The sequence below is a fragment of the Emys orbicularis genome, chromosome 8 (assembly GCF_028017835.1).
Source record: "Emys orbicularis isolate rEmyOrb1 chromosome 8, rEmyOrb1.hap1, whole genome shotgun sequence".
NCBI classification, from domain to species: Eukaryota; Metazoa; Chordata; order Testudines; family Emydidae; genus Emys; species Emys orbicularis.
In genome coordinates this window covers 16291774-16435952 of record NC_088690.1, presented here as the reverse complement: position 1 = coordinate 16435952, position 144179 = coordinate 16291774, and the positions used below count along the sequence as shown (strand labels likewise).

The 144179-nt window shown below is 41.9% G+C and overlaps 1 protein-coding gene and 2 pseudogenes across 1 annotated transcript; 2 read left to right on the top strand and 1 right to left on the bottom strand.

Annotated features, from left to right (window-relative positions):
• The first annotated feature begins 37013 nt into the window (after positions 1-37013).
• LOC135882398 (FRAS1-related extracellular matrix protein 1-like) lies at positions 37014-123267 on the top strand (annotated as a pseudogene).
• LOC135882695 (small ribosomal subunit protein eS28-like) lies at positions 49911-50289 on the top strand. Its single transcript, XM_065409681.1, has one exon. It carries the CDS (start codon positions 49913-49915, stop codon positions 50120-50122), a length of 210 nt encoding a protein of 69 aa, XP_065265753.1. The 5' UTR covers positions 49911-49912; the 3' UTR covers positions 50123-50289.
• A 3363-nt stretch (positions 123268-126630) lies between the features above and the next one.
• LOC135883186 (U5 spliceosomal RNA) lies at positions 126631-126714 on the bottom strand (annotated as a pseudogene).
• Between the last annotated feature and the right edge of the window lie 17465 nt (positions 126715-144179).

Below are 144179 nucleotides of genomic sequence, written 5' to 3'. Positions count from 1 at the left end.
TTTGACATGAGTGTATTATTCATTATAGCTCCATGAATAGAGCCCTTTATATCTTATTTTATTGTACCTGGCACACATTTTATTACATAATAGAGTACTGTATCTTGGTGCTTATTAATATCTTCTAAAAGAGAGTGAAGTTTTCACTGTCTTCAACTGTGTAAGGGTGGGGCGGAGAATAGTCTCTTTCCAGGTGCCTTTTAATGTGGTATTTATCGTTACCACATTTTTGGACTCTTGTCTATTAAATGTGCTACTGAAGACTGGAATGAAGTCACTTACATATTAATTTCCTCTGTGAACTCTATTAAAGTACTAATGTTCATTTACTTAGGTGTCTTGCTTAGAGCAGGGTGCTGACAAGCTTCATGAATGGGAGAAATGGCATCATTTAAAAAAAAAATAATGTTAAGTCCCTACGGAAGATCTATTCCTTGGCATTTTGAAAGCAGCATACAATGTTCCATTGGTCTGAAGCCAACCTTTTTTGATTTATGCTTTTTAAAACGTAAGAAACAATATGATAAAAACATACACAAACTTGGCCCCAGGCTTAAATAATCATTTTTTCCTGCAATGTCTGATCTGGGTCATAAAAAAAAAAATTCTAAAAGAGGACACAAATTTTATTTTGCTATCATATTCTGTGAGTGGTTTCCAAGAAATATTGTTTCATCACTGCAGGGAACCAGAACTTGCTAATACCAGAGCCAAGGAAAATTTTTGAAAATTGTTATTGTAATGTTTATCTAGTGAGATCATTATTTTTCCCTGATGAAGCACAGGTGCAAAATCTAAATACACTGGTTCCAGTCGTACAATTTTCTAACCATTTCCTTTCTTTGCAGGCCTAGCAAACTTAGCCTACTATTAACAGGATACCAAGGACCCCTCTGACTCTCATTTTCTTCACTCCACCATGGCAAAAAACCCAAAATCTTTCTGCCTTGTAGAATTTATATTTTGTCTGGTCATATTTTTTTTCAAGGCCCATTCAACCTACATGATAACATCTGCTGGGACTGGGGAAGCAGACATGCAGAATCCTCGCAAATGGAAATGCCAGGGATGGATCAGATACCAGATGGTAAGAATGTTAACTCGTAATAGGGCTAGGAGGTTCTTTTGCCTTCATAAGAAGGAAGGCAGCACCCTCTAGCACTGAGCCTTTGCCACCACTATGATGACAGGAACTGCCAAACATAAATCAGAGTGATAACAGCCTCTGTTGGGGATTCAGACCCACATTTTCCTGCATGGAAGATAAAATCTTTTCTTGGTTCTTAATTCAATCACATACCCAACTGGCAATCTTGCATATCAAAATGGGAATCCTGGGAGGCTGCTGGAATATGCAGATCAACAGAAGCTAATTAGCATTTACTCGCAGCCATCCTTAACTGATTGGCAGCACAGCTGTGGGGACCAAACAAAACATGCTGAGTTGCATATTTGTAAGGCCACCTGCCACTTGGTGGAATCTAAAACTGTGTAAACTACCACTTCATAATAACTCAGTGACCTTAGTTTTGAAGCAATACTGAGTGGGTATATTTGGCTAAGTGTATAATTAGTGCTTATTTCACCTGACATGCAGTTCAGCAATAGACTGTGCAGCAATACCTTCTTAATTTGACGTGTTGATGTCTTAATTAAGATTGACAACTTGTTAGAGAGGTGCTGTATTTCCAGTGCAGGCTGATACGTACCCATTAGCACCTACTTCACTACCAATATGAAACAATGCACTTTTATGGCTTTATACACATCCCAGCCATTCAAGGTGGAACAAGCAAACATTGAAAGAAAAAGGTCTATTTCCTGTATACGTTTATGTAAGTACTTTATTGCCTTACACTCAGAATATAAATTGGGAGAGGATGCGGGAGGAAGAGCGATATGAGGGGAAATCCCAGAAAATTAAAACATCAAGAAGCATGACAAAGAAAATAGAGGAGAAAGGCATATGTAGACAGAAGGAATTCCAGCATTGTGGTCTTATTTGGAACATGATGGTGAAGTGAAAATTATAACAATGATATATCCTAGGTTGTTTAGAGGAGAATGGTACTTTTCATGGGTAGGCAAAAAAGCAGGTTTGTAGACTGGTTGCCTCATTCCCTATCTGGAAAACAGGGCTATCCATGTTTCAAGATGCTCATGCTGAAGCAAAGCAAAGAAGGTGAGAAAGATCCAACATGTCTGCATGTGATTAGCCAATTTTTTGACTCGTGTAAATAGTGCAATTCTATTGGCTTCAGTGTGCGGGCTTATACCAACAGAGAATTTGGTCTTAAATTCAGAGTAGACCAAAGAGGGTTGAAAGGGGAGGTATAAATATATACAACGATGTCTGGAAGATTGTGGAGAGACGACATTTCATTCAGAACTGTTAATCTTAATGAAAATAAATTGACCATAGTAAAAATTATAATTTATAGTTTAGGCCATCTGAAAGAGCCGACAACATGATGGGGAACAACAGAGGAGATAGGTCTAAAAGACTTCATAAGAAAGCCAGTGAATCGTGAAAAACAGCTGTTTGGAAACAATTCAGCTTCTTTGTACCTCATTATTAGTGATTAAAAGATTCATTTGGATGCAGGCAGGAGTTTTAAGTTTTCGTCTACTGCTGGATCTTGTTTCTCACCTGAGATCATGATGCTGTGTTGTGGCATCCCCATCACATGCTTTATCAGAAAGAGAAGGGAAAAAATCCTAACTATCGTTTGCATCCCTGTTCACTGAAGAGAAATTTGGGGGAAAGCTGCAAAAGAGCAAATACATATTTTACAGGGACAAGGAAGAAATAATGTTCAGGACAAGCAATGGCTGAGAGCTCTGAGGGGCTTGGATTTTTCTAAATTGACTATTGGTGTTGGGTGCCCAATGTGAGACTCCCGAAGGGGCCTGATTGTTAGGAAGTGCCGCAACCCCCACTCTCTGAAAACTGGGCTCCTTTAAGGTGTCTCACACTGGGGCACCATCACCAGGCACATCTGAGGTTCCTGGCCATGGATTGTTATCCTAGGATTCTGTAAGAGGCAGCAATAAACAAACAAATAAAAAATAAAACCAAACCAACAAAGTGTTAAAGAAAGATCACTAGCAGATTCGTTGAAATCTCTTGGATCGGAAGTTGAAATACTTGTAATAGACTAAAGAGATGCTAATGTAACACTTAGGGGTTGTAGTACATATGTGTGGCTTGGCTACTCCCCATCACCGTAATTCATGTGCACTAAGCTCCATACTGCTACTGCTCTCTCTCTACTTGCATATCCAGAATCCTTGGAATCTAAAATTAATCAGAGATACTTGTAGAGTCTGGGCATCTCTACCAGAAGAATGAGTAGGGCCCTACCAAATTCATGGCCATGAAAAATGCATCACAGACCGTAAAATCTGGCCTCCACACGTGAAATCTGGTCTTTTGAGTGCTTTTACCCTATACTATACAGATTTAATGCGGGAGACCAGCGTTTCTCAAATTGGGGGTCCTGACCCAAAAGGGAGTTGCAGTGGGGTCACAAGGTTATTTTTGGTGGTCGTGGTATTGCTACTCTTACGTCTGTGCTGCCTTCAGAGCTGGGTGGCCGGAGAGTGGGGGGTGTTGGCCGGGTGCCCAGCTCTGAAGGCAATGCTCCGCCAACAGCAGCTCAGAAGTAAGAGTGGCAATACCATACCATGCCACCCTGACTTCTGTGTTGCTGCCTTCAGAGCTGGGCGGCCAGAGAGCGGCGGCTGTTGGCCGGGTGCCCAGCTTTGCAGGCAGCAGCACAGAAGTCAGGGTGGCAATACCATCCCATCCCATCCTTTCTTCTGCGCTGCTGCTGCCGGCGGCTGTGTTTTCAGAACTGGGCTCCTGACCAGCAGCCACCGCTCTCCATATGCCCAGCTCTGAAGGCAGAGCCGCTGCCAGCAGCAGCACAGAAGTAAGAATAGCAATACCGCAATTTCCCCTACAATAACTTTGTGACCCCCCCACCCACAACTCCTTTTTAGGTCAGGACCCCTACCATTACAACACTGTGAAATTTCAGATTTAAATAGCTGAAATAATGAAATTTATTATTTTTAAAATCCTGTGACCATGAAATTGACCAAAATGGACCGTGAATTTGGTAGGGCCCTAGTAATGAGGAGGGAATGGGGAGGGGTGCAGTGAACTTTCTGTCTCCTTTCCAACTCTTATATCTGTTGCTCTTATTGTCTTTGTTGCTGTTAAGGCTACATCCAGCCATACCTCAGGATAGGTTCTCATCAATTTTCTCATCATGAACTTAGATGGGGTTGCACCTCATTAGTAGTTTACCAAGGAGCTGCCATGGGAAATAATGGTTGATAGTTTAATAGGTGGCATGCTTTATGTGGAGACAGTACTTAACCAGTGCCACAGTGTGGGGGTAAGGTGCTGTGCTACTGAAGGCCCTAAATAGAACAGAACTGGGATCATAAGAACCTGTGGCCATTAATGAACACAGATCTTTCACAACTCTAATTCCTGTAGGCTAAATGCAGTTTGCATATTAATTGTGTTCTGTTTATTTAAATCCGCCCCCCCCCCCCCAGTTTCAGTGGGATGCACTATTCTTCACTCCCTAAACCTAAACAGTTATACAGCATCTTTGCTCGCTGGTTTGCAGTTGTCATGCTCTGCACCAGGTTGGCTGCATTTTGGTGGGGTGTGTGTGTGTGTGTGAAGTTATTTCCGTGCATTCCATTTAAAAAGGACTTTGGGAATGAAGGTGCAGTGAGAGATGCAAAGTGACCTGGCTGTGTGAAGTAACACTGCATCCTTCTTTCTTGTAGTTTAAGTTTGAACGTTTGACCCTTAAGCTGACAGTTGTTCCTAAGGAATATCACAAGATATTGAGACAGCAGCTTCCCCTCAAGCAGCAGATGCAGCAGCAGGAGCAATCAGATGCACATAAGAATGACATGGTATGCTGGAGCAGTTAGTTGCCTTTCATAATATCCTTGTGATATGTACATTTATAGGTATTGGGGTTCTTGTGTGTGTGGGGGGACATGCAAGACATTTCACGGTTACAAAAATATTGTGCATTTCTGATATTGCAAATGAACAGGTAACAATTTACCAGAAAATACCAAAATACCTTGGTGATTTTCATAAATCATAGAGGGAAATTACTTTTTAGGTCATTCCATCTATCTCCCTGCCACTGTATGAGTTAGTCCTCTGAGCCCCTTGATAATGTTTGTTCTGAGCGCTCCTCAATTGTCAGTATCTTTCTGGTAAGGTGGTACCCACAGTTGAAAGCCAGAGGGAGAGGGAATTAACTTCCTGCTCTGTGACGTGTCCTTTCTACAGCCATATTGCATTTCAAACCATGCTTCATAGGCTCGTTAAGTAATTGTTTCCCAGGTTCCTCCCTCCTACACTGAGTGTTTGTGTTTGCAGAATATTTTCCCCCAGATCTATCACACTGCACTTTGATTTTTACACTCTCTGCTCCTAAGCACCTCCAAGTCCCTTTGCATTATTTCTCTGTGCTGAATGGTGTTTGTAGGTCCTCCCAGAAAAGTAGATTTGTGAATTTCATTAGTGTGCTGTTCTGTCCATGCTCTCTCATTAAGATATTGTATCAGACTAGATATGACACCAGTCCCTGCTGTTTCCCACGACTATATAGGTAAGCATCACCTCCATTTAAAAAACTCTGAAACTCAAGTTCAGACCAGGAAGTGACTTCTCTCAGACACACTGTGGTTTAGTGGCACAGGCGTTGGCTTCAGTGTGAAGAGGCCTCTGTTCTAGTCAGGTTCTGAACATACCCATTAACCTTTCTGAGCTTCAGTTTCTGACTCTGTAAATGGCAGTGATTACACAGATTCACTTCATAAGTAAGTGATAATCGTAAGGTGCAAAGTAGTGTGCCTAAAGGCCTTATCTCAGACTCAGGCCTCATTGTGTCAATGACTAGACACAGAGAAACAGGCAAGCCCTGTCTTGGAGTGTTTAGTCGTGGGGCAGAATTTCCAAGCCACAAAGCCATTAAAGAGACAAAACAAATGGAGGGTGGGAGAGAGGAAATATTATAATCCCTCCCAGAGTCCCCGCCCCAGCCTGCCAGATGGACTGCCTAGACCCAGGGACTCACAGGGTCCTTGGCTCAAGGGCAGCAGGACATGCAGACTACTGTGGAGTTGGGCAACCTTGGGCTCCCTAACTCCTGGGCTAGCTGGCTGCTTTGGGGGGGGGGGGGCGGAGGAGGGGACACAGTGCCCTGGGGCATCCAAAGTCTCTGACTCCTTTGAAACTCACCAGGCGGGGATGCAGAAACAGGTCTTCAGGGCTGACAGAGAGCTGGGGGCATGGAAGCCCTGAGAGCATTAGCTGTGAGGCTCCGAGCTAGCCTGGACCCCGTAGGGCTTCCTAGCTCCCTTTCAGCCCGCCAGGCAGGATTTAATTTAGAAATTGTGGAAACAAAACATTTTTGATTTTTCAAAAGTAACTTTTTTTTTTTTTTTTAGATTTCTGTGCCACAGAGAATATCAATTTTTTCCCCTTTGCATTCCAAATGGGAATGAAAACCATTTTCAAAATAGGAAAATGCTCTGCAAAATGGAAACTCCATTCTTTGCCCAGCATTATTCTTATGGGGGGAGGGATAGCTCAGTGGTTTGAGCATTGGCCTGCTAAACCCAGGGTTGTGAGTTCAATCCTTGAGGGGGCCACTTGGGGATCTGGGGCAAAATCAGTACTTGGTCCTGCTAGTGAAGGCAGGGGGCTGGACTCAATGACCTTTCAAGGTCCCTTCCAGTTCTAGGAGATGGGATATCTCCATTAATTATATTATAATTATATGTTTGTGAAATAATGTGATTTGCGACTGTGCTACGTTCTGTTACATCACCCTCTATAATTGAAATGCGTGCTTGAGTTGTCACATTGCTTTATGTGGGTAAAGACATCCTGTGTCCTGCTAAGCAGATAGAAGGGGTGAAGTATTTGGTGACATTCCAGGATTCAATACATTACTGAAAATGCAGAATTCCCCTGAAGGGTCACATCAGTGAATCTGACCCCCTCTGTTCCTAGCATTTTGTTGGCGCTTGTAAGAGTTAAAGACTGAAGGTGATCCTAACCAAAGTCTAATTTAGCACAGGGCTGATGTGGATATTTTGTAGAAACCAGTTCCCTAAAGATATCTGATCTGGCAGATGGTATCACTTCAGCTTTAGGCCTCTCTGATGTAATGACTGATGAAACCTGTTGCCGAAGAGGTTCCGAAGATCTTTGCCCATAAGCGTCTAACAACATGAAAAGGAAGGATCATCGTTTGAAATGAGGATGAGCGACTCTCCGATACAAAGACCTTTACTTGGTCTGCTAAATGAACATCTCCAGTAACTCAGTTAGTAGAGAGAACTGTTACTCAGGTATATGTTGTTCATGTATTTTAGCAGAGGACAACAGGACACAGACACAGGGGAGTACGTCACAGTATATTTTGCAGCTCATGTACTTTCACTGGAGCATAGGAATTGCTCTGTTGCCTCTAGCAGTCGGGTCATTCATATTATAATATGGACACCCTGTTAATAGACATGAGAACTGCATTACCTGAGAACCTCTAGTTCAGTTACAGGTTATTGGGCTGGATGCAGGTCAGAATAGATGGTCACAGTGGATTTTTATGGCCCTAAAAATCGATGAATCTATAAGGCTTGGTCTACACTAAACCCCCAAATCGAACTAAGGTACGCAACTTCAGCTACGTGAATAACGTAGCTGAAGTTCGAAGTACCTTAGTTCGAACTTACCTCAGTCCACAGGCAGGCTCCCCCGTCGACTCCGCGGTACTCCTCTCGTCCAGCTGGAGTACCGCAGTCGACGGCGAGCACTTCCTGGTTCGACTTATCGCGTCCAGACAAGACGCGATAAGTCGAACCCAGAACTTCGATTCCCAGCCGCCGAACTAGCGGCTGGGTGTAGACATACCCTAAGACTCTCTACTTCCCACTAATGATGAAAGTAAGTCAATTCATGGAGGATTGCATGCTGGATTTTCATTTAATGGCAAACATCCATCCCTTGTAACTAACTGAGATCCCAGGACTTACAGGACGGTTCATGCATCAGGCAGACTATAGCAAACATCTTCATTAAGATTCATTCTGACCTGTGATGATGCCATTGATGGTTAATGTAATAATGGTTCCAGTTTAAGGTATTGAGTAGTGTCAATGGGAAACCTTTTACGCTAAAGATTTTGCTTCTTTTTTTCTACCATTAAAATAACAAAAAAGACTAATCTTAAAAATGCTCTTAATGACTGTAACCAAAATATTAACAGTAGTAAACAAGAATACATTTGCTCATAACTTGTCATATCAGTGTAATAAATTAAGCCAGGAACACATTAACATTTGACAGCTTAAACAATGCAGGAAAAAAATACAAACCTCACAGGGACTACGTGAAGCATGTTGGCAGTTTAACAGACATTTTGAGATGCAGATACATATATCAACCTCTCTGATTTTAGTCTTGATAACTCCTTTTCCAGTGTGTGCCAAAACACTGCCATCCAAAGACTAATGAGTTCCAGATTTGTTTATCTTTGGTGGCTAAGGCAGATTCATGAGCCCCTGAACCCATTTTACAGCAGTCATGTGATTTTATCATACAACAGCAGAGACAGAAATTTCTTTCTAAATTAATGAATATAGAGCATATAAAAAGATATTATAAGAAAGATTTTCCTGGCCATCTAATACAAGGGACCATATCAAGCCTGTTTCAGAGGACTCGACTGAATGAGTAGTCCTGCACAATTTAATATGTTATAAGTTTCATCCTTGTTTCCGTTCATGTTCCATCTGGTGTATGGTAACAAATATTGGAAGTAAATCTTGTAACCAGAACCACGTGAGCTGATGTGTAGCATCAAGATGGTGTGACATGCAAGCAACAAATGCATACATATGGATTTCTTTCTTTAACTTTTTGCATTATGTAAATCCTAGGACAAGTAGAGTGTTTACAAAGAAATATTGTGCCCTTACTCCACATAAGTAAAACTCCCTCCCTTTATATTTCCTCTTTTGGACTTCTGCTGCTTTGTTTCTCCTTTTATTGTTTTTCTATTATGATTTTATGACTGAGTATTTATAATTCTCTGCTAAGATCTGCTCACTTTTGCTGGTGGTGGGGATTCTATGAATAAATGTCACCACACTTAATAGATTGCATTTTGAATAGATTTTTGCAATGGAGCAAAGTAATGGAGTCTAGCAGTTTCCTGTTTGAGGTTCCAGTTGATTAAGGCCAGAAGGGACCATTGTGATCATCTAGTCTGACCTCCTGCACACTGCAGGTCACAGAACCTCACCCATCCACTCCTGTAATAGACCACTAACCTCTGATTGAGTTGCTGAAGTCCTCAAATCATGATTTAAAGACTTCAAGTTACAGAGAATCTACCATTTATACTAGCTTAAACCTGCAAGTGACCCATGCTGCAGAGGAAGGTGAAAATCCCCTAGGGTCTCTGCCAATTTGACCCAGAGGAAAAGTCCTTTATGGATTGATTTTTTTTTTGTTCAGTGTTTTGAAGATAGCTAGCCAGACACTTGAGCCTTGTATGGCTGCTTTCCATCTCTTTGAAAGCACAACATGAATGCAAAGTTGGCTTAAACAGCCAGTGGAGGAGTCTGTCAGTGTTGGAGGGTTCCTGGATGGCTGATAGTTATTGTAGGGGCTCTTCCACATTGCCCCTTCCAGCTGGAGGAAAAACGGGGAGTGGGCGGGGCACCTCCGAGCATTAGCAATCTCTGGTTGCAAGAATGGCCCCTGGGGCTGGCCACAGGCAGCGGGGCATAAACTGGAACAGCACTGAGGTGGTTCCAACTTATGCCAGGGCCAAGCCTAGTTCGGGCCAAGACTGGAGGTTTGTGAAGTCACATTTCCTCCTCTGCCCTGAACTCCTGTGCTCAGTGGAGTTTGGACATAACCCAGTATTGAGACAGTAAACTGAAGAACAGCCCTAAGTATTACTAATATTATAGCAGGTCCTATGGCCGAATAATCTGCTAGCTTTCTAGAGTCCCAAAATGAAATGCTTGAATTGAAATTTGGTGTAAAACATTAGATCATTATGTGGTTCTTTTTGCCTTAGCAGGTGCACTTGAACCAACTAATCCATTAGTTAGTGTTTGAAACACCATTGGAGTTGTACTGCAGCCAGCTATTTGTCGTAAGTAATATTTTTCCAATGTTTCTTTGTACAATAGTTATTTGATTATGGTCGAGTAGCATTCTTCAGTGTCAAAATGTTGTTAATTTAACTATCAAGACCTTTATTAAACAAAATCCCAACACAAGAACAATAAAATCTAAACCCAGCCAAAACAATCTCGGATTTTCTGCAGAAATCGGACTCCAGATAATTTCCTTCCAGCGTTTCATGCAGCAATGGGAAGTTGAGGCACTTGTGGATATAAAGAGGTGTTGTGGGGGTCTTCTAGTTATTTGAAAACATAATAAATCTTCTGGATAGTTGGATAGAATTCTTGTTCTCTTGACAAAACAGACTTGAGTCCTGTTCATCGCTACCTCTCTAGGATAGAAATTCTGCCTCTGCTGCACCCAAGCTACAATGAATCATAGAATATCAGGGTTGGAAGGGACCTCAGGAGGTCATCTAGTCCAACCCCCTGCTCAAAGCAGGACCAATCCCCAGACAGATTTCTACCCCAGTTCTCTAAATGGCCCCCTCAAGGATTGAGCTCACAACCCTGGGTTTAGCAGGCCAATGCGCAAACCACTGAGCTATCCCTCCCCAGTGGTCAGATTTGGCTCATAGCAATGCACTGGACTCCAGTCTAGTTAGGTTAGTCACTGTTGTAAGAGAGGCCTGAACATCCACTAATTGATTTTTAAATTGGTTACAATGTCCAGCTGTATTGGGTTTCACTAATCCTGGCTATCTTCATTATTTTAATATGTGTATTACAGTAATGTCTAGAGGCCCCAACTGAGATTGTGCTAGGCACTGTACAAATACATAATGACTGACATGCCGTGAAGAGTTAACTATGTAAACAGAAAAAGCAGGTGAAAAATGTGTGTGGGAGGGGAAGGATTATTATCTTTGTATTAAATGGGGAACTGAATCAGATAAGAGGGATTGCATGACTCATCCACAGTTATATCAGGCATCTGTGGCAGAGGCAGGGATTGAACCCTGAGCCCCACTTGAAGGCTTTAACCACAAGTTAAGGGCTTTTAAGGGTATTTTCCCCATATGTATGTCAGGGAGGCTGAAAGCAGCCTCTTATTTCTTACAACAAACATAAAATTTGCCATATCAGATCAGACCAAAGCTCTCTATTAAGTGCGATATCATTCCACCAACAATAACTTGTAATGTTTTAGTAGAAACCAATCCTCCATGAATTTGGACCTTCTGACCTAGTAATTATCATTTCTTTGTTGAACACTTGGACTTGGATCACACTACTCAATATTTTTATATATCTATATATGTGTTTTTGAAGCTGCTGGGTTTGGGTTATACCTTTTCCATATGCCCAACCCACACAATCCCATCAACACTTTCACACACTAGTCAAACACTCTATATTTGTGTGAAACTCACTGGAGGAAAAAAACCCAACCTATTATTACTATTAATAAAAACTAATTTCTCATCACAATTATTAGTGTTTTCTTTAAGACCACAAAATGCATCCAGTGCATTTGGATGTCTAACTTTTCCTCCATTGACTCAATGTAGATTTATGATTTATATTCAGAATTACCCCATTTCTACCACTACCTGCCCTTTTTTTCTTTTGGTTTGACAAAGCTCCCTTTACAAAAGTTAATCACTTTCTGTATAACCAATTCCCTAATACATTTTATATTCTGTTCATGGGAAATGACGTTCTGAAAGTTGATATCTATTGCGACACCAGGTGTTAAGACAGAGAAGTAGGGAACAAAAGCACTGACTGCATGAAGAAGTCTAATAATAGACAATTTGTTCACCTGGCACTGGGTGCATTAGCATTTGAGATGAGCTCATTGTTGTCTGGCAATCAGCTTTTTGCTAGTCCTCGGGATAAAAGTATGAAAAATCCAGGTTGTGGAAATAAGGGCTTGCTAATATTAGAATTACATTATACATTACATGATAGAATTAGAAAGCTACACATTGGCTTTTTTTAAAAAAGAGGAGAGACGTGGGGTTGTAATTATTTAGGAAAGTAATTAATAAATTGACAATTATTAATTAATTATTAATCATTAATTATTTAGGAAAGTAATTAATAAAGCGACAATTATATATATATATATATATATATATATATATATATATATATATATATATATATATATATATATAATCTTGCCAAAAAAACTTAGGTAGATAAACATTTTAGATAGCTTTACAACTGGGCAAGCTGTTCAGTGCAAGCTTGCACTCTGAAGCGCAGCAAAAGCTCTCCCAGGCTTGTTGAGAATGCAGCCTTTAGCCTGGGAAGCTCACCAGGAAAAGCAGAGTTATTCAGTGTGTTCAAAACTGAATCATTGCTCCATGAACATGTTCGTACTCCACTGTGCAATGTAGTCACCAGGGCTTCAGAAACCACTGACAATAGTGAGAGCACTTCCACCAGTTGACTCACCACTCAAAACTCCTTGTTCCCTGAGCTATATTGTGATGCAAGACTTTATGCAGCAGGGCGATTAGGAAAAGGGGGAGCATGGATTAAGTACCAGGAAACACTCTTAAGCAACTGTTATTTGGTTGAAGACACTTCCTTGAGTGTTGTTTGAGCCTCCTCCTTAGTTGCTGAGGTGAGGACACACCAGAAAGGAGAATCTGAAAGGGGGGGGGGAAGAGCAGGAGCTGGTGTTTGGTTGGGCAGTTCTGGGGTTCTTGATGCATTGGTAGTTGGAGTGTGATGGGGAAAGAGAGGGTACCACAGCTGAGCATCACCCATCCACTTCCTGTCTCTAAACAAATCCTACTCCTGCAGCCAGCTTCCCTCTGCTGAGGAAGAGGGGAAGGAGTCACACCAGCTCCTTCCAGGAAAGAGAGAGAAATGAATGTTTATACTTGCTATTTAAAACAAGTCTTTAAAATCTTCTACAATTCAGCAAATTGCACTAATTATTTCACGTGTTTTGTGTGAGAACCCCCTGATCTAATTTTTTTTATGTCAACACACATTCTCCATTCTGGTGAAGTGGAGATGATAGCTTTTTTAGGAATGGGGGTGGGAGTTCTAAAAGTGTGCCCCTACTCAACTCTATAAGCTGTGCCTGCAATTTTGTTTGACTTGCTATGGGGTTATGAATATCTATGTATTTATTTCCTGTAGCTATAACGTCAGACCTATGATGACAACCACCAGATTTGGTGAGCTCTCCCTCTTGTCTTGTACTTTAACTCCTGCTAAAACCCAGTGTTTATTTTACCAAGACAGTCCAACTTTACAACTCAGTTTTTAATCAATAGTTTTAATGTCTCAGGTTTATAGGTGCAATTACTGGGAAGTAACAATCTTCTATACAATTCCACCTAAGCTTTATCACATTTGTCATGTGCCGTTGGTCCTGGACTACCATGTGTACATTGGGATTACCCCCAAACTATGAGTGTATTAATGTTTGAGTGTTAGTGAACATGTTAGTGACTTCAGAAAGTCACATCTCCTAATCACAGAAAAAATGAAAGTCTGTCAGTCATGTTTCAGTCAAAGGGCTAGTCTAACTTCCATGCAATCACTCAATTGCCAAATTTGTTGTCATGCGCATTCACAACGGAAATCTGATTCTAAGAGTTACATTTATCCAATGAGGGAACAGAGGGACACCATGTGTCAATGTATGTCCAGTAAAAACACATCAAGATCAGAATACCAAATGCTTGTAATGAATAGCTTGCAGTTGAGCTATCGACCAAAAATTATTCATGATAATTCTTCACTGTACCACATTTTGAATAACAAATACATTGGAGAAATTAATAATCCATTGGTGTTCAAGTCACAAATAGATAACGAGCTGATATTTGTTGAATAGGGCCCTAATCCTCCAATGATGACCCTTATGCAGGCATGGAGCTCCATTGAAGTCAATGCCTACAGGCATGTCATTGTAGGCTTGGGGTCAAATAATTAGTTGCTCAATATCAGACAACCTTTTAATCTTCCATTAATTCTTTCTGCATAAATGCCAGTTGGAATTCAGAGCAATGGTATCTTAAGAGAGACTAATGCAGAACAGCAGATCAGGTTGCTTTTCCATGCAAAACTCCTCTCAGATCCCAACTCTACAGAATGTTATTGCAGTTACATAATATACAGATAACCAAGTGCTTTAAAATGCTAATTAAAATATATGATGCCTAACTCTGAGGTTATGTTATTTTGTTTATGATGGAATAGAATGGGAAAGCAGAGTTATCCATTCTCATTATCAGCAGAATGTTCTTTTTTTCCTGTTCTTATCCAAGTAACGTATCTCTCTTATCAAAGGAAGTCAATCCATCTAAACAGCATAATTTCTAACAGAAGCTTTTACTAAAGACAAGGATTCTTTTTTGTCCACTTTCCCACCACAGATTCTGAATGGATTGAAGGATAAAACTATCTTAAAGGAATACATGCTAAGCCCTTTGGGTTTTTCCATTTGAAACCATATATTGGAAGTGTTATAGCCTGTAATGCTTTCAACCCTGCTCACCGTAAGCAGAAATGCATTCCCATTAATCAAAGGAAAAGCTGAGTAAAGTGGTACGAGCTGCAGTCCCATTGAAGAAAATTAAAAGGCAGTATGATTATTAAAAGGCAGTTCTGCTAAATGTTTTTTGATGGAGGGAGAATTGGGACACACTATACAGTGTCCAGTGACTTTGCCAAAAATATGACACCAGGAGACACAATAAATGAATGTATAAATAGGAATTTGTTCCGAAGGGGGTAGTCATAAATCACTAAGCAAGGTACAAAATGTTTCCTTTTTGGTGATGCTTAAAATGTGATCTACCTTCAATTAAAAAAATCAGATTTTTCTTTTTTAGTTGCATTAAAATGATATCAAAACTGGAAGGATAATTTTTCCCCTGGGCGAAATGCTATACAGGATGTAACGCTCCACACTAAACATCAACCCAGATAACAAGCTTTGCAAAGGGGAGAGATTTGTTGAAGAGTGCAAACCAGCAGTTTGTTGGAGTAAGAGGTTATTAATCATATAACATTTAGGAATCTCTGAGATGGTGAAGTTCTGGCCTTGTATCAGCGATGCACTCTAATAAATTGGATTGCATCAATAGGAATAGTTACGGTGCTTGCTTAAGGTCCTGGGGGGAGAGGAGTCCTGTGTTTCTTCGTCACTGTTTAGATCTAGAAAGACTTTTTCCTTCATGAAGCAATTGGTTTTAAAACTAGAGCTGGTCTTATAATTCGTGGACAACTGCCTGCAGAATTGAGGCCTTCCTTCTCTTTAGGACTCATGTGGCTTTGCTGTCTGTTCTCTCTCTGAAGGGTTAATCCATCATACTGAGTGATGAGGGGGTTCCCTTTGTTTCCTGAGGGGACTTCTCCATCAGTAGCTGCATGAGGCTAGGAAGCTGCAGTAGCAACTACTTAGAAGCTGAAGTCAGGAAAGTTTGAAATGGACATAATATGTACATTAACAGGCAGTAAGTAACCACTGGAATTTATCAGGGGAAGTTGGTGGATTCTCCATCACTTGGAGTCTTTTGAATAAGAGAAGATACTTTTCCAAAAGATGTGATCTATCTCAACTATTAGTTATTGGATTAGATGCAGTAATCAGTGGATGAGTCTGTGGTCTGTTCTACACAGGAGGTAAATTAGATTATCATAATGGTCTCTTCTGGCCTTAAAAGGTGTTAACACCCCCATCCACGGGGCCCTTCATAGCCTCCCCTATCATGCGGATGCTGGCCTTGAGCTCCCCAGTGTCAGCTTCTTCCATAAATGTCAACCTTGTTTCCTTCTTTCATGCGCCTGTTAATCCATAAAGCCACGACACTCTGTCCTTCAAATCCCTCCTCATATCCAACTTCTACTGCGACAGCTCCAAGAAATCAGCCATCCAGTTGTGGCTAGGTTGAGGGACAGGCATGGCTGGTGATATGCATCTGTGATTTTTTTTATATGGTTTGGAACCACTAAGCTTTGCAATAACTATCTCTTATGTATCCATGTGATATTAGTTTTATGACCCTCAACTGCCCATTCCTCTTCCTTCCTATTGTTTGTCACGCTCACTTTTGTCCTGTTTCAAATTAGATTGTAAATTTATCTAGGGATGGACTGTGTCCTGCCATCTCTTGGTACAGTTCCTAACACCATGGGGTCCAGATCTTAATTTAGGCCTTTGGACTCTACCACAATGCCCCAGGGTCATCATAGACTCAGCCTGGATAGGGAAGGAGCAGTAACATATTGCAGTGTCCCATTAGGCCACAAAGAATCCTCCTAAGCCATGCAGGGGCATGGAAGGAGTGTCACCCACTCCTCTCATCCCTGCCCTGTCATTGGGATCAAGTAATTGTAGTGGAGACACCCCTCCCCGACCTGACAACTCAGGAGGATTTGAGACGAGCAAGGCCTCCTGACTCTCCTACAGGACTAGGAGAGAATGAGGCCACACGAATGGTAGACTAAGTCCCCCAATCCTTTCACAAGTCCACGAGTGAGAGGAGGAGGAAGACAGTTTTAGGAGAGGAGGCACCACTAGTGCCTCCCTGGGCTGGGAGGGAGAAGAGCAGAGGTGTCATGGAGACCAGTCTCCCAGTCCTGTCATCCTTCCACAAGCCCAAGAGGAGGTAACAGGGGCCTGGTGTAGGGCCAAGAGGGAGAAGAGGAGCCCTTTCTTGGTTCCTGCTCAGAAGTGCTTGCTATCAGCAGCCGTCCCCGAGGGACTCAGTGACTACTGTAGTCATTTTTAACTTAAAAATGGGAAATTGATTCAAAATAAATTTGTAGAGTGTTCATTACGTCTGAGCTGCAATCCAAGTTTCACATAGGAGTGGGCTTTAGAGATGATTTACAAATTCCTGTTATCAGGGATTTAATATGGGAAAGGCAGACTCAACCCATAGGTCGCAGGCATATTATTCTGAGACCAAATTGTTAGTTTCCTCACTGGGTCCCTAAACCGATAATATGTACTATGTGATTCAGTCACTAAAGATGTTTAGAAAATGTTGGTGACTGTACAGATCTGAAACATTTTTGAAGTTAATCTCTCATTCTCATCCAGCACAAGTGATTCAGTCCCATCTCAGCTGCAGATGAGAAGTTAGCCCTGGTTGCTGAGCTGGCTGGTGGAAGTACATCAGGAAGAGAGGCCAAGATTTCCAAAAGCGATAGTGGAAGTAGAAACAGTTGCAGGGTTGGGGGCTTACAGGGTATTTTTGTTCAATGTGGCCTTCAGATTGACCAACACATGGTAATGAACAATTACTGACAATGTTGCCATTCTGCTGTTCTTTCATATAGTGTTTTGAATCTATCTGACATAGGAAAAATAACCAAATGCATTGTCAAACTTTTCTCCTGCTGATGCTAGTAGAACTGTGCATCTAACCAGTGCCCCAGGCACTGAATACATAACACCTGTGGCTCTGCAGCTAATTCTTCTGTGTATCTATGTGAATCTCATCCAATCCTGGCATGTCTTCTGCCTCATTAATATCTGTATGGTTGATCTGCTTCCTTGCCAGAGATCATTCCGTCGGTAACTAATCAGCTTTCCAATGACAGGTTAGTCACTCTATAAAATCAAGAAATCTGTCACCATTGTTTCCGTTCTCCCACTCCTTTCTGTGTACTACACACTTTCATCCACACCATTAAAACTCATCAAATAAGCATCTGTGAGATAATGGCTGCAACGCATTTTATGCTACATTTCCAATAAACAAAGAGGTTTTTTCCCCCCAATTATTCACCCAGTTTAAAGCTGGGCAAATAATAGGGGGAAATCATTCAAAATATTTTGTTTGAAAAATGTTGCCTGTATATTCATGAATACTCTCAAATTATTTGTCCAGCTCTATAAACAACATTAACAAAAATAATCCTAGAAGATGGCTCTTCCTGTTCACTCCAAGACCCCTCAAAGAGAAGTGTTATCTAACTGATGGCAGTTCATCAAATAGCTATAAATAATATATAAATAAAACAGAAAATATGGATATGAAAATTCTGGAATTAACAAGAGAGGCTCTGTATCATGGCTCAGTAATTGCTCTTTATTGCTTACTAGTCCCATCCCTTGTTTGTACATTACAGGCCAAGGACCATAGGCATTTGCAGACCCTGCGCTCAGAAGACTGCTCCTTCCTCCAGTGCTAATCTTCTTCAAAGGGGTAGGGAGTATGGGAACAGCCCTACATTTACCCCTCCCTCCACAGTGGCCAATGGAGCTGGCTGGGTATGGAAAAAGGAGCACACTTCATCATCCCAAGGGATGATGCAGATTGTGCCTTCCCCTTGGAATTCTGGAAGGTGTCATGACTCCTAATGTGCTCTCTTGGGGCAGTTTTGGCCCTGTTTCCCTTCCCCCCTGCCAGACTCTGGCTAAATGGTCTGCAATCCATCCCTGTATAGTTTGAGCTTGGGCGGGGGGGGCAGGGGCATTGTTTTCATACCTGCCGGTAAAGTTTCTACCTATCATAGAGGTGTTATCAAAATGAATAATCCATAATCATTATGTGTTCGATCTTCTGCCAATGCAGGACTGTTCCATACAATACATTGTCTCATATTTTATTCAGTCTAATTTTGTGTGCCAAGTCAAAGGATTTCTTCCACTTTCCTTGAGAGAATCTTCTACAGCCTAATACATCTCAATGTCAGAAAGGTTTTCATGATATTCCATCTGTGTTCCTTGTCTATCTCATCCCATTAATCCCAATGTGCCCCTTTGAACATTTTCTCTCTTCATCCCCAAATGCCTTTAAGTCCACTTTATTATGTTAATGGGTAAACAAGAATATGGCTGTGTGCTTTGCCTGCCTTGGTTTGAATCTTGCATTGAGCTTTAATTAACAGGATTTAAACCAATTATTTTGGCAGCTGTTTCCTTGTCCAGGAATCCAGCTCTCTCATTGTATAGCTTTTTCAGAGAAAGGGAGTTATTAATCCTTCAGAAGTTGCCAGGGATTCGCTCCATTGCATCTCAGGATGAGTGAAATGACTCGTCTAACATTAGAATCCCCTCTGTACCCTTGTCTCAAATTTAAATGGAACTCTTTGGGGTTTTTTTTTTTAGAGTCACATTTTATCTTGTTATCTTTATATTCTCATCTTTCTTTGTACTTTTGGGTTCTGTCTGGGAGTAGAAGTTAGAGCTGCAAAATGTGGTCCTGATCCTCTAAACACTCATGCATGTGGTTATCTTTATGTGCACAAGTAGTTTCACTGCAGTAAATATAGCTATCCATTTGTATTAAGCGAAGTACGTGTGTTTCCAAGGCATTGAGTCTACAGAAGGAAGACCTGTCTTTGCAGTATATCGTAGTCTGACCTAAATCAGAAAACACTGGGACTCTCATGAGAAGGACTTTTGCATGAGATTTCAGTACGTGCAGTCTGATGTTGGGTGGCAATCTTCTGAACCGTTTGAAGTTTGCCGGTCTCTATGGCTTTTAATAGCCAAGGATGTTTACTTTATTCTCCATCATATTTGTTCTTTTTTGTTACACCTTCAAGAAAGTAATGAACTTCAGGAAGGCAGAGTAAATTGTGGCAGAGTATTTAGCTTTGTTGCCCCACTAGCTCTCCCAATAGTTTAGCTTGAAACCAGACAGTTACCCATCTGTGATCCAGTTCCCCATTTCCTCAGGAAAAGTTAACCTCTTTACCCATCAAAGGAACTGTCTCAAGCAGTGAGGGCATCAGCTGTACTCAAGCTTTCTGTTTATATGTCACGACATTTTGACTCTCGGGTTCAACATACGGTATCCACCGATATATAAACAAGCTGTCTCTGTGGTGATGTCTTCTGAAAGACACACAGTGGATAAAATTAAGTCCTCTTCTCAGAAGGGTTCAGTTCATCTCTATCCTTTGAGCGGGCTGAATGATTATTTAGCCCCTTTTTCCTGTTCATAATTTTAATGTATTCATTATTCCAAATTATAACTATATGTAGATAGATTTTATGTGGATATTTGAGCTATGGATTATATGTAACTTAAGTATAATTATTGGTGTCCTCAGTCACATGGCATTGTTTTTTGTTCTGCAGCTAGGTGACCAGTTGGAATCTGATTATACTAGTTCCTCTTCTGCTCAAAACAAATTTCTTTTTTGCCATAAAACAAAATTTCTTTTCTTGATAAAAAATACCTTGGCAACAGGTCTGAAGTCTGACTTGTGTAAACATTTTTGCAAACCAAACAGCCACATGAATATTCATGATGAGTGAATAATAAACTAGTTTCTAAATCAGTGAACTATTCACAAGCAGTTTATTTCAGGTGTTTTCCCACCAGAAATATTCAGGTACAATTATAATAATTGAGAGGTGCAGTGAATTAGGCACTAAAGTTTGAATACCTTATAAGTTGTTTTCGCTGAGTGCATCATCTGTTTTTAAACCTGTAGCAAAGTACCATAGAATGCTCTTGTACCAGACTGCTGCCGTTGTACTCCGTGGAGTCACTCGGTAAAAACGTTCTCATTACAGGACAGTCAACAGAACATTCTGCAAATATGCCTTGGCTCTGGCATTTGTCCCTCTGCCTCCTTGGTATAAAACAGTCCAAATCTACTGATTTTTCTGGGAGTTTTCTAAAAAAAAAAAAAAAAGTAACTTACAGTTGTAGAGGAAGGCTGATGGCATGGGATTTTGAGTTGGGTGGAATGGGGTATAACATGTTGCTTTATATACTGGCTGGTCAAGTTAAATTGCTTTATTGTGCAGGAGGATTGTTATGCTGCACTCATTCCAACTGAACGGTAAATTTAGCTAATTGCCAGGGCACCTTGTGTATATGCCTCCCCACCAAATTAATACTTACAATGTTGTAAAGCTTTGTTTCCTCAGCTGGTGATTGGAAATATGAAACGGAACAAAAATAAAACTTCATTTCACACAGATCAGGATCTCAGAGCCAATTACATTAGCCAGAGCAGAACTGTAATATACTGGCACAGTTTATCCCAAAGGCCATGCCCTGAGAGGATCTTTGTCTTTGATCGCTGAGCTTCACATGGGTAAAGTGAACTCTGCATTGGGAGTTAGGGAAACCCTTCCTGACAGGGACTATCAATTCCTCTTTTAAAAGGACAGTATATAAAACACCACTGCTGTCAAAAACCAGTTAGATTTGTTTTGAAGCTGATCATCGTAGGGCCAGTTTCTCACACAGGTGTAAATCAGGAATAACTCCTTTAAAGCCAATGCAGTTATACTCATGTAAAACCGGTGTGAGGTCAGCACTTGGCCCATTATTTAAAGATACTCTTAGGGAGCTAGAGCTGGTTTCCTTAGACTAAAGGGCCTGGCTGCACTGATGGGGACTGGACAGTGTCTGAGTAGGGCCTGAGAGCTTGTCAGTCTTTTTTTATTTACAATCTTGATGATAAGAAAATGCAGTTGGCTGCTGGGATTTTCTATGAAATTCCCTGTGTGCTTGTTCCAACTCCAACACGTGTCTCTCTCTCATGTATCCAGCAGGGCTGCAGGGACAGTCGGGGTTTCTCCTACAGTCACTCCCTGCACGGCTGCCAGAAGCCGCTATGGTGCTGGCACTGTGGGCAGAGAGACTCTCCCATACTCCACTTTCAGTGCTCTCCAAAGTGTGGAGATGATGAGGGAGGTGAAGGAAGTGGCTGGCTTTGCTGTGTGTGTGTGTGAGAGAGAGAAACCGAGTTTGGGAACAGACGGAAGGATAGGGGCTCTGAAGGAAAGCCCTTCAGCCCCTCCTTCCCTGTCAGTGTCTTGTAGGTTCCAGTGTCGGTCAGTTTTACCTCATCAGCGTTAGCAGTGTCCTCTAGTGGATAGGGTACTGGACTGGGACTCTGCTCTATCCCACTCTTCTTCTTCCTTCCTCCTGCGTGACCTCGAATCAGTCCTTCTACCACTCTCTTTCCCCGCCTGTCCTTTGTCTATTTGCATTATGAGCTCTTTAGGGCATGGATTGTCTCTCACTATGTGGTGGGGCCTTTGTGTCATCAGGGGTTATTATAATAGCTATAATTCATGCTAATTATGCACACAAACATACTTGTCTATCTCATTGAAACGTGTCATGGCAAGACTATTATAAATTCATATACTTTATCATTTTAGTAAGATTTGATATATATTGTCCTGGGAACATGTGAAAGTTGGGCCTATTCTCTTTTGCTTTGATAAAAATGGGGCCCAATTGTAAAAAGGGAATGATTGCGCTACAGGGCAGTCCTCAGGGAATAGTGTTACACAGTTTCACCGAAAACAGCTTATCCCCTTGTTTTCTTTGGTTTGTTTTTGAGACCACACTAAAATGTCTCAGAAAATAGTATCTCTGCTATAGAATTCTATAGAAGATTTTTTTAAACTGTTCTACCAGGTTTAGCATTTGCTGTTAAATTGTCTAGATTTTTAGTGTAATTTCAATAGAACCCTATCATATTTCCTCAAACCATATTACTTTGATTTTTTTAAATTCTGTTGGTAAATCTCAGTAGAAAGATTTGACATGTTTCCCTACAAATTTGCAGTGCAGCCTGAGTTTTTCACCTCCTCGGCTTTGCATTCAGTAGGTCAATGGATATCCTATTTGTCATTACTCTTTAATTACCATGGAACCTCTAATCCAGGCCACAAATTCCTCACTGCCCATACTTCTTTTTTCTTCAGAATGCGTATCTAATAGCAACCAATGGCTTTTCCTATTTTCTCACTTGGAATCTGTTTTGGGAGCTTGGAATTGCTATCTAACTGAATCAGTAACATCTGTGACTACGGGGCAGCTTGAGTGGGAATAGTTAGAGGGTTAGACAGATTTCCTGCATTTTAAGGCTCTTTTCCTATGAAGAGATTGCTTTGGGACAATTACATTTAATGCCTATTTCTTTCTTTCTCTCTCTCCCTCCCCCCCCCCCAAGTTGTTTGGTTTTAAGAAGTAAAGTGACTTTAAGGAACCATACCAGCATTTTGAAAAGTTTCAGTTTCAAACACATGAAAAGAAAAGTCTGAAGGGATTCCTAGAGCTGTATTGCAGCTTGCAGGTATGGCTTTGATTTTCCTTTTGGCAGGCTTTTGCCATTCACTCTTTCATTGTCCTTCCAAGAAACACTGCTGGGTGCCTAAAGACCACTATGCTTTTTACGTTTGGCAAGAGCAGATAACACTAATGCTACAGTTTGTGCTTTGAAAGATTAGAAGCAATATTTATTCCTTACAGGACTTTCAAACTTCCTCAAGCTAACTTGAAATCCATTTTAGAAAATGTTTAAATACTAATACTATATTTAAAAAAAAAATCTGTATGTACTGCAACTGTTATTTGAAGCAAATGGGGGTAAATTAAAGCAAGAACAGCTTTTAAAAACTTATTAAATGCTTTGTGAAGCTTTCTCTAGGTTATGGAAAGGAATGTCCTGTCCTAGAATAACTGGTGTCTTTACAATACATCTGAAAGTTCTGGCAAGGAATGATCATGCTTTAAGATGGCAGATTTTATTGTTTAGAATTTTTTCTCTCTTTTTGGTGGCAAGTGACCCCATTGCTAGTTCAGTAGACAACAAAAGTATCATTCTCGTGGTTTATGAGGCTGCAGATAAATTATTCATACTACTAATGACAAATCTGAATTATCATGCAAACTGATGGCAGTTTTAAAGACTTGCACCTCTTAGTCAACATTTCTCCCACCTGCATGCTTCAGGCAATCAGGTGTTTAAAATTACACACACAGATTTACCCAGCCCCCTGCAAGTGTTGTTCTTAACAATGGAGTCCTGTGGATATTTTATCTATGTGTGTTTGTGTGTGTGTGTGTGTGAATTTCCCCCCTAAACTAATTAGTGTAAGGGGAAAGGGGAATCTAACAGGACTCTGTTAATTAGCAGCAGGGTATCACATACCTTGGCTTATATTAATTTTCAATGACAAGGTCCAGGTGCATTTTTATCTTGGCATTATGTGGATGTTAGGATTTAAGGTCTTTTAATCCCCCCCCCCCCACACACACACACTTCTGCTATGGGCCTGATGTTACTTTAGAAAGAGTCTCTATCAGAAAATCTCAAAGTAAAGGAAGCTGTTGCTGGAGCTAAGAACTACATGAATTGAAAGGACTGATTATGTTTATATTACATGTTCTCCTGTGGAAAAAATCAAGCCCCCTAGCTAGTGGGGAAAGAAAGGTCACTGGAGCTAAAGAAACAACTGACTCAGTGTCTTAATTCTAAAGGAAATGAGCCCTTTGGAGATTAGAAGGATTTTCTGATCTAGTTCAGTGAAAGGCATGTAATGAAGAAAATAAGCTTTTTCTACAATGTTGGAGAATAAAGCAGAGAACCAGAAGGATTGGGGGTTGAAAGGCAAATGAGATTTCCAGTTACTTTTGTCTTTACATTTGCAGATGCTATAGATAAGATGTTGGGGGTGATTGTTTGCTATTTATATTACCATAGCACCTATGAACCCAGTTATGGACCAGAACCCCCTGGGTTAGGCCTTGTACAAACACAGAAAAAAAGGCAGTCCCTGCCCCAAAGACCTTACAATCTAAGTATGAGACAATAACAGGTAAATACAGACAGATGGGGAGAACAAAGAAACAGTGAGACAATATTGCTCGGCACAATAGGCAGCGGTCTCAGCACACCAGCAGCCTAACTGTTGTCAAGTTTTTTTTGTAGGAATTACAGCAAAGGAGAGTTTGAAGGAGGAGCAGGGCTGGCTCCAGGTTTTTTGCCACCCCAAGCCAAAAAAAAAAAAAAAAGCCGGAGTGCTGCGGCCGAAGCAAAGTGCCGCCCCAAAGGGACGGAATGCCGCCCCTTGAAAGGTGCTGCCTCAAGCACATGCTTGCAACGCTGGTGCCTAAAGCCGGCCTGAGGAGGAGGATAAGGTATCTTTGTGGAATGTTTATGGAGAGCTCCTCCCAAGTGTGTGGAGCTGTATAGGAGAAATCATGAGGGTGCTTGTTTGAAAATTTAACAAGGGGGTGATGGAAGCTGGTATCATGGACTCGATTGGAGATGGGAGTTGATCACTCAGTAGTAAACGAGAGATGATAGGTAGTTAATGTTTAATGATTCATGTTATGTCATTCTTCTTGTATCTCATTCAGACTGCAATTTAAAAAAACAACAACAGTAGGCACTTGAAATATTACAAATAAGATTCCTGGTGCATATGTCATTCTCATGTAGTAAAGAGTTCTCCCATCAAGGTCTGAGGCCTAGAAAACTCTTGCCATTTATAACATCTTCAGATCTCCTTCTCACATGGCCACCTTGCCAATATTCCAATGTGAGAGAGATGATGTAGAAGGCCTACGATCTCAAAAGATGCGAGCCTTTTAGAAGATGTAAGCCTACAGAAGACGAGAGCCTTTTACAGCTCCTAGCTTCAGGAGCTGGTCCTTTAGCCCAAGCAATACAAGTTTGTGCTTTTAGTTCTGGATGTCCCTAGTTCAGTCCCTGATGTTGACCAAGATGATGGTGGTCATACTAGATTAGCAAGAGATAAAGAAGACCAGCCATAGCTGGAGGAACTTCACACTATAGTAGTGTATACATGGCATACTTCTATGCAACATTACAATATCATACAGCAGATAACAAAAGTAACCATTTTTCAAAACTGAATCACTCTTGGCTCAAATTGCAAAATACAAATAGCAAAATACATTTCTTGGTTCAGTCCTTTAATAGACACACACAGCAAAGGTTGGGACATCAGAAATAAATTAAGAAAGGGCAAATTTGAAAATAGATATTGGGGCTGATAATTTTCCCTTTCTTCTTCTCTCTTACCTGTTTAGGCCCCAGTTCAGCACTTAAGCATGTGCTTAACTCCCACTGCAGTAGGTGCTTAAGTGCTTTGCTGAGATTCAGGGCTTTAGCTTTTTGGCTCAGAGCCTGACTCTTGCTTTATGCTTGTATGTTGGCTAACACAATGAGATCACAGTCTTGATGGGACTTCTAAGTGCTCCCCTGATAAGACCTAAATACAGTAAATGTATGCAAAACGGTAAGTGACTGCTCAAATGTGAAATCAAAAACCAAACAGGTATGGTTCCTTGGTATCCACTCCCAGTCAGTAGCCATAGGTGCCCCTGGGACTCTACCAACTTTCAGGGAGGAATGTCCCCAGCCCCAGAGTAGATCATAGACCTGAAAAGTTCCCAGCATTGGGTCCAGAGGAAGAGGGGAACTGGTACATCAAAGGCAGCTCCCTCTCCCTGCCCCATGCCACTTCCTCATATAGAGAGTCTCCTCCCTGTGTAGAACTGGCACGGTAATGAAATTTTATGCTGATAGTTTATCATGAGTTTTAAAAATTATCAGGATTTTTAAAATTTTAAAACATAACTCACTGTTAAGATTTATTCCTTTGAGGACTACTCAGCATGTGTTGCACAAACTACTTATGGCACTAATAAGTCAATGTGTTACCAAGATGTTTAGCCATTATAATTGCAGCCACATGTCCTTTTTACAAATAGTCCAGACTTAATTGCATCATATTTCAGAAGGATTTATGTGGACCTCTTTAATTCAAAATTAGTACATGGACAAATGAAGTGCAAACTATTTTCCAGCACTGAACCTTGTAATGCTCAGGAGAATAAAGGTATAGCAACACATTCCAAATCTGATACAACAAGCAATTGGCCTGGTTTGTAATATATCATTTATGAAAATTAGTCTTTACTGGTTTTAAAAATGTAGGGAAAAACTTAGTAAATAAACTGTAAGTTGAACTAAAAAACCCTCCTATTAAAGCAAACTAAATTGTACAAATATCTGCATATTATTATAATTAATAAAATGAAGGATGGGGAAATCATACATCTATCTTGCTATTTAATAAATGCTGAAAGTTAATATATTATGTGTGTGTTACAGATTACATCTGTGTATAATGTGTAAATATGTAATGTTTAGAAAACACTAAAGCTACATCTACCCTACACACCAGTGTTGGCGGCGTGTAGTGTATGGATAGCCAAGCTGCACTGAAAAGCAAGTTGCATCCATGCTACACTGTGTAGCTACACCTGTCAGTGAAACACTCCAGCAGAGGGGAAATGTTTCGGCAGCTCCCCACTGCCAGAGCCTTTCACTGTGGCTATCTGTGCTGGGGGAGGGGGTGTTATGTGCATATGTACATTACATGCTGCTGAAAGAAGTGTCCATTGTATACATACCTTAAGGTATTTTTAGTGTGTTTTTAAAAACATAAGTTAATTTAAGAACATAAGAATGGCCACATTGGGTCAGACCAGTGGTCCATCTATCCTAGTATCCTGTCCTCTGACAGTGGCCAATGCCAGATGCCTCAAAGGGAATGAACAGAACAGGGCAATCATCAAGCAATCCATCTCCTATTGTCCAGTCCCAGAATCTGGTAGTCAGTGGCTTAGGGGCACTCAGAGCATGGGGTTGCATTCCTGACCATCTTGGCTAATAGCCATTGGTGGACCTATCCTCCATGAACTTATCTAATTATTTTTTTGAGCCCTGTTATAGTCTTGGCCTTCACAACATCCTCTGGCAAAGAGTTTCCACAGGTTGACTGTGTGTTGTGTGAAGAGAAATTTCCTTTTGTTTGTTTTAAACCTGCTGCCTATTAATTTCATTGGGTGACCTCTGGTTCTTGTGCTATGTAAAGGAGTAAATAACACTTCCTTGTTTGCTTTTATAGACATCTATCATATCCCCCCTTAATCGTCTTTTTTCCAAGATGAACGGTCTGTCTTTTTAATCTCTCCTCATATGGAAGCTGTTCCATACCTTTAATCATTTTTGTTGTCCTTCTCTGTACCTTTTCCAATTCTAATATATCTTTTTTGAGATGCAGTAACCAGAACTGCACACAGTATTCAAGATGTGGGTGTACCATGGATTTATATAGTGGCATTATATTTTCTGTCTTATTATCTATCCCTTTCCTAATGGTTCCTAACATTTTCTTGGCTTTTTTGACTGCTGCTGCACATTGAACAGATATTTTCAGAGAACTAGCCACAATGACTCCAAGATCTCTTTCTTGAATGGTAACAGCTGATTTTTACCCCATCATTTTGTATGTATAGTAAGGATTATGTTTTTCAATATGCATTATTTTGCATTTAGCAACTTTGAATTTCATCTGCCATTTTGTTGCCCAGTCACCCTGTTTAATGAGATCCCTTTGTATCTCTTTGTAGTCTGCTTTGGACTTAGCTATCTTGAGTAATTTTGCATCATCTGCAAACTTTGCCACCTCACTGTTTACCCCCTTTTCCAGATCATTTATGAATATGTTGAATAGGACTGGTCCCAGTACAGGTCCCTGGGGAACACTGCTATTTGCTTCTCTCTATTCTGAAAACTGACCATTTTTCCTATTCTTTGTTTCCTGTCCTTTAACCAGTTTCTGATCCATGAGAGGACCTTCCCTCTTATTCCATGACTGCTTATTTTGCCTAAGAGCCTTTGGTGAGGGATCTTGTCAAAGGTCTTCTGAAAGCTCAAGTACTCTACATCCACTGGATCACCTTTGTCCACATGTTCATTGACCCCCCTCAAAGCATTCTAATAGATTTGTGAAGCATGATTTCCCTTTACGAAAGCAGTGTTGACTTTTCACCAACAAATTGTGTTCATCTATGTGTCTGATAATTCTGTTCTTTATTATAGTTTCAACCAACTTGCCTGGTACTGAAGTTAGGCTTACTGGCCTGTAGTTGCCAGGATCATCTCTGGAGCCTTTAAAAAAAAAATTGACATCACATTAACTATCCTCCAGTCATCTGGTATGGAAGCTGATTTAAGTGATAGGTTACATACCACAGTTAGTAGATCTGCAATTTCGTATTTGAGTTCCTTCAGAACTCTTAGGTGCATACCATCTGGTCCTGGTGACTTATTACTGTTTGTTTGTTTAATTTATAATAATTGCTTTGAAGTTTGAAATTCACTTGACTTCAGTGGGATTATCCACATGCTTAAAATTAAGCACATGCATAAATCTTTGTGAGATTGGAATCTAAAAGCCTAATCCTGAATATATTGGATGAAATCCTGGCTCCGTTAAAGTTAATGGAAAAATTTCCATTGACTTGAATAGGGCCAGAATCTCATTGATTTACTATTGAGAGTAGTGCTTACTACAGTGAGTAATCTCATTGATTTCAATGGGTGTACTCATGGTAGTAAGTACATTATGGGTGGAAGCCAGGAAAAAGCCTATGCATCACTTAAGTGATGAAAATAGGGTTTAAATGGGATTTAATCAGTGCATAGGCTTGTTCGTCCTTCTGTCTGGGGATGAATTTCACTCATGCATTTTGCACAGACCTAACTTTTCCTCTGTCAAATGGAAAAATAATTTCCTTTAGTAGCGACTTCTTAATGGAAGCATATACAGCTGAAATGAAGGGACATTGCCAACTTTGAAGGCCTTTTTTTTTTTAACTGAAGATTCAAAACACACATTAAATTAAATACAACTTCCTTGTAAACGTGCATGTTTGTATGATAGATCTTGGCATGAACTAGAAAACAGGCTTTTGTTAATAAAATACATGAACACAGAAAACAGGCTTTGTTAAACCTCCACAGCTCTGAGATTTAATTGTTTGGAAAAAAATTTCTTTGCACTTGCCAGTGGGCTACAGTTTCGAATGTGGTCTCTGAACTGCTCATATACTTACCCAATGTACATGTGCGAACATGGCTTTGAACATGCCAAAAGTTGCATGGTGCAAAATTGCAGGCATGAATTTCAGTCTGGGTTGAGGCTGTCACAAAATGATGCAGCGTGGCGGGTGGCTTTACCATTTCTTTCTGTTTAGGACTTCAGTCCAGTAATTCATGCTTTTGTAACCTCAAGACTACGTTACTATCATGCTCGCTTTGTGGTGCTGCACATAGAAGCGTCACTTGGTTTAGAATTTGGTGACTCATTTCTTGAATGGGGGTGGGTACTAATGAGCATATAACACCAGTGCTCCTTAGTCGGCACTAGCTATGTGTTGTTTCCAAGTGCAGTTCAAGGTGGTGTTATGATGTGTGAAGTCCCATATCTGAGAGAGTCTATTAAAATGGTTATGATCTGCTGTACCACTCCTGCTGGCAGTTCCAACATCTGAACACTCAGAAAATGGCAGTGGGGTGTTGTCAGTAGAAAGCCTAACATTTCTCCGGTGGATCACAAGAGCCAGAGATTACTGATCTTTGGGGCACAACATAAGAGGTCTTGTCAAGCTTTGAGTGGCCCCCTGAATTATTTTGGGGTCAGGACATGAACATTTATTTAGAGATCCTTTTTAGAATTTTATGAATTTTAGTTTGTAAATCAAAGAAAGGATGCTCCGATGGCTAAGGCAATTAGCACCGTTTATATGGTGTCTCTTTGTAACTCTATTTGTCTTTAAGTTACTTTAAGTTACACACTGGGTTCAGTAATAGTTAGGAATAGAATCAAGGAGGCTTGAGTCCTAGACTGATGCTATAACCACTAGCTCACACTATAATTAACAAAGCTTAGCACTTATCTAGGACTTTTAAGCACTTTACGAAAATGGTTATGCATTATTAGCCCCACTTTGTATGGAGGTACATGACACAGATGGGTTGTTTGGAATGTACTCAGAATGAAGATGGGAACTGAAGTGTAGCATTTTTAGAGCTGTCTACATGGAGACACTCACTGAAGTTAATCCAAATTAACAAAAAGATGTGATTTACTACTGGATTAGTTTAACTGCGTTAAACTCTTATGTGAACACACTTATTTGACACTGAAGTGGTCTCAGTTTAGTTTAGCTTTGTTAATTAAGGCATACCAAATTAAGGCCACTTCAGTTCTGAATGAGAGTCTCCACACAGGAGTTTAATGCAGTTTAATTAATCCAGTTGTAATTCACATATTTTAGTTAATTTGGATTAACTTTACTGAGCATCCCCATGTCGACAAGCCCCACCTATAAAGAACCTCTAGATAGAGAGCAGTCTTAAAAGCTAGGATACACTTATCTAAAGGACTATAATAAATTCAATGGGAGAGCTGTTACTTTTATAGTGGACTAGTTTGGCCACATTTGGGGTGAAATTCACCCCTGTGCAGACGGTTTATGTACCATTTAAACACTATATAAGTTGTGACAAAGTTCCTCCTCTACCTTGGTGGGTCCTGCGCTTATTTGCGGATTTGCTCGCTTCACAGATTCACCCTGTGGGTCAGGAAACAGTCCAGAGACCTTCCCCTCTGGTAGAAGCTATAGTCCAGGTCAATTCCTCCTGTGTTGGATCAGGAGTTGGGAGGTATGGGGGGAACCCGGGCCGGCCCTCTACTCCGGGTTCCAGCCCAGGGCCCTGTGGACTACAGCTGTCTAGAGTGCCTCCTGGTACAGTTGCATGACACCTACAACTCCCAGGGCTACTTCCCCATGGCCTCCTCCCAACACCTTCTTTGTCCTCACCACCGGACCTTCCTCCTGATGTCTGATAACGCTTGTACTTCTCCGTCCTCCAGCAGTACACCTACTCACTCTCAGCTTCTTGCACACCTCTTGCTCCCAGTTCCTCACACACACGTCCTCTCCTCTGGCTCCCCCTGGCTTGACTGGAGTGAGCCCTTTTATAGCATCAGGGGGGCCTTAATTAGAGTCAGGTGCTTAACTGCCTCACCTGACTCTTAGCAGGTTAATTGGAGTCAGGTGGTCTATTAGCCTGGAGCAGCCCCTGCTCTGGTCACTCAGGGAACAGAAAACTACTTATCCAGTGGCCAGTATATCTCCCTTCTGCTACTCTGCTGTTCCCAACTGGTCTGGGTCTATCACAAAGGGTATGTCTACACTACAGGATTAATCCGAATTTATATAATTTGAATTTGGGAAACAGATTGTATAAAGTTGAATGTATACGGCCACACTAAGCACATTAATTCGGCGGTGTGCGTCCATGTACCGGGGCTAGCGTCGATTTCTGGAGCATTGCACTGTGGGTAGCTATCCCATAGTTCCCGCAGTCTCCCCCGCCCATTGGAATTCTGGGTTGAGATCCCAGTGCCTGATGGGGCAAAAAACATTGTCGCAGGTGGTTCTGGGTACAGCCTCACCCCTCCCTCCCTCCATGAAAGCAACGGATGGCAGACAACCCTTTTGCGCCTTTTTTCCTGGGTGAACACTGCAGACTCCATACCACGGCAAGCATGGAGCCCGCTCAGCTCAAGACAGCAGTCATGAACATTGTAAACATGTCACGCGTTCTTGTGCAGTTTATGCTGAGCCAGGACCAGAAAAACGAGGCGAGGAGGCGGTGGCGACGGCAGCACAGCGACAAGCGTGATGAGGACATGGACACAGAATTCTCTCAAACCGCAGGCCCCGGTGCTTTGGAGATCATGTTGTTAATGGGGCAGGTTCTATCCATGGAACGCCGATTCTGGGCCTGGGAAACAAGCACAGACTGGTGGGACCGCATAGTGTTGCAGGTGTGGGACGATTCCCAGTGGCTGCAAAACTTTCGCATGTGTAAGGGCACTTTCATGGAACTTTGTGACTTGCTGTCCCCTGCCCTGAAACGCCAGAATACCAAGATGAGAGCAGCCCTCACAGTTGAGAAGCGAGTGGCGATAGCACTGTGGAAGCTTGCAACGCCAGACAGCTACCAGTCAGTCGGGAATCAATTTGGAGTGGGCAAATCTACTGTGGGGGCTGCTGTGATGCAAGTAGCCAAAGCAATCACTGAGGTGCTGCTACGAAAGGTAGTGACTCTGGGAAATGTGCAGGTCATAGTGGATGGCTTTGCTGCAATGGGATTCCCTAACTGTGGTGGGGCGATGGATGGAACCCATATCCCTATCTTGGCACCAGAGCACCAGGGTACCCAGTACATAAACTGCAAGGGGTACTTTTCAATGGTGCTGCAAGCACTTGTGGATCACAAGGGACGTTTCACCAACATCAATGTGGGCTGGCCGGGAAGGGTTCATGATGCTCGTGTCTTCAGGAACACTACTCTGTTTAAAAGGCTGCAGCAAGGGACTTACTTCCCGGACCAGAAAATAACCGTTGGGGATGTTGAAATGCCAATTGTTATTCTTGGGGACCCAGCCTACCCCTTAATGCCATGGCTCATGAAGCCATACACAGGCAGCCTGGACAGGAATCAGGAGCTGTTCAACTACAGGCTGAGCAAGTGCAGAATGGTGGTAGAATGTGCATTTGGCCGTTTAAAAGGTCGCTGGCGATCGTTACTGACTCGCTCAGACCTCAGCCAAACCAATATCCCCATTGTTATTTCTGCTTGCTGTGTGCTCCACAATCTCTGTGAAAGTAAGGGGGAGACCTTTATGGCGGGGTGGGAGGCTGAGGCAAATCGCCTGGCTGCTGATTACGCGCAGCCAGACACCAGGGCGATTAGAAGAGCACACCAGGAAGCGCTGTGCATCAGAGAAGCTTTGAAAACCAGTTTCATGACTGGCCAGGCTACAGTGTGAAATTTCTGTTTGTTTCTCCTTCATGAAAACCCGCCCCCTTTATTGACTCATTCTCTGTAAGGAACCCACCCTTCCCCTTCCCCCAGCTTGCTTTCAAACAAAATAAAGTCACTATCGTTTAAAAATCATTTATTCTTTATTAATTGATTATAAAAAGAGGGAGGGAATCCGTGTGGGGTTTGGAAGGAGAATCGGCGGGAAGGAAAAGGCCACTAAAAAAAGGTTAAAAAAATGACAGCCTTTTGCTTGGGCTGTCCACTGGGGTGGAATGGGAAGGTGTACGGAGCCTCCCCCCCCACGTTCTTACACGTCTGGGTGAGGAGGCTATGGAACATGGTGAGGGGGGAGGGGGGTTATACAGCGGCACTCTGTTATCCTGCTGCTGTTCCTGAAGCTCCACCAGACGCCGGAGCATGTCTGTTTGCTCACGCAGCAGCCCCAGCGTTGCATCCTGCCTCCTCTGATCTTCCTGCCGCCACCTCTCATCTCGAGCGTCCCTCCTGTCCTCACGTTGGTCCCTCCTGTCCTCACGTTCACTGGCTTCTTTCCTATACTTTGAAACCGTGTCCTTCCACTCATTCAGATGAGCTCTTTCACTGTGGGTGGATTCCATGATTTCTGCGAACATATCGTCTCGCGTCTTCTTTTTCCGACGCCTTATCTGAGATAGCCTTTGGGACGGAGGAGGGAGGCTTGAAGAATTTGCAGCTGCTGGAGGGAGGGGAAAAAGGAGAGAATTTTTTTAAAAGATACATTTTGCAGAACAATGCTTATACTCTTTCACGGTGACCAACACTATTCACATTACATAGCACATGTGATTTCTGTGCAAGGTCGCATTTTGCCTCTTAATATTGAGTGCCTGTGGCTTTGCTGCTAGAGATCACAGACGCAGGTCCGGGCAACAGAATTCGGCTTGCATGCAGCCATGGTAAGCCATTGTCTTTTGGCTTCTGCGCCCTCCTTTCCCACATACCAAGCAAAGCCCGTTGAGTGCTGCGGTTTTCCTGTTAACCTTCAGCAGCAGAAAACAAACTCAACCCCCCCCCCATCCAATTCTCTGGATGATCGCTTTATCCCTCCCCCCACCGCGTGGCTGGTATCAGGGAAGATCCCTGCAGGAACCAAACTAACACCCCCCCACCCCGCCATGAATTCTCTGGGATGATCGCTTTACCCCTCCCCCCACCGCGTGGCTGGTATCAGGGAAGATCCCTGCTAGCCAAACGCGAAAAGCTCTGGGCCAATTCCCCCCCCCCCCCCGCCCGCGCGCTTGGCTAACTGCAGGGAAGGATTTCTTTTCAGCCACAGGCAAACAGCCCAGTAGGAATGGCCACCTCTGTCCCCTTAATTAAATTCCCGTATTTCAACCAGGTTACCATGAGCGATATCACTCTTCTGAGGATTACACAGCGAGATGAAGAATGGATGTTGCTTGAATGCCAGCAAACACCGGGACCATATGCTGCCAGGCTTTGTCATGCAATGATACCAGATTACTTGCTGCAAGCATGGCGCGGTCAAGTGTCCTACCATGGAGGACGGAATAAGGCTGCACTGCCCAGAAACCTTGTGGCAAGGCTTTTGGAGTACCTCCAGGAGAGCTTCATGGAGATGTCCCTGGAGGATTTCCGCTCCATCCCCAGACACGTTAACAGACTTTTCCAGTAGCTGTACTGGCCGCGAATGCATCCCAAGTCCTCAGGGCAAAGTAATCATTAAAAAATGCTTGCTTTTAAAACAAGTTTTATATTTTAAAAGGTAAACTCACCTGAGGTCCCTTCCATGGGGTCGTGGTCTTGGATACTGGGTTGGGAGGGTACTTCAGTCAGGCTGAGAAAAAGATCCTGGCTGTTGGGGAGAACGGAGTGCTGGGTGCTCTCCGCAAGCTCGTCGTCGTCCTCCTCCTCCTCTTCCCCGTCCGCAGAATCCTCAGGTGTAGCTGATGAGATCATCCCTGCTTCGGAATCCACGGTCAGAGGTGGGGTAGTGGTGGCGGCCCCCCCTAGAATTGCATGCAGCTCGGCGTAGAAGCGGCATGTCCGCGGCTCTGACCCGGAGCGACCGTTTGCCTCCTTTGTTTTTTGATAGGCTTGTCTGAGCTCCTTGACTTTCACGAGGCACTGATCCGAGTCCCTATTGTGGCCTCTCTCCATCATGCCCTTGGAGATTTTTTCAAAAGTTTTGGCATTTCGTCTTTTCGAACGAAGTTCTGCTAGCACTGAATCCTCTCCCCATATAGCGATCAGATCCAGTACCTCCCATACGGTCCATGCTGGTGCTCTTTTTCGCTTATCGGCCTGCATGGTTACCTGTGCTGATGAGCTATCTGTGGTCACCTGTGCTCTCCACGCTGGGCAAACAGGAAATGAAATTCAAATGTTCGCGGGGCTTTTCCTGTCTACCTGGCCAGTGCATCTGAGTTCAGATTGCTGTCCAGAGCGATCACAATGGTGCACTGTGGGATAGCTCCCGGAGGCCAATACCATCGAATTGCGGCCACACTAACCCTAATTCGAAATGACAAAATCGATTTTGGCGCTACTCCGCTCGTCGGGGTGGAGTACAGAAACCGATTTTAAGAGCCCTTTATTTCAAAATAAATGGCTTCGTTGTGTGGACGTGTGCAGGGTTAATTCGATTTAACGCTGCTAAATCCGAATTAAAGTCATAATGTAGACCAGGCCAAAGTGTTGCATAGGCCTTGGAGCACAGTACCAAATAATGGTGATCCTATATACAGAAAGGCTGCAGGCAGGTTGTGCAATATGCTCTGTGATAATTATTATGTTCCATGTATTAACTTTTTTTCTTGAAACCAACCCTCCAACCAACCCTTTGGATATTGTTGGAATCAAGCTAGCATTTCCATTATTGTGTCTCCCTTCTGCTTCTGAGGTAAAGATCTCATGATTTCTCTTACTTTATTGTAGGCTACTTTTTCACTTCAGCATCTCTTTCTTCTCCCTATAGAGTGACCTTAGTCTCTTTGAACACCAGGGGAATGATCGCCATCTGTTGAACGCTTGTCAAATGAACTGCAAACTATGCTGCTGTAATACCCAACAACACCTGTGAACTACTCAACTGTAGCCAGTCGGGCAATTGGGTGATATGGAGCAAGGAACCACAACAGTATGAGAGAAAATGGGTTGTATTTTTTTTTTACTTTGGAAATAAAACAGGAAGCAAAATGCTCTTTAATATCTGCAAAGCTGCAAGAGCTTTCAAGCCTCTCTTGAGCAAAAAAGGCTTTGGTAACTGCAGAAATTAATTACTTTCATCCATTGGATTTCTTTGCCTTATAAAAGGAAATAGCTGAGTCCAAAAGATGGAAGCTGTGAGCAGTTTTCTGAAGTTGGATATTCTGATATTTCTGGTGCATCTTGGACATGGGGAAGCAGCAAAACTTGTCCTAGTGAATAAAGACTTCAGTGTTGAAAGGGGACGGGTGGTGTATGTGACTGATAATGAATTACATTTTAATGTCCCCGGAGAGAGGAACCTTTGTAAGGTAGAGGTGGTTTTAAATGAGCTAGTTACACAAAGAATGGGGAAACTTGCACCTCAGGTAAGTGCTCCTTCTCATGGGAATCAAAACTATCACAATGCAGATGGACTTCTGACCAATTGCTTCTGTTGTTTGAAATGTAAATCAGCTCGACCAAAGCCCATTTGCAATTAACTTCAGCAGGCTCATCTTCCTGAGCAGGCTCATCTGAACTGAAGTCAATAGAGAGACCAGCTTAGACTGATACATTAATCAGTGTTCCCCGTAGAGACGCACAGTGGTTGGGGGGGGGGGGAGTCCAAAGGGTCTCATGCCCCTCCCCTACTGCCTGGGGGAGGGGCAAGGGGCCATCAGGGAGATGAAGGGGCGGGGTCGGAGTCTCTCCTCTTCTGGCCACAGTGCCTAGGATGCTGCCCGGTGCAGAGCAACGGCTGCACTCTCCCAGGTAGCTGCTGTGCTGCACTGGAGAGATTTGTCGATGCTTTACTTATTTTTTACTGCTCCATCCATTTAGTAAAGCCCTTTTATAAGAGCCATCTTCACAGTTTTGATGTTCACTGCACAATTTGCACCCCTCCTCCTATACACCCATCCTGTGGCCTCATCTTTTTCTCTGTAACAAGCCCTGCCCCCAACGGGAGATATAGGGATGGGCAATCGACTTATTGATTTGTGGCAGCTGAGGATTTGGACCATAATGCAAGTCCAAAGTATTATTTTTAAGAATTTGATTCTGTGAGGCACTGAGCACCCTCACTTCCTATTGACTGTCTATTTACAATATAGATTTCGCTGAAAGTAAAGTTGTACAATACATGCATTCGTAGGTCGCTATATAAATGGCTAAAACAAATTGCATTTCTTTATATAGGATGTAATACAATATTAAATCTCTCACATCTGGGTTTACTGAACTGGAGACCATTATAGAGACTTTTGTTCTTCATGTAGAGATCAGAAATCCAAAATCAAGTATTACTCAGTTTGGAAAAAGCTCTCTAGACATTTCTGAGTTTCTTGGCATATCTAAGCAAGTGGACAGAAGTGTCTTGACTTTCAAGTACAATGCTGATGGGCTAGGTATGGTCTGCACCATTAGGATCACGTCTTCTGAGACCTTGCTTCCTGCTTTTGGCCAGATTGTAGCAGAGGATCCCATCGGAGTGGAAATGTACCCAAGCTTCTGAAAAACACTAGAGAGCAAGGACAAGTGATGAATTTTAAAACATTCAATACATCTACAGTACTTTTTTAGTGGGGCGGAGAGAGCTTCTTTTTATTTAAAATCTTGTTAAAAATGTATGTGCTGTATTATTCTTAACAAAAAAATAAAGTTGTGCTGTGGGAGCTTTTCCAACTTTGCTCTGCATCTTCCAAATTTCCTCATGCAAAAGCAGTAAATCTGTAGAGCAGAGTTTATGTGAATGGGGCTTTGGGCCGTAGAACAAGTGCAGAATTCTCCAGAGACAAGGTAATCTTGCCAGCATCCCAAGTAGTTTTATTGATGTAAGAATTGTTTAAAAACAAAATGTTGTTTGAGGAATCATTCAGTCCTGAACATAGAAGAAAGATGAAGGCAAACTGTGTTCCCCTTCTTGTAGAAGACTGACAGAAAATAAATAAGAGTAACACACATTTTATTTTCTTGTGTTTTTAAGCTGGTGAATGGTTAACTCTTTCTACAAAAATGCATAACAGTAGAACTAAAGGATAGAAATAACAGGATCAGAAGGACCCAGATCAAATCCTCTCACCAGTGTGAAGAATTTCATTTTGAAATACTGTAGGATGCAGTATTTGGTTATCTGTTTCGGATTATTATTTAAAGATTAGGGCTTGTGGAAAATTTTATTTCAAAACTCTTGACCAGTGATTCCCATGATGGATTACCTCTCCTTTCCAACAGGGGACACAGTGGTTCATCATGGGAGGTGGAGGACAGGAGAATGGGAGCAGGAGGCACCCAAACAACAATTTCCATAGGCCCTGCAAGAGGTATTTCCAAATTGAAATATTTCAGTTTTTTATTTTCTACCAAAAAATTGGAATTTTGTATAGGGGGAATCTCCCCATATTTCAATAATCTTTAATAACTAAATTACAGTAAAAAGCAACAGAGGGTCCTGTGGCACCTTTAAGACTAACAGAAGTATTGGGAGCATAAGCTTTCGTGGGTAAGAACCTCACTTCTTCAGATGCAAGAAGTCTTGCATCTGAAGAAGTGAGGTTCTTACCCACGAAAGCTTATGCTCCCAATACTTCTGTTAGTCTTAAAGGTGCCACAGGACCCTCTGTTGCTTTTTACAGATTCAGACTAACACGGCTACCCCTCTGATAAATTACAGTAGCACGTGGATGACCTAGTTAGGTTCTGGATTCCATTGTATTATGTACTGTACAAACATAGGTGCCAATCTTGAAACACCTATGGATGTGCTTAATTTATTACACGTGAGTAGTCCCATTGAAGTCTTTGGGACTACTTAGATAGGTAAAGTTATTTACATGCCTAAATCTGTACAAGATCTGGGCATCTGTATAGAGTACCTACAGTTATTCCGAAGAGCTTACAGTCTAAATTACAAATTCATACAAATTATTGGCCAATCAAAAGATTGTGATGCAATAATTGCCATAAGATTTGTTTGACTTAAATGTACAGTTTAATGGCTGCCAGCCAGGATCAAAGGAAGTGTATATTCTAAAGACCAACTGTGAAGATTTCCTGGAGATGCAACTCCAATATCAACACCTCAGCCCCCTATCCCCTGACACGGATTACATCCCCATCCAGGTGGAGATCAGAGACAAAAAGAGCCAATGTCCATTACAGGTGAGAGCAGATAACAGATTTTGACAGTCACTCAGAAAAGCAATAAAACACTGCCAGCTGGATGTCTGCGCCATATTGAATTATTGGTCTTAACTTGGGTGCACCCTTGGGCATGAGTAGAAAGTCACAGGCTTCATCCTCCCTGCGAGTGGCATTACCCTGGCATGATTCACATTTCGAAGTGTCTTAATGAGACTGTGCAATGTATAGAAATATTAGTGATTTCATCACACACACAATTTCTGACATTGCCTGCTTCAAGTTTACAAAACTCATCTGAAACTGGAGCAATTTTAATAATGGTTTTAAATGAATTATTTTGCTAACCAAATATTTGCAAAAAGAGAAAAAGCCACTTTTGCTCAAATATTCACATTTGCAAATTTTGAAAAAGCTGCTGGAGCCAAGGGGTGGAAGGACAGGAGGAAGTATTACCCATCTAAAAGCCAAGTTATCTGGAGGAGTGAGCACTGGCTGGAAGTATGAAGCATTAATAGGACTGGGCAGTAAAAATATATCTCCTCTTGTTTGACTTTTGCATGGCTAAAAAAAAGGCAAATGGAGCATGCTTGGCCTGTTATTGATAGGCCTGCCTTCCTTCTCCATGTCAAATTGCCTACCACCCTAACGCAAGCAATAGTTGCGCCAATGGCTATGAGTGAAATCTGTGCCCCATTGAATTCAGTGGCAAAAAAATCACTGTTTTCAACAGGGCCAGGATTTCACCCACTCTTCTGAGATTAACAATCTTGCCATGTCCACCCTGACTAGAGATTTCCCCTTTTGAAGAAGAAAATCGAGAAGGTGGAAGTTGACCTAACTGAAGCTATATGTTGATTTCTCTAGCTTCCTTGAATCCTATTGGTCTTGCTTTAGACCTAGGTATGACACAAGTCTCAACTTACTTATTTGATGACCACGGGAAGAGATCAGCTGTCCATTATTATTATTTATTATTAGTAGTAGTATTACAGCAGCACTCTAGGCTCCAGCTGAGATCAGGGTCCCATTCTGCTAGGCATGATACAAACACATAGTAAGAGACTGTTCCCAAACTGCTTACAGAATAAATGACCCAGACTGACAAAATGTAGGAGAGGAAACAGAAGCAAAGACAGGGGAGATGATTTGCCTGAGATCACACAACAGGTCTGTGACAGAAGTAGGAATAGAATCCAAGCTTCCAGACTCCCAACTGAATGCCCTATCCAGTGGACTACTGCCTTGCTGCTTTTAGATCTTCCAGCAGTCTTTAGGATATGTGATAAGGAGATAAAGTTGACTCCTTTATGGGGCATGGCCAGGGTGAGTGGCTGTGCATTCTTTTTGAAGGTCCTTTGCTCTAGAACTTGCTCTGGCTGGCAATTCTTGAGAGCCTGTGCCAATTTATTATTGTTGCATTGTGCATTTCTGATTTCTTTTTCTTACTTTTCAGGCTTTTCAGTTATTGAGTATTGTTAGTTGGAGGTGTGAAAAGTTTTGGGCAAAGTTTGAAAGGGATTTAATGGTCAATTTTATATTAGTTGTTTCATTTTGTTTAATAGAGCCCAGGTACTATGGTAAGAACATAAGAATGGCCATACTGGATCAGACCAATGGTCCATCTAGCCCAGTGTCCTCTCTTCCAACAGTGGCTGGGACAGAGGGAATTAATAGAACAGGGCAATTATTGAGTGATCCATCCCCTATCATCCAGCTTCTGGCAATTGGAGGTTTAGTGACACCTACAGCATGGAGTTGTGTCCTTGACCATCTTAGCTAATAGCCATTGATAGACTCCATTAACTTATCAATTCTTTTGTGAACTCAGTTATAGTTTTGGCTTTCACAGTATCCCTTGGCAATGAGTTCCAGAGGTTGATCGTGCATTTTGTGAAGAAGTACTTCCTTCTTCACAAAATGTTTGTTTTGTTTTAAATCTGGTGATGGGTCCCCAAAAATTATTTGCAATATATATATTTCTGGATATAAATATATTTCCTCTTGCAGAAGTGTTTGCAAAGGGATTAACTGGGTTTTCTTGTTTGTAGACAGAAAATGTTTGGATTCCTGTGGGGATAAAGGGAGCCATCCCAAATACACAGGCCCAAGCTGCATTTATAACCATGTTCATCTTGGAGATTGATCAGTTTATTCTTACCCCACTTACAACAGCAGCTCTAGATGCTGAAGCTGGAGAAACCCCAAAAGACAGATTAGTGTTCAGCATTACCAAATGCTCACTAGAGGGGTATATTACCCATCTGGAGGACCACACCAAGGCCATTACATCTTTCACTCGGCAGGATTTATACGACATGAAGATTGCCTATCAGCCACCCAACATCACTCATTCTGAGAGACAGAACTATGAGGTGAGGCATGGACCTGGCGTGCTCTTGGTCAGAATTACTGTACCTGCATCCACAGCAAGCTTGCCAGTTGCCAAATGTTGCATTAATCTTTCATGGAGTGTTTGTTTTGCTATGTTGAGTATCAAGCAATTGATAGTGCCTTCATGAGCAGTTCTCCTATCATGGTCCATTTTTCAATAAGATGTGCTCCAAGGGTTGCATGGAACATGGGTAAGAGGAATTTTTGTCCAAGGTTGTTTAAATGTATGAATTCACAATGCTTTGGCGTGTACCGTAAACAATCTGTGCTACAGACACATCTCTGGTGTTGAGACTAGCACTATGGTCCTGTAGATTCCTCAGTGGGTCTACAGAATAACTACTCATAGCTCTGTAATTACCTTCCCTCTCCCCGTCTGTTTTTAAATTGGGCCTCCTTATTTTTTTATATCTGTCCTTTAAGACAGTTAAGTTTTGTTACGTTGTATTTCATTTTATTTTCTTGTACATATCTGGTAGATGCTAGAAAAACAAGCATCCAGAATCCCTTCTCTTACATTAGTGTAAATCCAGAGTAATCCCACTGGTAGAGTTACACCATTGTAAGCAAGAGGAGAATTTGGTTTGGTTTTGCTGTTTGTTTGTTTTTTCTTATTTTAGATATAGCCAAATCTTCAAACTCCTGATGGACAAAAACCAAAAGATGCTGTGGTTAAGATAAGCACGTTTCAAGTAAAATGAGATGCTGCTGGAATTTACTGAACATAAATGTGCCTCACTCCAGTTTGCACTTACTCTGTGAAGTTGACTTTCTGTAGTTAAAGTTACCAGTTCTAATAATATGCCCTTACAGTCACCTACCATACTGGAGCCTTGAAATTCCTCATGTCTGGCAAGAAGGAAGCTTTTTTTTTTTTTTTTTTTAAACAGGATCTCTGCTACTTAGTGGATTTCATCCCGCAGACAAGCAATTCTCCTCCAGGCCAAACAGAATTGTAAGGCTCCAGGCTGCAGTACAACAGATCACTAATATCTGACAATCTTCTGGACTATGTAATCACTCAGCTTGCCTGTTTTAGTGTTGCAATCTTTTTTTACCTGGTAATTAACACAGTTCTAGTGAACCCTGCACTTACAAAGTTTCCAACAGAAACATATATATTAATAAAAGATCTCCTCCTCTTAGCAAAAGCTGTTCAGCCTAAAGAAGATGCCAAAGGTACAATACAGATACATTAATGTTAACACAGTTAAGGCATGATATAAAGTATGCTTTACTAAACGTAAGCTGGAAATCTCATGAGGACACGCTTTCTTGCAAGGTTTTCAGTACTTTCCTTTATTTCTTATTGAGAACACTTTAAAAACATTCTTTCCAGCACTATTACCTGATTTTTCTATCCTGTCCTGGGCAGGATAAGGAAATTCAGGATTTGAGAACACAAATTTGAGATATGTATTGAAGCTTGCAAATTCTGCAAGTTTGGTTTGACTGAGCAAAGGTTTGAGCTGACTCCGTTTCTTCTGAATTGGTGTTCTTGTTCCTAAGGGCAAATCTTGCCCTCTCCTTCTGTGCCAGGGAGGACTTAAATGCAGCAAATTGTGTGCAATTCTGACGTGCAGCAGACAGACTGGATAGAATGGGAGCTTATGCAGGGGGTTTTGCACACACTGCAGATTCTGACTCTGAAAAGGTTCCTTCTGTGTTCTTGTGCAGTGGGGTATTGGGGAAGTGGACCCACCATCTGTTCACTCTGGGCATGAGGCACAGGGTGATTACTGCAGTCTCAGCAGATCTGCACAGCAACTTGGGGAAATGACTATTCCTCTCTTTACAATCCCATAGAATCTCCCTTCACCAAGCCCAGCTGTTTAAGCTGGGTCCAAGAGGGAGGATTTAGCCCCCAGTAATTTTGCTGTACCACCTGCTGAATAATATTTTAAGAACAGTCTTCCAAATCCTTATGATCTACCCTTAAACTGTTATGCTGATATGTGTACATTATAGGGCTTGACTTATTGGAAGTTCAGTCATATCCAGTTACCTAGGGTACCCTTCAGATTGTGGGCAATGATAAACTTAATGCTGTTCAGCTGGTGGAAGAACCACAGCATGGATGGATCACAGTTCGAGGTACACTGTATCACAGATGGGCATGAAGGTGTGTGAACTGTCTTGATGAACTGATTATTCAATTTTGAACAGGTTGCTTAACTTTGCTTTTCACAGTGAGCTTCCCAGAACAAAATACCAACCCTCCTATTCCCCAACCGCTTCCTTGGGCCAGGTTTGATATTTTGTTTCTTTTTCAGATGTTCTGGATAAAATAGCTAAAGTTCCCTGAAACTGTAAGAATCTGTAAGATTTGTGATTACTACTTGACTCACCTATCCCTCCAGCTCTCTGAAACTCTTAAGCACGGCCTCATTTTAGAGATGCACCTGAATTGGAACTACTGATCTGAACATCCCTGACATTTGAGAGAATTCAGATTTGGATCTAATTCAAATTTTGCAACACTGGTTCCCCAATAATCTCACTGTGAAGAACTGATGTTAGCAATGCATATGCAGCCTCTCCTGAAGCTTCAGTTACTTGCTTCCAGACATCCATCATTAAATTCATAGAACCTTTTCAAACACATGCCCGTAGTGCATTTCTAGACACAAATGTCTCTTGAGTAGAGCTGATTGAAACATGGAATTTCTGTCCCATGGGAAATTCTGATGTTTCATCCGTGGTCTTCATGTTCAATTAAATAAAAAAATCAAAATATTAAAAAAATTGTGCAATGAAAAGTTTTGAAAAATTATGGTTCAGAATGAAACTTCCCATTGAAACACAATGTTTTAACATTCACAAATCAAAATATTTCATTTCTGCTTGTTGACCCAAAATGAAACATTTAGTTCCCTACTGATGTTAATCTCCGTTTCTACCTGAGCCATATTACATCTCCCGTGATGCACTGCAGTCTCTCTGGCTTGCTTAACACTATTGTTTTGTCTGAAAATTTTCAACCAGAGCTACTCTGAAGGAACACATACTCCTTCCTTTATTCTGCTTCTGTTGTTGTGATATTAGTGTTGGCAACTTTCACTCCTTGAGTGTTACCTCAGTACTTTTCAGGCTGCTTTATATTACACTGTTTCCCACAGACTCCAGGTGGCTGTTTCAGCAGCTGGGAATTTCTGGGGAATAAAAATACTCAGCCATATGCCCTTTCTCTCTGAAATACCCTTTGCAATGGAGGCTTGGAGGGGAGGCGGTGTAGGAGCTGCTGCAGTGGCTGAATTCTGCCTAAAGATTCCCCTATGCTTGGGTTGGATCTGCTGGGTTTCCAGTTGTTTTGAAGGGCCCTCAGTCTGATCCAAGCTCCTCCCCCCATCCTAGGAGTTTAAAATATAAAATAGATGGATGACCAAACCAGACAAGGCAGCATTTCATAGGGGTTGATGAGGAAAAAGATAATAAGGGAAAATGATTCCTGGGAGATTATTGTTCACAGTGACTTCAGAGCATTTAATTTGTTAGTGTTCTGTGTGTGTGGCAGGGGGAGGAGGGACACTATTATGGTTTTAATACTTCATTTTTGGGAAACTTCAGATAAGCAAATGGATTTGTCCAGTAATAGCTGAAGTATCATTTTGCTCTAATAAGGGCCTGTTTAACAATCATGAACCTGTTTTAAAATATTTATGAGGAGCTATTAATGCTGTTAAAAAAACAGTTCTTTGAGTTCGAGTGATTCCTAGATGCATGCTTCCTTGTCTGTTTGCAGTGTGCAGATCTTCCTGGTTTCCAAACTGTCAATCAAGGTCAGTAAGTATTATTACAATACAGTGTATCTCTGGAAAACATTATCATTTTACTACTTTGGGCCTAGTCTAAAACCTATTGAAGTGAACGGAAAGGGTCTTGTTGACTGCAAGAGGCTTTGGATCAAGCCCTTACATAGTGGAGTAGAAGCTTTGTGTCATGGCTGCGCAGATGTGAAAACTTTGTTGGTGATTTATGTTGATAGAAACAGCACATGGTAACTCTCATCCTGCATTTATATAACAGGAGGCAAAGGCTTCAAATTCACAGTTAAAAATCACAAAGATGGAGTTGTTCGTTTTCAGCATGGTGATAGTGACGCAACCAAGGACTATGCAATCTTCAGAATCTTTGATGGAAGGCACAAGTTTCCGATTAACATCCTCCCTAAAGATGACAGTGCACCATTCCTGATGAGCAACATTGTCTTTCAGCTGGCAGAAGGGAAGACAGTCCTCATAGAAAAGCATATGTTGATGTCGTCTGATTTTGACTCAAGTGATGATTATATTCTCTGCAAGATAACCAAGCCACCCGGTGCTGAAGAGATTATCAAGACACACTTTCCAGATGGACCAGGTAGAATGCTGATGGTCTCTGAAAGAAACAGTCAACTCAGATTACTCAACAATTGAATAACTAGTAACTTTTTGAGAGAGCTTTTTTTAAGGATAAGGAACAGCTATAAAAACATACTCAGTATATGCCCCACACACTAGGATGCTACTGTGGTGAGATGGGACTACTAGTTAATGGAAGGGGAGAAAAGCCAAGGATTGTTTTCTGAAAACTATTTGTGCTGTATCTATTGTATTTTCAAGGTATTCCTGTGTCAACCTTCTTGCAAAGAGATGTCTTCCATGCCTCATTTACTATCACCATCTTGGAGGAGAGATTTTTCAAGACTCATTTGATTTCATCTTATCTGACAGTCAGGAACCTCCTAACCTTTCAGATATTCAAGCGAGTATGGCTAGTTTTTTGACAATGGTCTAGCATGCTGTGGCGGGGGGCAGGAATCCCAGAAGATATAATATTGCATAGCAAGGAACTATGTGGATGCTGGGACTTATGTAGCAAATGTCTTGCTAAAAGCTAACATTATACTTCATGAGCCTGATTCTCATCTCATACTTGTGGAAAATTAGTTTTACTGCAGTGAAATCAATGGAGTTACTCCTGATTTGCACCAGAATTAAAAAGATCAGGCGCACAATTAAAGATTTAGCTATTAGTTCCCTCCCATGTTTTCTTTGGAAGGATTGCACAAATAAAATAAATGAATAGAAATATCAAGGTATTTGGAAAGCACAAGATCAATGGAAAATTGTATTTTTCATTTCCAAACATGTTTTACTGTTAGCAGCAGAGCAGAATTCTCTAGGTGCTGCTGATCAGATTTCATGGTCTATGTCCCCAGATTTTTCAATTCTTTTGTAGACTGTAATGATCCATGTTATGCTGGTGAAAGACCAGTTGCCAGAGGAAGTTCCTGGGACTACAAGACAACTTGTTGTCAAAGAAACTGAGATTGCACACATCACAAACAATCACCTCCACTTTACAGACACCGAGTCCCCAGATAATCAGTTTATGTACATGGTTACTAAATCATGTTTCTCTCCCTCTTCTCCCGGGTATGTATGAAACTGTCGGGCTAAATTAGACTTTATAAGCCAATTGAGAAAAGATCTAACATTTTCCCCCTCTTGCAGAATTTATGATGTGGTGAAGCTAATTTTCACAGACAGCATGAAGAGCTATAAAAAAGATCCTGCTATTTCTATGCTGACATCTTTCACTCAGGTAAACAACTGGAATCTTTTATATTACTAGAAATTATGTGGTGCTGTTTTGAGTGGGATTTAAACCGTGACCAGTCATGATGCTGTCCAACTGCAGAGGACTGGATTTCACCTGTAATGAATGGTACACTGGGTGCTACTAAACAAAGTTTTGCAACTTGGTGGTATTTACTTAAACCATATTATATGCAGTGTACTCAGAAATATTGGGGTAAATTCACTCCAGGTGGTAAGTGTATAATATTTTTTAAAGGCACTCATTTTACCAAATCAGATCTTTTGATTAAAGTAGGAGTTAGGGGAAGATTTTCAAAGGCACATGTGGAAAGATAAGCACCCAGATCCTATATGCTTCCAGTTGGATTTGGACACCTAAATCTCCTTTGCGATTATGATGTTTTCATTGTTTCTATGATCACACAGTGGGTCAAATTCCCTCGTTTCAATGGAGTCACACCAAGGATCAGTTTGGCCCAGCATGGCTGCAATAAGTCCCAATGATCCTGAGTGGTTTCCTTCTTAATAATGTTTCAAAAACATGCAAATGCTCTGCTGTATATGTACATCAAGAGGGTCTTGCCAGAAGAACTGCTTGGTTGCATTCATTTTGATGACAGTAAGAGGTTGATTTATGGATGAATATGCCAGATGAGTCAGGCTGCAGTGGTTTTCACCAGTGCCACATCTCACATTATGTTCTTCATCCATAACTCAGGAAATTAAACTTGTGAGGTCTATGTGATACTGTCATGTCTGTTTCCCACAGCATGCTGTAACACATTTAAAAGTGGTGTACATGCCCCCAGAGAGAGAGAGAGTGGTCCTGACCCGCTGTTTGAACAGTTTGAGTTTTCTGTTAGTGACCAGCAGGGAAGAGTAGTGGCTGGACTCAACTTTAACATCACAGTGATGCCTGTGGATGATGAAGCACCTGAGGTATTTATCTAGTATCCTAATTATCTGTCGACATGATGCCTTCCTAATGACTTTCCACTGTACAGCTCTAGAGTAAACAGGAGAGTTGAGGGATTTGAATCTATGACAAAAAGGATGATTATTCAAGTGTGTGCTGGCTTTTGATCGTGGTGCTTCAAATATTCAAACCAGTCAGTCAATTATTTCTTTGCTTATTTTATGGGGATACATTCCTTTGCCCCACACAATTGTTGCCTGACTTCTTCCTATGAATTGAGGTCCTTCCAGAAGAAAATAAACATTAAGTTTAATTAATTAAAGCTTAGTCACTTTCATTGCTGCTTTTTCTTTGAGTTTTTACTTCAGGCCCCTATGCTTTAAAACTAATACAGTTATCTAATATGCATTTGTGCTTGGGGCCATTCTCTGATCTCTGTCTCCTTTATCTAACTATGCCCTTTGTGGCAGGACACCACCTTTACCTTAGCGGCCTCAGCATTTCTCCCTTGGGCAGTGGGGGCATGGAATAAATCAGTCTTCACTCTGGCTTTATTTCCCCCTATTTACATGATTGGCCACAGGGTTATCCCAAGGCGTTATCTTAAGCAAAACAACCCCCCCACACCCCAAAAATAACAAACAAACAAACAAACAACCTCACAATGCAAACAGAAATACTTTCCCCTGCCCCCTCTCCATGGCGTTACCTTACTATGCTGGCTCCTAGTTGCCAGACCTACCCCAAGCAGCTGTTAATTTTCTTTCCCTATAGGGAGGAGAGACAGCCTTCCACCAGGACAAGCCTTTCCTTCCTGCTGCCAGTGCCTCTGCTGCAGCTTCTCTCATATCTCTCCCTTCCTTTCTCTCACCCGAAGAGGGGTTTTGAAAGGTCACTTAACTGGACTCAGGTGTCTCTGATTATCCTGAGGTAACCTTTTTTCCATTCATAGGTCACAGGGCCTTCACCATTCTAGAGCTGATATATCTGCCCTCCACCAACCAGAGCAGCTGCCATGGATACGAGCCGCATGCACCCCATCAAACTGGCCCAGGTCACCAAGGTGCTGGGCCAGCCGAGCTCGCAGGGCCAGTGCACCCAGGTTCGTGTTGAATTCATGGACGACACCAGTAGATCCATCATCCAGAACGTAAAGAGGCCTGTCCGTGAGGGGGGTGTCCTGATGCTGCTGGAATCTAAGCATGAAGCAAGGCGATTATGCTGATCTGCATGCTGCAGCTTGATGGCAAGCCTGATGTGACTACCATTTCTGATTTCCTCTAATGAAGAGGCGACAGTTCATACCTACTCCACTTGACTTAATGAAGAGGAATGTTGTGTTTCAGAGACTAAAATAAAGGATTTTTTTCCAGTTAAAAAAAAAACCCAAAACCACTCTCTTATATCTGTGTCAGGACTGACTTTGTCACACCTTACAGCCATCGATAAGCCCTGAAAACCGCCACAGTGCAAAGAAAAAGGTTCATGTCCATTAGAAAAGCCTCTTTGATAGAGTACTAGGACATAACTTTTAGCAGCTTAAGTTATGACTCAAAGATCTCTGAGCAAATGCATCTAACCCTTCCTTAGTTGCTTTGTCTGTTATTGAAGCAAGGGGGAAAGCTCTCCTCCTCCTAAGGGAAAGTTACTTTTCTTCATAAGCTTCCTTATATCTCAGTGAATAGTCAGTGCTTTTCTGTAGCCCCTGTGCTGTCCCAGTATTTGTTTATAGGGATGTAGAGGCAGCAAACTTTTCTCAGGCAGGCAGATAGAGAAAGCTTTTCATTCTAGTTGGAGTTTGAGGAGAAGAGAGAGAGGCTCTAAACATTTTTACATTACCTGTCTATGGTTTTACTCACTGAAGTGGGCAGTATTTTATGAGCAACGTGATGGAAACAAACATGTTGTTAAATTGGTTTTCTTCCTGCTGTTTGATTCACAGCACCAGGTCAGAAATATTATGACTCACCTGCTAGTGCTAACTACCTTTCATCAAGCTATAGTGCTATTGAGTAGACTTGCAAACTTTTTAGTACAAGCTTTTCAGAGGAGGTAACTCATGCCAAGTAGATTTTGGCAGTACTGTTAAGCTCTAAAACAGGGACTCTTGGGACCTGTGAATCCTACTGATGTGAATGTCAAGCCCAAAAGCCTTCCAGAGGAATGAATGATGTTGTTATCTGCGACCACACATTCCTCATTGACCTCGTCTCTCTGACATGCTCTCTTCCCGTCTACTTCCTTGAGAATGGCTTTGTCTCCTTGTCTTTTATTTTGCTGAGTTGCTGTTAGTTTGCTGTGGAGATGGTTGTGAGTTTCTGTGGTACGACACATCCACATGCTGCAGACAGCAGATGCAATTACACACGTGTAGGGAGCTGGGAGTAGAACTTAGGTGATTCAGTTCTAAACATACAGGCCTCCGCCGCTGAGCGTAAGGAGAACTCCTATAGCTGAAATTAGTGGTAAGTCACTTTATCATCTCCATGGATGAGCCACTACAGGGCAGCAGCACCCCTACTCGTACACACAAAGCGAATACATCCCGGTGGTTATTGATGTTTTTGTTTCATTGTTGGACTGTAGGTTTGTGTATGGAGGCTTCTTTGCAGGGCCGGCTCCAGGCACCAGCGCAGGAAGCAGGTGCTTGGGGCGGCCAATGGAAAGGGGTGGCACGTCCAGGTCTTCAGCGGCAATTCGGCGGCGGGTCCCTCGGTCCCTCTTGGAGGGAAGGACCGGCCACTGAATTGCCGCCGAAGAATGAAGTGGCGTGGTAGAGCTGCCTCCAAAGTGCCGCCATTCACGGCTTTATCTTTTTTTTTTAATTATTATTATCTTTTTTCTTCGCCGCTTGGGGCGGCAAAAAAGCTGGAGCCAGCCCTGCTTCTTTGTGTTTGGAATCCTTGGGTGTTTTGAGCCTGTCTGCCTGCAAAGGAAGAGGAGCCTCTGTTTAGTACTTCTGTGAGGGTTTTAGAACTTATTTGAGGGACTTTGAAAGCACAGGAGGACAATATGTGCTGATCCAGATTCCAAGCAGGGTTGGGTAAGCCACCTAGTTAAATAAGATCACCTGCATATGTGTTCACTTGTCTCTTGTATCAAACTGAGATGCACTTTTTTGCAGTTAAGAAAAGATTGGTTAAAGACACTTCTGCCCAAACCTCCCTCCTATACAAGGAAATACAAGTAGATCACAATATCCTCCTGCTCAGTTATGGCGCTTACTCTACTGTCTGGTAAATGGCCTATATTTTTTTGCTTAGTTGGTTTTTAATATCTAACTATGCTTCTCCAAGAAAAGTATAGGTCTCATCTGATTACTAAAACAGGTGGTGTTTACCTGACTAAAGCAGAGATGGGCTGTCATGGTTCTATGTGGGTACAACATTGAAAGCTGTTTCCACCCCGTCACAGGACAGCAACAATAACCAGAACCAGTACTACCTTCCCCACATCCATGTGGTGTGATAGCAGCATCTGAAAGTTAACATGGGGCAATGCAGGTGGGTTTCTTTCTGGTGAGACGCGTGGATGAAATCTGGGAGGCAGACTCTGAACCTGCACTGAGAATGGTTGCAGATCAGTAGGAAATCCAATATAGACACTCCTATGCCAAAGTCTGCCTTTGAAATACTTGTTAGTTGCTGACATGTTAAACTCATTATTTTCCTGTGTGTATTATTTTGCTATTCCTTATAGTGCCTCAGTGCATTTTGTGAGCTCATCACTGTTTTAGATTTTCACCAATCATCTAACAACAGAGGAAGGTGCCAGTTTCTTCATCTCTGGGGAGAATCTAATGGTGTCAGACTTGGACACCAGGGATGATCTTCGAATCCAGCTGAAGAAACGTCCTCAATATGGGCACATTGAACTGTATGGACTCATTATGCAGGAAGGAGATATGTTTACCCTTGAGGATTTGCAATCTTACAAAGTCAGGTAATGCATTTGGATTCTACCTTTAAAAAAAAAAAAAGAATTTCTGCATTGCAAATAATGTTTCCGTTTCAAAAGAATTAACAATAGTTCTGTTTCTGCAATAGAATTTTTTTGGGAAAAAATCATTGTCATTAATTTTAGAGTACATTTAGAAAACAGGGCTATCTAAATTGAATACTATCCAAAAATATACATGACTAGGGGTATTGGGTTCTTCACCTATTAGAGGTGAGGACATAAATGTCTTTTACATCATGTCATGTCATGCAAGACATTTTCACAATTATGCACACATGGGATTTTTTCTTTGTTTATATTCACTAGTGAAGACAATTGTGATTCATGTCATGGACTCATCTCTGTCGCTTACCTCTGAACCACTGAATAATTATCATGATCCAGATCCTCAGCTGGCATAAATCAGTGTAACTTCACTGAATCCAATGGAGTGATGCTGTTTTATGCTGGCTGAGGCTCTAGACCAATATGCTAAGATTAAACAGAAGCATGTCACAGGATCATTTGTAAGTGGTGGGCATTGCTAGACCTTAGTCCTTCCCCCCACCTTCTATTTATAGGTTTCTAATATTCACTACTTAATGAATATCACTTTTCATTATAATTATGTTAAAAGGTACCAGCATGATGATTCAGAAACCCTTGAAGATATAGTCATATTTCCAGCAACAGATGGATTTAACACTGCAGATGGAGTGTTAAGAGTGCAGGTAATAACAAATTCAGCAATGTACTGTACTGAAATATAATTGGAAAGTATTAATCACATATTGGTTACTTCAGCTCGACTAAGTAGATTTTTAATTTTCATCAATCTTTTTACCAGATTTCCCGGAAAGGTTTCTGCTTAGGCTGAGTTTGACTCCTGGATGAAATGTCTATAAAACAACTCCAGAGTTATTAATGACTAAGGCCCTGATCTTGAAAAGACTTATGCACATGCTTAACTATACACACTAGGAGTAGATCCATTGAAGTTAATAAGACTGCTCACCATGTGTGTCTAGCTAAGCATGTGCATAAGTCTTTGCAGGATCAGGAGCCTACCTATAGACCAAAACGGGAAAAGACACTTTGGTTTTCTCTCTTCCTAGTAGCTATTTTCTCCTGCTATTGAACCTTCTCAAATCCTGTGTAATAGACACTGCTACCTATTTAAAACCAGGGTAGAAATTTACCTTAGCCCTTTTAAAATCTGTCTTTGAACACGTAAATGCAGTTGTACTAGGAGCCCAGTTGGCATTTCAAAGGGAGTCTTGCCTAAGTAAGGAATGCAAGATAGAGTGTTTTGGTGACTGTTAGTTGTATGCTTTGTTCTCATGCAGATAGATTTCCTTTACTGTAATTCTACAAAACACTACTTCATTTGTGAAGTTAGAAAATAGATAGATTACATGATGTAATCCATATTCCTCCCTTGGGGAATCTATAGAACAGTGAACTTTGGAGTATTGAGTTCTGAATAGAGCTGTTTGAATTTTTCACAGAAAATTTCAATTTGTTGGCAGAAATTCAAAATCAGAAAAATTGTGGATGAAGAGTGAACTATTTCTGTTTGGAACTGCTGTCACAGAGCCTTATGGGGACTTGTAGATCATGTGCCTCGTGCTCACATTCTCCTTTATAGGCCAGACTCCCTGGTTGGACTACATATCCCACGATGCACCATGGATTCCCCTTTTGGAGAGAAGGCCCACCATGGTGGGGGAGTGCACCATGGGAGATGTAATTTGGCCAAGGAACCCTGCCCACAGAGGAGAATAGGGATAAAAGTCAACCAAACTGCAACTCACATGAGTCACCATGGCAGCACAGCCAAATTAAAATATTTAGGTTTTTGGGCATTCTTCCCCCACACCAGCTCCACCAACGAAAAATCAGATTTTTTCTGTGGAAAGCAGACGCTTTCATGAAAAGCTTTGTTCAGTTGAAAACCCCATTTTCTGTTGAATAATATTGATGGACATTTTTTGAACGGCTGTAGGTCTGAAATATAACGCAAAATGCCATAAGTAATGTTAAAGTTTAATATTTTATCTGAGAAGCTAGATGTCCAGACATAGATGAAGGTGGAGTTAAGGCTGAGAGAATATACCATCAGAGTGAATAAAACTAATGACAACATTGTAGTTTAAAATAAAAAACAAGTGTTGGGAACCCAGGAATTCAGAATTGAGATGAAACGTAAAAGCAACCCAAACCTCTTGCCACCTCCCCCCCTAAATTCTCTTCCCTGGTCCCTACCTCATCCTTCAATAAAAGGCTAAAGTGTTGAAGGAAAGGGAGGTAGAAAATAAGTCTTAAAATGGAAGTGTAGGCTCACTCTTAACTATTGCATCTCAACCAATTGCTCCATAACATGAAATAGTCTTTGTAACCTCCTCTGCACTGTGAGTTTGCTGTTCAGGATGCTGATAGAAATGAGGTATTCACATAATAGCTCATCAAGATGTTTTTGGTAAAGTTAAATTCAACGGAAAATATTTAATTTTTTTATTTGCACTCTAATTGGAACACATTTTGTAGGATTTCATCTAATTGGTTGGGAACAAATCCACCAGCATCACCGATGTCCAAAGTTACTGATAGATCCCAGATCGAGACTCAGATGCTAAACATTTGACCATAACAATTAGAATAAACAGCAGCTGATAACCATTATGGATCAGATAACCTTCCCAGAGTGTGAAGTGTGCTACATGAATATATCTGAGAGGCAACAGTTTATTACTTGCTTGTTAGATGAGCTCCCCCATATGAGTGACAGAGGAAATAAGGTTGTTGTTAGAATAAAATCTAGGCCAATACTGCTTTTTGGACTTTGAACTATAAATGAAAATATCTCTCCTCTCCCTCCCCTTCTCATTCTTTCAAGATTATACCAGTTAATGATAAGCCCCCAGAGCTACAGGCAGGATTAAAATCAAGACTGGAGTGTCCGGAGGGAGGACACGTTGTTATCACCACAGAAAATACCTTTATGCAACAGACGCTGATAGTGATGACACAAAATTGACATACATGATTGCTCGTGCTCCAGCGCATGGGGTGATTCAAAAGAGAGGATTCATGGTGGATAAATTCTTCCAGCTGGATGTCACTCAGAGATTGATCACTTACATACATACGGGTAATATACAATTTTGATTTTCACAGTTTGCTTGTTCCTTATTAAGCGCTACCTCTCTATTTTTTTATTACTAAATGCCACCACAACTATGGATTATTGTATTATGGTCTGTTTCTATTTTTTTTTATTATAAGCCTTCTTATCAAGAGGTCTATAACTCTGTGATTAAAACTTGTTTGAGGCTGGAGCCTGTTGTCAAAGAAGATTTGGCTCTTTCCAGCTGGTTAGATTGTATTTTGGTTAGTTTCAGATTCCTCTCTTGGACTCCTATTTTAGGGCCAGATTGTGCTACTGTCATTCACTTTGACTTCAGTGCATGTTTGTGTAGCGACATACCATCACAACAGCTTGACACAGGCATCTCATAGGTGTCCGAAACAAACATTTAATCACCTGCTAATGTGGGTGATTTCATACAGTTTGTTTCTACCCAAAGTATTTGTTGAGCCCTAGACCTGCCCTGTGCTACTTGCACTGAGTTACCTGGGCACTACAGGATGAGTTAAGGGTGGAATAGCTGCCTGAATTGTCCTTGTCTTTGCTGTTTTGAGTCAAACCAATATTTAGAGTGTTAAATTTTCAGTGAAATTCTCTCCTGCACCTTTTCTGATTTTACTTTAAAACTGTGTTTGTATATACGAATGAGTATTAGAAGAAGTCTCCGCCAACCCCCTTTCTTGTGCAGTTTCGGTTGCAATAAAGAACATCAAAACACTGTCTTTTAAAATACTTGAATTACAGTAGGAAAAAAATGCTTGTTTCTCACTGGTTTTTTTTCTTTTTCGCTTTTATGTCCATATACATTATCATTCAGTTCCTCCTGCACAGCAGCAAGAATGCTACTGTTGTACAGATTTCGAGCACAGCCGATTATTGTTCGTGCCATCAGCCTGGAGAAGAGAACTACTTCAATACATTCATCTTTCTTTCAAGTTCAAAACCACCTGCTTTCCCCTCTCCTCCCCCACCCTGTGACTGTAGCAGCCTTTGCGATGGGAGACTGCTTTCTCTGTTGCTCTGCTCTTTTTCCCAAGAACACGGCTATTCATCCTATGGGCAGATTGGGCACTCGAAATAGTGCCAGTTTGCACACTAGCATTCTGTGTGCTCATCTTGGTGGGTACTGTTTTGTCAGTAGATGCCTCCTAGTGATTGTTAAATAATATATCTCCACCTTGAGATCAGCTGCAGCAAGTCTTTATGGAAGTAGGGGGCTTTTGTGTTCTCTTGAATTTTCTGACACTGTATTCTATTCTATGGGATTTTTTTTAGCCCTTTTGTTTTCTTAAAGATAAAGCTGTTTTTAAGAATATTGGCCTGTCTGAAATGAAAAGCTGTAACCTGTTAGTTGATAAAGCCCACCCAGTCTAGAGAAATGAATTCTGCTTATATACTGCTATTATTTTAGTACAGTATGGTATATACAACTTTTTTTTTTAAGGATGGGCAATAAAATTGTTCCCCTTATAATGCTTTCTACATGTGGCACTTATTGCCTGTTGTACTAAACAGAAGATTTTTATTATAAAAAGGGTTTGTGCACTGCACAGGGTTAGATGATCAGATTTCCAGCCTCCCCACAGTGGACTGTGTTGTGTAGGGCAGGTCAAAAATTTTCTGTTGAAACTGATTGTAAATGAAAACTAGGTTTCTGACCAAGTGAAATTTTTATTTAAAAAGTGTGTGTGTGTGTGTGTGTGTGTGTGTGTGTGTGTGTGTGTGTGTGTTCTCTAGAAAATTTAGATTTTATTTTTTGTCAAAACACTGAACTATTTCAATTTTTGGATACCTTTTTCAGTATTGGAATTTCTGCCAAAAATTCAAACATTTCTGTGGAAAGTTTAGATGAAAAGAATTTTGGAGGACATCTGTCAAAATCTTGTGAAGGGACACGGTGAGAACACATTTTTTTGACCAGCTCTAGTACCTGTTATATTTTAGACATTCCTGACTCCATTTGTTTTTTTGTGGCTCTAGACCATGACTGAGAAACCAGACATCTGAGGTATGTTCCTGGCTTTGTCACAGACTTCCTGTGTGACCTTAGACCTAATTTTTTTAAGTATCTACTAATTTTGGGTGCATCCATTTTTTGGGGGCAGGCGTTCAACTGGAGACCCTTATGTCCTGACTTTGAGAGATTATGAGCACCCACAACTTCACTTCAGTCAGAACTGTGGGTGCTCAACATCTCTGAAAGTCAGAGAAAAACTAGCTGATGATATTGAAAGCTTATGCCTTAAACTCTTTGACTCTGTTCTTCCATTTGTAAAATGGAAATGATAATACAGGACTTCCTTACCTGACAGGCTTGTTGTGATGTTTAGTTCATTAAAGTATGCAAAGAGCTTTGAGCTCCTCACACTGATGACACTATAAAAGGGATAATACTATGCACTATTTCACATGTTATTCTAGTATTAACTTTCCAGTAATATAGCTTACAGGTTTGCTATGTGGGAGAGCATTAAATGGCACTACTTAGGGGTTTGTTGGGCTGGTCTTTTAAATTCAATGGCTGTTATGAGACTGAATTTTATTTGACAGCCAAATCTAAAACATTTCCAAATACACACAAGTTCCTTTGTTTTTTGCTCCAAAGTCCTCAGCCTTTGAAGATACTTGATTGATTTATTGTTTTTCAAGGAAAGATCAGATGATCTTTTCTACTCTTCTTGTATGCTCTCCTGTGAGTGTGATTTCAGTATCTCTATTCTCTGTTTCTTTCTAGGAGGTGAAATAGGACATAGCCTTTGTGATGACAACTTGACCCTCATTGTCTCAGATGGAGAGGCTGGTACAGTGTATAGTTGCTGTTTTAATAAAGCTCTCCCTCCACAATTACCTCTTCACACCAGTCTCCCAATCTGTGATCTGAACATCACAGTCCTCCCCATCAACAACCAACGTCCCACCATTCATCTGGGTATGTTTACTAACCGTTTCACATTTCAATGTATTCAATCTGAACTACCAGACTATAATTTTTTCCAGATTATAATTCAGAAGGTAGATTTCTCGCCCTACTCTGGTTTGGAGTTACTGTGATGACACCAGAATACACACCTAAAGCTTGGAAGTGCTGTGCTGTACTCCAGGTTGTATAGTTTTTCATGACACAGGATGGAGAGCTGTGCTGTCATAAACCTCATTGCACAGGACCCAATAGACATGGAATGCTTGTGTTCAGAGATCAGTCATGCTACCAAAACCATTTGACTAATTGGTAAACTGAGCTATCTGCTGCTTTGCAGACAATGTAGTATTTGCTTTTTGGTTTGCCTCCACGCATTGCTCGAAAATTTGGATTCTTCACAATTAGGATTTGAAGTATAGACAGCATCTAATCCAATTTATCCCATTCACTTTGCCAGTTGAAATAACACTGACAGTTTAGAGAAAATACTTAATTTGGCTAAGTCTTTCTAGTTTACTTCTCAAAATATTAAACATTCTAAAGGCAACAAAAAACCCTACACACAACAGGCATTAGGTGTCTATAACATTCATCTGCTTTTTCAAGTTAATTACACTAGGCCAGATACTGCTGTCTTTAGACAAAACTTTTGCTGAAGGCAATGGGAATTTGCCTGAGTAAGGTCTGCAGGATCAGGCCCAATTTTATTCTTTGCCCTACTGTTTAACAGTAGCATTTCAACATGGTTTAAAAATAGCATTTCAGCTCCTAAGCGAAATACAGAACACTGAGGGCTGAATTGTGGACAATATTGTAGCTTGTGGCCTCTTCTCTTTCCACTGCTCAGGTGATGTAAAAGGGCTGGATTCTGGCTGTAGCTGGGCAGTGGAGAATTCCTATTTGTGGAGAGGAACACTCTGCTGGTGTAAAGCTGCTGAAGCTGGCTCCTGTACCAATCGCTACCCCAGTGAGGCAGGAGTGTGGTGCTCTGTCATGCTAGCTGAGTAATTTAGAGCCACCTCAAGGCTGCTCTAACAGATGCCAGGGCCAGGTGCACAGAAGTAGGACTCCAACCCACTATTCTGAGCAGAGTTTGGATTTAGGGCAGAATTGTGCCCTGTGGCTTTAAGCCACTGTGCAGTAGTAGAGAAAGTAGAGGTGGTAATTTGCAGTCACTGTCCCAGGGGCAGGCCCTAGACCTGCAGCAGGCCCTGGAGAAGAGCATACAGTGGCAACTGCTTCTAAAACTTTTTAGTAGCTTGCAGCATGTGCTTGCCCTGTCTGTCCACGCTCCCAGTGGATTTCTAGCATGGCTGTCAGCATTACGATATGAGGGTCCTTCTACACAAAGGGAGCTCAGTGATAGATACTGTGCGTATCCTCTGCATGGTCACACAAAATGGGAGAAGACTCACTCTTCCCCTCACCTTGTACATCTGAACAGGCTAGGTACAGTCTAGTCCTAAGTGACTGCTCCATTTGGAAAACATGAGTGAAGAGACTAGAGTAGGACAGGTTAGAAGTCAGAAAGCCTGAATGAGAATAGATGATGAGATGTAGAGATGGATTCAAAAATCCACATCTGGTTTTGAAACTTCGCAAGGCTTTTGAGACCCTGTGCTCTTTGAGTGAGGGCCATCTGTAGAATAGAGTTCATCAGAAATTACCCATGTCAATTCTGACTCCTGTATAATCCCATTCCCACTGACAGAAAGCACACATAAAAAGATCCCTCTGCAGTGGATCCTTTAAAACCACCAAATCAGAGCAGGTGATTAACTACTATGCTTTCATAGCCTAGATCTCTGGTAATGATTACTGACAATCTCCAGTTATAACAAGGGTGATATACGTTTAGTGCTGCAATGTTATGCTGTGCAATGGTGGTTATTCTGCTCGCTTTCCAGGGAAATCATTTTCCCGTCTCACTTTTTTTTGTTTTCAAATGAGTGCTTAAAGATGTTCCTTTCAAAGATGTGTGCTGGCAAGTCACAATACCGCTGAGGATGGAAGGTCCATAGCTCCAGTAGGAGGAAGAAACTTGGAAAAATGGAGTTGGTGCGGAAGAGTGAACAAGGTCACTGGTGACAGTGCTCCGCTCCATCTGTGCAGGCACACTTTTAGCAGAAGTATTTCAGCAACATGATATTTTGGAACTCCCTTGAATCCGTCACATTATTTTAATTCCTTTTTTTTTTTTAATTATTATTCATTTCTTTGGTTGCATTTGGTAATGAAACCCAGGCACCCCTTTGCTCAGTAATTCAACTTGGCTGACCCATTTAATGGAGAAATTAAATGCTAGTCTTACTGTTAACCCGGGAATCAGTTAATGCAGGAATCATGCTCCTCTCATGGGAGAAAGGAGCATAGTCTAGTGAGGAGAGCTGGAGAAGTCAGTGGTGCGCAGCATGTCTGAAAATCAGGCCCTACGTGCCTTTAACTGAAATAAGGAAGAAACCAAAATTAGTGGACACGTCTGAAAATGTTGACCTTAAAATTTCTGTGGTTCTGTTTCTCTTTTTGTAAAATAGGTATAAAAATTATTTAACTTACAGAGGTTTAAGAGCTCACGTGCTTAACTTTAAGTATGTGAGCAGATCCCAAAAGGACTTCTAGTTAAACGTGCTTAAATGCACTTCTGGAGCAGAGTCTAATTGATTTCTGTTTACACAAGGCTTTGAGAACTTTGGATGAAGGACATGATAAAAGTGTAAATTAGAGTTGGTTAGAATTTTTTCATCAGTGTTTTGGTTTTGGTTCTTTTGTTTGAATGGGGGCGGGGGATCAAGCCACAATGTTACCATTTTTTTCCAGGTCTAATACAAACTAGATAATGATACTAAATATAAAACTAACCTCAGTGCAGCAACAAGGTTGAGATAGCCAGCAAACAAAGATCAGGAAATTCAGAAAGTTTAAGATTTCTATTGCAACATTAAGTTGTCCCATTGAATTGCATATTATAATACACAGGTAATTGAAATTACTCCTTCTGGAAAAATCCTACAAAATTTAAGATTATCATTTTTTAAAATTAAATTCTATGGATTTCTTTTTTTTAAAGAGATAATTTTTATAGGGTCCTATTGATTTTCCTGTGTTACACCACCTTACCTGAGATCAAAATTTGGACCACTGAACTTTTCTTCATATGACTGTTTTTTCCCCCCATTCCCCTGTTAATGACAGCTATAAAACCAGCCAATTTCAAAGTTTCTAGCTTTGGCTTATTTTGAGTTATGCAAGCACAAATTTAAGGGGGAAAATTATTTTTCATGTTCGTGGCGCTCAAAAATACCTGAAATGATACTAATCAAACTTTCCAAAAGGAGTTTTTACCTTTTGGACCACCATCAAATATGGGAAAAGTTCAGCCATGAAAAAGGTTGTCTAAGCTTCTGTCTCCTGATTCTCCATTGCATTCCTTCAGTTGTCTGCCAATGTAACTCTGCTGAAATCAATGGAGTTTTATTCTGATGCAAACATTTGAGAATCAGGCCCATGGTATTTATGAGTTGTTGGCTTTCAGTTCTTGAGAAGGGGCAGGGACTTCTCTATGATGATGGCATGTTGAAAAGGATGTCAGTTAAATCTGTGAATAGCCACTGCTGGATGCCAGCACAATGGGGAAGATTTGCTTTGATGTTTGCTTCTTTACATTGGTGTTTCTCCCAATCTCCCCCACATAAACAGATGCACATCACCCTTTACCATCCCCTTTGAAAATTCTTGCTGAGTTCTTCTTCAACTATTCTACAGGGCACAAGTCCTTAAGGCCTGAGAAGTGCTGAGTACCGTCAATCCTCTGTGGCTTCATTGGGACTTCTGGTTACTCATTCAGTTTCAAAAACACTAGTTTGCATCCGTTCCCGTGCTCCCTTTCTGCAACCTCCCACTTGCTTTCAGCTCCATCCTGCCCCCTCGCTAACTTCCAAAATCCCATCTCTGGCTGTGTCATCATGTGCAGCTCTGCTTCTGTGCTGGGCTTCAGCTCTGTTCAATTTTTTTGTGCTCTGTTGCTTCCCTTCTGAGGGGTGCACTGTGGTCCTATTCTGATTGTGGACCTGTATGTGGTGATGCGATCTGAGATGAGAAAGCAGCACTCCTGTAGGATCTTCCAAAAGGGCAGAGTCTTAGCAGTAGGGAATTAGAGGCACACTGGATACTACAGTGATAGGCACGCTACAAATGCCTAGATAGATTGGCTGGAGAAAGGTGGTTCAGAGGGGCCAAGTGTGGAGTCAGTGTCAATATTATGGGACTGAGGTCTGAATTAACTGGCACACTGAACTGTGCACATTGCTACAAGTTGGTGGTTTCAAACTCTGCCAGCACTGTCAGAAGACCATTTAACCTCTGGCATCAACTAGAAATGGGCAAAGATACAAGCCAGTGCAGTAGTGCTGATTAATGCATCCTGGGGGGATTTAGTGAGGCACTTGGCACTACACACCTAAGAAGTGCATTAGCTGGCATGAAGGCTCCACTTGGCGTGTCCAGTCATAAATATAAACCATGTTTCTTAAAAAAGTCAGGTCTTGCCCATATATCATAGAATCATAGAAATGTAAGGCTGGAAGGGACCTTGAGAATCATCAAGTCCAGCCCCCTGTGTGCTGAGGCAGGACCAAGAAAACTAGACCGTCTCTGACAGATGTTTGTCTAACCTGTTCTTTAACAACTTCCAGTGATGGGGATTCCACAACCTCCCTTGGGAGCCTAGTCCAGAGCTTAACTACCTTTATAGTTAGAAAAGTTTTCCTAATATCAAAACTAAATCTTCCTTGCTGCAGATTGAGCCCATTACTGCTTGAATGTTCTACCTTCAGTGGACATGGAGAACAATTGATCACTGTCCTCTTTATAACAGCCCTAAACATATTTGAAGACTGTTATCAGGTCTCCCTTCAGTTTTCTTTTCTCAAGACTAAACTTGCTCAGTTTTTTAAATCTTTCCTCATAGGTCAGGTTTTCTAAACCTTTTACCATTTTTGTTGCTCTCCTCTGTACTCAATCCAATTTGTCCACCTCTTTCCTAAAGTGTGGCGCCCAGAATAGGAAACAATGCTCCATTTGAGTGCTTATTAATGTATATATGTCATAACTGGAATATGTTTTATGCTACATATGCATTGTAACATATCTGTGTAAAGGTTATGATCTACTGAATCTATTCATCCTATTTGTATGCATGTATCATTTTTGTATTCAAAGTTATGAATATTGGCTGTGTACTTGCTTGATTTTTAAGTAGCCTTAGTAAAGCATTTGGTCGGCTCCTTGAGAAAGGAATGTGCAAATTAAGTGCCCAGTCAAGAAACACTTAACGAACAATGGATCTTGGAAGGCTCCAATCCACATAAGGAGTCTTCCTGGAGACATTCAAGATAGCATGTGGGCAATGGCTGCTGCCTGTAAAAACTGAGTCATGCATGGACATGTGACTTGCCCATGTGACTCCAAAACTCCATCTTGGAGCTGGACTTTGCATAGGAGAGAGGAGGGGGTCTCCACCCACAAGAGAAAATCTATTTAAGCCTGTGGGGACCCCTTCATTTTGTCATCAGCTGGCTCCTCCCCCAAGGATACCTGAGAGAAACTGGAACAAAGGACAGTAACTACAGGGGGTGTGAGTGATTGCTGGACCCAGACTAGCAGGAGACTAGTCTGTAAAAGGAAGCTTACTGGAACACCTCTGAGGGTGAGACTTTATCTGTATTCAGTTTTCTTACTGTATTAGGCTTAGACTTGCATGTTTTATTTTATTTTACTTGGTAATTCACTTTGTTCTGTCTGTTACTACTTGGAACCACTTAAATCCCATTTTCTGTATTTAATAAAATCACTTTTTACTTGTTAATTAACCCAGAGTATGTATTAATACCTGGGGGGGGGGGGGGAGGAACAGCTGTGCATATCTCTCTATCGGTTTTATAGAGGACAGACAATTTGAGGGTAAAATGGATTTATTTGGGGTTTGGACCCCATTGGGAGTTGGACATCTGAGTGCTAAAGACAGGAACACTTCTTAAGCTGCTTTCAATTAAGCCTACAGCTATTAGGGGACATGGTTCAGACCTGGGTCTAGGTTTGCAGCAGGCTAGCGGGTCTGGCTCAAACCAGGCAGGGCACGGAAGTCCCAAGCTGCCAGGGCAGGAAAGCAGGGGCAGAAGTAGTCTTGGCACATCAGTTGGCAGTTCCCAAGGTGGTTTCTGTGATCCAACCTGTCACAGTAATATCCTGGTCTTCCTGGGAGCTGATCCCTTATTGGAGACCATAAGAGTTCTCTGCAAGTAGGAAGAGCAGAATACCAAAGCCGATATCCACTATGTGGTTCAAATTCTGCCCTAAACCTTTCCACTAACTAGAGATGGGCCTGAGCTGTAAAGTTCTGATCCAGACTTTCACAAAGTTCAAAGTGTTTGAATCTTGAATATTTGTCTGGTCCATTACAGAATAGGTGTCACCTGTGAAATTTGTAGGAGGACCCATATTATCCCAAATATTGCAGATGTTCAGATCTCAGACTTTGGTCCATCTCTACAATTAACACATTAAATTGTTGTCAGGATCTTCCCCCCCTTGGCCCCAAATCATTACTCAAATTAGATTAGGGCAGTAATTGGTTTTATTACTTACTCCCTGGCTCTATAGACCATAGAGGTCCTTGGCTGCTCTCACAATTTCCCCCCACTTCTTTCTGTCAAGGGCATATTTTTCCCATTGATGGTAATTCACATTAAGCAGGAAAATAATGAACAAAGGCACAGTAATTACTAACTTCACTGCATATGTTCATTATAATTTGTATTGCAATAGTGCCTAGAAGCCCTATGTTTTTTCTAGGCACTGTACAAACACATGGCAAAAAAAAAAAAAAAAAGGTTCCTCCCTCAAATAGCTTGTTGTTTAAATAAATGGGGTATGTAGGTGAGATTTGCTCCAGAGATGCAGTTGGTGGTCTCTCAATTATAATTTGTACCTTGCGCTTTTAAAGTTAATGTCAACATTTTTGGGAGGAATTGCGAAGAACAGGCGTATCAAGTTGGGCGTGCACCTGTTTTGCATTCAGAACCTGTTTTGCATGTAGAACCCTATGTTTGCACACTGACTCTGGGCATGTGGCTGCAAAATGAGCATATGCTCACTTTTGTGGATGCAATCCTGGAGGCTGGCTTGTGGCTAAGTTGACTAGTTGGCCCAACATGCTCTTCCACATGTCAGCTGTGCTGTCATGTATTACCCGTTATAAAGCAAATTAAATAAAGCCAGATGCCCTATGGTATATAGCACTTGTAGTTTATTTGGTAACTTGGATTATTGTATGTTGCAATGTTTATAAGAGTGTGATAGTCTGTTCTTTATGGTTTGTTATGGCAACGGAGTTTATAGAACTATTTTTGGGTGGAAGAAGAAATGGACTGTTGCTGATATTTATTGATTTAAAGCTAATACTTGCAAGAACACAGAGATGAGCCATAACTAATGTTGATTTGTACTTTTCTTTCCATACCCTGGAAGGAATTAGAGTGAGCTGCACCCTTGTTTTCAGCAACAATAAGCAGAGACATTTGAAACTAGAAATGAGAACACAAACTGCCATACTGGTTCAGACTCTGATCCATTTAGTCTAGTATCTTGTTTCTGACAGTGGCCAGCACCAGATGCTGCATTTGGCATATTTTGGATAAACTGTCCCCCATTTTAGGTCTCATCCTGGTCTCTAAAACAGTCAGATTGGCTTAAACCCTGAGGCATTCATTCTAAAATTGTTGTTAGTGTTAACTATTATAATCCCGGATATTCTTGTTATCGATATAAATGTCCAGTTCCTTTCTGAATCCTGGTAAACTATTAGCCACAATGTTTACATCACACCATTTAGTGATTCCGTAGAGGGCACTCTTATCAGCGTGAATGTTGAATGAATGCTGACACGGTGTTAAGGGAATCTGTATTACTGGAGGTGCCATCTTTTAGATGAGACCTCAGGCAAGCTCCTAACCTTTGGTGGTCATGCAAAATCTCTTGCATGTCTTCACAAAAATGGAAATGTTAACCCCAGTGATGTAGCCATATTCCAATCTGGGCTATTGCATTCCGCCTCACTAGAGCCCCCCGCTAGTTTCACCTTGATCTTTAGTAGAGCTGAGTGGAAAACATTTTAGTGATCAAAGTTTTTCCACATTCATATGGAAAAAAGATTGTTGGGCCCAGTTTGCAGAAGTGCAAGTTCACAATATGTCCATTTGGAAACAACAAAATGTTCTTGCAGTGGGACATGTTTCAGTCTTACTGAAATGAAATAAACTCTGCTGAGGGGGCAGGTGGGCGAGGCGGCAGGTTTCCTTTCAAAGCTTAATCAAAACTGATGTGTTCCCGCGGAATGTTTTACTTTCAATGAATCAGCATTTTCCAGCAGAAACTGCCCAGCTTGACTATGATGTGATCTAATGAGTAATCCTACAGTTTGAATAGCAAATTGCACATTATGCATAATTGAATGAGTACTATTCTTACAAATAGCTCAATCTATAGGCTGAACTTAGTTAAGATCCATACATTTACCAAATTGCCTAGTATTGCCTGGGTTTTGTTTGTTTTTAAATTGCATTCCAAATGCAGTAGCATGTGGCTGTTAGAAAGGGTGGATGTTGGGATGGGGGCGGGGGAATCAATATTTCTATTTTGAGGAGAAGGAATTTGGAATGTGTCATTGGAGTCAGCCGCAAAGGAAAAAAGAGGGAAGACAGAGGGAGAAGGGTAAGTTCAGAGGTGAATCTTAGGGCATCTAAGCTGGTGTGACTTATAACTTCTTCCAGTTCCGTCTGTTAATAAGTTACACCTACATTGGTCTGCATTCTCACAAATTAATTTCTGAATGTAGCTCTGAGAGTTGTTATGGTGGCACACACAGGGACAGAAACTGTGTCTGAAACTGGACCAGTAAAAGAAGGAGGTAGATATTAGCTAATAAACATTAAAAGAGAGTGGGGAATTTTTTTAAAAAATGCCTTAAAAATGTAATAAAGCTGGATTGTTAAATCTTAGGGTTTTTTGGGTAGCATTGTTGCAGAATATGACTTTATAATCCACTGTCTCTAGTGAATGACAAGACCACCGTAAATGCTCAACATTCAAATAGAAAATTGTTTCTTGAGGCTTCCATGGCACAAAATAAAAGCTCCGTAAATCTGGGCCTCCATATGTGGTTCTCAGCTGGTGTAAGTCCCTGAATGAATTACATGCGAACAGAGAAATTAATGCTACACACATGGTGGCCAAACTTGAAAGCAAAAATTGCAGCTGAGAATATTCTGCAGTGGATTATGAAATATTTGAAGATAAATGGAAGCTGGAGTCCTTGTTGATATTATGCATCATTGATGCATTTCAAGGGATACATAACCATAATATTGAGATCACATGGGGAGAGGGTAAGGAATGATTTTTTTAATTGAACAATGCACTGTAATCACAGAGTAAGTTAAAAGGGAAAAAGTACAAAAACGAAGCCCCATCATAAGTTTGGACATAAAATAGAAGAATGGACCATTTTGTTTCCCCTTTTAAATCCTGCAATGTACTATATTACTATATATGTGTATTATAAAATATAAACTTTGGAATCTGATCATTTAGAAGAATCCTTTTTGAAAGAAATAAACTTGTATCAAGTTTGTATATTTTTGATGATAAATTACCCAGAAGTATTTGCACTTTGAAAAAATTGCAATTTCCCCTCTGAGTGGAGGGAAAGGGAGACTGAGAAATCTGAATGTTACTACTAATTCTAAATGAGGCTGTACATATTGGGTTCCGGGACTAAATGAGGCTGTAGCAGGGCAGTTACCCTGCTCCTAGAAAAAAGAGCTGGGCTGATTGGGGAAGCAGCCACAGCTGGGGCCACGCCCCAATCAGGCCATACCTGGCCCTGTTATAAGGGCACAGGGAGGCACTAGGACAGGCTCTCTCCAGCCTTGGAGGGAGAAGGATTTGGCTTCCTGGGAGCTTAGGGAACAGAGCAGGGCTGGGGGAAGGCAAGAGGAGCTGGGAGGCTGAGCTCCAGCCTGGTAAATCCCTAGGCTGCGGGCCTTGCTAAATGGCCAAAACAGGTACTGGGGTTGCGCAGGCTGCAGCCTGGGGTTAGGCAGAGGCAGCTGGTCTGACCCCACCCTTGCCAATGATGAGTGGCCTTTTACAGACTGCAGTTTGCCCCAGTGAGCGGGCGCTAGATGATGACTGGCAGTAGTCACTGAGGCAAGGTGGGGATAGAGGGTTGGGGGTTCCCCTGGGAGGGGAGACCCAGACTGTGGGTTACTGCTGGGGACAGAACCCAGTGGAAAAGGGGCACCGGGGTCCCGGAGGGACCCAGGGGCCCTAAGGCAGGTGCCTGCAGAGGGCGCTCCGGGCTGGACAAGAGCTAATTCTCAGGATAACCCCCCAGCAGGAGGCACCGTGCCGGTGAGTCTCGCTTCACTACAGAGGCCCATGCCTTTCATGTGCTATGAAGCTATGCAAAGCAGTACAAATATTGCCCTTTTTCAACCTGAGCAGCTAGTCAAATTTCAAGGCCCTGGGGATGTGCCAGTAGGAAGCAGAAATTGATGGAGTATGGCATTTTCTTTGACACAATCTTGTTTATTTATAAGAAATGTGCAAAGTCCTGCTTCTCCAAACGCAGGAGGAACCAAAACTAAAACCAGCAGTTTTTAGCTTACAGCTCCAAACCTCTTTAGCCAACAGACCCAAAAATTCTCTCTCTAACTTTTTCCACACTGTGCTCAGAGACTGCTTGCTTTTTGCCTCTCTCTCTCACCTTGCCTGTTCTCAGTTTGTGTGATTTCTCTTCCCTCTTGCATAGCCCTCCCCCACACCAAGTCACAAGCCCAGGGGAACTTTCTGCCCACAAAGTTTTCGTTTCTGGACAGACTCCGTGAGGCGTTCTTTTGGGCATGGCCCCTTAACCGTACCCTGTCTTAAATGATTCACAAATCAGTTTGAATGAGGTTTTAGCTCAACCCATAGCAAAGTTTCATCCAGCTCAGAACAATGATAAATAAAACAAATGAAACCCTCTCAATTCATTCATGAGCATCAGTGTTTCAAGTAGGCAGTGCTGTTAAAACGAAGGGCTGCTCTACCTTGAAAGCTTACACTGGCATAGCCACATCTCTCAGGGGTGTGAAAAATCCACACCCTTGAGCTATGCCAGCCTACCCCCTGGGGGTCAATGGAAGAATTCTTCTGTCAACTTCGCTACAGCCTCTCAGGGAGGTGGACTAACTACCACCATCGGAGAACCCCTCCTGCTGCTGTAGTGATTATACTGAAGCACTACGGTGGTGCAGCTGTTGCTGTAGCACTTCGGTGTAGACATACCGGTAGCCTACATGTTCTGGAAGAGATGGAACTAGTGAAGGGGCTGCTACTTGAACAATGTCCTTTACTTGAATTACATATTTGTCCGCACTGTATTTTCTAATGCCCAGGAGTCTGTTGATTCAACACTTTACATACTAGAGAACTATCAAATGTACCTGATAGAAAGGATACCAACTGATACACACTTTGACCCCTATACAAGCTATGTCCTTTGGAAATACCAACATTCCAATAGCACCTTCTGAAGAATGCTGAAATGTTTTACTGTGGTAGAAGGCAACAGTGAAAGGGGCAATGACCATGTGTTATCACTGTGTATTTTGTGTCATCCCAAAGCACAATTATTTTCAGGGATTGGACCTTGTAAATTGTTAGATATAATATTATGTACATTAATGCAAGGACAACTGTGTGGAATAGTGGGCAGAGTTCAGTGGTAGAATATAAGAATGGCCCTACTGGGTCAGACCAAGGGTCCCTCTAGCCCAGTATCCTATCTTCTGACAGTGGCCAGTGCCAGGTGCCCCAGAGGGAATGAACAGAACAGGTAATCATCAAGTGATCCATCCCCTGTCGCTTATTCCCAGCTTCTGGCAAGCAGAGGCTAGGGACACCGTTCCTGTAGGAGGCATGAATTGTTGAATAGCTGCAAGCAAATTGTGATTTCCTCAAATTTGCTCATTATTTCAATTAATTTAGCCAGTTTTTGTCAAGTTTTTTTCTTCTAAATCTATAGATTGTTCAGGAGCAATTGCAAATATTCACTGTTTGATAGATGTAGTTTAAACTGTGTTTGCTAGCTGCGACTGGCCACCTAAGAGAGTTTTAATTTTCTTCCCTATATGGAAAGAGGTATGTTCTGTACTCAGGAATAGGGTTTGACAAAGGCACTGGGGCTTTGAATGGAACAGTGTAGGCAATAGTAACAGATATAGAACTTGTAAGCTTTTGGGGCAGGGGACTGTCTTATTGTTCTGTATTTGTACAGCATTTAACACAGTGGTATATTGGTCCATAAACAGGGTCGTGGGGGGGGAGGCACTTTGCCCTGCGCCCCCCATTTGAGGGGCTCCCAAAATGATGGAAGGGCTGCCAGGCCAAATTTCAGTGAGAGGCATTTCAACCTGGCACACACAGGCACAGTGCCACTCAGGTTTGGCTCTGCCATCAATAACATGTTCAATTGTTTGTGATCAATCCATAGACTTAAAAATCCCAGGACTTTTACCTCTGGGAACCATTAATTTTATTCTCTTAATCTCACTGGAAACCAGCTGTAAACTATAATGAATAAACAACTGCACCTCAGTCAGGTACTAAGCATGCTCCATCCTAACCCCTGGTGGCATGAAGGTGCTGCAAGGAAGGCAAGAAACTCTCTGTTCCTTTGCCAATTAGCCCACGGGAGAAAAAATTCCTTCCTGACCCCGTAAACAGGTGATTGACTGGACCCACAGCATTTGTTAGGCTGTATTCCCATTCCTAGTTTGTGTGGATAGAGTGGGCTGCTGGAATGGAACTGAAAGAGTCTCCCCAGGGCCCTTGTATGGGGCTAAATCTTGGGGAGCTGGGAAATGCTGGCCAATCAGCACCCCTCTGCCCTAGCTGGCCAATGGGTGCCAGAGACTCCTGGGGGGAGGAGCTATCTACTGTCCCTTGGCGAGTGTCTCCCTCCCTTGCTACTGGAACTACCCCCCTTTCACCGCTGGCCCCATCAAGTTCCCCCATCCATTGATTCAGGTGCATGGTGTTGATGCCTTTCTTCTCTTAGGTAAGTTCATGGGGGATATGTCCATCAGAGGCTATTAACCAAGATGGTCAGGGACGCAACCCCATCCCTAAAGCTCTGACTGCCAGAAGCTGGGACTGGACAACAGCGGATGGATCACTTGATAATTGCCCTGTTCTGTTAATTCCCTCTGAAGCCTCTGGCACCAGGCCCTGTCAGAAGACAGGATACTGGGCTAGATGGACCTTTGGTCTGACCCAGTGTGGCCATTCTTATGTTCTCTGGGTATCCCTTGTATAAACTGAGAATGCCAAGGAATCAATTCTGAGTTCTTAAGGGACTCTGTGAGCACAAAATTCATGAGACACCTGAGATTATTAAAAATGTAAGGATTTAAAAATCTACTTGACTTTATTTTTTGCACTTCAGTCAGCTCAGACAGTGAACGTAGGCTGAACAGTTTCCCTTGGGTTTCCAGTCCCAGGTTCTGGTTCTCATGCCCTGGAACAGTGCTGCTGCTCTGAGCTCACAGCACTGCAGAAAAATGAATATTTAACTTTTTTCCAAAGTGACTTTTTAATTGAAATATTAAATATTTCATGAGCCTTTTCTGTTCAGAAGGGAAAAACACCAAATGAAGAAATTGGGCCTGATTTGCAGTTACGCAAAAAACCCTTTATGCTGTACTGGCAGCCTAACAGTGACGGAAATGGGTAATACACCCTCCATAGAGGACATCCCTGGCTTGTCTAGTGCTGGTGTATGGATTCTATCCCAGATCTCCTCTCAGCCCAGCCCCTGGTATAGGGATATGTCTGGGGTGGGTCAGGGTGTGACCAGATTGCACTGTGCTGTGGCTGTTGTCTGCTTCCCAGGGCCTGATGGGAACAAGAACAGAAGCTAGAACAGCTTGGAGGCTACTCTAATTTACCCCAGGAGCTGGGCAGGCCCCTGTCTGCCCCAGAATACAAGGATCACAAAGGTACTTTAAAGCTACCTATGTGGGCCCCCCCAACTTCAGGAATGGAGGAACTGAGAACAGGAGCCAATCTGAGAGAAGATTTAAGAGTTGGCTCATTCAAATGGGTTTGAAAGGAGGTATTCACAGATGTTTACACCTCTGACTCCCAATCAGGGCCGGCTCCAGCATTTCTGCCGCCCCAAGCAAAAAAAAAAAAAAAAAAAAAAAGCCGCGATCGGCGGCGGCAGTTCAGCGGCAGGTCCTTCGCTCCTAGAGGGAGTGAGGGACCTGCTGCCCCCGAATTGCCGCAGGTGCCGCCCCTCTCCCTTGGCCGCCCCAAGCACCTGCTTGTTAAGCTGGTGCCTGGAGCTGGCCCTGCTCCCAATCTTTCCATTACCTGCACAGGTGGCCTTGTATCATCCCCTTGAGTTTACAATGATTCTAATGCTCATTGATGTCAAGATGCCATTTGCCTGTGCCAGGATTTCAGGATCAGGCCTATATAACCAATCCAAACTTTAATAGGTAGGGCTGCAGCTTGCCTCCAACATTCCAGTTGGGGAAAAAATGATCTGTCATGGTCCTTTGTGAAAGCATTTGCTTCGTAAGTGTATTTGTCTAACACTCCAGTTCCGCTCAAATAAAATCTGTAATCAAAACAGATGACACTTCTAATTTAGTGAGGGCCTCTCTGATAGCACTGAGCTACAGCACTTTGAGTGGGACCATCAGTTCACATTCCTCTTCCCAATTAAATGACAAAAACTAGTTAACTAATGGAATCAAAGCAATATCCTAGATGAGCTATGTAAGAAGGTATCTGAACTGTTTACACACACTTGTTTGCTTTTTCATGACTTGAAATTAAAGTGTCAGCTCTATACTATGTTATACACTAGTTTTGAAGGGCAAAAAAAGTATACTGGGAATATATACAGTATTTTTTTTAAAGGTGCATTTACTGGGGGGCAGGGAGAGCTCATATAATGCAGATAGATTTTTCATCATTGATGAAATCTAGAGTTCCCCGGATGAAGGCAGTGCAAGCAAATCTTGGCATGCCTGTGGAGTATCTAGCTTCCAGTTGAGGGGAGGAAGGAGCCTACATAAACTTATTTAAGGAAAATAATGCAATCTGACCCACTGCTATTCCCCCTCTCCTCTGTCCTGGGAGCCCCCTGCAATTGCAGCAGATCTGCCAGGTTATCTCAGTCAGTCCCAGTTAAAAGACTTGCCCAAACCTTGTGTTCTCTCACTCTCACCTGTGTGCATCTGGTCTCCAGAAATCCGCTTTTACAGACAATAGGAAACCGATGTTTCCCATATGATTTTTAATCTCTCTCTCTCAGCACAGTAAACCTTGAGAGGAATCTCTTGGGAAATGCCCTTTGATAGCCTCCAATATCTTTCACTCTGGCTTTAAAAATTCCTCCTCCTCCTCAGAAATCTCTGAAATGTCCTTTGCTTCTCCCTCTTCCCCTAGGTAATGGAAGGTGACGTGTGAGCTGGGGCCTGGCACTTTGAATGCTGAAGATCTTGATGGCCCTCATAATGCACTGAGTTTCTTTGTCATTGCCCCCCACCCCCCGTTCACGGATTGACATTAAATGGAGTCTGTGGCAGAGATGTCGGTCGGTACAAGGAGCTGAACTCAGCAGTCCTTTATCAAGACTTACAGTTTCACAGCTTTTCCTTGGCTGAACTCAAGCAAGGTCTGAGTAATGGAACTTTGGCTTTCCTTTACTGGCTTTTATTGTTCGTACACTTTCGCTGCATCAGGGCTATGTGGATTATATATGATTGCACATGTACAAAACGGTCTCCTTGGTCTCAGTGTTAACACACTATTATGAGACTTGGATTAATTACAGCCTCTCTTGTGGCCCGTTCACGAGGAATATGGTCATCTGTTCATAGGATGTTTTGTCTTTACTGAACAAGACTTTTAAAAGGCTGGGGTCAGATCCTTGGCTCTGAATGCTTAATAATTTTCATTTATCAGCTTCGCAGCACAAGAGCTTGCCTCTGATCTAACTAGATTTACGTTGTATGAGCTGCGGATGTCCTCTGCTGGAAACCACAGTTCATTGCAACAAGCTCGATATATGCTTAAGCTTTTCAGACTCAAGAAAGAGGATGAATTGCACTTTCCTTAATATTGTCTGTGCAAAATGAGCTGGGGATTTCACTTTGAAAACAGAAAGAACCGAGACTATAGTGATAATTTATAGTGTACGTACTGTATAGAATGTATGGCTTGCTTGATGGTCAGTGGGATTGTAGTTTTCTGCAAATATAAGAAATAATTGCACAAATCTTCCTCCCCCCCCCCTGTTTTTTTTCTAACCACACTACAGCTTCCATACTGATTGTAAAGATTTCCACAAGAGCTTGTTGTTAAGTGGATGAAAGTGTACATACCTTCCACAACACAAGCCAAGCCAAAGGGAAATGATGTGAAAGAGAACTGGCCAGTTCAGTCTGTAGCTTAACCATGTGATGGACCCAAAGGCATCTCTGAAGCTGCCAATACAACTGCCTCTAGAATCTGCTAAAGAACCAGATGTATGTTGCACAGCTTGGCATCTGTGTCCTATTCTTGCCAAGTGAGGAGAAAGGAGCAGGGTGTGGAGGAGAAGCAGTACAGGGCTGTGGGCTATTTGATTATGATTTAAGCTGAGAAACCAACCACAGAGCTTTGTTTAATGTGTGTGTTTCAAATTTGTAAAGACCTACTTTAAATTTTTAAAAAACTAGCAACACTAATTCTGTAGATTGAATTAAGTGAGATATACACCTTTTTCACAGAGAAAGGCCTTGGAGTGGGGAAAAAGAAATCTCAAATTTGTGTATAGATTAAACTGATTGCAGCTATAAGGGGAAAAAACCTATTTATTGCAAACTTAATAGAGTTACATTAAAGAATGTACAGAACATTTCCTAGAATCCTATGCATACTACACCGATAGTCCCAAATGGATCTGACTGCTTGAAGTTGATATACTCATCATTTGAAGCCAGATATAAGACAGGTGTTTGAAGCTTTTGGAAAGTTAACTATCAGTTATCTTAATTTCTTATTCCTAGGAAAGTCTGACAAGCTGAATGGGTCCTTTTCAATTATTTAAATGTACTTTCCCATAAATATTTGTTTTTAAACTTAAACCAAAAATGACCATAGGATATTGTGGGGGCACTGGTGGGCCAGATCCTCAGCTGATGTAAACTGGCCTTGTTCCATTAATTCCAGGGAAATCATGGAGCCACACTGATTTACTCCAGCTAAGGATCCAGCCCAGTGACACCAGCTAAGGATATGTAGGGTTTCAATCCATTAGAGCTTTCTCAGATGGAGCACAACTGGACTTATGCATGTTCCACAGAGCAATTTCAAGGAGATGAATACATCATTTAGATCCATCTTCCACACTGTTTGGATTGCACACTCCAGAGAAGTGTAATGGCCCTTAAGGAACTTGTACATAATGGCTGCTTCCGTTTTTGAAAAAACGGAGACTAGAGGAAATTAGCTTCCTGAAGCTGATTTATTAGAAAAAAGCTTATTTTGCAAACTGGAAGGGAATCTATCTGTGCATTCCATATATACCAGGGCCATCCATGAAACACAATCCACTCTTTCCTAGAAGTAAGAAGCTTGTTCAGCTTTTATACAATGAGTTAAAAACCCTTTACAGATGTGATTGAATTTGAGTTCTGTTTTCTTAGGCCTCTCTTTTGCAAGTCGCACTATACTGGCGTAAGAGTCTGCAAGCACAGAAACATTTTAACCCAGCAAACACATGATACATTTGGTGAATAACAATTATTAGAATTGGCAGAGCATATTTTGTGGCAAGGAGATAAATCTAAATTAAACAGAGAGGCACTTGGTTAAAGTGCTGCGTAAAAACTGTCGTCAGCAATGGAAGGAATAAGACCCTGTAAAATATTTGTTGCTGTATCTCTTGCAATTGCTCAGGACAACTTTATTTATTCAATTAACACCTGATTATTTTTAGGAATGTCTTTCCTTTAATGCTGTGTTTAAATTCCAGCATATTCAAATACCTTCTCATTGCATTCAAGTCCCTTTTGAATTTGTCAAACTCTTGATTTATTTAGTTAGGTGCTTTTCAAGCCAATCGCTATCCCAGTTTTAGGTATTTCCTGTCCATGAAGAGCCTGATCCCACATTTCTTCTGTAGCCAGCTCTCCCAACAAGGGTAGAATCATGTTCTAGCGGATGGGATGCTAGATTAGGACTCTGGAGACCTTGATTTAATTCCCACCCTAGCCACAGACTTCCTGTGTGACTTGGGCAATTCACTTAATCTGCCCTGTGCATCTGTTCTCATTTATTTTGAGAAAAAAATGGCTTACTACTTCTCTACCTTGCCAGAGGTGTTGGGAGGATAACATCCAGAATGGTTGTGAAGCGCTTCGACGTTATGATGCTGAGGGCTATGCAAGTACCTAGAGAGATTAACTTTAATGGCAGTTCTAGCTGTGGAAGAAATGCTGGATCAGGCCCAGGATATCCAAAACTATTTTAAAGGCCCCGAAAACACATTCCAGAAACTGTCATGATTTCACCTCTGGTATGGAACTCACCGACGGTCTCCACAGAAGCTCGCCAAGCTTGGATGGTGATGAACTATCAAGGTGGAGGGACTTCCACTGAGATTGTTCTCCACTGGCTGTGCACGAACAGGAATAACCTCAAGAGCAGCCAAGTGGATCTCAGTTGCCATGATCCAATGTAAAAGGGATCGTGTCCTAAGGCTGTCGCTGCTTCCGTTGAAATGAATGGCAAAACTCCTCATTTTAACAGGAACATGATTGGGCCGTGGGATAACTGGGTCCCAGGCCTTGTAGTTGTATTTTGAATCCCAGTGCTTGGGTTTTGAATCCCATGACTGGTGTCCTTTTGAAGATGACTTGAGTGTTCTGTTCTAAGTTTTCACTGTCCAGTTCTCCCCCCCTCCGCCTTCCTATAGGACTGATGCTAGTGTACATGCATGATGACACAGAAAGCCTAGAGGATAGTTTTACCATGCAGCTGACAGATGGCAAGCACACAGTCCAAGGGACACTTTACATCTACAGCATGCCAGTCAACGATGAAATCCCTCATCTTTCCAGGTTAGCTATTTAAGTGACATTGAACGCAAAATGACTTTAAGAAAAAACTGCACGCAGTAGCCAGGGAAAACATGGTTTCATTCTAAGTGTTAGCATTTTGAGTAAATTGTTGTTGGTAGGAAAAAAATATTTTTTTCCTTGTACAGTAATGACATTGAATTGTAACCTGAGCCAGAGTTCAGCTGAAGCCTTGACAGACTAAATACGATTGAGTGAATGTAGGGGCATTTTAAGGACATGGTGAAATCCTGGTTGCATTGAAGTCAAGGGCAAAACTCCCACTGACTTAATTTGGGCCAGAATTTTACCCTTCCTCCTCCTCCTCCTTCATCACCTTCTCCCCTGGCCTCCTTCCCAACCCACAACACATCTTTCATTTCCCCCAGTCTACTTTTGACAATTACCCCCATTTACTGCAGTGCGATGAGATCCCTATTGATGCTCGTTAGCAGATAGGGGCTGAATCTGCTCTCTTTACATGTTAACCCTCCTATTGACTTCAATAGGTGCTGAATGGATCCAGAGCGCGCAACCTGCAGTGCCAAATGCTCTGAACATGCCTTTTGTGAGGTGCTATTGCTGCTGCTCTTACAATGTTTGTAAGTTAACTCCTGCTCTGACTGGAGAGGAATAATCTCGTGTGTTGTAGCCTGTTCATGGTCTTGCTAAAACAACCATGTTCTTTTTAATTTGGAAATATTCTACGGCAAACGCAGGAAAAGCTAATTTTCCTCAAAACAAGTTTATTTGTATGTAATTTGTGTGTATGTACAAAACCTGAAAGTTAAGCTTACAAGTATTAAGGCCATGTTTTCCAATTCCAGTGTTTAGGCCCCAAAGTAAATGGCCTGATTTTCAGGAAAACACCTACAAAATTAACTTCAATTCTCAGCCCTCTGTAAATCAGTTTGTTCAGATGCCTAATTACTACAGCTAGTGGAAATATTTTTCCCGAAAAAATAATTTTTTGATTAAGGGTTTGTAAAACCACAAACCTCGAAACAAAATAAAACAACAAAAGTTTAGTTATCGGAATCTGAAAATGTTTTGTTTTTCATTAACTGATTTTGTTGTTGTTGTTGAAAGTTGAAAATAATGTAGGAAAAATTTCAATTAATTTTTTTCATGGGGAAAAAATTATACATTTGCGGACCAGTTCTACTAGTTGCAGATATAGATGCCCAACTTTAGGTACCGAGCTTTGAAAACTGAGCCCCAAAGACTTGTTTAGATATCTATGTGCTGATTTTAATTTGAAAATTTGGCCCATAATCTAAGGTGCAGTGCAGAGGTGGCTGTTGCTCTCACTCTGGGGTAGGGAGTGGGGAGTGACACTGTGGTATGTTCCAAAGGGGAATGACTTCCATGTCTGGAGTGAAATTTTGAACCCTCTGAAGTCAATGGCAAAACTCCTGTTGACTTCAATGGGGCTGGGATTTCACCCCTTAGAGATCAGGCTTCAAAACCTGTCTTGGCTCTGAGAGAGAAAAGCAATTTGGTGACGTCCATGAAGGCAAGCCATCATACAGTCTGGTACAATTAATAGTCTCTGTTCAAGGGTCTATTCAAAGCCTATTGAAGTAATTGGACTTTATATCAAGCCCTAAAAGGACTGTGTGGAGAAGTCTGGCTCTTTCCAGTGGTGTTACGGACTCTTAGTTTATTGAAGAGTTTCCATCAAATGAAGGAGAGGCCTGGTAGTGGTTCAGTATGTTTCATAAGAGGGTTTCAAAAGTTGCCAGACATATAATCGTGAAAAATAAATTTGATAGGATGAGCACAAAGTATTTCTTTTATTGGCCTCGCATATATAGGAAGAGAGTCCAGGGGTAAGGACATTAACCTGGGATATGAGAGATCTTGGTTTGATTCCTTGTTCTACCATAGATTTCCTATGTGATCTGGGGCAAGTCATTTTGTGTCAGTTCGCATCTGTAAAATGGGCGTAATGGTACTTCCTTATTTCACAGGTGTGTTGAGTAGAGCTGGGTGTGAAATGGTATACCAATCCTGCGAGAATTTTTGAGATTTCAAAAACTTTTCCTGTTCTGAATTGGGGCAAAAAGATGAACACTCAAAATTTTTCACAAACTGAAAACCTTCCCTCCCCCCCCTCCCCAAATTGGAATGGGCCAATTGAAAAGTTTTGTTTCAATAATTTCAAAATGTTTCATTTTTGCTTTAATCTTTTAAAATGTTATAAATTTTATTTTAGCTTAAATTTTGAAACAAAAAGTCATTTCGTCTTGATAAATGGAACATTTTTTGCTTTAGAAAATTTTGATATGAGACATTTTGAAAATCCCCAAACTTTTTTTTCAAAATGGGAAATTCTTTGAAATCAATTATTTCCCATGAACAGTTTCAATTTAAACAAATTCCTGACCACCTGTAGTTATGAGGATAAATATCATGCCTGTATTTCAAAGCATAGATTAATAAGCTTGATGAATGTATAAAACAAAATGTTATTCTGATTTTTCTTCCTTAAAAGATCCCTGGATATTTGGGACCCTTTCTGGCATCCTTGTCAGAGAAAGAGTTTAGCAATTCACTTCATCTTGTCCTTCTCCATAGTGAAGCAGCAGACTGAGGAGTGCTCAGTTGTGTGATACTCCACATATTTGAAATGGCCTTGGGTACGTTCCCAGAGCATCATGTGTGTATTTTTAAAATGTTTATAGATGCTGTAAACATTGAACGGTTACAAAATGGCAGAGTCCCTGCTTTCTGCCTGGATTTCCTCTGGGGCTGACCTGTTCAGAGTGTGCAAAACTTTCTTCTCTATGAGGGAAACATCGCTAACCTTTCATCCCTAACTTTCAAGTTATGGAGCCCTGGGGCAATGGAGATTTATGACAACCCCTCCCCCCAAATGTCACAATGTAACATCAGAAGTTTGACGGTACTCGACTGTACTTAATAATATGCAGGGCTGGCCTTTGGTCAAACTGCTCTCTGGAGGAGCCAGAGTTTGGAGCTTCCCAGAGTACAGAAGGCTGCCATCAGGAAGCAAGGGACAGGCTACACCACTTGACCTATTGAGGCCACTTCCAGCCCTACATTTCTGATTCTCAGTTATTTGATGCATTTAACCACTCTTTTGTCTCATGGAATCTTCATCACAGTTGGCTGTGATTAATCAGATTTATTTGGTGTTCAAATTAATTGAACAAATAACTTTTTAAATTTTTTACACTCTGGGGACTGAGCAATATTAGTCAAAATTTGAGCTGTGCCGCTTAGTCATGATAAACCAGAGGATGCAAATGGTATTGTTTCTTTTTCCTTTTTGGATAAAGATGGAAGCACATACACCAACAGTGAGTACCAGTGTTTGTGCAACCTTTACTCTTGTTGGTGGGTACTTACTCACATGACTAATCCTATTGATGACAATGGGATTACCCAGAGAGTAAGTGTTCACCATCATGAGTAAGGGTTGTACAACTGGGCCCTGTAAATTTACGACACAAGTACTTATGCATGCAATTTTGACATTTCCTTTCTGCAAACTATAAGTCAGAAGAACATGATCACTTGAATGTCTGTGCAATGCAAACACAAAAAGAGAGGGTGACAGCAGTTGAAGGAAATTCATTTTAAACAAATTTAAAATATTTTCTTGCAAATTTTTTTTGTATTATTCACCTATGCACTCATAATAGGATTGAAAATTTTCTGTTCATTCTTGCCTGTTAACTTAGGAATTATAAGGCTTAATTGGCTCCTATGGTGGTAATGGAAAGCAGTGTAAAAATTAAAAATAACTACCGAGTTTTGAGAGATCTTCTTCCAGCAAAGGAGAGCCGCACAATGCTACTTGTGCACCATCCGTAGCCTGTGATTCTGGAAAAGGACATAACTCATATGTAGACATAGGCAGGACTTTTCATTCAAGTACCATAATAAATGTTTGTTTAAAGTAAAGATAAAAAACCCTACGTGCTTGATGCTAAGACAAGCCTGTTCATGCCTAATAAATTGGAGAAATTGCTCAAGAATACTTCATCCGTATGAAAACATGAGCCCTGTACTGCTGCCAAGAGAAGTGAGACCTGTGGTCTCATGCTGTGTAAAGTGATGGTCACACAAATTAGCGTTTCCTGGGTATGGCTCTCTCTCCAACACAATTTTCCTGAAATGTGAAAACATTCTAGGGAAATTACTAGATATTATTTACTTTTTTCAGCCAAATATTCCCCATTTGGATACGTTCACCTTTTTGCATAGCTGTTTAGCTTACCAAGCCCCAAAATGGAGCCTGAGGTACCATCTTTAGATAATCTGAGCAGCAGAGCAACATCACACCACTTCCTCCATTTAAAATTCAAGGGAGATATGGGGTCAGGGAGGGATAAAGCATGGGCAGGAAGCCTTGTTGGCAGCAGTCTTGTGGTGGGTGCTGTACAAACATATAAAGACATTCTGTGCCATCCCCAAGAGTTTCCAGATTAAAAAAATAGGCTCATCTCCTTGCTCACACCCCAACTGATCACTAATTTGTCCAGGAACTAACTGACCTTTCTATCAAGCCACTTCACTCATATTCTTTTCAATGCCTCGTTTCCCTCCCCTCCCTTGTTAGTGCTGCTGCTGCTTTAGTGGCAGCCTGACAAAGTTTTCTACCTCCCAAAGGTTTTTGGCCTCACCCCTGGGAGATGGCCATGGCTGGACCCAAGGAGGTAGCGTGGGATAACGGTACTGGATCTGAGACACACACTGGCCTCCCAGGGCTGGATAGGGGAGCAGCTTCCTGACATTTCTATTTTTTTTTCTGACCAGCTCAGAAAAGAACAACCCTCCATTGCACTGATCTGAGTGTAGTGTTCTGTAAAATACATCCTCTGGAACTAGTAGCCGCTGTGCAAGATAGAGACATGGCTAAGTGCAAGATAGAGACATGGCTAAGTGCAAAGAGGAACAGGAATTTCAGCTCACAGATTATAGTTGTACAATGCCAGTTGTGAAGTGATGTGCCTTTAGTTTACTCACCTGGTGTCCCATTTCGTGTCTTCCTGCAGGTTTGGAAGTTGATGAGAATAAGGTCATTTCCAGTGTAGCATTAGAAGCAGAAGACAAAGATTCCCCCAGGGATAAACTCCATTACATCATCAAAAATTAGGGAACCTAAAGTTAAAGGTGCTGACCTCTTTCAGTGTCCATCTATTTTTAACTTGTAAGCATGCAGCGTTCCCACTTAATTCTGAACACAGTATTCGCACACCTGAAGTGGTGCACACCTGAAGTGGTCCACACTTAACCGCTTGCATGGTTTGCCTTTATTGATAACATAAATAGTAACAATAAAACATAAACCGCAGCCAAAATTCTCCTGATTTTGGTTAGTCCTAGGGGTTCACCCTGTAGTACCTCTCTTTCTCTTCCCCAAATTTCCTTTGCCTCAGAAATAAAAGGATTTCAGGGTCTACCCTTTTTGAATTAAAGCTAATAGGACCCACCCGATCTGACATCAACATGAGCCAGTAGACATAACCCTACATCACTGTGCAGAGTCTTTTTAGCATCTGACATTAGGATAAGTCCGCAGAAAAATGTCACCTCTCTATACTGGGTCCTAGAAACTGACACTTTGCTCCCTGACTCTTTGAACCATCTCTTGTAATGAAACATTATAACTGACTTTTATATTGGTTCACTAAGCCACTATGCTGTCTTCTTCCTTTTATAATTAAGCAACTTGAGAAATCCATTGGGGTCAATAAATTTTGAGAACGCTTATATAAAACAGAATATAAAGTGGATAGTCTTGCCATCAGAAGCCAGTAAAAGTCAATACCTTTATGTGGCACCTCTACAAATGGCATTATGTCATTGCAAAATATTAGTAAGAAATTGTAAGGTTTTTATGCAGGGCTATAAAATGTAATGAGTCTCACATAATTTACTAATATAAATGCGTATGTGTGGAGGGAGAGAGGGAGTGATTTTAAAAGTAGAATTCCAGCTTTTTGTCATCTTGTGTGCATGAGGAAATCTAGCTCATAGAAATATATTACAGTGTATTTCAGCATTTTTTGTTTTGCTTTGCTTGCTGGGAATGCCCAAAAAATCGTTTCAGGAGTCAGGTGGTCATGCTTGACAATTTTTCAGTAAAAATAGCAAAATGGTAAGAAAATGGAAAATGTTATGGTGCTAGTTAGGATGGCTATATTAGTTCTTGGCTATGGTATAGCGCTTTAACTATCTGTTGATGCCTGCTCGATGAAGCAAAAATGTTGTAGATTTTAAAAAAAAACAAGGTGCTATATTTCAGTGCTCAAAGTTTGCTTTTTTTTATTAAATGTATATATAATTATATGACCAATCTTTTGAGTCGTTAATTTTATAAGGGGATCATCTGAATGAGGTTTTATGTTACAGTTCTGAATGCTTGAGTTGTGACAAAGTTAAACATGATCTGTGAAGTTGGGGAAATAAGTTCATTGCTTCTTCACTGTTCAGTCTCATGGACATAAGCAAACATGTTTGCTAATAAAAATGTAGAGTAGGGATTGAGCCTTCTAAATAAAAAGCCTAAGTTCTCTGGGAGATGGTTTAAATGACAAGCTCAGCTTTTTGTCCTGTCTGATAATACCGGTCAATAATGACAGCAAGCTGATCAAAACTGGAGGAGGAAAGGGTATGATAGACCGTATTCATTAAATATCCATGCTAGACATTATATAGGAGCAAGAGTAAATATTCAATAGTGAGACTGTTTAACCAAATCAAAACTCTTTTCAGGTGCCACAACTGTTCATTATTACGTGTATGAATGAACGGTCCTTTCGGTCCAACAACAGCTTCATTAATATTCTTAATTTCTTACCAGATTCAGAGCTAAAGAGTTAGAAGTTCTAAAAGATGACAAACAATCAAATTGCCCAATTTTTGTGGGTTTTGGAAGCGTGACTTTGTAGGACTGTAAACGGGGCTGTGGCTTCAATGAAAGTAATAGATATATAATTAAGGATCTTCACAGGTCCTAATATTCAGATTTGGAACCCAACATATTTGGGTGTTTTCAGCATTGCTACCTCCTCTGATGTGTGCTAAGTCTTCTTTGGGCAGGTGAGATGCAGTGCAGGAGCTTGCTGGGTGGGATGATGCTGAGGGAATAGCGTGATGGTCACTGTGTAGGGTAAGTTATTAGCCATAAAGAATAGGATAATAATAAATGCATCCAAAATTAACTTGTGCCTCTGCGTTTCAAAAGACTAACAAGTATGGTGACAACATTGAACTTGAAGAAGAATACCGTTGGGTTCAAAGTGCCTGCTGTGATTGCTGCCGGCCTAGGTGGACTCCTAACCCTCTTCTGCCCTCCCATCCTCATCACCATAGCAACACCCTCACATTCCGACAAGTTCTTGCTACCCCAGTCTCTCCCTCCCTTTTCCCTGGCAGACTCCAGACACTTGGAAGATATTCTTCTCTAGGTTCCTCCAAGAGGTAAGTGACCTACTGTAACTCTCCTCCCAGCAGACTCCCAGCACCCCACAGCCTTGTCCTACTCTGTAGCTCTTGACAAACATAGAGTGCTCAGTTAGGGGCAACATTCACCTGAATCTTTTAAAGTATTTGTCTTTGGAAAAGGGTCTGGGGTGAATTTTGATCATGTTCTTACTCCAGAAGTCAGTTCATAAAGGTGAAAGCTATTTCTAGTACTGTGGACATAAATGGTTGTAGATGCTACAGGTTTGTGCAGGGTTGTACATAATGCCTCTTTGCGATAGCCAGGACAATTATGAATGTACCCTAGGGTGTGAAGCTGCTGTTTGTGGTGTCTAGACTTGTGATTACTGAAATTGAATTAAACTGGAGGAAATTAGGCTGGAAGGAGAGCGGGCTCCTGGAGGGAGGGAGTGGGGAGAATGAAAAAGACAAAAGAAACTATAGTACTCATCCTAACAACTCTGTACACCCCCTGAACAGCAAAAGCCCCCACATGTCATCCTGATGTTTGGAAGAAGGCTATTTTGCTGCTGTTTGTTTTTTGTTTTTGTTTTAAAGTGAGCTGCAAAGAACCCATAATGGCACTTTTTACCAGGCCCTATAAAAGCAATGCATGCATACCAGCGGCTGCCAGTCTGAAAAGGCCAAACAGACTAAACATCCTCAGCAACTCCGTGCCCATCCTGCCTCCACCTGGGCCTTTTGAATTAGTTGCTTTAGAGATAACAAGACTTTGCGGTCGGTGATAGGTCCCAGCTGAACTAGTTTAACTCTAGATAGAATTATTCTGGCAAAGAGTTCGAAAACATAATCCAGTATCGAGACAGAGTTTGGGATGGAGTGGAAGGGACACCGAAGCACTGATGGGAAAAGGCTATTGATAGTGGACTAGTCTATCTCTTGCTCTGGGCAACCCTTTTCTGGTTCCTCTCTTCTATTTCTTTAGTTGTCTTTTTCTAATATCTTCTCATCATGATATCTAAGTGCTTAGTGCCTCCCCTTTGGCAGAACACCTGCTTCTGGCCAGCTAGCAAGTACAAACAGAAACACCTGAGTGTCAGCTATGAACATTACAGTGTGCTACAATGGACCCATCTGCAGTATTTGGCACATGCCGGGGATTTTTATATGTGACTGGCTGGGAAGTAGGATACCAGAGACAGACAGAGGGGGGTGTGAGCGTCCACTGGGCAGACAGAAAACATTGTTTTGGTAAGGGTGCCAACTAGGGTTAGGTGGGACAGTCTGGATTTCTCCCAGCTAATGCATTCAATAAAAATTTCTAGGTTGATTTTAGAAAGGCAGGAGGTAGGTTTCCAGAAGAACAAGCTTAGGTGTGAACATTAGTAGTTGTTTCATTTCTTTAGAGAATAAAGCTAGTACCCCTAATAATACTTCCATCAAAAGGCTTATTGTACGTTACTCCATTGCATGTACCATGTCTTGTGGATTGGCCCATGTGTTAGCTGTGGAAAAGGCGCCCCAGTGGGTTTTTCTTTTTTTATTTGTGGGTACAGATCCAACCATTTCATTCTGTTTTTCAGGCCATGTCATGTTGGACCACTCTGTATCCTGGAATGAATTTCATTCAAGAGGATGTGGACATGAGCCGCCTCCTGGTATTTCCATACTAACATCCTGGGTCTAAAGAGTTATGATCGTTTTCAGTTTTATGTGACAGATGGGGAGAACAGCTGCCCACTGGAAAGCTTCTACATCTCCATTAGAAATGTGGGCAAAGGTAGGAAATGAGCCTACAGCAATCATGGGAAGGTTTAGCCCAATATATCCAGTTCACCTAAGTGAAAACTGCAGCGTGTTAAAAAGAAAGGAAATGCTCCTTTTCCCTTTATGTGGCACTGATGTATTTTAAAATGCATGGGCGAAGTTTGTAGTTCATTTCCTCCGAAGAGGCCAGCTCCTCCCGGCATTCTGATGAACAAACTCATTAGAATAAAATCCATTATGCGCATAACTAATGACACAAGTTGACAAATCTGTTGACAATTATGGCCACATCCCTCATGCGTTTACTCATAACTCATTGAAGTGGCCAAGAGAAGGGAGTTCAGTCCAGAAGTCTTACAGCTCACCAGCTCCAAGCGCAGTGGTCTGAGATTATTTCCCCATTGGATTATAAAACTGTCATTAGTGAAGGTAACTCTCAAGGTCCGGGGCACAAGACCGTGAGCCGTTCTCGGGAGACCTAAAATCTCTTTGTAGGCAGGGTGGGGGTATTCCTGGGCTCTTATTCTTCTAGCTGGGTGGAAAAAAAAATCACACAAGGTCTGTTCCAAGTACTATCGCATGTCCTTTAGAAATGAATAGAAATCAAATTGAGACACCAGTGTCCTCAGAGTGTTAAATTTTACTAAATTCTTGCCAGGCGGCTGTAATTTATTGAATGTAGGTTTTGTGAAATAGTGCTCCAGTCAGAGAGAAATTGGCACAAGAGAAATGGAGGCAGCTAATTCTCAGGGGGTCCTTGTTGGCAAAAACCCTCTATTGAGTCCTCATGCTACTTGTGCTCATAACTGCCGAAAAACCAGGAGTGCCATCTGCAAACTGTGATTCATAAACACTCTGTCAGTCTGCCATGTACCCTGACATCATGAAATAACAAGAAGCAGCATTGTAATAAAGAGAGGAGGTTTGCAGTCGACCAATTAAATGCATCTAATTTATTTCTGTTACAGCTGAGGCTTTATTTATTAGTAAACAGCTGCATTTGTTACACTTTTTTTTTTTAAACTAGGCGTGTGCCAACTGGCACTTTTGATAATCCATTAATCCTAAATAATCATCTGGGTACTTCATGGATGCTGGAAAAAAAGAGAGAAAAGGTTATTAAAAGTTAAAATGTAACCTTGCAAGTAGGATGGAGGGTACTATCCTGCAGTTGGCCTGCATGAGTTACAGTGACGTAAAGTTAGCAGGGCAACTTGTGTGCTAAGTATACACCCTCATGCACCCGCCTTGGCAGTCAACTACAAGGGAGGTAAACCCCATGCAGGATCTGACCCTATGAATTTTAAACATAGCCTGTATGTGAAGAAGGAGCATTTTGCCTGCTGGTTTCCCTTCCCTCCCGCTTTCTTAATGCTAACTTGATTCTCAGCATCACTAAGAATCCGCTAATTGGTTGTCAAAGTCTAATTAGCTGACATTACAAAAAGTGTGTGTGTATATGTATATATATAGAGAGATGTGTGTGTGTGTGTATATATATATATATATATATAGATATAGATATAGAGAGAGAGAGAGAGATTTGCCTATTATAATTGGAGCTGAAAACCCAACCTTTCCCCCATCTCCCCCGGTGTGTGTTAATTGAGTTCTAGGACTTTTCAGTGTATTTTTAATGCTCTCTCCTTTTCAGTGCCCTGGAAAGCTTGGCAGTTAATGAGACAATAATATGTGCAATCAAGGAAAAATGTGGTACAAAATAGGCAAAGGCTTGTGCAATTGGGGGTGGTGACTGGAGTGTGTGTGTAGGGGAGGGAGTGGGTCTCTCTAAATTGGGGTCACAAAACTAGTACAAATCCATGAATTTCCCCCTTGTATGCGTTTTCCATCCCACCTCCACTTCCCAAGTGGGAATAATACTTGTAAAGAACTGTTTTACTATCTAAAAGGGGTGCCCTTGTGACAAGTGTTTGATGCAGGAGTAACTGGATGAAATTCTCTGCTTTGTGTTATACAGAAGGTCACACTAGATGAACTGATGTACCCTTCTGGTCTTAAAATCTATGAATCCATTAAGAGTCTCTTCCATCACCCTATCCTTCTAATATACGTTCTGATACTGTGCTCATCACCATGGTATCTGAGCACCTTCCAGCAGTGCCTTATGCATCATGACTAACATCTGCCATGTGTTGTTTGTTCCCTCATCCTCTTCCCGGGGGAGAAGTGTATGCAGTGGAGTGTCTTGTTTTGGTAGGGTTTTTAAAATATACGTGTTGCAGTGTATTTTTTAAAAGGCATTGCTCCTAAAAAGAGGTGGGCGTACATAGGTGTCCTGTACGATACATTTACTTTTTCAGCCATATTGTCCTCTTTTCCACCTTCTCTCTTCCTCCCCGGCACCATTCCCTCTGTACCTGCTTTTAAACTGTCCCCTCTGCTCCTCTTGTCATCCTAACTTCTCTGTTCCTTCTACCGCAAACCCACCAATGTTCTATTTCAAGTAGAACGTTCAAGCCCACGGTGTTTGAGCAAGTTCATAACAAAAGGCACACAAATCTCCCCGACCCTGGCAGAGAGAGAGAGAGAGAGAGAGAGAATGCACAGTGGCCATTTAAACCTAATGGAACTTTCAAGAAGCTGCCTGCAAAAACGCTGAGGGCTGAGAATGCCCAAGTCAGAGAGGCTGGGCAATATTGCCAGTCTTGGGAGTCCAACTGTGTTTTTTCTCTAGGTTATTGGATATGGAAATGATTTATCATTTAAAAAAAAAACATAGTAGGGCCAAAATCTGCCATCAAATAAAAATGACTTCACTAGAGATCTGATGCTAGAATTTGTAACCCGTCTCAATTTGTACCCTATATATATTGAAATATAAGAAAAAAGTGATAAGAACAGTAGTTGATTGGACTACCAGAAGATAACTGACATCTTTCTGTATTAATCTGATTTTAACATATTATTCTAATTCCAGGTGCTACAGTATTATGCTGCAAAGATGGGTTTTTTTAAAATAAATTACTAGATGATGTGCAATGACCAAGCTATTCAAACATAGGTGCTTAAAATGAGTCACCTAGGCTCTGCTTCAGCATGTCCTGAAGTCAACGTGACATACATGTGTGTTTTAAGAGCTTTGTTGAATGTGGGCCCTAATTCCATAGTTAGAGACCTAATTAGATGGCCTAATCTTCAAAGGTGCTAGGTACCTGCGGCTTTTATAAATTCCACTACAAGTGTGGACACTCAACATCTCAGACTTCATTCCTAGGGCCTTGTCTGCACTGACACTTTTTGGGATGTCTCCCACCATTGCACAACTCAGGTGCAACTCCACTGGTACTAGCAATGGTATGGGCGCTACCCTCGACCAGCTGCTGGCGTTCTTAGCACCGCATTATCTAGCACGACTCTGAGAATGGTTTGATAACTTGATATTGTTGGTCTAAACAGATCCATGACAGCAAGGGAAAGATTCCCCAAAACTGCCAGTTAGACACAACTTAAGCATCTCAAGTTGGGCATCTCAGTGTAAAGACTACTCTTGAGAACTTGGCCCCAAACCTTTCTGCCTTATTTTTCCCCTTCTGTAAAATGGGGATAATAATACTTGCCCACCTTGCTGGTGTTTTGTGATGATCAATTCACTAGCGTTTGAAAAATACTACATACATTTTGCAAAGAAAACTAAATTCCTTAATTTGTTTTAAGATGTAAATATGAGTGGCTAAATCCTCAGCTTGTGTAAATTGCCATAGCTGCATGGCCTTCAAGTGAGCAACAACAATTTACATAAGTTGAGGCTCTGGCTTGCTACAGCTGAGTATCTGCATAATCTTATATTTGTAACCTCTGTGCTCCATCCCCTCTATTTCCCTGCAACCCATAATGTTTGTTCCTCTCATTTGTTTAGTCTTGTCTTTTATTTAGATAGAAGCTCTTTAGAGCAGGGGATGTGCCTGTCTTTGTTAAAGTAATGCTTAGCACACTGTGGGCCCCAGAAATGTAAGAAATAGTAACAACACTAGAATGAACACACAACCCTTCAGTGTCTGGCAGCCTTCTGTCACCACAGGCTTGGATGTATTTTTTTAAACATTGCCATTGGGTTACAGAGTTACCTTGGGTAACTTCACCTCCCCGTGCCTCACTTTCCCATCTCTAAAATGGGGAAATTGATGCTGATCTTGGAAAGTGCTTTGAAGTATATTGATGACACTAGCTATGCTGACCCTACCTACAGTGTAGACACTACCTACGCCGATAGGAGGGATTCTCCCATTGGCGTAGGTAATACACGTCCCTGAAAGGCTGGCTTAACTATGCTGCTCACCCCTGACTGATGTAGGTAAACCGACCTAATTGTCTAATGTCTAACAAGCCGTAGGGGCTTATCCCTCAAATTTTCAAGGTGCCCTTATGCTGAGTGTTGTGATCACAGTGGACTGAAGTCAGTTACCTTTTGGGGACAGGGGGAAAAATTGTTTTATAGGCCCACTCAAAAATGCTAAGGCCTTGTGTAGTTGCCACAAAGCCTGATTAAGGGGAAGCACAGAGGCTGTAGCTCCTGAGTTTCAGGCAAGCTCCCTGACTTCTGGACCATCCTTCCCCTGCCAGCTTTGTTCCTCTCTCCTTGACTTTGATGTTTCCTCCCACACGCCTTGATCTCTTTTGGAAATAGCCTGGAAATGGCTCCCAGACTTCAGATGAGCCTTATGAATGTAGTAATACTCTTTCCTAGAGGCAACATATAACTGGAAACCCCCCACCTCTCTTTAAAACACAACTTTAATGACTTGACTTCTGCCAAATGTTCCAAGTCCTGCATTTTCAAGTATGTGTTCCAAGGAAGAGTTTTGTGGTGGTGTTTATTTCTTTTTAATTTCCCCCAAAATTGCTTTCAAGTATTGGTTACATTCACTTTATAAAGGCAAAATAACTAATTGTGTTTATACTGTGGTTAACCATGAATAAATTCCTAAGCAATTAGTCACCTGCTTAATGCACGAAATATAGTAGATGCAGTACATCCTAGTGTCCCATTGGTTTCAGTGGCATACCAGTACAGCACAGCAGATGCAGTGGGAAGCCAGCAATGATGGTTTTCATGGTTAATAGCCATGAAACATTTTGGGTAAGATTGAACCATCAAACTGGTTTTGAGAGCAGTGCCGCAAACTTGGTGCAGAACAGAGTTTGCAGCAGGAATAAAAAAAATATATATTTAAAATTTACCATCCCCAATATTGCTAACTGACTTACATGAATAATAGGAGCTCTGTTGTACATGAAAGTCAACTAGCAACATTATAAGAAGGTAAGAGGCATGAAAACTGCTGGCTCAATGCTACAAACACCCTGCTTGTCCGTTATCATCAACATGTTAATCTGCAGCAGTGCATTAGGAAATCGGCATGGCATTTTTTCTTTTTATATATATTATCAAATGTAGTTTCTCTTTGCTTCAGCCTTTGACTTCCTCATGGTGATATGAAGATCACTCATCCTAAGCCCTGGGATAGTCCAAGATGCCATTCTCCACTTTTGTCCCATTGTTGTCACCCAGCTCATTATGTTGTAATTTTAATACGTTCATTTTTTATAACCTAGGAGAGTTAAGAGTGGATACAATAGAACTGTATCAGAGGGCTGCGAACTGGCAAATTATTTCTACTTCTGATCCTAGTTGTCCAACTCCTCGTGGTTTTAATGTATTTTGGCTGCTGTTTTGTAAATGGGAGAGAATTGTGTTGATCTTCCTGTGCCGCTGTGATTTTAAAAAATAAATCTAATGGATATGGAACCTCTGTTGCCGAGATTACAGCATCACATAGCGCTATCAGCTTAAAATGCAATGTTGTGCTTAGTGCTTAGTTCATTAAGGCATTTTGTCAATCGGCTCATTTGGGCCTATTAACTTAATTGTTCTTTGTGAACAAATGGGTCATTCTCTCTCCACAAAGAGAAAACCTCAAAGCCACTTTAAATATTTTGGGGAACTCCCGTACATGCAAAACTATGCATGCATATGTACACACACACACTGAGTGGAATCTCCATATTGTATGGATCAGATTGGAAATTAAAAATCAGAAGGAGGAATGTTTTGTTTTTAAAACAAATGCTTCTAGATCTGTATGGTTGTACTGTTGCAAGTGTCTTGTACGCACCTAAGTTAAAGTTTCTTTGTGCTATAAAAGATAGTAATTTAACTGAGGAAAATCCAAAACCTGGAAGCTAAAACAACAAATCCTTTCCCAAGCTGTTTTGATAAAGTTCTCTTTGTTAAATCCCCTACAGTGTTTTGTGGTTCATTTCCCCGACCTCTCCCTCTCTGTACAAAAAGCTGATTTCCGCCCCCCTCCCCCGCCGTGGAATGTAAAAGGATTATCCCCCCTTTTAATTTCTCTTCCTGAGATTTTTTTTATTATTATTTTTTTTTAGGGGACATTGTTCTACTCACCAAACCTGTAACTTTAACAGAGGGTGACAGGGTGACCTTGACGACAGATGTTCTTATGGCAACAGATGGCACTAGCAAACCCGAGAAGCTGCTGTATGCCGTCTCTGTGCCACCTGTGCACGGTCAGATTGAGTACATCAATTATCCCGGCATGCCCATTTCCAGTTACAGCCAGTTGGATGTGGTAGCCCAGAAGGTCTGCTACGTTCATGACAATAGCCATGAGGCTAGTAAGGATTCATTCAGGTGAGAAGGCTTCCCGGTTACTCTCCAATGTATTTAAAAACCTTGAGTAGGCTAAGGGTTAAATTTGCTTCTCATTTACTCCCTATACCATGCAATAAGTGCAGTATTTAATGACCGATATGGTAGTAGCGAAGAGACTGCTACAATAATATCATCAGTACAGTCATGACATATTTTTATTATTGAAGTCATGTGTCCAAAGGCAATAGGAGACATGCATGCTTAGTATTGAGGGATACCTGGCTAGATGTTCATAATCAATTAGCATGTGAAATCAAAATATGTTAGTACATTTAAGAGGGGTTTTTTCCCCCCTGCCCTTTCCAAGATCTCAGGTGGCGGGGCAAGGAAAATAATCTATTCCCCATCTGAAAAGGTAGTTGCTCTTTGGTCAGTTTCTTCCTCCTGAAGAAAGAAAAAATGGTAACATTGTCTGAAATTATCGGTAGAACTTAATCCAGATGGTGGTGTCGTTTCTAAGAAAAAGCATATGTTGGCTATTATGATACTTAAATATAATGGTTTTATATTCCTCCAGTGGGTAAAAAAGGCACACAACAGGGCTGTTTTTTTATCCTATGAATAGAGTGGGGGAGGCAGGAGATTTTATCTTCCAGAATGGTGTGTTTCCCAAAAGATGTGGCAAATTCAATTGATAAGAACCTGCTGTGAAAACCATACTCCAGTGGAATGTAAATTTCTGAGCAACTCTGCCCAGTAACAGGGCAGAGACTTGATTTACTGCCCACTCTGAAATATCATTTTATATATTCTTCTGGGCTTTTTAAACATGTTTTTCTTTCCGATCTGCTTTAAAAGTTATTTACGCTCCCTTTGCAGCAAAATGGGTACTATAACTAATTTTATTCTTACTATGATTAACTAGGAATAATTTCCTAAGAAATGAGTCAAATTAACAAGGGGAAGAAGCAATCAATAAATCATGAAAGTGGTCTATTTCTAAGTGGGGTTAAAACCACCATTAAATAAATCATAGATTCTAAATTATGACCCACTTGGATATGAGAGAGAATCTCTTCTCTCCCCCCCCCCCCCCTTCAAAACTCTTGGAGAAAGAGAAAATTAAAAAGTAGGTGCAAGCTTCTACAGCCCCTTTACACCATCCAGGAGGTGTAAAGGAGACGGAGCCACCTGCAGGAATCTTCCCCAGTATAAGCGATTTCCATGGGCTGCTGTAATAATACCCAAAATGCTGCCCTGAGCTTGGGCTGTGGCAGGGAGGGAGGGGGTGTATTAACAGCTGCATGCTGGCTACTCTCAGCTGTGAAATGGCTGTTAAGGGGCTGTAACTGCCTAACATAGGTTGGAGTATCCATGGGGCCAATCTAATTTATGTTGGGGATCAGACCCAGAATATGGAGGGCACAAAAGTTGCTTAAAGTCCCTTTGCCTCCCCACTGGTGTGCCTGCACCAAGCACAGGAACAGAGGGTATGTCTACACTGCAGTTAGACACTTGCAGCTGGCCTGTGCCAGCTGACTTAGGCTCATGGGGCTCGGGCTATGGGGCTGTTTAATTACAGTGTAGACGTTCGGGCTTGAGCTGGGACCCTCCCACCTTGCAGGGTCCTAGATCCTAGGCTCCAGTCCAACCCCTAATGTCTACACCGCAGTTAAACAGCTCCTTAGCCTGAACCCCTGAGTTTCTGAGCTTGAGTCAGCTGGCACAGGCCAGCCGTGGGTTTTTAATTGTAGTGTAGACGTACCCTGAGTGACTAGCCCTCTGGATCTAGGACCTGCCTGATCATTTTTATTACATTTTTTTCCTTTATATTGTTGCTTTGACTTTGCTGTCGCTCATGCTGGTATAACTCCATTCATTTCAATACAATGACTTCTGATTTGCACCAGGGGAAATGAGTTCAGAATCAGGCCTACTGTGACTATTACCTAGTTTATATTCTATTTCTTCTGCCTTGCATCAAGTGTTGTCACTTACCCCTTTGCAGAGTGAATGCAGAAAGCACACAAGGTGCAAGGTGTGACGCTGCACTCCATAATGTTTTACGGAAATACGCTTATGAGTGTGAATATAATGTAACTGGAATATGCTTTATGCAAAAGGTCTCTTGTAAGGTATCATTACAAATCTCATAATCTACTGAGTGTGTTCATCCTATTTGTATGTATGTATCATACTTGTATCTGAAGCTAGAAGTATAAATATAACTCTGAGGTCCTATTGTAATTTTGCAAAGTGTGGGCCATTGATGGTGGTTTAGAATCTTGATGGCTCCCATTGACTAGGACAATTGGTTGTAAATGGTCTGTTTACTTGCAAGCCTTCCTGGCTGCGTGCAGGCCAGCCCTGGAAGAATGAAGGCTGGGGTCTCACAGAACATATGAACATGTCACCTGATACTGGAATCCATCTTAAACCTGGTGCTTTTCCATTTAGAAGGAGGGGCAGGGACCCAGAGAGACGAAAGATTCCCGCCTTGTGCAAAAGCTATAAAAGGGGGTGGAACAGAACATAGTGGGTCCCAGTCATGAGAAAGTCCCTGCTTTTCACCTAAGATGCCTGCTGGAACTAACAAGGACTGTACCAGGGGAAAGGATTGGGCCCAGACTAGGAAGGAGTCTAGTCTGTGAAAGAAGCTTATTACCTGTAAACAAAAACAATGAGGAGTCCTTGTGGCACCTTAGAGACTAACAAATTTATTTCTTAATGTATTAGGCTTAGACTTGCGTGTTTTGTTTTATTTTGCTTGGTGACTTACTTTGTTCTGTCTGTTATTACTTGAAACCACTTAAATCCTACTTTTTATACAATATATGGAGATATACCTATCTCATAGAACTGGAAGGGACCTTGAAAGGTCATTGAGTCCAGCCTCCTGCCTTCACTAGCAGGACCAAGTACTGATTTTGCCCCAGATCCCTAAGTGGCCCCCTTAAGGATTGAACTCTCAACCCTGGGTTTAGCAGGCCAATGCTCAAACCACTGAGCTATCCCTCCTCCTAAAATCACTTTTGTTTATTAGTAAACCCAGAGTAAGTGATTAATACCTGGCGGAGCAAACAGTTGTGCGTCTCTCTATCAGTGTTATAGAGGGTGAACAATTTATGAGTTTACCCTGTATAAGCTTTATACAGAGTAAAACAGATTTATTTGGGGTTTGGGAGCTGGGTGTCTGGGTGCTGGAGATAGGTGACCTGCTGAGTAGTTTTTGGTTAAAGTCTGCAGCTATGGGGGCGTGGGACCAGACCTGGGTTGTGTTGCAGCAGGCTAGTGTGTCTGGCTCTACAAGACAGGGTTCTGGAATCCCAAGCTGGCAGGGAAAATGGGCTCAGAGGTAAATTCAGCACGTCAGGTGACAGTCCCAAGGCGATCTCTGTGGCTGAACCCGTCACACAAGGTAGTTGAGAATTCCAGCCCTGTTTCTTTTGGAAATGTTTTTTATTTAAGGCACGCTATCAGTAATGCAGAGGAGTTGTGCAAACACCATCCACTCTATGCAAATGTACAGAACCTTTTAACTAGCACTGCAAAAACATCTCAAAATTTAGAAATTTCAGCAAACTTTTTCTTCAAAATTTTGATGGGGAAAAGAGATCGAAAGGAGCATTCCATTTTCTAACCAGCTCTTCCTTTAACCTCATATTTGCAATTATTTTTATGAACTATTTTCCTCCCTAAAAACATCCATAAAATGGAACCAATTCACTGGTGTCTGTGGGCCCAATTCCCTTGAGCTCACTAGAGCTATGTTTGCTTTTGCCCGTGAAGAATGGTTCCCCAATGTTTTGTATTCTAGGCCAAGGCTGTTAGCTGGTGTAAATCAATAGAACTGCATTTATTTCAGTTGTGCTAGGTCCATTTTACACTGGCTCTTTGGCTTTATAAAGAAAGTTCATAATGCTGCTGCTAAGAGTCTCCTTATTTTGTAATGTGCTTCTCTGTCCAGAGCATTGTGTGTGTTTGTGTGAGTGATTCTTTTGGATTCATTCAGTTTTTGGTTTGGTTTCCATGGAGTAAATCCTGGTCCCTCTTTTACAGGTGTGGAGTGCTTTCTGGCAGTGGAACTGGTATAGTTCCTCTGGACATGGTGTGTGTGTGTGTGTGTGTGTGTGTGTGTGTGTATATATAATTAGAGGGGCTACACAAGGGATGCACACACGCTCCCCATGTGGCACAGAGCTCAGTTCCACATCTGCACCCATCAGCAAGTAGGTGTTGTGATAGGCTAGGGGCCTCAGTCCTTCCTTTGAAAATTAAAATCTTTTGAAACTGTAAAGCCCTATGGGCTAAACTGTGCCTGTAGGCTCCGTGTTGAGCTAAGGGTGCTGTGTGAGATGCTTTCCCCCTGCCCTCCCCCATGAAGGAGTAACCGTGCTTGGCATTAGGACTCAGAGATACCCCAGGAATTGTGATTCCTTCTCTACTTCCCTCTTGCTCTAGGGCAGTGGTTCTTAACCTGGGATGCACGCACCCCCTGGGGGTGCGAGATGCCCTTTCTGGGGGTGCGAGACATGCCAGATTTTTTTAGAAGGTAAATCTTCGAAAACACACATTAAGCACAGGCATGTAAGTACAACTACTTTGTTTCATCAAACCTATGTATGTATTAACATTATACATTTTTTAACGATTACTATAATATGCAAACAAAAATATAGCTAGGTTTAAAGAACTGACCTACTTCAATGATTTTTGAAAAGGGGTGCGAGAACATATTTTGATTTTTGATGAGGGGTGCGAGAACATATTTTGAGAACCAAAGGGGTGCAGGCTGCAGCAAAGGTTAAGAACCACTGCTCTAGGGAGAGTAGTAGTTTGTTTCTGGCCTGTACCAGCAGTGAATTCTGACAATCCCATGGTGCGTCAGCAGCAGTGGCCAGTGAGGAGAGGGATGGTAGAGCCAAGACTCCATCTCTCTCTCTGCCAGTTTTCCACCATCCTGTTCTGGGAGCAGCGGGGGAATGCAGCACCTACTTACTCCTACTCATGTCAGATGAAATCCTGGTCCTATTGAAGTCAACTTCAGTGGGGAAGGAATTAACCTCCGGAATCAAAGGCCATGTCTTGATGGGTAAACGGTGTTTTTTCCCCAATCATGTTAGCTCAACAAGGCCAGCTAACCTAACTTCAGATGTATTTACCTGCATTTTAATGGGGTTTCTTAATCACGTTAAGCTATCTTGAGCTAACATGATTGAAAAATATGCCCTTTTTTCCTACCCAGACATACCCAAAGTGTGGGTAGCTGACGCAGGGATGTGAGCAGAGTTCTTGCTTTGTGCTATGGGTATGCAGTGCATGTCACACTCTGGCTCCAGGTAGCTGCTAATTGTTATTGCTATACATTTTGTGTCACTTATGGAAATATTGCCCTGTTACACCCTTACCGTTATATGAACTGTGCTGTTATGGAATCGGCCAGTCAGTGTTGGGCGAGATTACAGCATCGTTATTAGGAGTAGAGATTTCACCAGCCAGAGTTAGCAAGACTCACCACATTTAGCATAACACACAAGTAATATCTGCGCTCCTCCTATGTACTAGTCACACACTCCTATCCACAAGCATGGCTTCAAATACCATAACTGCATTTATGACTCAAGTCTTCCTCTCTACTAAAGACCTGTTCTTCACCCCCTATCCTATTGTGCATCTTGGCCTGTCTTTTTGTCACCCACTCATGGATATTCAGCCAACAACTTCAAGCTCAACACTGCCAAAAATAAGCTTCTGATTTCCCTCTTCTTCCTCTCTCTCTCCCTCATGAAGCTTTCCCCTTCTCTGCCGTTTCTCTGTCACCATGGATACCACCACCATCCTCCCTATCATGCAAGCCTTCAATCGAGGCATCATTTTTGATTTGGCTCTTGACTCATGCTACCAGGCCATATCCAAGTCTCGGCACCTCTGCCTACATAACACTTCAAAGATTCAGCCTCTTTGTCTGTCCTGCCAAGCCTCTTGTCCAAGTCCTGACCATCTCATCCCTTGACTAATGTAGTCTCCTCCTCTCTGGCCTGGAAGTCAGCCACATTGCCACTCCAAGTCCATTCAGAATGCCGCTGTATCTTCTTGATGTGTTGCTCTAACTGCATCAATTCCCTCTTTGTGTTCCTCTACTGAAAAAGCCTGATCACCTTATCTCTGCCTTTAGGATCCTTTTACTATTTGCCCCTGCCCTATCACTCATGTTTACTGTCTTATCACACCATTGACTCCCGCCTTTGCTCTGGTAGTGATTTAGCCTCAGTCGCCAGCCACTCCACTTCTCTCAAGCACCTTCACCCTCATACAGCCACCACCTTATCCTCGTTCAAATCCCTCCTTAAAACCTACTTCTGCTGCGACACCTACAAATCATTCCTGCCTGGCATTGGCTGGTCAAGTGGCGAGTCAGGACCTCTATTATTCTGCTAAACCCTCTCCCTTATGTTATCTCCTCTCCCTTCTTACCCATGTCCTGTCCGTCTGTTTTGTTCACCTGCCCTGCCCTGTCTTTCATCTAGGCTATAAACTCTCTGGAGCAGGGGCCGTCATCTTTGCTATTTGTCTACTTGGCTCTGCTTGTCAGCACAATTGGGCCCTGACCCCTGACTGGGGTTCCTAAGCACTATTGTAACACAAATAAAGTAATGATAAATAGCCCTTGATCTACACGTATTAACAGTGAGCAGCCTAGAAATGACTCACCCAAAAACCGATTGCATTTAGAGAGACCTGACATTTTCCTATATCTGCTCAGACTACAGCTAATATTTAGGTTCCCTCTATTGAAGATAAAATCCAAATACTAGCCTGGAGTTGCACTGGTGGTATAGCATTGTCAGTTCCACATTCGCGGCTGGATTTGGCATCCCCTCAATAAATGGAGGCTGATCACACAAAAGAGATTATGTGCTAAGTACCTGTAGCAGAGGGCATCGTCTGTATGGCTCTTCCACCACTCTGCCATAGGTGATTTAAAACGGGCACACTGGGTTATTGTGGGGAGGCATGGGGGAGAGAGAGAGATGCCTGCTTTTCAAGAACGAAGGAGTTAAAAATCATTTTAAAAAAAACCCTGTGCCCTAAATTAATTTCTGCTGGTAATCTATATTGGGTTAAATAACTCCTCATTATTCTTCAACACAGCTGAGGCTTCTCAAAATGTTTATCTTGTTTTGTAACTGGTACCTTCTGGCATGTTCCAGTGCCAACTCTCCTAGCCCTTGCTATATTTCATTCTCACTATTTTTGGAATGGAGCTGCTGGTTCCAGGTGATTTAATAAATTGCTTCTTTTTTTTCCCTGTGTTCCTTTTAACTTACCCATCTGCTCAACACATGCGTAACTTGCAATCTGTCGGCAGTTTGCAGAAAGACAAACTGTCAGAGCTGCGTGCATTTGACAACTTTGTTCCCAATTAGATTAGTGGTAATTTTAACAGATTTCAGGGCAATCGAAAAAAGGGATGACATGTTATTAAAGCATCAATTTTGACAAACCCCCCGAGCACATACAATTTCAGTGTAAATTATTTTAAATGCTTTAATTAAAGTGGTGAAAGATTTACCCTTTTAAGCAGGAAGTGACTGCAAGACAAATATAAAGGGAAAGTGGATAACAGAGTTTCCTAAATGGTTTATGCTGCGCATGGCCGTCCACCAGTCACCACCACCATAATCTATGACTGTAATGTTGGAGGCATAGTTAATTATTCATAGCCTCCTCTCTGTAGCAGATGTGATTAAGAACGTGAAGTGCAGTATTTAGAGATCTAAGCACTACCTATGAAAATCTCAGCTCAAGCCTCTTTTAGATTAGAAGCTGTCAGAAAACGGCCTGGGAATCTAAAATGGTGGATATATTTGTAAATATCACCCATTTGCTCTTTGTTCTGCAACCCCTCCTGTAGTACAGATGCCCAAGCCCATGAGTGGAAGTGAGTGGTTATCTGGAGCAAGCATTGCTTTTCCTATACTTGAGGACATGTTACCGCCTTTGGAGCCCAGTAAAAGAATGCAACATATATTATTTAAACTGAATACAGCACTCAAAATTCATCAGTACCAGAGTGCTTATACCATATGTATAGTACACTTAACCATTTAAACAGCTTCATGAATTATGACACCAATCCAGCATTCTTCATGCAACCCATTGGCTTTACTAGATGATTTTCACAGTAAGGAGTGCAGGACCCATATGTTATCCAGCCATAGTGTGTTGTTGGACTAACTGATTTGTTCTACTAGAAGGAAATAATCCCTTAGTCGCATCATCTTGGTGGCTGGAAAATAATGTGCACACATTTAGCTGCACCCATGTGGATGCTCAAAACAGGGGGAGGGTTGGGAAGGGAACAAAGAGCCCTTGATATCTCCTTGCAGCTGCTATGCAGGAGCCAGGCACAATTGCAGTCCTACCCTCTTGTCTGTACAGAGACAACTCCCCACTAACACCCTGTAGGACACAGGCCTCTCCAAGGGAAACAAGAAGAGGTGAAATGGTGCAGCAGGCCTGGCTTTCCTAGGCACCAAGGATTTGGGGGTAAACAGGTTTAAGTTTTGGAGCAATGTGACTCCACATCACCCCAAACTGGGACTGTCCTTAAAGCCATAACTGAGTCCTTATATCCCAATTCTGCAAAGCCCTTAAGAACACACTTAAGTGTTTTGCTGAATCAGAGCCTAAGTCTTCGAGGAAGATCTCATTGTTGGACAGCGAAAAATACAAAAATAAAGAGCTGCATTCTTGTAGAATTCTGCATTGTTATTTGTGCCTCTTATTTTTCATCGCAAGTTTAACTTTCATTCAGATGTTCTTCAGCTTACAGACCTGGATAGTCCATTAAAAAACCTTACTTACATAATTACCAAGCACCCACACAGTATGGTCATCTCTGCATGACCGAGACTGTCTTGTATTGGGGCCAGTTTACACAGATGGATATCAATAACATGGAAGCGTACTACAGACACAATGGAGGTGCTGGGAAAATTGATAGATTTCCATTTGTAGCTACCGACAAAGTCAATCATGGTTTTCTGGTCAATGGGCAAATGAGAGAAGAGGCAATGGAATTTACAATGTACGTAACTATGGTTATTAAATGTAGCTATCTCCCTTCTGAAGCATCTCTTAAATTAAGAAGTATCTAATAAAAGACCACTAAGTTCTAACTAGAGCTGTGTTGTTAACAGATTTTTTGGATTGCAGGCAAGTCTGAAATTTAAAAAAACAGTTTGGGGTCAAATTGAAAATGAACCTTTTCGAGAATTGTGGCAAATCAAAATTCAGAAAAATCCTTTTTGGGTCAAACAAAACTTTTCATTTCAACAAAATCAAAGCATCTTGTTTTGATTTTGACCATTTTCAACCTTTTTGATTGTTTTTAAAAAAAAATAAAGAAAATTTTGAAATGAACAGTCATTTCTAACCAAAAAAATGAAACATTTCATTTTGAAAATGTCAGAACAAATTGTTTCAGTATTTTTCAGGGTTTTTTTTTCCAACTGAAATAATTTGTCAAAATAGACACAAATTTATGAAACATTTTTGTGTTGCCAAATCTGCATTTTTTGCCCAAAAAGGTTTCAGCCAATTTTTTTTGCCCAGCTCTAGTTCTAACTATGAGGGAGGAACAAACCATTTGCTTTTTTTGCCTGCTTTTGGGAAAACTTACCTCCTTGATACCATTATTTTTCATTTTAATATAGCTTTACACTTTTCAGTTCAAGCCAAGAATTGCTGAAAATCTTGTGTGAGAGAATGTTTCCATGAAAAATCTGGGCCAAAAGTGTAGGCTCAAGAGGCTCAGATATATTGAAAATCATGTGAATTTGAAGGTGCTTCTTTGAATACAATGGAGCCATTAAAATATCTGAGAGCAAATCTCTATTAACTGCATCTGAAAGTACGTACCAAGCCCAGTGGGCCTCTTAACTGCAAAATACTGTAAACTGAAATAGCCAATGTTCATTAACTGATTAGTAATTAACAATGGTTATTTCTAGGGCATGACTTAAAAGGCTTATATAGAACAAAAACTAATTTGTGCTGTTTGCCAAAACTTGGAGCAAACAAATGTTATTTTTTTAAAAGTGATTTGATTTACTTATTTTATTGTGCATTTACCTCTGAGCCTCCTGATTTTGATTTACACTGCTGGCAAAGATAGTATGAAATGTTTCTTGTGGTATTTCTGACCCAACCAGGTACTGGAAATCTCACAAGACTATTTGATTTCTCTACCAAAACTGTTCAGATAAGCAAAACAGGAGTATGAACGCTTACCAGTGTGAAGCAAACAAAAGCTTTTAAGATTCACCCCTTGAGTGAACACTATCCATTGTTTTTCTGATACTCCACATTCTATAGTCTCATTTTGGTTGTTGGGTTTAGTGTGCAGGTGCTGGGTGGCATTGGTGGCCTGTGAAATATAGGACATCAGACTAGATGATCTGGCAGTCCCTTCTGGCCTTAAACTCTATGGCAACTGAGTTTTTCAGAAGAAACTACATCACTACATGGAGTTTGTTCCAAGCTATATAGATTAGTAATGGGCATACACTATAAAGTTCAGATCTGGATTTGAACTTTGCCAAAGTTTGGAGGTTATAAGATCTGGCCAGTCCTACATTTCTATGATCCTATGATTTAGGAGCAAAAGACCAATTAACTTTCATTGAAAATCCTTTGTCTCTTGATTGCTAGAGATATTCACCTTTATTCTCTGTAACCTAGAGTATCCTAATTTCCCTTCAGTGTCATTGGTATTTTCTGATCTTCTTGTAGATAACTTGGACAATTGACAGTAATGTCATCTGAGATTTGAGGTGCTGGATATTGAAAAATTATAGGTACTGTGAGGTTTGTCTGGCTAACATTTCAGCAACAAATGAATTGTTTCTTGTTCCTTATCTCTCTCATTTTTATCAGTAATTCAGAATTCCATAACAACTGAAATGTGTATGATATAGAAAAGCAGAGTTCAACATTTTAGAGAGTAGAGGACCAGATTCCTAGCCAGTGTAAATCAATGTAGTTTTACTGACTTACTGGAATTTATTCCAGTTCAGTGAGAATCTGGCCCAAAATCTCCAGCTAAAGGTTTGTAAACCTTCTGGTATAAATTCAAATTCTGTAGCTTGCTTGCAAAATAAAACACTGTACCTTTAAACGTACTCCTTACTGTGTGTGCATACTTAACTGCTTATTCAGAACTGACAGGTTTAACATGTCTGGTAAATCAGCCTTCACAGTCACCAGAGAGAGGCACCTCTGGCAAAAGTTCAGAAGTCAGTGTTTTGGAAAGATTGGTTTGACCAGCTCTCAAGTGAGAGCGAATCCCAGACCAAACACAGTCAAATCTTAAACGACATTTAACCACTGTGATGCTGAGGCTTGTTGCTGTTGAAATGCCTTTGAACCTTGAGAGATATTCACCCATTTAAATCTCAGGTTATATTTATTGTGATTTAGCTTTTCTATTTGTTTGTTGTTGTTGTTTTAAAATCCTAACTCAATATCTCATGAATTATTGGATAGGCTTGTGCCAGAAATTTTAAAAATATGCCTTTTACACCTAGACATTATAATAAAGGTTTTGTCTTACTTTTCAGAACATATCTCCCTGATTGCATCTTCAATACCTATTGTTAAGATGCTTTCTTATTTCTAGTTGGTGTCTTAAATAGTCACTTGGCAGACATGTTTTCACCCAGATTGTTTCATATTTAGTTCACAAAAAAAAAAAAAAAAGGTATATAAAGAGTTAATAGGAAGTAGCGCCCAAATTGCATGTTTCTTAAACTCATGGCCTAGTTTACTTATCAGTTGTCATAAGATGTCATGTGGGGAACCATCACTTAAGAATTGCAGAATGCAGTCAGTGAAGCAACTAATTAGTTGGACAGTGGCATGAAGGTGTACATCCCAAAGGAGTGCAAATTATCAGAACAGGTGAAGAAAGTTTTGATAGATCAGTATCTCAATGGTATAAAACTCAGCACTTGGCTGAATTACAGTGACACAGACTGCGTGGGCAGCTTTGTTCCTTTTTTAGGGACTGTACACTACAGGGGATTGAAATACCAGCATTTTCCTTCTCTAGACTTTTTTCAGAACGAAACTACCAATTAGCTGCATGCTTGAAAGAACACAACCCGAAATGTACAGGAGTTAGAATAGCTGAACATTTCTTGATTTAAATTCTGTGGCTTTCTTCCTCCTTTCTACACTGTAGTTTGCTGCTCTGCTCTCATCCCTTCTTCACAGTTGTTGCAAGAATCAGTTTTCCTTGTTACTCATTGAGGCACCAGAATTAAGGAAGCAACACCAGGATTACCTTCCAGAGGCAAAGGATGAATGCATATATAGTACATTGAAGAGAGATACAGCTGTCTTTTGCCTTCTTGTCCCATTGACCGCTGCTGTGCCCCTGAGTGGATCATCGGCAGCTGGGATGGAGCCTGGGAACTCTGGATCTAATTGCATATGCCTCTGCTGCCTGAGTTAAATGGCCCAGCTCTGTTAGCCAAGGTTGTAGCCAAGGCCCAGCGACCATTAGAGGGGGACCACATTGAGCTACACAGACCTCTGCTGAATCTGTGCTTCTAGGGGCTAGCCCCACCACGGCTGTCTCCATGCACAGCACGGTGGGGGAAGCTAGTGTAAGTGAATACAGTAACTCCTCACTTAACGTTGTCCCGGTTAATGTTGTTTCGTTGTTACTTTGCTGATCTATTACGGAACAAGCTCGTTTAAAGTTGTGCAATGCTCCCTTATAACGTCGTTTGGCACTTGCAGCATTCTCTGGAAGAGCAGCCCCTCCTTGTGGGGATTAGAACCAGGGGGGCCAACCCCCCCATCAGCTCCCCTAAATTCCCTGTAAGGTATGTGACTTGGCAGCTGCCTAGCAGCAGTTCAGCTGTCCCTTCCCCCATTGCCGTGCTGCTCCTGCCCTGCCCTCTGCCTTGGAGCTGCTCCCGGGAGCTTCCTGCTTGCTGGCGGAGAGGGGGAGAGGGGTGCTGATATCAGGATGTCCCCCTGCTCCTGCCCCCTCCCCCCCCCCGCTCTGTATTCCCTCTCCACAAAGCAGAGGAGGGGGACAGGGCTCAGGGACAGAAAGGAGGGAGCTTGCTGGAAGCTGTTGCTTCCTGTCTAAACTGGCTGCTCTGCTTAAAAGGGCAACATGCTTGAAGTGGGGTCAGCGTACTTAAAGGGGCAATGCACATCTCTCTCATTCATGCACGCACCCCCCAGCACTTTGGAAAGTCAGCACCTGTGCAGCCGTGCATGTGCTGTCAGGAGGAGGGAGTGGTGCGCTCCCGCTGGATAGCGTGGGCTCATCATCATGTTCAGTTTTTGCAGGGAAGTGTTTGCAGCTACTGCTCTGCATCTATTGTGTTTCCTCCCTCCTGCCTCAGTCCATGCTGCCTTGTAGAGTGTGAGGCTACATTAACAACAGCGTAGTAACCCTTGAGGGCTCAGCCAAGTGCTAGTTCATCATTTAGCAGCAAGGCATTTCCTGGGAAATATTCCACCCTCTCATACTCCACCATCTCAACCAAGCTTCGCAATCATTCATTGCTGTGTACAATATTAAACTGTTTGTTTAAAATTGTTTAAAACTTATACTGTATATGTATATAATGTCTTTTGTCTGTCAAAAAAATATTCCCTGGAACCTAAACCCCCCATTTTCCTTAATTCTTATGAGGAAATTGGATTCACTTAACATCGTTTTGCATAAAGTCGCATTTTTCAGGAACATAACTACAACATTATGTTCGTCATTCATCTGATAAAGTGGGTATTCACCCACAAAAGCTTATGCTCCAATACGTCTGTTAGTCTATAACAGAGCCGTAACTAGGGATTTTTGTGCCCGAGGCAAGGGATGGGGCGGCACGTCCGGCTCTTCGGTGGCAATTTGGCAGCAGGTCCTTCCCTCCGAGAGGGACTGAGGGACCCACCACCGAATTTCCGCCAAAGAGCCGGACGTGCCACCCCTCTCCCTTGCCGGCGGCAATGCCGCCGAATTGCCGCTGATGGAGAGACTTTCTGCGCCTCTCACCTTCCGCGCCCGAGGCAAGTGCCTCACTCGCCTTGCCCTCATTACGGCACTGGTCTATAAGGTGCCACAGGACTCTTTGTCAACGTTAAGTGAGGAGTTACTGTACAATCTTTAGCTGCTTTCACTTGCAGTAGCTTCCCCATGAGGCTAGCAGGGAGACAATTTGGAGGCGCCCAGCTGGCTCTCCTGCTTCACTACCCCCAGGTCCAGGGAACCCAAGCTACACAGAGCTTCCACCAAAAAGATTCCACAGGGAAAGGAAAAAGGGGGAGTATGATGCTGGGTCCTCTCTCGATGTGGACATGGAGTGGGATGGACGACTTTAAAGGGCTTTGAAGTTTATGAAAAGTGCTAAATCTGCCTTTTATTATGAATAATGATCAGCTCTGTAGTGAAGTGATGGGGAAAACCAGGGACATAGCAGGATACTGAGCTTCTAGTTGACTTTTAAAAACATATAAATAAAAAATGATTGGACATAGTGTTTTTAAGAATCCTCTTTAAATCACCACATGAAGATTTTATAAACACTGTACAATTTCTCCTCTCCTTCCCTCATCCCACATACAATGCACAACAGGTCAAGCAACATGACAAAATCTCTCCAACACTCCAAGTGAAAGAAGTCCGACCACCATACAGAACCTGAAAGATGGCAGGCTTGGAATTCTGATTACGGCTTGCAATTTAAAGTCACAGATGTTGACAACAAAGATGAAGATCTCACCTTCAAAGTTCAGCGGCCTCCTTTCTTTGGGTATCTGGAAAACTCAAAAACAGGTATTTGATTTGCATGTGAACTCTTAGCTGGAGGGATTCGCAATGGATAAATCAAACAGTATTTGGAATGGGAGTAATCTGGTACTGTTATTTCAGTATTTATTATTTTACAGTACTCCAGTGTGTTATAGATGCCTTACAATAGCAATCAGAAGCTCTGGTCCCTGCCCTGAAGACCGTATTATCAAAGGCCCTGATCCTGCAAGTATTTATTCACATGTTTAATTTTATGTGGGTGAGCAGTCCCACTGAAGACAATGGGACTTCTTAACATTAAGCACTTCTTTGCAGGACTGGACCTTATTTCAGGCATGACGCAAGCAAGGAGATATTGCTGGTGGAGGAAGGAAGAGGGACCCTCAATAAAATGCTGTGGTTACTCAGCAGGGGCTAGTGCAGAGCTCAGTGGTGTAAAGGAATTTTGTTTATATCATAAATACAAAGAGAGAGATAAATATCACTGTTGACTTATGACTTGTAGGTGTGACAGAAGTGGGGACAATGAAGGGATCTGAATGATGAGATGTAGTGGACCTTACAGACCAGCTCAGGAAGGGCATTCTTGAGGGTAGGCGACACATGAAAAGAAGGATGGAGGGTAATATGACTTTGACTTTAGTAGACCCAAGTAAAGACCAAGCCACTGGACTTCCTGGAATGTAAATAAAGCTCCCAAAACACTTTTTTTTTTTTTCCTTCAAATTTTGCTGCCAATCTACTGTATGGCCATTTAAAATATTGTAGATGTTCTTCCTATGTTCTTGGGCACCCCTGATCCCCAAAAGTGGTGGACCCCCTTCTTTCTCCACAGGAACTCTGACCTCCCCACCACACACATTACCAATGGACCCAATGGGGGCGGGAGGGGAAGCATGTAAAGGACAAAGAGATGATGACATAAGGCGCCCACCAATCCCATGACAACAACTAAAAGCCCTCCGTGATATCAGTATAATGGTGGGCAGAACCCATCCCTTCCCAAAGCCTCCCCACAGGTCTGATCTGGATAGTGGGACTGGAGCCGAGGCTTGGGGCTGGTATCCCTCCCCATGCAGCCAGCGGCTCTTCTTCCAGCTTGTTGGTGTCCCAGGCAGTGTCAAGCCCTGGTTGGCTCCTGGGTCCTGCTGCAGAAGGAGCCTACAGGCTTCACTAATTTTAATGTACCACAGCTTCTTGGGGCTCAGGCGCTCTGTGGTGGAACAGGGGAGAGCTCTGGATAGGTCCCAGGCTGTCTGAGTGGGAGAGTCAAAATGGCTGCTTCTGTTCCAGCAGTGGAGAGCAACAACCAGCCTCTTCCCCTCAGTCTCTCTCCCCCTGGCCACACAGTCCTTCAGACGGAACCTCATACCAGCTAGCCTGGTCCAGGCTCTTTGGAGCCTGCTGATGGTCACCCCAACATGCTAATAAAATTCCTTGTTGTGTCTCCTCCAGCACAGGCAACACAGGCTGGCCCATTGGCAGGTATTTACTTCTGTGCTGCTGTCTGTGGGAGCTGCTGGAAGCTGCAGCTCTGAAGCCCTCAAACTGGCAGAGGCTGCAATACAACACAATAAGTGGGTAGTACCACCTAATATTAAAGTTGCTTTGCATTATAACACCCTGTTTTCAGTTGTTTATGACTTTGCCAAACTTTAACAATTTGCCTGAAATTTTCCATGCTGGGCATCTGCCTAAGGCTGATATTTTTGGAAAGTTTCAGTCAAAACGGTTCAGCCATTCTGAGAATCAGGCCAGAGAAAAATCCATTGTTGTGCCCATGTTAAAAAATTCTGGTCACCTTTTCTTTGAACTAGGGTGACCAGACAGCAAGTGTGAAAAATTGGGGCAGGGGGTGGGGGTAATAGGAACCTATATAAGAAAAAGACCCCAAAATTGGGACTGTCCCTATAAAATCGGGACATCTGGTCACCCTACTTTGAACAGTTCTAGTGTCCCCATGCTTTGGAGGAGTGACTTGAAATTTGGGAGTGGCCTGTGTGTCAGGGATGTGCCTTTTGTCATCTGCATGAAAATCTGACCAAATTTGGCTCAATTATAAGCCCCTGAAAAATTGCAGTTTGCACATGCTCAATAGATTTCTTTGATTTTGGCAGCAAAAATCTCTGATTCCATCCTCACTGAGCATACTCCATCCTCTCTCAGTTCATTTTGCTGACTGGACTGTGCATGCACCATCCCCGCAGTAGGATGACCAGATGTCCCGATTTTATTGGGACAGTCCCGATATTTGGGGCTTTTTTTTATATGGGTTCCTATTACCTCCCACCCCCTGTCCCGATTTTTCACACTTGCTATCTGGTCACCCTACCACAGAGTAACTAAACATGCCCCAGTCCAGCACTACAGGTTCAAAGCCAGACTCTCCCTGTAATTGCTGCTCTGGGTTGAGTGAGGCTGAGCACCAGAAATGAGAGATCCCTGCTCTCAGTGACCCCTCTGCTGATGCCCATGCAGCATGGAGAAGGAAGCTGTCTGACTCAAATGCAGATGGGAAAAAGGCTAGACCAGGGCAGGGAAAGGAGTAGATTAGGATAAGGAATCTGAGACCAGAGAGAGAGAGAGAGACACGCTGTGACTGGAAGTTTGAGTGGGGAGACTTGGACTGGTTAGGCAAGGATACTGGGCCAGGATGGGAAGACAGGTTGGGTCTGGTTGGGCAGGGAGGCTGGGCCTGGGAGCTGTGGAGGAGGGTGCCTGGGACTTGGAACCATGAAGGAGAAACTATGAGTAGGAGCTTGTGAGGAATTTTGTGAGGGGTGATTGGGAATTTAAGGGGAACTTTGAGGTTGTATGAGGAGCTGGGGGGAGGAAGGGAGACTGGGACTAGGAACCAGTGGTAGGGGGAGAAAGACAGATCGGATGAGGAGCTGAATTGGGGGGGGAAATGGGCCTGGCTGGACAAGGAGACTAGGGGCAAAGAATTGGGGTAGGGGAGGATAAGGGCTGACTCGGCAAGGAGACTGAGATAAGAACTCTGAGTTGTGGAGATGGACTGGATAGATGAAGAGAATGGGACTGGGACAAGGAAAGTTTGGAGGGAGTGGAGCAGAAGAGGAGATCAAGCTTGGGGGAAACAGGCAGAAGAGTCTGTGCCCACAGAGTACATTCCCCTCCAGGGCCTGGAATGGGACCCAAGATCCCCGAGTCTCACTATTCCTGTGTTGTCAGCAAAGGTCTGTGAAACCCCCTGGCAAAGAGTGTGCCTTGGTCCCCACTAGGGCTGGTCCACTCAGAAGATGACAACGTTCCACTGCTATCAGTTACTCCATTCGCTCAAGACACAGAGGTCTGTGTGCTGATGATCCCTGTGGGTGTCAATACGATGCCATGTGATAGTTTGTTTTTTCATTTTGCTTTTCTAAAAACCTAGGAAATCACACACACAAAATTGTATGTTAAAAGTAGATTATTGAGGTTACAAAGTTAAGCACTCAAACATTTGGAAATGCCAGAATTAAGGTTGCTTGCGCAAGATGTTATAAGTAAATTGCTCAAAGGAATATAGCCAGATCATCAGCTGGTGTAAATTGGTGTAGTTCCATCTGAAATAAATGGAGCTGTTTGGCACCTCTGTATTCTGTCAAGTGCCGTATTCATTTATGACTTTATATAAATATGGATGGGTGAATTGCATGGGTTTAAATAAGAGCAATGATGAGATATTGTAATATACTATGGTGATAAGCACCTTAGAAATATCTTGGGTGGATGGATAGAAAAATTTCTGCCCAACTCTCAACCCAAATTGAATCCTGATTTAGTGTGATAAATGCCAAAGCACCCAATGAACAATTCTGGCCAACTCCTTACCCACAGCACCAAATCTTCTGGAGGGGAGACACGTAGGGGCTTGGTGCCCACCAGTCCAGTTTCCATGAGGTCACTCCAGTCTGTCCCCTCTTCAGAGGGGATGTTAGGTGAGGTGCACCAAATGGAGGAAGATGCCACCCATATTATGTGGATTTTAGAACTTAGAACAGCTTCTAAATGTTTCAGCTCTGGCCTCTGATAATGTTTGATGAAAGCTGAAAATAGAAGTACTTGAAGAATAAGGTCACAAGGCAAACTTCAGAGCTAGCATAAGCTGATGCAACTCCACTGAAGATAATAGAGTTTTGCCATTTTATTGCAGAGGTGAATTTGGCCTATCGTTTCATAAGGAATGGACAAACCCCTTTTGGAAAGAATAAGAACTCTCTCCTCTTCTCTGAAATTACACTCTGCAACTAACTTTTAGGTTCAGAAATCAGGTTTGGATTAATTTTTGTGTCCGTCTACCTTACCAGGATCCAACTGGAATCAGAAGTAGAAAGTTCTGGAAATCCTGTGAAACAACCTGTTCTTCTGGAATTTCCAGCATAGCTTTGGAGACTGAGAAGAGACTTCATTAACCTGGTTAAGATCCAAAATTTTGGGTGTCTGCCTGATTCTTGAATTCAGCAATGTTTAGCCTCACCATTACTATTTATTAGGTTGAAGTGTTTTAGAGGCTGAACTCTGCCATCCAACCTAAGTAAGGGGCAGTGCAGTTATGCTCTGAGAATCAAAATTGGGTCCCAACTGCCCCCTTGATTCCTCCATGGAGTATGTGCCCAACCTATTCTCAGTGGAGATTATTTCCCCCCTCCAAACCAGCACAGCTGCTCTTGCTGGTGCATTGTGGGGGATGGAGTCAAGGCTCCTCCCACTCTCCACCTTTGCCCACCCAGCTGCAAGAGATGGGAAGTAACAGCCCAGTGGTGACTGCTCTGCCGCTTTACTTGCATTGTCTCATGATGCAGGTAGGTTGTATAGGAAGATAAGGAGAGCTTTTTTATACCTCCTTAGTCCCCTGCACAGATGCACTGCTTGGCTCACTATTGAGCTCTCAATGATTATGAAAAATACCCAACCAAATGTTCCATTATGCTCTGATAACACCTGAATTTAGGCAAGATAAATGTCTAAGGGATAGATTCTTGTTTCCAAAAATTTAATAGGTTTTAAGATATTAAATTGCTTCCCCCCTCCATCTCCATCTTTCTTTTCTAGTATAGTGCAGCTACTCTGAGTCACTGTTTATCTAATTTAATTAACATTTGCCAGTGCCTGCAACCTAAAACACTGTCTTAAAACATTTGCTTGAAAAGCCTCCTTGTCCCAGAGCTGTCATTTTTAGCATGATGGATAATGGATAGAAATAATTATCCTGAATAAGGTTAGACAGCTTAGATGATTTGAGTTTCAAAGAATTAGTAGTCTTAGCTAAACATCTTATTTTTCAAGACACATTAATAATAAAAAATACAGCAGTGACCATAATGAATTGGAAAATTTGAGCGCTGTTATGATGGTACATTGTCTATTGCAGGTAGTTATGTACGCAGTACTTTTACCCAGAATGATTTAAACCAGCAGATCATCCGGTACATCATAAATCCCTCCACTGAAGTGACTTCAGATAGCTTTGAATTTCAAGTATCAGACGTGGCAGGAAATACAATGGTTCCAGAAGTGTAATTGTCAGAGTCCAGTTGAGTATATTCACTCGGGAGGGAGGGGAGAGAGTGGTATAATCTGTCTAAGGAGGGGAGTATGTGATCTTCACAAATAGCAGTGTGTGTCCCTTTTAAAATATCAAGGTGCTTATAGCTTTTCTGAGATGAAATTTTATCCCCGCAGAAAGGATTTATTTTAAATTTCAGGCACATTTTCAGAATCTAACATGGTTTTAGGTGGAGTTTGAAGGTTCTGTTGTCTGCTCCCTGGCCAGATCTAATACTTGATGGAAAAATAAAACATTCAGTAAGAATCCGGGCCTGATTTTGACCTTGCCTACATCAGTGTAAGTTGGGAATAACTCCCTGAAGTAACTGATAAACAGTTCTCAGCCACTTTTGTGGTTCCTTGATCCTGGTGCTACCTGGGGGTCCACAGTCCATACTGTTTTGTTTGGTTTTTTATCTTCCCAAACACTATGTTTTACATTTTTTGGAAGCTTGGGGAATTTAAACGAAAATCATCATAAAAATAATGCACCATTTCACTTCTAAAACCAAATCAAATGTCTATTTTAAAAAGGAGGCTTTTCAAGAAAGAAAATGTCTATACATAGTATAATCCAGAACTTTCCCTTTAACCCTCACTTTTTATCTTTTATATTTCTATTTTTAAGATTTCTGCCCTGGTGTAGAACAATGATTTTAAATTCCTCTAGCGATGTACAGTTTTATGGCTCCTGAGATAGCATAAAATTGCATCGTAGGCTGTATTTCAAGTGAGGAACTATGGGACAATGCAGTTTGCAAATGGTAATAGAGCTCAGAAACTGAACTCTGGCCTTTCTATTCAGTGCTCTTTTTATTATTAAGTCACAGAAGAAGTGAAATGTTACAGGAAGACTTTAAATCTGCACTTTTTTTTTTTTTTGGTATAGCAGCTGATGAATATGTGATGGGGAAGAAAATGAAGAATGCCTGGATACTGAACATAAGTAAAACATTGGACGTTGAGGGGTCAAGTATGTCAAATTATGGGATACAGTTAAATCTGCAGATTCTGTCTAGCCTGAAACATGCTGGATGTACTATTTACAGTTGTGCAGGGTTAGTATGGTAGATTACTTTGTCCAATAACTGCGTGGTGCAGAGGATGTTAGCCCCAGGGCTCGATCCACAGCTGTATTGAGCTCCCCTGAACCCAGCTAGGAGCAGGAAACAATGGTGGCTATAAGCCACATTTCTGTGCTGCATGTGCTGTAGCAATAAGGAATATTTTAAGATCTAATTTCTTTTCAGACTTGAAATGAAATGGTCCAGAGTTGAACTGGTGGAAACTTGCTATCGTGTCTGTGAAAATGTTGGGACTGTTGCCATTAAGGTGGTAAGGACAGGACAGAGCGCAGAGCCATTATTTGTTGGTAGGATATGAACCCTGTTTCTATGGATGGATCCCTACAGACTGCATTTTTGTTGCCATTAACACTTGCTGACAATATGAATCCAAAATTCCTGGTTGCTGTGTCTAATGCAGTTTATTGGTGTCTTGTTTTGTTTTTAAGGTCCAAGAGGTTTCAGCTAGAGTTGGCTTAGACTTCACTCACAGTATTGCAAGTTTAGTGCAGTTTGATCCTGGTACAGCATTAATTTCATTTCTTTCATCTTGAATGGATTAAGTATAGTTTCATAAACTGGCTACAATCATTTTTTCTTTCATATAGCAGATCTTAAACCGATCAACCCTTTCCCTTATCTGCTGGGAAGCAGCAAAAAAACAGCAATTATAGCTACACATTTGGGAGCCTTAGCTTTTGGGTGCCCAACTTAATGCCAACCTTCTCTGAGAATCATACCCTTTTAAGCAGTATGAAGTTGATTGTCCTAAAATTGAGTCACTTTAAATCACTGATTATTTTTATTTATGTCTTGTTTTTTATATACTGTCTCATTTTAAGTCTGCAATCCTCAACAGAAGAAGGCTCTTTCTGCATTATTTCCTTTCTCTTCCTTCTTCCCCAGTAAGATAGGATGACTGCCCTCAGATCCTAGTCTGGAGGTAGATTTTGTTTTGATAGGATCAGGAGAGTCTCCATACGTCAGTGTTTGAATAAAAAACCTTTAGGAAAGTGACACTAGCCCAAGCAATATTAAAATCTTGTTACTAGCATATACATACGTGTGTTTCTCTCTGTTCCTCTCCAACATATCTCAAGATGCTGACACACAGGCTTTCCTTTACATCCCAACTAAAACCGTGCCTGCTGCAGCCTAGACTCCTTCCCGTCCAACTTCTGCAACTTGTCCAAGTCATTGCAAAGTTGAAAGAGTGTGTCTGGAGTTCAAAAGCTAGAATTCTACCTGGTCATTACCTCAGGGAGGAGTTGGTAGACAGGAAGGCTGTGTGCCATCTGCATTCTTAAGATCAAACACAATGGTATCAATGTCCTTGATGACACTTGTCCCACTCACAGTGGTGACGATCCCAATGGAGGAAAAAGCAGAAGTCAGAAATGTGGCAGGAGGGTCAGATGGGTTTTCAGAGACGCTTCATTACGGATTCATTAATAGATGCTCATGGGCACATTATAAGAAGATGGCAGCAAATGATCCTATTTGTGTATTTAACTAGCCCACGGGGCAGTTTTCACTCTAGAACATTTGGGATTAGCCCCTTTGGAATTGTGTAGTGTGAATATTTTGTAAATCCCGATGGAATGCTTCAGCCTTGCTCGGGACCCTTTACACGATATAAAAGGGCCCTAAAAGCCCTGGTTCCAGCTGTGGGAGGTTTGCCTGGGTGCACACTGGGGATGCCTTTTGAGGCTTCCTTTGCAAGCCCTGGTGTAGGGGCAGGAGGTTGTGTGATGAAGATGGGGCTGCTGCAAGTAGTGGTGTGAAGATTCTGGATGGTGCTGTGTAGGGCAGCCCTGGGAGTCTCCTAAGGGGGTCTAAATTATTCCGGGGTCCTCCTCTCCAGCTCTCAGAGCAGCCCAGGATCACTTTAAAGTGGCTCTATCCTCCCCTCCCCTCGGGCTACAAGTTCTGTGCTGCGCCTCGCACCCTCTCTCTGCCTACATGAGAGGTGAAAGTGCACTGCCAGCCTTTGATCATTTTTTCCTTTAGGATGCAGGCTGAAGGGTGGTTTCAGCCATGCTTGGTTATCCTCTGTAAGTGTCCCTTCAGCCGTGAGTTGTAATATCATGTCAGCAAACTGCCTTTATGCAGCCATGCCCGTAATGCTGCCAGGTGTACTTGTTTGGTTCTGTGACCCTTGTAGTGAGGAGTGGACCACGCATGTTGTTTGGACCTGTCACTGAGCTACTGTGTTGGCGGGGCTGCTTCTATCTGCCCTTTCCCCTGCAGCACTGATATTGTGTTGAGAGAGGCTTGTAGCAGCAGAACCACAGATGTTTCACCCACTCTGGTGACTGATTGTTTTTCAAGAGGCTTCTTAGAGCAGCTGTTCCCATGTGGGTGCCCTCATTGCCTCTTCTAATAGCATCTCCACACAAATACCCAGCTGCATGGCAGCAGTATAACTAGAGAGAAAAATCCAGTGCAGCGATGAGGCCATCTTTCCCCTCTGTGACACTCCGACTACTTTGGCTAGGTCAGTTTTTTTAGCTTTTCCTACGCGACTTTCATATCCACCAGCGGCCCAAACAGCAGTCGCTCTGTTCCTCCTCTGTAGAAATAGGGATACTACTTCCCTACCTGAAAGTGTGAGGATAAATATATTAAAGATTGTGAGGTGCTCTGCTATTACAGTGACAGAGGTCATAAGCATTTAGATAGACAAAAATGACTTGCCCAAAAGCTACCCTTGATGTTTGTGCAGAACTGGATAAAGATTTCAGATTTATTCACACTTAGCCCTATGCACAAGCATTCCCTTTCTCAGTAGTGGCCAGGTGCTGGAAAAAAGATAGAGAGAGGAATATTCTAAGTGGGTATACGGACTCCATCACTGCAGTGTCTGAGCACCTCACAATCCTTAATGCAGGTATCATCACGCTTTTAGATCGGGAAATGTCTGTAAAAATACAAACAACCACAAGGAACAGAGTGATTTGCTCAAGTTCATAAAGGAAGTCTGTGGTAGAGAAGGGAATAGAACCCAGGCCGCTATAATTCCAGGAATACCAATGCCTTAACCACAAGACCATCCTTTCTCTTTAGGCCAGTGGGACCCAAATTTCCAAAAGTGTCCTCCATTGGGAATCTCAATGTTTGGGTGCCCAACTATAGATATACAGACCCAGATCTTCAAAAGCTCTCAGTACCCAATGTGTAAAATGGAGACAGTCAGTCTCACAGAGGTGTTGTGGGAATTAATTTATTCATTTTTTGGATGGACGCACAGTTGAAATACTAAGTATTATTTCTGCTACTGTACACTTGGGAGGAGAACATCACACATAAAGGCTTTCCTATGAGTGGTGCTGACCATCTTCCATGGTCTATGTTGGCTGGTGCTTGGGATTTATTTCACTTTCTAACCACTGCCAAGCCAGTTCACTAGGGACGTCTGTTGGCGCTGATGCCTCTATATTCACCCACCACTGTTGTTCTGGCCTCTTTGCTCCTTTTCTTGCTTTTATGGCTGTCTAGGAGGGGCGATAATTACCACTTGAATGCACTGAGCGTATAATGAAAGAGCTGATTCTCCTGCTGTGACTTCCCCTTCTCTTCACATGGACTTCACAGATTACGTGCTTCCCTGCTAACCATCTCCCACCCTCTGCCTGTCCTGACAGAGCAAACAAGAAGGTTGTGGGGAAATAGAGGGGGGGGGCTTCTTTTTGATAGCCAGAGCTGTGAATCTGAAGGCCCCAAAATAAACCCTCCAACAAAGATCTGTTATGCTAACTACCCTTACACAAAGCAGGGCCCAGGGCAGGGCCTGAACTAGACTAAAAACCACAGTTTTCTGCCAAACTCGGTCAAGTGTCATGTCCAGAGGAGGGGGGAGGGGGGAAAGAATAAAAAGCCCCAGCAGCAGCACTAATGAAATATGTTCATGACTAATGAAATATAATAACCACTTGTGTGAAGCAATAGGTAACTTTAGCTAAATGCAAACTGACTCATGCAGCTTCTCCTTTGGGTGATATGTGACCCACTCCGTGATTCCAGCTATCTGCAAAAATAGCCAATCATAGATCCTCTTTAGGCGTCCCATGGAACCCCCCCCCAATCTTTAACCAAAAGACCCCGGAAAATAACGTGTCTTGAGAAATGTACCCAAACTGGTGCCAAGTACCACCCCTGGGGAAAACCACTTCTCGGAAAATTAATAAGGAAGGTACCGGCGGGGGGGGGGGGGGGGGGGAACGACCCTGACCCTACTTTCTTAACTCGCGGTTTGGGGGAGGGACTAACCCCAACCCTAATTTCTTAACTCATGACGCATTGTTTGTACTTTGCTTGCAGTTTGACGCGAGCTGCTGCTCGGGGTGTCAGTCTTCGGACTGCACCCCAGTGCACTGGTATGTATGTCAATAAACTGGCCTCAGGCTTGAGTCTTTGAACTAAAATAACTGCGTGGGGGTCTTTGACCACAACAAGGTTAAAGATTATTTCTGTGAGAACATTTTTAATATACAAGTAATGGCTCTACAAATTAAAATGGTGAGGATTTTTTGCCTGTGTTTTTAATACTAAGGATAAGCACTGCAAGGTGACCCACAAGCTACCCTGCCCACCTGAAGAGCTGAGCATACTCTTGACATCAAATGTTTAGATTTGGTTCAACAAACCAAAAGCAAATATTTTGCTTTGGGAATATTGCAATGTTTCGTTTCAATCGACCGTTCAGCATTTCTGCACTGAAAATTTTTGCAACTTTTTGCTCTGTGAAAATTTTGATATTTTAACTTTTTGTCCCAATTTAGGGTGAAATATCAGAATTTCCCACTATGCTGTGCCAAAAAATGAGAGAGAAAACACTTTCCTTTTGATTTACTTACAGTTATTTGTTGATAGTTTATAAAATGGCCCAAATGTTTTGTCCAATAATATAACCTCAAGGAATTCAGCAAAGCTGAGCATAATTTTTAAATGAATTTGTGGTGTTTGCTTTAGTAAATTTCACTCCAGTTTGAGTATTTTTCCTCTTTTTTATTCCTCTCCGATTATTAGATGTTTGTGGTGCACATTCCTGCTGCAGGGCTCAGATTCAGGAAAACACGTAAGCATATGCTTAAATCTCTTCGATTTTAATGAGACATAAGTACATACTTTCCTGATTTGGGGATCTGGATGGGAATGAACCTTCCTCTGGAGTACAAATCAAGTCTCTCTCACCACTCATCCTACAGCCAGATTAGTACTTGTGCTAGACCTTGTCTAATATGCAATGTGTGTGAATCATTTCCCCAAACCTCTCATCTTCTCTGCAGCCGAATGCAGGCCTGTAACACCAGCTGCACTCAGCACTCATAGCCCAGGTGTACTTTCTGCAGTCAAGAGCCACTGCTAATTTCAGGCTACTAAATGTTAATTCTCAAAGCCATTGTCTATAGTAAACAGCCCTGTCCCCCCATTAGCTCTTTAAACCATGTACAAGTAGTTTATTGCTGTCTGAAGTAAACTGTGGCTCTAGATACAGGGCCAGTTTCTGATCTCTGTTAGTTTGGTGTAAATCAAGAGGAACTATTGATTCCAGTGGAATCACTCAATTTTACATCAGTTTGCATGATTGGAATCTGGCCCGTTGTCTTTCATGCTGTGTTTCCTGCAGCTTTGTAAAAGCAAAATTGAGTAAAGCTGAATCTGCGGCGGGGGACGGAATTCTATTAAATCTTCATACAGGTAAATATCCAGTGTGCTCTGTATTTCTGTGAAAACAGTTAGGCTAAGAATTTGGTTACAAAGGCTTAATAAAGACCATAATGGCACTCAAGGTAATAGCACTTGATTGCTACACCACAGTGGTAGCAGTGACTTTCTGGACTTAACCGTTCTAAGCGATGAAGAGGCAGCATGAAGCAGGTGTCTCAAGGATGTGAAAGAGGTAATGTGAAACAAAGAAGAGGCTTTGGAGTGCTTATGAGATTGCATGCACTGCTGCTTTTGCTTCTTAATAGGTAGCACTAGAAAAGGTCTTCTATGGAAATTTGCCAAACTGTTGCACTCTACCCGGGGGTAGCCGTGTTAGTCTGTATCCACAAAAACAACAAGGAGTCCGGTGGCACCTTAAAGACTAACAGATTCTACCTTTTATCAGCTGGTACTGCTGTGAGTGTGGAAGTTATCATCAATGGAAAAGTAACTTAGACAGGATGGAACTGGAGCTAACAGTTGCAAGATGTGGTTTGTTAGTTCATTTTTTAGTGTTAGTTCCCTCTTCGAGCTGTCACCTCTGCAGCTGCTTTTCCCTCTAATAGATGGGTCTGATTGAGAATGCTTTCTAGTTGTTACCCAAATGAACTTATGGATACTGACACTTATCCACATAGACTGGCCACTTTTTAAACCAGTCCAGTTGCTTCTGAAACTCAATGATATTACCCACAGTAAAGAATTTGCAGTGTTTCCTGTACTATGTTTATAGGAGCATAGGCAATATCATAAACCACTGCAACTGTGCTTTTATTTTACTTTAGAGAGAGGTTCAAGCAGGAGTAAACCCTGATCAGATCAGTTGGTACAAACCTCTGCGTGCCCTTGTCTATGCTTAGAATCAGCAGCTGTGGAGCTACATCAGTGATGGTTGAAGTGAGGCTATTTCCAAGTGCCTTTATGTCCAGGTAGAAACGATTCTGTGATGCAAATTTGCTGTGTCAAAGGTAGATGGTCCTATAAATGAATTAGTACAATGAGAACTTCCTATTTTAGGGTATTACTGACACTGCGCTCTCTCTCCAGTCCTCACTTCTACAATTAAAGTTTGGTTTTGCTGCTTACTTTGATCTTTATTTAGATAAGGTTTTGGTGTAGTTACATGATAGCTTTTTTTTTTTTTTGTCATGCTGCATGAAAGCCGTTTTCCAGCGTTACTGAGATTCGTTCATTTGCTTTTACACATTGCAGGTGTTTCCATAAAGTCTTGGAACATCCACATTAAAGATGATGGCCTGGAGGAAAACCATGAAGTGTTAAAAATAATACTGATCGTGCCTTAAAATGCTGTTCTGGAGCAGAAGAATGAACTGACTGTAGAAATTGTAGATTCAAGGGCAGGTAAGATTGATTTTAAATATGACTTTGGGCAGTGCCTTTTTCGAAGCGAAGGGTCTGGTCCTGCCAGGCGATGTGTTCCTTCCAAGGTAGATAGCACCCCTGCTCTCAATGTATGCGCTTAGCACCTTGTGGAATGCTTCACAGCATAATTGACGGATGACTGCAGTGAAGAACTCATGTGAAGTAAATGATAGTCACCTGAATCGTACACTATACACATAGGGACAAATCCCGTCCCAACCAGCACTGCCAGGCGAGCAGAGATTCTTGCAAATGTGTCCTCTGCTTCAGGGCTCTTGCCAGAGAGGACACACACTAGGTCACATTTTGCTGATGCTTTGAAAAAGAGCAGCCTGCTCCTTAGCTGGCATGCTGCTGACCGCAGCATTCCCACTAGCCTGCTGGGTAGTCAGACTCGTAACTAGTAGATCGTATCCCTGTGTGAGCCCATGTAGAAGCCTGCTCCCTAGCCAAGCATTGTGTTTAGCACCAAGCAGAGGTCCTGCCCTGCTGCTTGTGTGGGGAGTGCAGGTGAGTGGCAGGTCCCGTTCCCGACCCCGGCACACAAGTGCAGCAAAGGTCATGCCTTTTACTTACCTAAGATTCTGAAATACACAGTGCAGTTTCGAGAGTTGGCTGAATGTAGGAGAAGTCTAGTTAAGACTGTAGCAGAATTTGACAAGCCCACACCAGAACTTGATGCAAGAAATGATGCTGTTATTTTTTGGTTTGTTTGAAAGTGGAACTAAAAACCAGCTCCTACTTCATCAGAAAACGGTTTCTGAGGGGCACTAGCACTTGAAAGCAGAGCATTGTCAGCACTCCTTCTTCTTAGCGTTTGCGCAACGTACCTCGGGTGTCACATGACCAGGATTCATCACCAAATTTGGTCCTCTGTTTGGATCATTAGCTTCCCTGACCTGGGGCAGGTGCTGATGGGGAGTGCGACGTGAACGCTGATCCAGGCCCTCCATCAGCACTTAAACTACCTGATCCAACTCTAGAGACCTATCAAACTCCTTGCCATGGGAGAACATACTGTAGAGTCTTGCACAGATTAACATACACGGAACATAGAGCACCTGAAAGGAACAAACAGGAAGTCGTAGTAGCACCAGGAAATTCTTGGAATCCTGGCTTTGAGGATTAATTTTATATTAAACCAAAATGTTGTTTTAAAATTGCAGGGGTGAATGGAAAATATATTCTATAGTCTTTTTCCCCCCTCCTTTTACATAACTGAAACACAGACCAAAGTGACTGCTCTTACTTAACCTTAAACCAGCTGTATCCCATGCCTACAGTAACTTCCTTTCCTCCTTCCGTCTTACATTCTCCCAGGTGTTAGTTTCAATTGTGGAGTTTCTTGAAGGCTGCTGATCCAGATGTTCCACAGGATAAAGATCACATATAATTAAGTCAAGAAGGAGCAGCCACGGTGCACCGCAAACATGAATGCGGCTCTGAGTGGAATGTTTTTTCTGAACCACCATCTTTTCTTTTTTTCTGAAAGTTAGAAAGCTACCGAGATCAGGACACCCTTTTCTTTAGCTAGCTTTAGTGCCCATATTAGAGAGCTCTACCAGTGACATTAAGAAAGCAGCACACAGTATATTTGGGGGGTTAAATGCATAAAATTATCTGTGCCATCCAGTATTTAGTGTAAGAGTGAATGTAAGGCTTATTACAAATCTGCAACGAAACAAATTTCCTGCTGCCATAGACAAGGTTGTATGCTGACCCAAATGTGGGTCAAGAGTGACACCCTGTGGTCAAGTTATTCTTTTTAACTCCTCCAGGATTACTCTCCCCCTCTCCCCCCTGCTTTTTGTTTTGAGTGAACATTTATAAAAGGCAGAGACTGATAGCCCAATGGATGAATGTGCTTCAATCTATGCTTGTGCTCCTCAGTCCTGACCCACAACAACCCTCTTCGACTTTTCTGGAGCTGAGACTGTCACCTGAGCTGATGCTGCAGGATCCCTCCATGGTTATATGGATCCAAACTCACAAGAAACTAAAACAAGGGGATAACAGGGCTTCAGGATCCTGACAAAGGTTGACAGGTCCCTTGCTTTCCTCCCAACAGTTTAAACTCCCCAGTCCTCAAAGCCTAGCATGGTAACCACTAGCTTAGACTGGATTTCTTTCTAATGACAGGTTTCAGAGTAGCAGCCGTGTTAGTCTGTATCCGCAAAAAGAACAGGAGTACTTGTGGCACCTTAGAGACTAACAAATTTATTAGAGCATAAGCTTTCGTGGGCTACAACCCACTTCTTCGGATGCATATAGAGTGACTTTGTCCTCACCCACAACTATTTCACATTTGGGGACAATATATACCTTCAAGTCAGCGGCACTGCTATGGGTACCCGCATGGCCCCACAGTATGCCAACATTTTTATGGCTGACTTACAACAACACTTCCTTAGCTCTCATCCCCTAACGCCCCTACTCTACTTGCGCTACATTGATGACATCTTCATCATCTGGACCCATGGAAAAGAAGCCCTTGAGGAATTCCACCATGATTTCAATAATTTCCATCCCACCATCAACCTCAGCCTAGATCAATCCACACAAGCGGTCCATTTCCTGGACACTACTGTGCTAATAAGCGATGGTCACATAAATACCACCCTATACCAGAAACCTACTGACCGCTACACTTACCTACATGCCTCCAGCTTCCATCCAGGACACACCACACGATCCATTGTCTACAGCCAAGCTCTAAGATATAACCGCATTTGCTCCAATCCCTCAGATAGAGACAAGCACCTACAAGATCTCTATCAAGCATTCTTAAAACTACAATACCGACCTGCTGAAGTGAAAAAACAGATTGACAGAGCCAGACGAGTACCCAGAAGTCACCTCCTACAAGACAGGGCCAACAAAGAAAATAACAGAACACCACTAGCTGTCACCTTCAGCCCCCAACTAAAACCTCTCCAGCGCATCATCAGAGATCTACAACCTATCCTGAAAGATGATCCTTTACTCTCACAGATCTTGGGAGACAGACCTGTCCTCGCTTACAGACAACCCCCCAACCTAAAGCAAATACTCACCAGCAACCACACATCACTGAACAAAAACACTGACCCAGGAACCTATCCTTGTAACAAAGCCTGATGCCAACTCTGTCCACATATCTATTCAAGTGACATCATCATAGGGCCTACTCACATCAGCCATACCATCAGGGGCTCGTTCACCTGCACATCTACCAATGTGATATATGCCATCATGTGCCAGCAATGCCCCTCTGCCATGTACATTGGCCAAACCGGACAGTCTCTACGCAAAAGAATTAATGGACACAAATCTGACATCAGGAATCATAATACTCAAAAACCAGTGGGAGAACACTTTAACCTGTCTGGCCATTCTATGACAGACCTGCGGGTGGCTATCTTAAAACAGAAAAACTTCAAAAACAGACTCCAACGAGAGACTGCTGAGCTGGAATTGATATGCAAACTAGACACAATCAACTCAGGATTAAATAAGGACTGGGAATGGCTGAGCCATTACAAACATTGAATCTATCTCCCCTTGTAAGTATTTTCACACTTGCTTCTTATCAAACTGTCTGTACTGAGCTATCTTGATTATCACTTCAAAAGTTTTTTTTCTCTTACTTAATTGGCCTCTCAGAGTTGGTAAGACAACTCCCACCTGTTCATGCTCTCTGTATGTGTGTATATATATCTCCTCAATATATGTTTCACTCTATATGCATCCGAAGAAGTGGGTTGTAGCCCACGAAAGCTTATGCTCTAATAAATTTGTTAGTCTCTAAGGTGCCACAAGTACTCCTGTTCTTTTTTCTAATGACAGGTCTACATTAGAAACTTTTGCTGCTATAATGATGTCGGTTAGGGGTGTGATTTTTTGAAATTTTTATTCTGGCAAAAGCCCTATACCAGCAAAAAAGTGCTTTTGCCAGTATAGCTTATTTCATCCAGGAACTGTGAAGGCAAAGTACATTTTTGCTAGGTAGAAGTTTTCTCTACACTACCAGGGTTTCCTGGTATACCAATACTTTTCTAGTGTAGACTATTCTTAAGCCTGTCCTTGTCAGTTTAAATATTAGCTAGGAAGGGTTCTCTCTAGAGCAACAGAAGTCACTACTTTCATTCTGTTTCACTGTGGCCACGCAGAAACTCATAAATGTTCCTCTCCACAGAAATCTTTAGTAAGAGGTGAAAGATTTATACAATTTGAAGAGAAAGCAGAGCTGAGCATGCAGCCACTTGTAGACTGGGAGTGGGGAGAGAGATTCGGATGCAACTGCAACCTTCCAGGCCTTATAAAACAATACCAGGAGATCAATGGGCAGGCTCATAAGATTGTTTTTTAAGGAGAACATAACTGTGTGCACTGATGATGTATCAAGAATGCAGTGCTGTATGTCATTGTTCTGTCCCTCTTAAACCTAGGTGGCTGCGACTCAGCAGGCTTCAGTGGGACTCTCGAAGCATTGGAAAGAAGTAATAAAGTTTCAGAAAGTCCACAGCATCCTGCACGTTCGCTATTTGACAGCAGGAGTGGGAAAATCCTTCAGGAAGAGACTAGGGCCACTGAGAAGGGGCAGCGTCCTGTAGGGTGACCAGATGTCCCGATTTGGGGGGCTTTTTCTTATATAGGCAGCTATTACCCTCCACCCCCGTCCCGATTTTTTACATTTGCTATCTGGTCACCCTAGCGTCTTGGCTCTTTTCCCAGGGGAGATGTTCCTCAGACAGATCACTTGCCTTGCTATCCAGACATTGATTTCCAAGGAGTTGCTAATGATAGGCCTATAAGAAAATGGCAACAAGCTGCAGGTGGCCCAAGGGCGGCATGTATGTTTGTTTGTTTAACTTTACACAGGCAGTAGATACAGGTAGAAAGAACTTGGCATCACCGGATGGAGATTGGTGTAGATAGTTATCAGCACTGTCACCCTTTACTTACAATTAGTGCAGGAAATTGTGTTGGTGACTCAGTTAGGTGGGACTATTTTCTTTGAGTCAATACCCCAGCCTGGTGTGTGAGGGACCTATGCCATAGGAAGTGTGGTCTTTTGGTTGGGATATAAATCTGAGGCTCTTGTCTTTAAAGATCCTGTGGCACTTCTTGGCAAGAGTAGTGGTGATTAATCCCACTTTCCCAATCAAATTTCACATTAGGTACCTTATGTTCCTCCTACTTAAAGGATCCCTCCAGTTTCAACTGAATACAGTATTCCTCACTTCCTAACTTACTGTTGTGTGGTACTGCTGTGAGCTGCTAAGCAAAGGGTATATTTCAGCTCAGAGGTGGCTGCATTTCAGAGTCAATTTATCCTTTATAGTTTTTCAATCAAGATTGGATGTCTGTCTTACTGATGTGCTCTAGTTCAACCACAAGTTGGGCTAGATTCAGGAATCACTGGGTGAAATATTGTGTTTTGCAGGAGGTCAGGTACAGTGTACTCAGATTCTACGGTGATGGGCAGTATTTAAACCTTATGGTCGGACTAAATGATCATAATGGTCCATCCTGGTATTAAAATAAAAGAATCAGAGATGAATGAAATCAGCCCACTGTACAGTGTGCACAGCATAGTTTAGATTTGGAAAGTGTTTGGGTATCCTTCAGGGGGAAAGGCTGTATATAAATGTAAAAAACATGATAATTTTGATTAATGTGATGGAGCTTTAAAAAGAATTTCAGTTCCAAATGAAAGACTATACAAGCCCTAGATGAGACCTAAACAGAGTTTGTCGAAAACTTTAAAAGAGAGAGAAATACTATGGCAAAGAGTTTTTCTCTGGTTTCTTGAGTCCATTTACTTCAGACTTCTGACAACATGCCACCAACAATTGAATTTTTAAATAGTTTTGATAACTTTGTGACAAACTGCACATGGTTATCTTCAGCTAACTGTGCCTAGCCCCAAAGTCAGTTAGGCAAACTCTACATTTTTCTTCCAGGTGCGCAACTGATCTCTGTATGTTCTGACTTGTGTCGCTTCCCTATCTGTCTGTCCATATATTTTGGTGTAGAACTCTGAGTGGCTACACGTAATATATTTGGATATGTTTCATTGCCTTACGTACAACAGTCACATTCAGCTAAATTGTGGCCCGTTATGGAGATTGTGTCTGTACTTTGTTAATAATAAAACCACTATAAAGTTTCATCCTCTTCCAAGGTATTGTGATTGTCTTGTTGCAGTCTTGAGAGAGAGAGAGAGAGACTTTTCCCAAAGGAGAATGGTCTCTCTTCCTGGCTCTGCTACTGGCTTGCTTGGTGACCTTGGGCAAATTCTCAACCTCTCTGAGCCAGAGTTTGCACAACTGTAAAATAGAGATTAACCATAGGTGAAGCTGAGCCTGGTTTAATTGCAACTGTAGGCAAGGACAAATCACGTGCTGTGCCCTTTAAGGACACTGTAGTTGACATGCATGTTGCCTTATAACCCCTGAGAGCTGCAAGAGGCAAAGGGCTTCTGTTTTGCTGCCTCTATCTACAGTTTCTCTATCCCCCTGGTCCCTCTAACAGGAACCTGCTTCCAGGGGCTCCCTCTGCATAGTTGCCTTTGGGAACCTCCCTAAGTGGGGATCCTACAGCATAATGGGGCAAGCCATTATGAGTCCATATATGCCCTTCCTGTATTAACTTCCTCTGGCTTTCGCTCCTCCATCCCACCTCTCCTTCCCTAGCCTGGCCCCTCCAATTCCACAGAACCCTAACCCAACAGGGCCCCCAGCGAGCAGCTCCTGTGGAACTGGGGAGTATGCCACAAAGCAGCATTCCCCACCCACTTCCATGTCTCCCAGGTCTGGGTCTGCAGACACTCAGGGGAATGCGTGAGCATCAGGTTTCACTTGGTCCATGGCTTCCTTGGGCATTTGAGTGAAAACTGAGGGCCAAATTCTTTGCTGTTGTAATTCCATCAAAGCCAGCAGAGTTACCCCAGCAGGGAATTTGGCCCTGAATAATGACTTCAGGATTTCTCTCCATAAATTTATACAACTACCTCCCCTTCAGCCATCTGATATGTTCTTACCCCTAGAGTTGCCCTTCCAGTGGGAGGTGTTGCACATGCTCTCAATCTTTGCCAAATGAGGAAGTAATAATAAAGTAAATTGTATTAAGTTTGAGTAATAAAAAAGAGTGGAATATGGGAAGATACCTTTATTGTCACTTCAAACCCAGCTGCAGCTGGTCCTGGCAAAAAGTCACCATCCACTGGCTGGTTGGTGACTTGCGTTGTAGCATTGATGGTCTCAGTCCAGTTTCACATTGATTAATGTCCACATCATAAAAGCAGCCGTCACACTTGTCACCCATGCTGTCAGCAAAGAGGCCAAGCACTGAACCGCTCTTTCACCCTGTCTAGAACACAAGCTCTAGGGATATTGATGGGACATTAAGGACAAGGTTGTACTGCTGCTATCCATGTCGCATCTTTACTATAATCCAGATTTTCAAATCAGCACAAGGAACTTGACCACGCATCTGTAATTGACGGTGTGTGGTGAAATCCCCTGCACTACTTTGAAAATAACCTATAGATTTTTATACCAGGACACCTTTTCTGAGCATTACATTGACTTCTTAAAATGTTTGATTTCCTACTTTCCCCTTCCCGATTCTCAGCCAACCTCTCTGTTCAGATGGTCTGAGCAGAATCAACATCCTTTGTTGAAAAAAGGGCTGCAAAGTAACTAATGAAATGGTTAGAGAACTGCCATATCTGACTTCTGCTTTTCACTATGGCCTTGAATGGATTTCATGACCAACCTCACAAAAATACAGAAAATCTGGGGGTCCTGATTTAGGAGCTGCAAAAACAATGGAGTAGATTCCCAACGGATGTAAATTAACATAGCTCTGTTGACTTGAATGGAACTATGTGCATTTACACCAGTGGAAGACCTGACACAGTGTTTGTAGAAATGCTGTCATTGCATTTTTACAGAAATCAAGTGTCCAGAGTCTTGGTCCTTCAACAGGAACAAATGTTCTTAAATAATAGATTTTCTTCAGCCTCTTACACTAAATGAGGGCAAAGAAGTAAAGAGGAAACACTGTGACCCTATTAAGAACAGTTCAGATTCCTGCTGATGCTGCAAAAGGGTAGGTGTAAAATTATGAAGATCGTTCCCTTCACAGGTGAGTTAACTATATAGAAAAGTTGTAATAGGAAAAAGAAATAAATGGAAATTATGTTGTTGAAACAGTACAGTGAAAATGTAAGTTAGAGATGGAAGAAATCTATTGGGTCCCATCCAGTTAATTGCCTGCCATGGTAGGATTGTTACCTCCAATACTTTATGACATAGCCAAGGAAATGAAACAAGGTTTCTTTTAATATTGAATGATGATGATACTCTATGCATACATAGTTCATGCTCCAAAGGCACTTTTCGAAAGGTAGTTAAGTATTATTATCCCCACTTTGCAGATGGGTGAGTTGGGGCTGTTAAGATACCTGCCAAAGGTCACACACAAGATTGGTAGAAAAGTCAGGACTAGAACGCAGGTCTCTTAATTCCCAGACACTCTCTCTCACTACCTGACTACAGAGTTACCCAATTTATTATGTGTATTAGAGAAACACCCGGAGGCCCCAATTAAGATTGATGATAGATTGTGCTAAGTGCTGTACAAATACAGAATAAAAGACAATCCCTGCCCCAAAGTGCTTACAAGCTAAATAGAGAAGACAAAGTGTGTGGGGGAGGGAAACTGAGGCACAGGGAAGGGAAGTGACTTGTGGTAGGGTCATACAGCATGTCAGTGACAGAGCTGGGAGTAGAACCCAGCTCTCTTGAACCTCAGCCCCTTGCCCTATCCACCATGATATGCTCTAGGAATGATTTTGGGGAAGTTCTAGGCTTGTGCTATGCAGAAGGTCGGTCTAGATGATCACAATGGTCCCTCTGCTGGAATGGCCTTGGAATCTGTGACTATCAAGCTTAAAATAGCTGCTTATTAAAGAAAAAATCTTTAATATTTGGCCTGCTTTTACTTTACTTTTTTTTATTATTTATTATTATAGTACCAAGGAAGAATCCCATCAAGGGCCAGAAAGCAATTTGTCTCATCATCTACCATCAGGGCAGCTGACAGCTGGCCCCTGCCTGTCTTATCTTTCCAACTCAATAGCAGACATGACCTTCCTCAGAGAGGCTTGGGGATGAGGAATGAACACAACATTTTGCAAAACAGCACAAAGCAGGTAAAATTAGCTTTTAAAGAAAAATTCCTATGGAAAAATATATGTTCCCTGGGAGCCAAATAATAATAATAATTCAAAACAAAACCAACCACCCCACCCCACCTCGAGCTCTCAGAGTGTATTCTAAGTTACAATATACCATATGACCTTAACTATAGGGTAGCATTTCAAATGTTATAAAGACTAAATCTGCAACAACATGTTCTCTGGACAATCTGCTGGCAGAAACCCATGCTCTACAGACTGACCTATGGGAGAAACTGTCCGTCAAGGGCCTGATCCAAAGCCAAATGAAAGACTCCTAATGACTTCAATAGATTCTAGATCAGGTCCCAAATGCCCAATGTGGATAAAAGATATTAAAGAGGATTGAAGTGTTATAATCAATAGACATCACCTTGTTTGGGACTTTAACCATGGCTTACTAGGCAGTGATGGGCTGCCTTCCCTTACCTTAGATCTTAGCTCCTCCTGTGTCGCTGACACATCAGGCAGTCCAGTTCCTCCACTGATTACAGTCACTCACTAGTTGTGGTTCTTCTTCCCAGGTGATGCCAGCACACTCAATATCCTCTGTCATTGTCTTCTAACAAGTTTGGTTTCTGGTTCAGATCTTTATCTGAACTATCCAGACCTGCCAAGGCTGCAAAATCACAGGAATTCAGGATTTCTTGTGAGATTCCCGGCACTTTTGTTTATCATTGTGACAGGATACCAGATGTGAAAAAACATTTATCATATGCATCCGAAGAAGTGGGTTGTAGCCCACGAAAGCTTATGCTCTAATAAATTTGTTAGTCTCTAAGGTGCCACAAGTACTCCTGTTATTTTTGCAAAACGTTTTGGAATTTTTTTTGTTCATGTTTGGTTCTAAATGTGGGTGAAGATTCAGGAGTCTAATTTTGTGTCATCCATTTCACTCTGAAGTAATTGTAAGACGACTGCATTAGAGACTGCTCAGTCATCTGAAAGAGAGAGAGAGTTGCACAGAGACCTCCAGGTCAGTTTAGACCCAAAATGTAGCTACTGCAACTCCAACATTAAAGAATTGTTCTAGTAAATAAGAATCAAAACATTAAAATGACTACAGACAAAACCCTTTTTCAGGTCACCATTAACATTAACTCTTTGCACTTCAGTCAGATGTGATGGTGAAAATAGTCTCTAGTCATTTTAATGTTTTGATTTCTCAAGCACAATGTTTATAACCAGGAAACAAAGGAAATTAACGTAAGAGGAAAAATGTAGCACAACGGCATTTTGCCTTTCCATAGGCTCTCTCCCAAGCAGATGATTTATAGTCCTTCCCCACAGCTTCTCTTTAAGGAGAGTGGGAAACTTAGGTTCATCTCTTGTTCCCCAAGGAACTCTGTCACACAGAGGAGGAGGTGGAAATGTTTGATAATATGTGGCCTGATCCAAAACTCACTGAAGTCAATAGGATATTTCAATGGAACATCAGTGGGCTTTGGGTCAGGCCCATATGGAGAAAAGTTTCATGGCAGAGAACCAGACAATGGGCGGGGAAGGGGTGGGGGGCTGGGAAATGAAAGGTGAGGAGAAAAGGGGCAGGCAGTCACCAAGCAACCCGACCCACAAGAGTATTTTAGCGATCCCGGTCTGCTTGTAAATTATTAGGGTTTGGTTAGAGTCCGGAGCAGCTTTTCCCGGCTAGAATGTTCAGCGTAAGCCCAGACCAAATGGAATTTTTAAACATCAGTGTTGTCACTTCTGTCAAATAATTAGCACTTGGTTACTAGGCTACTGTATATACTCACACATGCTCAAGACAAAATGACAGGAGGCTGGCTTATCCAGGAGTCCAAGGAAACGTAGGCCATAATAATGGCACGTGGGGAGTGTTGCCAACTCTCATGATATTTGGTGTTTTCCTTAAAGCCCCTAGAGCCTGGAGTGACATACACACAAGAATCTCAGCTTTCTTTCTTTTTTTTCTTTTCTTTCTTTTTTTAAGGAAGTGTCTAGCCTTCATGACTGCAGAGAAAACCCTCAAGGTTCAAAAGCCAGAATGCAAACGGAATGAACTCTGGTGTATATTAGTTTTAGACTTTCATGAATTTGCGGGGGGGGGGGGGGGTTGGTGTCTGACTCATGATTTTTTTTTTAATTCTTGGGGTTGGCGATTCTGCTGATAACACACCGGGTTCATAGACCTCTTCTTTGGCCTAGCTGGAGGTTGGCTCACTTGGTGTTTCTCCCTCTGCTGGGCTTGCTGTTGCTCACTGGTGGTACTGCTGTGTATTATTGTGTATTGTGGCGGGGCGACGACTCACCAGCGTGGCGCCTCCTGCTGGTTGTCCAGGGAATTAGCTCTTTCAGCGCAGAGCGCCCTCTGCAGGCCGGTGTCTCGCGTGCCGCTGGCCCCTATGTCCCTCCTGGTGCCCTTTGCACAGGGGTTCTGCCCACCACAGCACCCCCTCTCTCTGGGTCTCCCCTCCCCGGGGAACCCCAAACCCCCTATCCCCACCTTGCCTCAGTGGCTACTGCCAGTCTCGATCTAGCTCTCTGGGGCAGACTGCAGTCTATAAACTACTCATCATTGGCATGGGGGGTTGGACCAGCTGCCTCTGCCTGTCTGAGGGCTGCCCCTCTGCAGCCCCAGTACCTTTTGTAGGCCTTTAACAAGGCCTGCAGCTGGGGTTTTACTAGGCTGGAGCTCCCCAGCTCCCTCTGCCCTTCCCCAGCACTGCTCCACCCTAGGTACCCTCCTCAGCTTCCCAGGCAGCCAGGCCCTTCTCTCCCTAGGGAGCTAGAGAGAGTGTCTCCTCCTGAGCTCCTGGCGCACAGCCCTTTTATAGGGCCAGTTGTGGCCTGATTGGGGCGTGGCCTCAGCTGTGGCTACTTCCCCAATCAGCCTTTCCCAGCCGCAGCCCTCTCCAGGGCTGCTTTTAACCCCTTCAGGGCCGGAGCGGGGTAATCACCCTGCTACATGTGTATATATAAAACTTCACCCATATTAGAAGGGGGCTGTTTTTAACAGGAGTTGGCTCATACATATAGTATATAAAAATTTTCAGTCTCCGGAATTTTGCTTTTTTCCCTAGGGGGTGACGTCCAGGAAATGTCCTTCTGGGTGGAGTCCCCGGATAAACATTGTTACCTTCTGACTCCAGTTAGAAATGCAACCTGGGAGAGTGCTGAAAGAGCCTGCAGAAAATGGTAAGGAGGAAGGGGTCTTCCCATTGTTCTTCGTTTGTTCTTCCCCCTTAATCTGTTACTCCAGCTCAACTGCCTCTGTGGACATGGGCAAGTGCGAATAACACACTGTCAGCCTGTTTCTGGCTATTTGCTTAAGGGAAGACCTACTAAGAAACACATTTTATTAACCTGATATTCGTGTGCTTGAATTCATGAGATAGAGTTTGTAAAACTGAACCCCTAAGGCTGAGATTTTATGAAAATGATTTGAGGTCTGGAAAAAATGCCTTAACATGAGAGATTTAAGGTGCTCGATCTATTTAGCCTATCAAAAAGCAGATCAGGAGGTAACTTGATTACAATGTACAAATACCTTCATGGGGATAAAATATCAGGTACTAAAGGGCTCTTCAGTCCAGCAGAGAAAGGCATAACATGACCAATGGCTGGAATTAAAGCCAGACAATTTCAGATTAGAAATAAGGCAAATGTTTTTAACAATGAGAGTAATAAACCATTTGGAACAAACTACCAGGGGAAGTGATGGATTCTCCATGTTATGAAGTCTTCAAATCAAGACCGGATGCCTTTCTGGAAGATATGCCTTAGCCAAACACAAGTCATTGGGCTCAATGCGAGAGTAACTGAATGAAATTCTCTGGGCTGTATTATACTGGAGGTCAGAGTAGATGGTGTAATGGCCCCTTCTAGACAATAAAAGAACCATAAGGGAGTTAGCTGCCCAAATACCATTGAATTTAGTTCACTATCTCCTTCAAGCTCCTTTGAAAGTTCCAGACTAATAGTTTGTATCTGAAAGGACATCTGGTTTGCTTTGTGTTCTCTGCTTATTGAGGAGTAGAACTACATACACCATTACCTACGGTTAGCATACAGCATCAACTTGTAGCTGGTTGTCCTCTTTATTTTTTTAAAAACTAAAAATATATCCTGAGAGAGCTATTAGTCACTCTGCCCACATATTAATAAATTGCATAATGATGCCACAAGGCATCCAAAAACCTTTCAAAATGTTATAAATTACTTTTTGGATAATTTTCTATAAAGCCAGTGAGTCCAAGTAGAGCCATATGCGTATATATTTAATCCAGAAATCCGGAATGGTCTAAGATCTAATATATAAATTAGAATAATATACAGTGTGATTTTTTTCCATCCTAATTTGCTCTGTCTTCATAGCATATTTTGTATGCATCATCTTAGATTTGTGGACCAAGTTCTTAGCTTAATTGCTTAGGGCTCCACTCAGTAATAATTCAGCCTGCCAGCTGCTGGCTTAAGGAAGTTTTACAGATCCACTACCTAAATTTAGTGGCAAAAATCCTGAGGGTTATTGAGGGATTCTTAGGGCTTTTGGTTCTGTCCTCTCCTATATTGTTCTTTTGCCCCAGTTGTCATATGTATATTGCAGTGATGCAATGGAGAATGGCTTTAGGGGGACTCCATGGAGCATTTAATAATATTTTGCGTTTATCGAGTGCTTTCCTTTCCAAGTTCTCAGAGCTTTATAAAGGTGGGTACCTGATATCCTCATTTTACTGATGGGCAGTTCTAGGAGGCTGGGCATGGGCTTGAGCTGTGTAGTCCAGATCCAGATGTTCCCTGGGCTGGGAGATGTTTGGATTTGGGATTCCAGTGTGGGGCCCATTTTTAGAAATTCAGCCCATAAAAGAGGCCAAATCTGCTATAGTTCTCTTGAGCAAGGAGAGGCAGGGTCCTGGGAAGGCGTAGGTAGTGGTGTTTTGAAAGAGTTTTTCCATAGGCCCTAACTTGTGGCATCTGAAAAACAGGTCATGGGAGAACTCTCAGACAGTAAGCTGGTAAGAGGTGAATGAATTCCATCCCTTCCTTCTGATCCATTTCCTTTCCTTCCTCCTCCCACCATACTATTAGACCCTCCATTAAAGCTGTAAGTGATTTCTTCCGAGGCATGGCTCTGAAGGCATTCCAGTTGTTCCCCCTATGTAATTAATATGCTGTTCCTATGGATGTCAGTTGGCAGAGGAGCTCAAGGGTTGCGGAATGGAGCTTGCGCAGAGTGGGACCAGAATATCTATGCATTTTATTTTGTGGGCCCTTTAAGTGATCAGAACATACCAATTTGCAGGCTTTGAATGGGAAGAGACTGTCTAGGAAGGAGTACAGCAGAAAGGGATCTAGGGGTTATAGTGGACCACAAGCTAAATATGAGTCAACAGTGTGATGCTGTTGCAAAAAAAGCAAATGTGATTCTGGGATGTATTAACAGGTGTGTTGTGAGCAAGACACGAGAAGTCATTCTTCCGCTCTACTCTGCTCTGGTTAGGCCTCAGCTGGAGTATTGTGTCCAGTTCTGGGCACCGCATTTCAAGAAAGATGTGGAAAAATTGGAGAGGGTCCAGAGAAGAGCAACAAGAATGATTAAAGGTCTTGAGAACATGACCTATGAAGGAAGGCTGAAAGAATTGGGTTTGTTTAGTTTGGAAAAGAGAAGACTGAGAGGGGACATGATAGCAGTTTTCAGGTATCTAAAAGGGTGTCATGAGGAGGAGGGAGAAAACTTGTTCACCTTAGCCTCTAAGGATAGAACAAGAAGCAATGGGCTTAAACTGCAGCAAGGGAGGTTTAGGTTGGACATTAGGAAAAAGTTCCTAACTGTCAGGGTGGTTAAACACTGGAATAAATTGCCTAGGGAGGTTGTGGAATCTCCATCTCTGGAGATATTTAAGAGTAGGTTAGATAAATGTCTATCAGGGATGGTCTAGACAGTATTTGGTCCTGCCATGCGGGCAGGGGACTGGACTCAATGATTTCTCGAGGTCCCTTCCAGTCCTAGAATCTATGAATCTATGAAGAGCCTTTTACAAGTCACCTTTCAGCAGGCTTCCAGTGGTTTACTGTGGATGCTATGGTCTACCTCCTAGTCACTGCAACTCAAGACTGCGGTATGTATCTTGAGTTGGAGTTAACCTCCCTTACTGGGGGGAAAAAATCACGTAATTCCCCTTGCATGAGAATGAAGGTGCTTCAGTCCATGGAAGGAGGAGAGTTTATTTACATATCTCAATATGCTCTGCTCTGCAGCTTGGCATCATGTAAAAAGAAAAGCCAGGTGTGAAAAAAAAAAAGCTGGATGACTTCTTGTTGGATCAGCTAGGTAGGTGCAAAGCATATTCTAAAAACTGGGGCATGTTTTTAATGGATATTTTTAAAATGTGGGAATTAAACACATCCCTAGGGGCAACTTGACAGTTTGACTGTATGTATTAGGAATGAGCAGCTTTGGATAAGATGAGAATTGAACCCAACATCTGTTGATCTCCTTTGTGGTGTTCACTGACCGCTCAGTGCTTGAAAAAGATCTGCTAAGACTACGGTGGCCAGGTTCTTATTTTGCCTCGCGCACTGTACCAGCACAGAGTGATTTTTGTTTCCCCATTTCACACTCGGGAGATTTTGCATCTAAAAGACTAATCTTAAAGGAGATCAGACAGACTCATCAATTAGAGTGAGCTGTAAAGATGCAACAAGGGGATTGGGAGGAATTTCCCTGGAAGCATACGACTGGCATAATCAATCCACTGCTGGTCTCTTCACAGGCTGTGGGGTAAGGCACATCATAGGGGTAGGGACAGGAGGGCACATGTCAGGAATGGGAGGTAGTCACAGAAAAATACTACCTGGAAGGCGAGTGTGTATTTTTACAGGATCTTGAGATAATATTTGTGCAGGCCAGTAGTCCCCCTTTTAATAGACCTTGTAGTCTAGCTTCTTTGAGGTCTTTGGTTTTTTGCCTGCCCAATATCCACCTTGACATCCAGTTCCAACAATAAACCCCCGAGCTTTTGATCTATTGCTTCCATGCTTGCTGACAACCTCTGGGCAATTTAAGAGGGTAGCAGGAAATGGGATAGTCACACTTGTTAATATTCCTCCCTTCCAGCAAGATGTAGGGCCGACCTTGAAATGCTGGCTTTGGATAATAGTTGTGAAAACGGTTCCACTAAGCTGAAACAAAATCCGCAAGCAAAGGTTGCATGTTTCCTGGAAAGACCTAGAAACAAACATAGGTCTTAAACTATGTATTTCCGCAGTTAACATTTTATCCTGTTTACAGTATCTCAGCAGAATACTAGGGTTTTTGTCTTGTTCATATGTTTTTCATAAGGGAAAATATCCATGCAGTTTTAAATTTTTATTAGATTCAAACAGGAAAGAGAGAGGATGTGGTTTTAAAAAATGCTGTTCACTTTCTGCCTTTTTTGCATAGTTTTTTTTTAAACTCCTTTGAAGTTTTTTTTAAAAAAAAGTCAGGTAAATTAAAGAGGGGGAAGTGATTGCTCATAATTGCTTTGTGGGTAAATTAAGACAATGTGGGCTAAATTTAAAGAAAAAAAATACAGGCAAGGCATATTGGCTGGGATGTATGCTCAACATATGAAGAGAAGGAAAAACTTGCCTTAGTTTCAAAGCTTTTCTATTTAGAAACAGGGACACTGATGGGAAGGGCTGAGGTCCATAAGTAATAATAAAAACATTCCCACTTCTCTGCCTTCTTCCTTCTTAAAAGTGAGAGCTGCAAAGTGAATGAGAAAATTATGTTAAATTCAGATGACAATCTGGGTTGTGGGAAAGCATCATTAAACAAATGTTAAGTAGCCAGTTTTATTTTTTGACAGTTTTTCCCTCCCTGGTTCCCTGAAGCTCTCCCAGAATGAACACGAGAGATACCATGGGTTGTGTAGATTGCACTGAGCATTCTGATATTTGTGATTCTTCTGGGGCATGTTCAGTGAACCAGGAAGTTCTAGAAGGGTTTTACAGATGGAAAAAAGCATTTAAAAAAAAGACTTCTCTTTCTGCTGACTGTCCCTCATCCTTTGGGTAATGGGGATATTAACAAAGAAATTAGTGCTTAGCTTAGTTTTCATTTTGCTTTGCATTTCATCTTTGATAAATTAATCATGTAGACCTGAATAATTAGTCTCATCATTATTACTTATTTACTTTTGGTAGCACCTGCAATGCACTAGGCACTTTCTGGACATAAAAGAAATAGTCCTTGCCCTAATGAGTTTACAAGCTAATGCCTGATCCTGCAAACCCATGTGCACATGCTTGTAACTTTACATATGTGAGTGGTTCCATTAAATTCAGTGCATAAAGTTGAACACGTGATTGGGGGCCTAAAAGACAAATGAACAAAGTAGCCAAGGTCAGAGTAATATAAAATATGAGTAACACAATGTGTGCAAATGAGCACTGTAGTTGTAGGGATAGACAGAAATAGTCAGATCTTGGAGATGTTTTTGAGGAAAAAGTGGCAGGATTTGAATATGACTTGGATAGGTGGGGTAAGGGAAAGGGTGGTTTAAAAAACGGACCCCCAGGTTACAGGCCTGGATGACTGGGATGATGGTGTAGCTGTCAACAGTGATGAAGAATGGGAAGAAGTGTAGTGCTTGGGAGTAAGGATAAGATGGGTATGTTTTGTCCGTGTTAAGATGGACAAGCCCATGCTCTGGGTGTCCCTAACCCTCTGCCAGAAGCTAGGACTGGATTTATCACTCGATAAATTGCCTTGTTCTTTTCATTCCCTCTGGGGCACCTGGCATTGGCCACTGTTGGAAGACAGGATACTGGGTAGATGGACCTTTGGTCTGACCCAGTGTGGCCGTTCTTATGTAACCTAAAGTTGACAGTGGGACATCAGGAAGAAATGTCAGCAAAACAGGCTGGGATGCAGGACTGTATACGTGGAGCCCAACTAAGAGTAGAGACACAGATTTGTGAAACACCAACAGAAAAATTGTAACTGAAACTTTGAGAGCTAATGAGGTCCCCCAGAGCAAGGGTGTCAAGCAAGACAAAGAGAAGTCTTGTTACATATAGTGCCAGAGAATTCCAAACATTTGAGGTGAAAAGTTCCTTCATGGGTTTAACAAAAAATATATAATTTCCCAGAGCAATCCCACATGTCTTCTTGCAGCTTCATTCATAATGGAACCTTAAATTAGGTAATAAATGATAAAGTTTATATGACTTTGAGCACCTGTGAACCCTTCTGCCCTTATTGAGCATGGCAGCAGGGGTGCTAGGAAATTGCTTTTCAAATGCAAGCTTGGAAAAATCAAATGGTACTTTATGATTGCAGTATATGGAGATATATACACATCTCATAGAGCTGGAAGGGACCCTGAAAGGTCATCGAGTCCAGCCCCCTGCCTTCACTAGCAGGACCAAGTACTGATTTTGCTCCAGATCCCTAAGTGGCCCCCTCAAGGATTGAACTCACAACCCTGGGTTTAGCAGGCCAATGCTCAAACCACTGAGCTATCCCTCCCTTACCCCAATAAGATTTTGTCTTATTATAATAGATGTTCTATTTTAAATTACAACATGCAGATTAGTATGCATAGATTCACAGAAAAATATACATGTGCACACATGTAATTGTATATAAAAGTATAATATGAATATTTATATATAAACTCATATATATTACTGTGAAACTATGCATATTACTACATATAAATCTTATTATACATTTATATAATACCTTTATGTATATTTATTGAAGAAAATTTCTTAATTGCCTTCTGCTATATTTAAATTTGGAGATAAGCTGTAAATCTATATTGTAAGTCTTTTTGCTGGTATATTCTCTCCCTGGGTGACATGGTAGTTGTAGTTCAAATAAATGTATCAGCTCCTGCACCAATTTAAATGTTTATTTTTCTGTCATTGAATAACATAGAACTCTAGTTCAGTGGTTCTAAAACTTTTTTTTCCGCGGACCACTTGAAAATTGCTGAGGGTCTCAGCGGACCACTTAATGATCTTTTCAAATGTTGTTTGTACCGTTAGCTAACTATTGTAACATACTTTGGATAAAGGCGCTATATAAAAAAACTTAATAATTATTAACTTTTTTTTGTTCTACAAATAAAAACACACAACTCATATTTTAATATCTATAGTCTTATCTTTCTATTCCCCCCAAGGCCACCACCTCACCTTACATGTGTGTCTTCTCCAGGGTCCAGACACCTAATTAGAAGAGCCACGCCTGTGTGGCTCCATTAATTAGGTGGGTGGCCCTTCATTCTCTTGTGTGCGGCTACCCAGGCGTGCACCTTAGAGGGAACTATCCACGGACCACCTGAATGGAGCTTGCGGACCACTGGTGGTCCACGGACCACAGTTTGAGAACTTCTAGTCTAGTTTTTCCATTTAATAAAATTGTACATGTATAAATATTTAAGTAAGGGTAGAATTGGGCAAACCGGTGTATGAAACCATGGCTGCTGCTGTGCTGATAGTGGCTTTAGGAACCAGTCACAAGAGCTTATTTCAGTTCTATTTTCTTCTCTACCAGCCTTCCTCCCTCCTTCCCCCCTCAAGTTTACTTTCCAATAAACCTGTGGATTTATAAAGTTCTCTGTTTAGACTTTTTAACAGAAAGTGAGTGAATTAAAATCAAATGAGAAAGTAAATATGAATTCAGATGTCTCCTAGAGTCATGGAGAGTGTTTTAATGAAATTAAGAATTGAGGCTCAGCTCCTAATTATTACTGACCTGGGAAGTTTGCCAAGGCACTTGGACCCTCCCTCTGACACTTGAGTTTGACTCTGAATACACGGTCTTTGATGGACTGGTTTTATTTGTCCTTCTCAACCTACCAAGGCTCAAACGTAGCCCATGACTTTTCACAAAGACCTAACAAGAGAGAGACACAAGACATTTATGGAGGACAACTATACAATTCTGTGGGATTTGTCTCTTCAGCATAAATAAGTTTCCATAACCCCCATTTCATTATGTTTTATATCTGATGTAAATATACTTCAACAATAAAAGTGAGGGCGCCAGATTTGTATGGAACATGGGTAATTTGAGGATTAAAATGAGTGATGTCTCTCCAAATAAAGAGCATTTTGAGTGGTGTTCCTGGTTAATGAAGCTGAAAGTTAAAGTCAAACAATAAAGGGGGCAAAGGGAGCTACATTAGTCTGTTTTTCTGCAGATGTGCCATTGTTGCTGCCACCCGTGAAGATTCACCAGTGGTTGCACCAGCGTTGACGGGTTTGTGGGCGTTTTAATCACCATCTTGTTTACCCCTGCTTAGAGCAGGTGTAGATGATATGGTGGTTAAATGCCAATGCCTGGTCTACACTAGTATTCCCACCATTACTACCACTGTTGGGAAAAATACTAAGTTAAGAGATTTTTAATTTTCCTCAGGCCAGTGAGTAGGAAACCTCAATTTTCACCAAGACCATGCTGTTTGGGAATTGGTTTTGGCCTGCTGTAGAAAGACTGGGAGTAACAGATTCCTCCTTACCTTCCTTTCTCATGGGATAGCAGAAACTTCCTTCTCATGTCCTGCTTAGCCAAACCAGAGGAGAAGGTGATAATCCTCTTGGAATGTATCATTTTATCCTAATCCAGTAGATGATAATTGCTGCATTCCAAGAGGATTAGCGGGATAGGGAGGAAAGATTTCTCTAAGGATGTGCCTATGCTAGGCTTTGTTCCCGAACATTTCCCACAATCATTACCACCTGTTCAGCTCCACCAGGGGTAGCAATGGTGGGAGGGGATAGTGAAGATAAGGCTCCAGGAAGCTGTGGGTGGTTAAATGCCATATCATCTATTCCCTGCTTAAAATCTATCTTTGCCACAATCTCTGAAAATCACTGCCATATGACGCTGGTGAGACTGGTGGTACCCTGTGACTATTGAGAGGACTGTGATTCCCTGCTGCTACCTGGTCCTCCCAGCCCAACTTATCCGTTTATTCATCTGTTGCGCAATGTCTAACGCCAGGATTGAGTTGTCTGGGGCAGAGCCTACCTTTGTGTTATTTCTTTGTACAGTGCCTAGCACAATGGTGCTGTGATCCTTGTTCAGTATCCCAAGATGTTAGCACAATAGAAATAACAAATACGAACATTAGGCTTGTTTACTGCACAGGCACTGTGTGGTATGCAGCTCCAAAATGTCTACTCACATCAGATATCATAGTCACATCTTAGGAGCCTTCACACGCTGTCAAGTCAAAACTCAGTTATTTAAAAAGCTTCTAAATATGGGTCTATAGATCACAGTAGCTTCATTAGTACAGTAAACTCACGTATAAAAATTTGTATAAATACTGTATGTTTCAGCAAGCCAGGCCATCTGCTGTGCACAGCACACACTGTCAAAGCTGGTTGGCTGGAGGTACAATATGTGTTTACAGAAAATCATAGCAGTTCTAAAGGAGCCAGTTAGGTTTATCATGTCAATTTTCATAGAACTCAAAGGGGGGGCGGGAGGTTTCTTCAAA

What these genes read in the sequence shown, in the direction of transcription:
- LOC135882695 (XM_065409681.1), top strand. Translation starts at nt 49,913, where the DNA reads ATGGATACGAGCCGCATGCACCCCATCAAACTGGCCCAGGTCACCAAG.